Source organism: Tachysurus fulvidraco, chromosome 25 (assembly GCF_022655615.1).
Source record: "Tachysurus fulvidraco isolate hzauxx_2018 chromosome 25, HZAU_PFXX_2.0, whole genome shotgun sequence".
Taxonomy (NCBI): Eukaryota; Metazoa; Chordata; class Actinopteri; order Siluriformes; family Bagridae; genus Tachysurus; species Tachysurus fulvidraco.
In genome coordinates this window covers 1,846,989-1,969,970 of record NC_062542.1, presented here as the reverse complement: position 1 = coordinate 1,969,970, position 122,982 = coordinate 1,846,989, and the positions used below count along the sequence as shown (strand labels likewise).

Genomic DNA, 122,982 nt, shown 5'->3' with positions numbered 1-122,982 from the left:
ACGAAGTATTTGAACTCTTTATATTTGAAATTTTTTTTACAAATACAAAATGGTAAACAAATAAGAGATTAAAAGTACCTCAAATTTACCCTGATGTGCCTTGGACTTATAAAACAGTTTTGGCATTCATCTATATTAATTTCAAACATTATACTACAGTTAGCTGTTATGCTAAACAACACCTATTGTCTGAAAGGTTAAGCTGGACGAGCAGGTTTGTTGTTTTCTTTCTTTGCTATTCTGTAGGTTGAGTACAACATTTATTAGGTATGGGATCTGAAAGACTAAACATTTCCTGGCATGCTGTAATTCAGTTTCAGTGAAGGAAATACATCAGTCCTGGCATGAAAGTAGCTTACTGCATATTCTGACTACATGTGACAGCAGACAGGCTTAAGCTTGTTTTAAAATCATTGTTTTCTGATGAACCAACAATGTTGGTAAAACCTTATCTGTCTTAAGAGAGGTATCCAGGGAGGGTTTCCTTACTCTATTTTTTGACAGTTTTATTGACCCAATAAAACAATTAAACCATAATTGATAAAATGATAAAATCATAAATAAAAGGTTTATGACTGTAATTATATAATGTTTACTGATAGGAATAGGTAAAAGGTCATACCTTTGATCTGACAGATGTATAGCATGATTTTATTATGTTAGGTTTAGGTTAATAGTTCATAATAATAACGTTAATGATTGCATTGATATATTGCTTACCGATAGGATTTTTTTTTTGTGTTGACTCCAAGAATTTAAAGAGCCCCCTTTCCCTCCCACCACCCCCTCTTTCATATTGCTTAGCCGCATTGTGTCTGCTTCAAGTAGATAGGTGACAAGTAACCATCTGTTTGATCCAATAGATAGACCAGTATTTTTTTTTTTTAAAAAAAGGGGTTTTCTGACCCCTCAGATGAAACGGTATTGTAAAACAAGGCCATATGTTTTGTTCCAATAGATAGTAGATCATTATTTTTAAAAAAGGGGGTTTATGATCCTCAGATGAAACAGTATTGTAAAACAAGGCCATGTGTTTGTTCCAAATGAGATAGGAGACAAGTACTTAAAATTCATGTTTGATCCGGAGGGGTGATAGGGTTACTCCCTACCCTCAGACTGGGTGGTAATTAAATCATGATTATGCCACCCTATGGAGTTAGGAGCATCTCTCAGACTGATCATTAGCCAATGGGGGGGCTACCTATAACGTCACACAAGCACACGCCCATCTAAGCAAACGCGCATGAGCAAAAACGTGCACACTCCCCCCCAGGACTTCTACGATCTCCTTATAAACATTAAGAGACCGTGGCCTTTTCATCAGGTAAGAACTTATTATGAACTTTATTGTAAAAATTTTATAAGAATTAGAATGCTTATCGTTTGATATTACCATATATGAGATTTTCAATATGAAATATATAGAAGAGTGAATAATTATATCTAGTTATAGTTGGATTTATACGTAAAGTCTGTTTTAAATACATTTAATTACAGAACAAGACCAGACTATCTGACACAATTGTCTAGGAAAACCTATCAAACAAAGAAGACCCTCAGAGAGGAAACGGGGACTCATACAGCTAATTTTTTATGCTGAATTAATTACAGCAGTCAGACATGGTTGTTTTCAGGTGACAGGTGCATCGCTGTATTTTTTAGGCATTTTCGCTGTGAGAAATTCAGAGGTTATACAGTAACTTTATCACGTAGAATGCTAGAGGGTTTGATTCATACCTTTTGCCAGGGGCGGTTCTAGGATTTCATCTTTAAGGGGGCTTAGCCCTCAGTGAGAATTAAAAACAGGAAGAGTTTTATATTATTTATAATATATATTATATGACTACATAGTAAGCCAAAAGTTATGGTATTATTTAAAATGGCAAAAGTGGATAACAAAATTTTATGCATGATGTAATGATGTCAGTCTAGTCTTGAATCAAATCAGTTCATGTATGTGTGCATTCTCTACAAACAGTGTGTCCAATGAATGCAGTCATTAATAAAAAAAATATTCACAATACAAAGACATTTGACAATAAAAACAAATATTTGACATTTGACAATAAAAAAAGACAAAGACAATACTAAATAAATGTATTTATTTAGTATTGAATGGATTGTTTGCATTAATATTAGAGATGAGCGAGTACAGCATTATCTGTATCTGTATCTATTAACCATATCAATTATCTGTATCTGTACTCGGAGTGGGTGGGGCCTAACCGGTGGGCGGTGTCTTGAAATGGGCGGGGCTTTAACCGGTATGTTATTTTAAGCATGCAATTGATATGGGTTGATCAGGAATTGTTATATTTATTGCTGATTGTAAAAATATTTACAGGACAGCATCAGGATTGAGCTTCAGATCAATGGTTTTGATCACGATAGCAAACAAACTGTATTACAGAACAGTTTTGCAACAATGAAAACAAAACAATGCAGTGCAATTATGAAGTAAAATGTAATGAACAACATACCTTTCTTTTTTAACTTTTAATTTTTTTATAATCAGTGTGATTTTTTTATTTTATTTTTTGGTTCTTTTTTATTTATTTTTTTCCACACCAGGTGTGTTGTGTGAGTGTAGCTTAATAATTCATTTGTAATATTTATAACACTAGCTTACTACCTTAATGTTTTTTATGAAATACAGCAAAAACGTGTCGGACACTCAGTGTCTGGTTACTGGTTAGAGACAGCTGAAGGTTTAAAAAAGAAAAAAAAATCTCCGACAGACAGAATGCGAGTCGCATTCTACCAAGCAAGCACCACTGTCGCTACTCGATCTGTACCAGCAACACGATCGGTTCCGTGCATGTGCGAAATGACGTCACTTCCTGTCATCACCGACGGCAGTTTCGGATATTAACGCTATCCTTACCGTTGTCATAGCACTTTATTTGCAAGTCTTATTATTTGCAACTCTTATTTTTCTGCCATTCAACAATTAATAAAATTGCTCGTTTAATGTCTGTTTTGTGTGCAAGTTTGCTTACTCTAACTTGTTTTTATGGTATTGTTGTCCTAAGCAATCACTAAAATAATATATAAAATTTTTAAGGTTAATATGTGACACAAAATTAAACTATAGTTTACATATGTTACACATAATTTGGGAAATACAGATGTTTACATTTACAAAAACACAGGAGTAAACTGATTTATTCAACTGATTTATTCATAAATTAATTTGTTCCCTCCCTCACTCACGGAACATAAAAATAAAAAAATAAAATGAAAACTGCCCTCAACAGGGTCATGAGTGATGAATTCTCTGAGGCAGAGTATGACTTTATGTTTACTTGTCAATGTCAAGAGGACATGGAAACATTTTTGTCCTACTGCATTGATAAAAAAAAGGCTTAAAGGTCAATGCCATGTTCCGTGAGGGAGGGAACAAATTAATTTATGAATAAATCAGTTGAACAAATCAGTTTAGTCCTGTGTTTTTGTAAATGTAAACACACACACACACACACACACACACACACACACACACACACACACACACACACACACACACACACACATCTGTATTTACCAAAATATGTGTAACATATGTAAACTATAGTTTAATTTTACTACATTTTCTCATACGTTTTATTTTGTGTCACATATTAACCTTAAAAATTGTATATATTATTTTAGTGATTGCTTAGGACAATACCATAAAAACAAGTTAGAGTAAGCAAACTTGCACACAAAACAGACATTAAACGAGCAATACAAATAAAGTGCTATGACAACGGTAAGGATAGCGTTAATTTCCGAAACTGCGGTCGGCGATGACAGGAAGTGACGTCATTTCGCACATGCGCGGAACCGATCGTGTTGCTGTACGGATCGTATGTGTGTGGGGCAGGGGCGCTGTGACTAGCCTATCACAGAACGCTGACTATTCTATTCTACTAGACATAGTCCCTCCAGCGTGTCCTAGGTCTTCCTCGGGGCCTCCTCCCGGTTGGACATGCCCGGAACACCTCCCCAGGGAGGCGTCCAGGAGGCATCCGAAACAGATGCCCGAGCCACCTCAGCTGACCCCTCTCAATGTGGAGGAGCAGCGGCTCTACTCTGAGCTCCTCCTGAGTGACTGAGCTCCTCAACCTATCTCTAAGGGTGCGCCCAGCCACTCTGCGGAGGAAACTCATTTCGGCCGCCTGTATCCGGGATCTTGTCCTTTCGGTCATGACCCAAAGCTCATGGCCATAGGTGAGGGTAGGAACGTAGATCGACTGGTAAATAGAGAGCTTCGCCTTACTGCTCAGCTCTTTCTTCACCACAACAGATCGGTATATCGACCGCATCACTGCAGAAGATACACCGATCCTCCTGTCGATCTCCCGCTCCATCCTTCCCTCACTCGTGAACAGGACCCCAAGATACTTAAACTCCTCCACTTGAGGCAGGAACTCTCCACCAACCTGAAGAGGGCAAGCCACCCTTTTCCGGCTGAGAACCATGGCCTCGGACTTGGAGGTGCTGATTCTCATCCCCGCCGCTTCACACTCGGCTGCAAACCGTCCCAGTGCATGCCGAAGGTCCTGATTTGAAGAAGCCAACAAGACAACATCATCTGCAAAAAGCAGAGACGAAATCCTGTGGTCCCCAAACCTGACTCCCTCCGGCCCCCGACTACGCCTAGAAATCCTGTCCATATAAATAATGAACAGGACCGGTGACAAAGGGCAGCCCTGCCGGAGTCCAACATGCACCGGGAACAAGTCTGACTTACACCCGGCAATGCGAACCAAACTCCTGCTCCGGTCATATAGGGACCGGACAGCCCTTAACAGAGGGCCCCGGACCCCATACTCCCAGAGCACCCCCCACAGGCCATCACGAGGGACACAGTCAAATGCCTTCTCCAGATCCACAAAACACATGTGGACTGGTTGGGCAAACTCCCATGAACCCTCCAGCAACCTGGTGAGGGTATAGAGATGGTCCAGTGTTCCACGACCAGGACGAAACCCGCATTGTTCCTCCTGAATCCAAGGTTCGACTATCGGCCGAATTCTCCTCTCCAGTACCCTGGCATAGACTTTTCCGGGGAGGCTGAGGAGTGTGATCCCCCTATAGTTGGAACACACCCTCCGGTCCCCCTTCTTAAACAGAGGGACCACCACCCCAGTCTGCCAGTCCAGAGGCACTGTCCCCAACCGCCACGCGATGTTGCAGAGGCGTGTCAGCCAAGACAGCCCCACAACATCCAGAGACTTAAGGTACTCAGGGCGGATCTCATCCACCCCCGGTGCCTTGCCACTGAGGAGCTTCTCAACTACCTCAGTGACCTCAGCTTGGGGGATGGACGAGTTGGGGGATGTCACCAGTCGAAGTCAGCAGATTCCCACTCCCACTGTAAACAGTGTGAGCAGGGCACTGCTTCCCCCTCCTGAGACGCCGGACGGTTTGCCAGAATTTCTTCGAGGCCAACCGATAGTCCTTCTCCATGGCCTCACCGAACTCCTACCCAGACCCGAGTTTTTGCCTCTGCAACCACCCGGGCTGAAGCTCGCTTGGCCCTCCGGTAACTATCAGCTGCCTCCGGAGTCCCCCAAGCCAACCAGGCTCGATAGGACTCCTTCTTCAGCTTGACGGCATCCCTTACTTCCGGGGTCCACCACCGGGTTCGGGGATTGCCGCCACGACAGGCACCGGAGACCTTACGGCCACAGCTCCGTGCGGCTGCATCAACAATGGAGGTGGAGAACATGGTCCATTCGGACTCAATGTCTCCAACCTCCCTCGGGATCTGGTTGAAGCTCTGCCGGAGGTGAGAGTTGAAGATCTCTCTGACAGGAGATTCTGCCAAACGTTCCCAACGGACCCTCACAGTACGTTTGGGTCTGCCAAGTCTGTCCAAGTTCCTCCCCTGCCATCGGACCCAACTCACCACCAGGTGGTGATCAGTTGACAGCTCCGCCCCTCTCTTTACCCGAGTGTCCAAGACATACGGCCGGAGGTCAGATGAAACAACCACAAAGTCGATCATCGACTTCCGACCTAGGGTGTCCTGGTGCCATGTGTACTGATGGACACTCTTATGCTTGAACATGGTGTTTGTTGTGGACAAACTGTGACTAGCACAGAAGTCCAATAACAGAACACCACTCGGGTTCAGTTCGGGGGGGCCGTTCCTCCCAATCACGCCCCTCCAGGTGTCACTGTCACTGCCCACGTGAGCGTTGAAGTCCCCCAGTAGTACGACAGAGTCCCCAGTCGGGGCACTTTCTAGCACCCCTCCCAGAGACGCCAAGAAGGTCGGGTACTCTACACTGCCATTTGGCCCATAAGCACAAATAACAGTGAGAGACCTCTCCCCGACCCGAAGGCGCAGGGAAACGACCCTCTCGTTCACCGGGGTGAACTCCAACACATGGCTGCGTAGCTGGGGGGCTATGAGCAAGCCCACACCAGCCCGCCACCTCTCACCGCGGGCAACTCCAGAGTAGTAGAGAGTCCAGCCTCTCTCGAGGAGTTTGGTTCCAGAGCCCAAGCTGTGCGTGGAGGCGAGCCCAACTATCTCTAGTCGGTATCTCTCAACCTCCCGCACCAGCTCAGGCTCCTTCCCCCCCAGCGAGGTGACATTCCATGTCCCTAGAGTCATATTCCGTGTCCGGAGATTGGGTCGCCAAGGCTCCCGCCTTCGACTGCCACCCAATCCACATTGCACCAGCCCCTTACGGTTTCTCCTGCAGGTGGTGGGCCCACAGGAGATCGGCCCCACGTCGCTCCTTCGGGCTGAGCCCGGCCGGGCCCCGTTCGGTAAGACCCGGCCACCAGGCGCTCGCATGCGAGCCCCAACCCCGGGCCTGGCTCCAGGGTGGGGCCCTGGTTGCGCCATACCGGGCGACGTCACGGACTTTGTTATAAGTACCGCCGATTAACGTTATAGACAAATGTCTCCAGCTCTGACTGCGCGTGCATTATGTGCGTGCCTGTGCTTCTCCATTCAAATAAAGCAGACAGCTGATGATGCTCCTTTGAAAGACTACAATGCACACGTGTAAAAGCAAAGTAAAAAATTCTACTTTTAGTGTTAGGGTGGCTAAGATCACAGACAGTGGGGCTGGAACCACCCCTGCCTTTTGCTAAATTATTTAGTGAAAGAAGGAATTACAAGATACTTTGTTTCACCGATATAGATTTCAACCAGAAATACATTGATAACTTGTCTTTCTTACCCATGAAGCTTAGCAATTGTTCTAAGCCAATGGGGTTCTCAGAAAATAGAAACGATATTTTCCTCATTTCTGTAATACATTAGAGCATCAAAACTATGTAGTCCCCTACCCTGAACCACGGTTTTATGGTGTGAATAACATGATGTCTAAAGACAGGGAGGATTTTTTTCAAGTGGTACGTGACAGTGTCTGATAAAGTTTTGATTACAAGAAGGAGATGACTGAATACTGTGTAAATGACCTAGACATTTTGAGAAAAGGTTGTATAGCTTTCAGAGATGAAATTCAACAAAGTACAATGTCCGTCTGTACGAAAATATTTAGAACAATTTTTCTCGCTGAAACACTCTCGCCATTCCACCCCCGCGTTAGCTTTGGTGATGTCAGGCATAAGTCCTTGGAAAAGATAAAGTATTTGCAAAACACATCAATCTGGGAGCATGAGTGGTATGAAATGAAGGAAAATGACATAAGAGTGATAAACTTATTAAAAAAATTTGACTTTCCTAAGCATTTAAACCCTTGAGATGCCCTTTACAGTGGTCGAATGAATGCTTTGCATTTACACTATGTAGCACAACCTGGTGAGAGAATAGATTATTTCGATTTCACTTCACTTTACCCGTATGTAAACAAGTCGAAAACATATCTCATTGGCCACCCCACTGTCATTTTTCGTGACTTTGTATCTGTGGATAATTATTTCGGAATGATTAGAGCAAAGGTATTACCGCCTAGAGGCCTGTGGTCCCCAGTTCTTCCATACCATGTAAATAACAAACTCCTTTTCCCTGTGTGCTGAGTTAGCGAAAGCTGTCAAGAAAGGTTACCAAATATTAAAACAGGTTGAAGTCTGGCATCATCCAAAAAACTCTTTACAGATTAATAGTGGCTAAACTAGCGCTGAATTCATTGTAGGGCAGGATGTGCCAAAGACCGGACAGATCAAACACAACTCTGATCAGAGATCCTGCAGAATTTTGAAACTTAATATTCTCAGATGTTTACAACGTTAGTCTTTTCTCTTTTTTGTCTGATGAGGTTGCTCTTGTGCAGTGGCGTTATGTGAACGATAGGATGATTGGATGATTAAACCGGGGAATGCTAACGTATTCATAGGTATTTTCACCACAGCGTATGCTAGACTTGAACCGTACAATCTGATGGATCGTTTGAACCGGCGTTGTTTGTACATCGACACCAATTGGATGCTGCCTTTGAGCAATTATTTCGGGGGTCTTACCAGCTAGCTAGACGACGTTGATCAAATAGTAGAGTTCGTAAGTGCGGGTCCTAAAACCTACAGTTACAAAACTACAAAAGGAAAAACAACTATGAAGGATAAGGGTATTACTCAAAAAAACAATTAAACCAAGTTATCAATTTGCAATCATTGACAGAACTAGTGAAATATCCCAATAAACCCAGTCAGTTTATAACATCGCACAACCAAATCACTCAAGATAAAAAGAGGTTTCATTTGAGAAACCAGACACAGGTAAAAAGGTTCAGGGTTGTCAATCAATCAATCAATCAATCAATCAATCAATCAATCAATCAATCAATCAATCAATCAATCAATCAATCAATCATTTTTTATTTATAGAGCCCTTACAACTACCAAAATGAGCACAATGGGCTTTGCAGTAAAAGAACAAAATAAGAGAATATAAAAGAAAATATAAGAACACAATGAGCATAAAATAGCAGTTGAGTCAGAGGCTACGTGTTAAAAACACTCAGCACAGTGATGCACCGTAAATGTGCTGGAAGTGTGTTCCACAGTTTTGGTCCCTGGACGGCAAATGGCCTCCAAACTTTTTATACCTATACTTGGAATTGACCAGAGAGGTATGTCCAGAGGTGCGGAGAGATCTGGCTGGTTGGTAGACCTTTATTAATTCGGCGAGGTAGGCCGGGGCCAGACCATTGATGGCCTTGAACACAAAAATCAGGACTCCACCCTAAACCGCACCGGAAGCCAGTGAAGCGAGAGGAGCACAGGGGTGATGTGTGAGCATTTGGAGGTGTTGGAGAGAACACATGCTGCCGCATTTTGTTCCATTTGGAGCTGATTGAGAAGTGATTAATTAAGTCCATTGTAGAGAGCATAACAGTAGTCTATCCTCGAGCTGATGAAGGCATGTATAGCTTTTTCAAGGTTAGCTTGGGACAAGAATGATTTGACCTTGCTGAGTAGTCTTAGCTGGTAAAAGCTCACCTTCACTACTGCACTGATCTGTTTATCGAAGTGCATACTTTTGTCAAAAATAACACCCAGGTTACGCTCGGTAGGTGCAAACTGAGGTGTTAGAGGACCAAAACTAAAAGAACTGCTGGGTGAATCCGGGCTAAACAGGATGTACTCAGTCTTTTCTTCATTCAGATGAAGGAAGTTCTGGGAAAGCCACTGTAGGCAATTATGGAGAGGGTCCAATGCAGAACGATTACTCAGAATCACAGGAAGATAGATCTGGAGGTCATCAGCATAGAAATTAAATTGAACGTAGTGATTGGAGATGAGTTGACCAAGTGGCAGCATATAGAGTGAGAACAATAGGACCAAGAATAGATCCTTGAGGCACACCAGATGACAGAGGAGCAACCGAGGAAGAATAATCATTAAGCATTACTGAAAAAGTTAGTGAGGTCTGACGAGTACCAATTTAGCACCGCACCCTGCAGACCAACAACATGTTGAAGATGAGATATGAGGATGGAAGGATCCACTGTGTCAAATGTGTTTGAGAGCAGCGGGAACAGTACCCACCCTAAAACAGCTGTTTATGAAGGGGACAAGGATGGGACCTATGATGTCAACAGCTTCCTTCAAAATCCTGGCAGGAACAGCGTCTAGAGGACAGGTGGTGGGCTTCAACTCGTGGACAGCTTTTTTGAGGTCCACCAGAGTAAGTCATCAAAGTCTTCTAGCACACATTGCGCCGCACGAGTTGACATGGCAACAATGGGGACTTGTGTAATTGTTTGCCTAACAAACAAAACCTTGTCCAAAAAATGTTGTTTGAATGCATTGCATGTGTTTACAGAAACATCATTCAAGGCGATAGACACTGGATTTATAACAGAATTGATAGTGCTGAATAAAATTCCAGGGAGGTGGCTATTGCAATTTATGAGAGCAGAAAGGTACTGTCCAGTAGAGGTGAGATCAGAAACAGATAAGGCAGCAACAAATTCTTCAAACTGTAGATGAGGTAATAATGCATCAGGGATGAGGGGCAATAGACGTTGGAGTAGGTGAAACAGCACAAATGTCAAACCGTATTAGAGAATGGTCAGAGATGGAAAATCCATGACCTCACAAGACACAGTCAACCCGCAAGAGATAATAAGGTCAGGTTTGTTACTGCAATGAAAATCAGCTGTGTATGTTCCGAAGCAGAAGAAAAAGTTTTACTGAATTCAATGTCTATACGCTTGAAAAAAATACTTTCGCTGTTGAAAGCATTACACAAGGCTCCACCCCGGAAAAGAAAAGTTATATTGCGTGATGCACCTACCGAACTCATTCTTAGCATATGTGAATTAGCTTTTGACAACCCCCACCTTTGCAGCGTCAGCTATGTCGGTGCCATCTGTGTTCACAATTTTACAGGCAACATGAAAAAATGTATTGTTCAAATCCAGGTCATCTTTACATTTCCAGCCACGAAGAACTCCAGACGACCATTGTCAGTCAGAGCAGAAAGCGGGGGTATTTCGATATGTGTACTTTTCAATACTCATCTGTGTATAAGGTACTGTAGTGTGAAAATATCCAATTCAGACTTTATACACTCCGAGGATAGTCCATGTAAGAAAGCCATGATTTTTAGAAAATGAGACAGGTTGACGCTTGTTGACTCTTGCTTTGTTCTTTTTAACACTGGTCTTAGTTTTAGTTACCCTGAGTCTTTATTAGGAATTTCCGGCTTGACTGACGTAATAATCTATGTAGGTCTCTGGATTAACGTATCCTCTATCTATCATTTTTACAAATAGAAGGAATGTTTAGCTGGTCTGACGTGTAGTTTAGCTATAAACTTCCCGTAAGTAAATGGTATGTGTTTGTTCTGATCCAACTTAACTTTGATCAGAATATCTGTAATGTAATTCTTGATGAGCTATACGTAGTGTGGTTTATCGTAAGAAATAGTGATGACTTTGTTGTTTTCACACAGTATCTGAGAAACGGGACAAAGCTATCGGCAACTCTTTGATACTCGATAATGTCTGTATATACATACATTGTGTAAAATCCAGCATGAATATCAGTGGAGTTTGGAGCTTCTGAGTCTTGCAGCGTTAACGCTTTATCCAGGTTCACGCCGAGTATACTGTATATGCTAATTTTCCACTGGTTTGGAGAAATATTGCTTTGAGGTGTCCATACATATTTTATTTTTCACAGGGTTATAAACTATAGTCATGCTGAGTTTGGATAGTTTTATTACTTCATTGATTTTGTCAACCAGTTCTTCAATACTTTTATAATATCTGTGATTTATCTTTAATAAATTGTTGTGTTTTATTTCCTTCCCTATAAGCAACATGACACACAGATAAATTCTCCGATAACTGTACCCCAACTTTGAATATATTGAACCTCTGAAAGCAATACTTTCCAGTCTCCTTTCAAATCAATGGGCTTGACAAATTTAGTCGTACAGTATAGTGAAAAATCTTGTTATTAACGCGTTGCTCGGAAGAATCCACTCTTGTCCATGGTTATCATTTATAGTTAACAGTTATGATTGTGATGAGTCCTTTTAAGCGCTAAAGTGCAATATTCAATACATCTTCAGCAGGAACCGAGCAATTAATTTTATCGGGACAGCCCACCCACTTCACAAGACAAACCTTTTTCCGGTTTTGAATCTTTTCAGACAAGATTTCTCCATTTTGAACGACATTACCTATAATAATTTTTTGTAACTCAGGCTTGTAAAAAGTTCCCTAAATTTTTCCCCATCATAGTCTTGTAATTTATATACAAGTCACCTTTATTGTCACATCACCACGGCACATATGCCTTGGTGAGTGAAATTCTTGGGAGCGAGTTCCAGAAATTGCAGAACCATTTACATACAATAGTAGAAACATAAATAGAACAGTTTACAGACAGGTTAAAAAAATTTGCAAAATGCTCAGTACCATTGAAATGTGCAAATGTGGAAAATGTGGAAAGGATGCAATGTGCTCATACATAGTCAGTACACACAGTGTACTACTAGACATATATATGACCATACATATATGTATGTATAAGTATAAATATAAATAATATATATAAAGTATTATATACATGTAATATTAGGTAACATGTTAAGGTGCAACGGACTGTACAGATACAGAAACAGAAATGTCCTGTGGTACCGATAGCTTATTGTCAGATAGATTGTTATTTTAAATTAAATGCAGTGTGTGTGTATAGTCCCATGTGTATTGATGCAGTACGAATACAGTGTGCGTGTGTGCATGTGTGTATAGTCCGGTGTTGAACTGTTGAATATGCTGTATACAGGGGGGGGTCTCTAGGGATCCGCTCGGAAATTGAAAAATATTCATACTTTTTCAAACTGTCTTTTCAAATGGGATATTCTAACAACATCACCGGTTTTAAACTTGAATTTTATTTTCTTTGGTTTCAACGATTGTAGTCCGTAAAGAGTTTTAAATACTGTAAAATAATAGGCTTTGGTGACTTCTGCAGGTTTCATTTTGATGCTGGAATGACAGCCCGTACTTCGTCGTTCCGAAGAAGGATGGTGGGTTGCATCCCATTCTAGATCTACGCTCCTTGAACCGCTCTCTCAGGAGGCTCAGGTTCAGGATGCTCACCCTCAGGGAGGTCGTGGCTCAGATCAGGTCAGGGGACTGGTTCGTCACAATAGATCTGGAAGATGCGTACTTTCACGTTTCCATCTTTCCTGTACACAGGAGGTTCCTGAGGTTTGCTTTCGGGGGCGAAGCTTACCAATATTGGGTCCTCCCGTTCGGCCTAGCACTCTCGCCCCGCACCTTCACGAAATGCGTCGACGCAGCACTGACCCCGCTGCGGTTCCAGGGCATCCGCATTTTAAACTACCTCGACAACTGGTTGATTCTGGCTCAGTCGGAGTGCCAGGCATTGCGTCATCGAGATGTCGTCCTCGCCTGCATGAAGGTGCTTGGGTTTCGGCTAAACACCAGCAAAAGCGTGCTCTCTCCAGCACAGAGAACCACCTTTTTGGGCGTGATCTGGGACTCGGCCCGGATGCAGGCACGGTTGTCACCTGGTCGGGTCAAAGTCATCCTCACCTCAGTCAGGAGAGTGCGGGAAGGCCAGCCACTCACTGTGAAGCGGTTCCAGAGGCTGCTAGGGCTCATGGCTGCGGCGTCCAGCGTAATTCCGCTCGGCCTCCTGCACATGAGGCCCCTCCAGTGGTGGCTCCGGGGCAGAGGGTTTTCTCTTAGGGGAAACCCATATCGTTCAATTGAGGTCTCGTGGCGTGCCCTTCAAGCCTTGAATGTTTGGAAAGACCGAACATTTCTGTTCCAAGGCCCCGTGTTGGGGGCTCCATGTCGCCGCGTGACGCTAACGACGGACGCCTCCCTCACGGTGTGGGGTGTGGTCATGAGTGGCGACTCCGCCCAAGGTCTGTGGAGCGGCCCAAGTCTCTCGTGGAGCATAAATTGCCTGGAGATGATGGCGGTGTTTTTGGGGTTAAAACACTTCCTCCCGGACCTGAGAGATCGCCATGTATTGGTCCGCACGGACAATACTGCGGTGGTCTCCTACATCAACCACCAAGAGGGCCTCCGATCTCACCCTTTGTACAAGTTAGCACGAGCGGTCCTCTTGTGGTCTCGGGACAGACTCCTCTCTTTGAGGGCCATTTATATCCCGGGACGGTTGAATGTCAGAGCAGATGCCCTGTCGAGGCAAGGGCTGAGGCCTGGGGAATGGCGTCTCCACCCCGAGGTGGTGGAGTTCATATGGCGGAGGTTCTACAGAGCCCAGGTGGATCTGTTTGCGACCCGGGAAACCTCGCACTGTCCCCTCTGGTTCTCTCTCTCTCACCCAGCCCCGTTAGGTCTGGATGCCATGGTGCAGTCGTGGCCAAGGCTACGCCTGTACGCCTTTCCTCCGATTGCACTGCTCCCTGGAGTTCTGGAGAGAGTTCGCCGGGATGGAGTCCGTCTCCTCCTTGTAGCACCTCGATGGCCGGGCAAGCCATGGTTTGCGGATCTGGTGTCCCTACTCGAGGGCCCTCCGTGGGAAATTCCTCCCAGGAGGGATCTTCTCTCACAGGTGGGCGGAACCCTGGTGCACCCCCGCCCAGAGCTGTGGAGGCTGTGGCTGTGGCCCCTGAGGGGGCACAGTTCATAGCGGCTGGTCTCTCTACCGAGGTAGGAGAGACCCTTCTCCGCTCCAGAGCTTTCTCCATTTACAGCCCCCGAACAGGAGCGACAGAACCGACTGTGTCCAGTGCAAGCACTGGTCACTTACCTCCGTAGGATGAGTCCATGGAGAGAATCGGTGCAGCTGCTCGTCTGCTACGGCCCTAACAGGAAGGGTTTCCTAGCTGCTGTGCAGACGTTGAGCAGATGGGTAGTGTCGGCTCACAAGCCCTCTGGCTTCCCCGCACCGTTCGGGGTCCGAACTCACTCCATCCGGAGTGTGGCAGCCTCTATGGCCTGGTCCGCTGGAGTGGCACTCCAAGACATCTGTGACGCTGCGGGTTGGTCCACCCCGCTGACCTTTGTCTGGCTCTATGTCCTTGACCTCAGAGCCACCCCGGGCTCCTCTGTCCTACGTGCAGGTGCCGAGGCCCTCACTCTCTAAGCAGGGTCTGGTCAGTGTGGCGTGATTGGACACTCGTTCCCATAGCGTTTCGACGCAGCTCGAGTTCTGAAAGGGAACGTCTCTAGGTTACGACCGTAACCCTAGTTCCCTGAGGAACAAGACGCTGCGTCTCTGTGCCACACTCCCTGCATCCCTGCGGCGCTTACCTTCTCTCACAGGAGCTAGCGTCTTGTCCATCTCGCAGCCATTTGTAGCTTCCTGTTTACGCGACGTCACCCGCCGATGACGTCACGTCCCAAAGCCTATTGGTCAGATTACACACATGGTTCAGAGCGCGGTCACGCAGAGGGCGTTCCCATAGCGTTTCGACGCAGCGTCTCGTTCCTCAGGGAACTAGGGTTACGGTCGTAACCTAGAGACGTTCTTTAACTACTTGGAGTCAACACAAAAAAATTCCTATCTGTAAGCAATATACCAATACAATCATTAACTTTATTATTATGAACTTTCAACCTAATATAATAAAATCGTGATTATACATCAGTCAGATCAAAGGTATGACCTTTTACCTATTCCTATCAGTAAACATTATATAATTACAGTCATAAACTTTTTATTTATGATTTTATGATTTCATCGATTATGTTTTATGGTTTTATTGTTTTATTGGGGAAATAAAACTGTCAAGAAATAGAGTAAGGAAACCCGCCCTTGATATCTCTCTGTCGCATGTGAAATAATTCTAAAGAAACACATCAAGACCAGATGATATGCCACAAGTATGAAAAGAAAACTATCTATTCTTTTTTTTAATACAATCACAATGAATATTGTGCAATATTTTTACTTATTTTTCTTTGTTAAATCTACTGTATACAATCTGTGATGGCATGATCTCCGATGCTTGTACTCAAGACCATAAAACACATTCTGTACTGTTTGACTGTTTTATGTGAAAAATTAATAAAGCATTAATGCACTATCAAGTGTTTCCCAGAAAGAAGATAGTGTCCATTATGAGTCTGGATTTCTTCATCTATTTCATGCTCAGCCCCTCCTTGTGTTCACTAATGGATGCAGAGTAACCCATTAGAGGGAGGAAGGAGATGCAGAAGATGTGGTTAAAGCTTGTATGTGGGCATGTGATGCTGACTCATGAAGGTAACCGCAGTAATGGACCGGAGACCACCGACTGGTGTGGTTTAAGGCACAGAGAATAGTATTTTGTGTTTTCTTGAAGTCATAATACATGCTGCATTTTTTGAAAACAAAGGCCTATTTGTGAATGCTATATTTATAATATAGTAAAAGCCTTAGTACAATCACCTTGCAGTTCTGCTCCACTCTGTACATTCTGGTACATCTTTTCTACCAATTTTAAATGGATATAGCTGTTAATTCATTACTTACCTCTATTCGTTGTTCACCTCTGCTTGTGTATATTAACTGTATGTACAACTATGAACACAAACTCCAACACAAACTCCATGCTGTAGATTTATTTATTTGTTGTACATATAGTCAGGCACACACATAATACATCCCATAATATTACATGCACTATTACATTAGACTTGCACATTTTTATGAACAGCAGATATGTTAATCCCTCTACACTGCACCGTTGGATGAAAATTATTGGTCCTTCACTGAGATGAGGCCAACTCTGTGAGAATCCTGAGACATCTACGGATCTACCAGCTCCAGTTGGACTCTGTGATACTAAAATGAGATCTGAATCTGTGATCCTGTGAGACTGTATATTTGTAATCACTCCCTCAAGTGTCACCCATATGAGGATGGGCTCCCCTTTGAGTCTGGTTCCTCTCAAAGTTTCTTCTTTTACCAATTTAAGGGAGCGTTTCCTTGCCACTGCTGCCTGAGTCACCTCAGACTTGCTCATTGGGGATAAATACACATACATACATACACACATACAGTACATTCACACTGTGAACTATATGACCCCAACCTCCTCAGTTGGGCTATGTGAGGAAAAGAATTCCACTGTGCTGTAATGTATATGTGGCGATATTAAAGGCTTTCATGCCCGTTATATATATATATATATATATATATATCTTGAATTTTTAATATATTTATTCTTTTTATTACTCCTTATGTGTACCTTTTGTTCTATGATTATGTTCTGTAAAGCTGCTTTGAGACAATGTCTATTGTAAAAAGCGCTATACAAATAAACTTGAATTGAATTTAACTTGTTCCTTTGCACATTTTTCTATTTACACTTCTGGTACATACTATGGCATTTCCATAATGGCATTTCATTGCTATTTACCTGCACTATGACAAATGACAAAGTTGCTTGGACTTGCCTATTTGATCATCTTGGAAGCTATTTAGTGCTAGCTGTTGTGCTCAGTTATGTTCACTTAACTGTGAGCAGAGGTGGGAAGTAACGGAGTAAAAATACTTTGTTACTGTTCTTAAGTAAATTTTTCTGGTATCAGTACTTTACTATTTATTTTTCGGACAACTTTTTACTTTTACTCATTACATTTTTACACAAATATCTGTACTTTTTACTTCTTACATTTTCAAAACGGACTCGTTACTTTTAGTATTATTTCTTCTCATTGAGCGCTGTTTCCAGCCTATCATCCTATCATTGTGCGGCTTTTTCCCCATGTGACTGGTGTACTGTATTATTTACTGGCTATCAGACATAGACTAAGGATAGCGGAGCTAACAATGAGCAGCACGCCTACAAAAGGAATGGCTAATGTTAATTCAGAGGGAGTCACCGATGTTAAAATTACTAACAACGAGGACCTTCCTGAACACACATGGCCATATATGAGGGAGATGTTTGTAATAATCGGCGTCAAAAAGGATTCCTGGCGAATGCGTTGTGAATTGTGTCAACCAGGGGCGGTTCTAGCCCTTTTTTAGGGTGGCTTCAGCCCCCTGTCTGTAATCTCAGCCACCCTAAAACTATAAAGATCTTTTTTACTTTCATAAATAAACAATAAAAATGACATTAAAATGCAGAAAATAAAGCAGACAGATTACCGATTAACGTTATAGATAAACGCCTCCAGCTCTGACTGCGCGTGCACGCTGCGCGTACCTGTGCTTCTCCGTTCAAATAAAGCAGACAGCTGACGCACTTTTGAAAAAGTGGTTTTGAAAAAGTTCGTCAGCTGTCTGCTTTATTTGAACGGAGAAGCACAGGTACGCGCAGCGTGCACGCGCAGTCAGAGCTGGAGGTGTTTATCTATAACGTTAATCGGCGGAAAGACGCAAAGACGGCAACCAAAAGCAGTGAAATGTCACTATTCTTATTACCAGAGTTGTCATATATAATATATAATATAAAACTCTTCTTGTTTTAAATTCTCACTGAGGGCTAAACCCCCCTAAAGGTGAAATCCTAGAACCGCCCCTGGTGTCAACCCAAAAACACGAAGTGCTTAATTTAATTAACATTAATTTTGTCATTTGTAAAACATCACAAAAATTTTGAGTTGTTTTCAAGGACAGAGCTGGAATCTCCCTACAGTTTGGGATATGGCCTTGGTGATACACTTGGTATACATTATATTTCCAAAAGTATTGGGTCACCTGACCTTTCCTGCTATATGTGGTTGTTTTCTGATCTCATCCCTACTCAACACCTTTGGGATGAACGTGAACGCTGACTCCACCCTACCTGCCTTTTGTAACACACGTGTGGCTGATGAACACAAATATTCATCAGTTCATCAGCACACTCCAAAATGAAATATTCATATACATACAATATATATATATAAAACATGACCTCCAGTTACCAGCAGGACACTAAACAGGTAGTATTAACGGCAACTTTTTACTTAAGTATATGTCAGAGCCCATACTTCTTTACTTTAACTTGAGTAAAAGAGTGTGGTCACTACTTCTACTTTTACTGGAGTCTTTTTAAAAATGAGTATCTGTACTTCTACTTGAGTAAAGGATGTGTGTACTTTTGCCACCTCTGACTGTGAGTAGAGGAAGACTTCCAGGAAACCTCACCGAGCAGGTAAATAGGGGATTAGACTGAGAATTATGAGATATTTGTGTAGGATCTTGACATATAACATACACACATAACATGAGGACAAATGTGCAAGCCACAATTTTTGGGTCTTTTAAGATTAGATAGAAATCTAATCTTTTACAATCGTTTAAGACTTTTACAATGACTATACTAATAATATGATTTAATCCGATTTAAACTGATATCGAATTTTTTTTTTAATATTTCAATGTCTACAGTATGTGATTACACAATGCTCCTTTTTCCAAGCTAATAGTCAGTAAAATTTTGTTCTCACATGCATAAGAAACTAAGACAGCTGTGGTTAAACAAAATTTCTGTGAATTTGGAATCACTTCTTCTAGTTACACTCTTCCAGGACGTCTTGCATCTTGGTCTGAATGTCTGAAACCTTTGGGCCCCATTCATCCCTGAACTCATCCTTATTATCCTCAGTGACCACATAGTAGGCCATCAGTGCTATGAGGCCGATGTGGAAGAGGTAGGCCAGATAAGAGCATTCTGCCTGCATAATCTTCTTATTCTTATTGCAGTGCTTTAGATAAACTTTCAGTATCGGAATCCCAAAAGTATCCTCGTTTTCCATAATAGAGTCATAGTACCTGTTCAAATTCTGGTGGCCATTTTTTTCTCTATAGATATTCTTGAAATCCTCTCTATAATGCTCACTTTTTTCAGGGTCTGCCCTGATTTTTTCCACCATGTCCTGGAAGCCTTTATATTGGTCCTTGATGTTCTTTTCGAAACCACCATAATGACTCTTAATCTCAGCAATGTGGATCTGGTCCAGCAGCTGCTTGTTCTTCTCAGAGATGCTCTCCAACTTCTCATGAATTTGCTGGAAGTCCTCCTGCTTGTCATCACCCACCAGGCCTTTCTTCGCTGCACCAATCACTTCGGTGACGATGCCAAACAGAGGGTTGAAGGTGGCAGCGAATGAAGACACACTCTCCAACAAACCCAGCACTACGGCTGCAGTCTGTTTGAATTGCCCCTTGTCTGCCATTGATGCAAAGTGGTCGCTAGTTTTTGGTTTAGTTAGCCTTTGGTGATGTGGGGTTCTGAAAAAAGGTGAAAAATTATTAAAGATAGAAAAGAAGAAGTGTATCCTTGAATACACAAATACACCCCGTCATACAATATCTACCTCATTTCTAGGGACTTTACTGTGGAAAACCTCCTGGTAACTTGAGAAAGTAGCTTATAGCCAAACATTGGATGTAGTTTGTTTCACAATGGCTTCAGAAATCAATATTGTTTCCTTTTGGACTTTTTTGGTAATGTTTAATATGTTGTACAATAACAAAATCATGTCAACAACTCATATGAAAAGAATGCACAAATAAGGTGAATGTAATGTCATTGTGTTTCTTATGCAGGATGGACAATTGTTTACCATGCTAAATATCGGAATTTTAACAAAATATACATCTCACGTCAGGTCCATAGCCAGTCTATTGAGGGGGCGGGGGAGGGGTGTGTGTGTGTTATTTTTTCATTTTTTTTTTTTTTTTTTCAAAAAGTGGACCCTTTTGCAGTTTTTCTCCTCCTTTTGTAATAATTATGAGGTTCAAATATTTCATTTTGGTGACCTTTTATGCACTAATGTATGCTGGATTAGCTTGTCTGCTGGTATCTTAACAAGCATGCTTTCTGATGCACCTAACTTATTTATTGCATTGTTGTCAAATTGCTTCCTCATGTACCACCTTTGTCAGTCCATACTAGTGATAGCCAGTTCGTGAACGAATTGTTCTTTTGAACCGGTTCTTTTTAGAGAACTGGATAAACCGGTTCACCAAATCGGACTGATTCTTTCTAAACAGTTCGTGTCTTGAGACAGCGCTGATCCACAAGTTACTAAAGTTACTCACTTTCGGTCATGCCTGACAGCCCCTCCGACTCTAAATAAACTATTATCCCGGAGTATATGTAACTCCTGTACACTGAACTGAGACATATTGTGCTGAGAGAACTGTGAGCTCGAGCTGTTGATACTGTGCATGCGTGAATCACTGAACCGATACAGAGAATCATCAGTACAGAACTGAGAACTGTTTCTTTCGGACGCGTCCGAGAACCGATCAGCTGTTGATACTGCGCATGCTTGAATCACTGAACAGCAGAGGTGGGAAGTAACGGAGTAAAAATACTTCATTACTGTACTTAAGTAAATTTTTCTGGTAACAGTACTTTACTCCACTATTTATTTTTCGGACAACTTTTTACTTTTACTCATTACATTTTTACACAAATAGCTGTACTTTTTACTTCTTACATTTTCAAAACACACTCATTACATTTAGTATTATTTCTTCTCATTGAGTGCTGTATCCAGCCTATCATCCTATCATTGTGTGGCTTTTTCAAAATGTGACTGGTGTATTATTTACTGGCTATCAGACATAGACTAAGGATAGCGGAGCTAACAATGAGCAGCACGCCTACAAAAGGAATGTCTAATGTTAATTCAGAGGGAGTCACTGATGTTAAAATAACTAACAACGAGGACATTCCTGAACACACATGGCCATATATGAGGGAGGAAAAAGGATTCCTGGCGAATGCGTTGCGGAGTGTGTCAACCCAAAAAACACGAAGTGGTTAATTTAATTAACATTAATGTTGTAAAACATCACAATAATTTTGAGTTGTTTTCAAGGACAGAGCTGGAATCTCCCTACAGTTTGGGATATGGCCTTGGTGATACACTTGGTATACATTATTACATTATATTTCCAAAAGTAACGCTGACTCCACTACAGCGAATCATCAGTACACTGAACTGAGAACTGTTTCGTCTGACATACTGAGAACTGATGATGTGTAAATCACTGAACTGATACAACGACAAATGGAAATGTTTATGATTTAATGTCTAATCAGTGTATGAGTGTTTAACTCACTTGCATTAGTTTTTGAAACAACTGATGGAGTGAAAAATATTTTTTTTTTGTAAGTTTTTGTAAATTGATGAAGATTAGTTTATTAACTTTATATCTTTAAGACACGTAAAACACCTACATTTGCACATCAATGCCTGTACTGGGTGTTTTAGTTGCAAAACGTAAATGTAAGAAACGTATTCAAAATTACTGTACAAAGAACTTTTCAAATGTGTTAAATTGATTGTATTAATCATTGTGTCATTGTGAATTATGTCATTATGTCAGGACGTAAAAGAACTGGTGAACTGGATTATTGAACTGGTTCATTAAAACGAACTGTCCGAAAGAACCAGTTTGCGGAAAAGAACCGAACTCTCTATCAATGCCTCTTTGCATGTTGCTGTACTGTATTTGTCTTGTCTAGCTACACGTCCAGCTACAATAATGTTTGATATTAATTTGAAACAGCAACCCAGAATATTTGTCACAAGCATTGATTGAAACAATGACGACAATAATGACATGAAAAAACCCCGACTTAAATTCTGGACCTTTGGCAGTGAGTGGGGGTTCGTTCGAACCACCAGAACCACCCCTGCCTACGGGCTTGCATGTGTACCATAAACATTCATATTATAATCCGCTACTATCACTGCTGTATGTTAGTAGGTTGCTGTTAAATATTTTTATTTTTTAAGCATTAAAAAATTCAAAATGCTAGAACTTGTTCTCAGTTAAAAATCTCAGCATGACCAATAGAGCTTTAATATGCTCGAATCATCAGTAAATATTACAGCTATATTAATAGTTCGTGGAAGCAAGTTGCATACAAAGCAAAGGTTTCATTTCACATTTCACAAAAATGTACACACTGTACATTTGCATTCAAGATTGAATCTTAGGCTGTAAATCTGTCTCTGTTAATACCAACCACTAGCCATTAGCTGAGCTTCTTGTAGCTACTCTGCTATTGAGTCAGGAATTCAAAATATACTGTAGCCAAAATAAACCCTTCTAATACATTCATTTAAAAACCAAGATATACACAATATACAGACCACATCATCATTGTCAGAGTAAGGGTTTACTTTAAAATAAAAACAAGCCAAGAACACGACTCTCAACCATAAACAAAAAAAACATTTGTCTAAACGACAAAGCATACAGTACAATAAACAGGACAAAAGAAAAATGGGCCCAAGCTAAATATCTTACCTGCTATTTTTTTGTACCTGTTTCTTCAATAATATTGCTGTTTGTTTCGTGCAGCTATGATATCAACCGCGGTCTGGAGACAGCATCCTTAGCACTGTGCTATATATGTAGGGAGTGACTCGTGTTTGAGAAATGCTCATTGGTTTTTTTTTTTTTTTTTGGGGGGTGGGGGGTGTTGGGGGTGCTCTGGTGGCTTCCGTCCCCGGCTTCTGAAAATAATGCCTTGAAGCAATTTGTCTTAAATACAATGATGAAATCTTCTCAGCAGGTTTATCAGCCCGCGAGGCTACAAGAGACATAGTGAAAGTAGTATAACTGTTAACAGATAAGTGTTTAATACCATGTGTGCTTATGGTCAATGTTATGGCTCAACACCATCATACACTAGGATGTATGCCACAAATTATCTGTGCTTTTGCATGACCTGTAATTTCTGAAATGTAAAACTAATATATTAATAGCAAATCCCACAAATGCGGCGAGTAGCACAGCAATTACTGATCATGCAAAGTTTTTGTTTACTAAGTCTACTTATTCTTTAAGACAGACTATTTTGTTTGCCATATTCAGGTTATTGATCCTGCTAGACTAATGTGTCATCTGTACTCTGAGTCAAAACCCTTGACTCCAGATGTCCTACAGTACATTGAGACCTAAGCGAGCTTGTGGCCTTTGTTTCCATTTTCCATCTACTGCTACACTCACACACAAGATAGTGGCAGGTGAAGTGGAGCTCTAATGTTGGTTGCATTTGCAAATCACAAGTATGAATTAAATAAACCTTGGAGAATTTGTCAATTTTTATTGAAACTTCATTAGAGAATTTGGCATCACGGAATCACTGTTGGTGTCCCTTCATTGAAAAGAGTAAGAAAAAGGCCACAGTGGATCCTAGCTGCTGAAAAATAATCAAGTACCTTATTTTTCACTGCAGACATGGTTCCTCCAATCATTGGCCTCCAATCATTGGCCTCCAATCACAAGCGAAACTGCCCATACTGCATCACTGCAGACATGCTTCCTTAAATCACGAGTGAAACTGACGATATATATATATAAATATCTATATCTCTCTCTCTCTCTCTCTCTGTATATATATATATATATATATATATATATATATATATATATATATATATATATATATATATGTACATTAACTGAGTGCATTAAAGAGATAAAAGATTGAATGACCTGTAATTTTCTGTTATTTAACTCTGATAAAAGAAATGCTAATTATCGGCCCAAAAATCAGTACACAGAAGCTCTCACACTTCAACCTCCATTTAGATGGATGTACTGTAACTACTAGCTCAACAGTGAAAGACCTGGGTGTTATATTAGACAGTAACTTGTCTTTAAAATCATATTGCCTATATTACAAACACAGTCTTCTTCCACCTTAGAAATATTGCCAAGCTAAGAAACATCCTATCCTTATCTGATGCTGAGAAAGTAGATCATGCATTCATGACCTCTAGACTGGACTATTGTAATGCATTACTAGGTGGTTGTCCTGCATCTTTAATAAATAGGCTACAGTTAGTCCAAAATGCAGCTGCCAGAGTTCTTACCAGGACAAGAAAATATGATTGTATAACCCCAATTTTATCATCTCTACACTGGCTATCTGTTAAGTTTAGAATTGATTACAAACTGCTGCTACTTACATACAAGGCTCTTAATGGTTTAGCTCCCTTGTAGATCTAACTAGTCTTCTAACACATTACAATCCTTCGTGCTCCCTGAGATCACAAAACTACAGGTTACGTATGTAACCCAGTTCCCTGAGAAGGGAACTAGACGCTATGTCGCAGTGCTGTCGCTATGGGAAAGGACACGTGACGGAGTAATTACTCGCCAGTAAGTCCATATAAGGGCATCTACGTCACACTGCTCCAACTTCTATTTGTCTGAAGGAAGCGCGAACGGACGCCCGGGGCATGGCCAGCAACGCAGCGTCTCGTTCCCTTCTCAGGGAACTGGGTTACATACGTAACCAGGTATAGTTCCCTTCGAGGGAACTCGACACTACGTCAGTGCTGACGCTATGGGAACGCCATTACCCACGCCACCACGAACCGCACACCTCATAGGCCTGAATAATGGCCTCCACCACCCAGTGCGCCAGGCGCTGTTTGGAAACTGGATTACCCCTATTCCGGCCCCCAAAACAGACAAAAAGGACGGAGGAGTTACACCACGGGCTAGAGCGGTGGACGCAAGTCCTCAGGGCCCTTACCGGGCAAAGCAAGTGCAGCCTCCCCTGTTCCGCTGACTCATGGGGCTGGGGACAGTAGGCCTGCAGGATGATTGAGTATGAGCATCTTGAACTTGTAAGTCTTCAAAGTACAGTTAAGATCCTTCTTGGGAACAACAAAATATCGACTGTAAAAGCCGTTGTCCCGATCTGGGAGGGGAACATCCTCTATGGCCCCTTTCTCCAGAAGCGAGAGGAGTTCCTCTCGGAGGGACACCGCATGGTGCCCGCCCACGATCGTGGGCAACACGCCCTGGAAACATGGAGGACCCATCTCTGGCTCCGCCTCTGCTAACTCAACCTAGGAACCCCATGATTGAAGCCGCCTCGCCGCCTCGGCAGACACAGGACCCGAACCACTAGGCGCAGCCGAAGCTGAAAATACAGTCAGGCTGGATCAGAGTGTGCGGGGAGGGAATCCCTCACAATGCACGCAGCCGGCTCCCTCTCCCAAACACACAACGCAAAGAAAATGCGCATCGCCCCCGTGATAAAGTGGGGGCACGGATGCATGCATCTCTTAAAGTGCTTTGACTGTAACATATTGCCTAGGCTTTCCCTATTTTTTTTTTCTTTCCCTGCACTATGACAGACAGACAAACGACACACATACACAGAGCGCTTCCTGAAGACAAAGAAAGCTGGAGCAGTGTGACGTAGATGCAATTATATGGACTTACTGGTGAGTAATTACTCCGTCACGTGTCTTTTCAGAGCCATTAAATGGCGTGTGTGCACACAGAGCTTCAGACACAACTTCCTCAAAGAAGCATTCCCATAGCGTCAGCACTGACGCAGCGTCGAGTTCCCTCGAAAGGGAACTCAGGTCTTCTGGTAGTTCCCAGAATTAAAAAATCTTCTAAAGTGTTTTTGTATTTAGCTCCTAAACTTTGGAATAGTCCTCCTAATAGTGTTCAGGGCTCAGACACACTTTCCAAGTTTAAATGTAGATTACAGACATATCTCTTTAGTCAGGCGTACACGCAATACATCCCATAATCTTGTGCTCTAATACATCTGACCAAATGCACATTATCATCTAGTGCTTGCTAATATTACGAACAGCAGCTATGTTAATCCCACTCCACTGCTTCTCTCTTTCTACCCATACCGAGCCATGAAATTTCAGAGTGTCTTCCGTGCCATAAGATTTTTGACCTCCACCGAGATGAGGCAGACTTTGTGAGGATCCTGAGGCATCTAGAGATTTACCAGCTCCAGTTGCACTGTGATATACTAAAGAGGAGATGCCAACTCCATGTGGTCTTTGAGGACCAACCCCCCTAACAACCTCCTCTTCAATACAACATTAGTCAGACTGTATATTTATAATCACACCCTCCAGTGTCACCCATATGAGGATGGGTTCCCCTTTGAGTCTGGTTCCTCCTTCACCATTCAAGGGAGTTTTTCCTTGCCACTGCTGTCTGAGTCACCTCAGACTTGCTTATTGGGTATAAATACAAACACATTTAAATGTATCTAATATTAACCTTTTTTTTCTATTTTTATGTTCTGTAAAACTGCTTTGAGACATTATCAATTGTAAAAACGTATTGCTATACAAATAAATTTGAATTGAATTGATTTAGAGAGTGTGTATTTGGTGTAGGTCTGTGCAGTCCATACAGTGTGTGTGTTGTGCTCAATACAGTTCAGTTCAGTTATCAAGGAGTCTGATCTTGTAGAAAGAAAATGTTACGCATTCTTGTCGTGAGGGCCCGAATGCTTCGGTACTTTATTCCAAATGGCAGGAAGGTGAAGATGGTGTGTGAGGGGTGTGTGGGGTCATCCACAATGCTGCTGGCTTTGCGAATGATGGTGTAAATGTAACACACACTTTGCGGTGTGGTGTAAATTTCCATGATAGAGGGAAGAGAGACTCCAAGGATCTTCTCAGCTGTCCTCACTATCCACTGCAGGGTCTTGCAATCTGAGATAGTGCAGTTCCCAAACCAGACAGTGATGCAGCTGCTCAGAATGTTCTCAGTGGTCCCTCTGTAAAACGTACAGTAGTCAGAATGGGGGGGGGGGGTAGGCTTTTCTCAGCCATTGAAAGAAGATGTTGGGATTTCTTGGTGAAGAAAATCAGGTTCTCTTGGCGATCCATACAGATGATCCGTTGATGTTCAGCGGAGAGTAGTCGCTCTGTACTCTCCTAAAGTCAACATCCATCTCTTTAGTTTTATCAACATTCCGAGACAGGTTGTTGGCTATACACCAGCTGTTGCACCTCCTCAAAGTATGCTCACTCGTCATTCTAGCTGATGAGACCCACCACGGTGGTGCCATCAGCAAACTTGATGATATGATTTGATCTGTACAATGCTGCACAGTAGTGGAAAGTCTAAAAGAAGTGATTTCAATTCAAAGCCTTTCCAACACACCATCTTGCAGGTTGGTTGTTGCACAATTACTGTATTGTACTTCTAGCAGTTGTATACATGAAAACCGGTGTCTCTGGTGTCCATGTACCTACAATAGTTGGGCTAAAAAACGTAAATAGCACCATAGTTGTATACATGAACACCGGTGTCTCTGGTGTCCATGTACCTACAATAGTCAGGCTAAAAAACATAAATAGCATCATATGTAAACATAAGTAGCACCATATTGTATCCAGAGTGGCCGCTGCATGCTACTGCCGCACCGCCATGCAAAAGTTTTGCATACTTTGGGAGAATATGCAAGATTAGTACTTTTTTTTTAGAGAGAACATAAGTGAAAAGGTAAAACTAATTTATTTTAATTTTTTATAGGACTCAAGTTAATACGTAAGGCAAAACCAAATAAAATATTAAACAGAAAATAAGGAAATAAAACCCTGTTCAAAACTTCGCATCCCTTTAGTTCTTGATTTCACATGCTTTGGGTGGCCAGTGGAAAAAAAAACAAATTACTAAACAGGGACCCATACCTTTTTGGCCATGGGCAACCCTGACACTAACAAGACACAGCAATTACTATAAGACAATGCTGGTGGCCTAACGTTGCTCACATTGTGCCACTCCTGCCACTAACCACAACCATGTTGCATCACAGAAGGCTGAAAAAATTAGCAGAGATACCTAGATGACTTCAGTAACTTTAGCAAGATACACCCACATTGATCTATTGTTCCTTGGCAAGTCATCAAGATTTTGTTCCAAAGAAGTATATAGGTATCTACAGTGTTGTAAACATATTAAACATTAGTGAATAGTAGTTGTGTGTGTTGTCTGTAGAAGAGTACAAGTATGTTGGTACATCTGCCATTTTTGCTCAGCTCTATCACTTAATGCCAGACACACCCAGAATTTATTGGGGTGGATTTCTTTGGGTCAATCCTGGCATCCATTAGCTCATATATAGGGAAGAGGGCAGATATTGCTTTTCTAATTTTTATTACACTACCATGTGGTGCACCATGAGCAGCAGCTCAAAAAAGATGCAGATGGCTGGCATCATGTGTCTTGGGGGAATCATATGATAGCATTCACACTCTTTGTCTGGTAGAGAGCCGTCTAATAGGTAGAACTGGCCAAGACCAAATTAGTGAGAAAATGGGCCAAAATATATCAAAATATATAAAATATATGTCATCACTTATTTTTTCATCCACCATTAGATGAATGATCATCAAAAGCAACACAACAGGAACAGGAAGGTGGTCAGATGTGCTCATCTGGCTTTTCTTTTCCAAATTTGCTTAATTGGAATTGATCCTTAAATTTCAGACAAAAATACAGAAGTAACAGACAAAATCAATGCTTTTTATATCATGAGAAAAAAGAAAACTTTCTCTCTGGCTATTTTCTTTGTCTTTTTGTTGAATTCAATTAATAAAGTATAAAAATATCTAATATCAGTGCATTTAATGATCAATAATCAATGATATTAAACTCTTGGAACATATTTTTACTGTAATTAGTTTCAATACAAGTGCATCATGTGACACCATTTGATAGTCAAATAGTAGCTAACTCTAAATATTCAGGAACTCAAGAGAAATATGCAAATTAGTGTGTTGAATCATTAGTCTAGTTACACCTGCAGACACCTGCAGTATTACATTAGCATTTTAGCTTTAAAATGTTTTTTCATGAACCTAAAGAAATAGCCTATAAAACTCAACCATAATTGCTCCTCCCCTATTTAACCAGTCACTGAATGTAATCCTCTAGGAGTGGAGGTTGTATCTATCGTACACTATTCAATCTTCAATAAAGACCAAAAAGACTGAAAGGTGGTGAAGCGCCTATGGAAAAAGCCTCATCAACCTCTACAGCCTCACTGCTCTGAGAAATGTGATGGACTGAGAAGTTGGAGAATGTGAACTATTGGCTGAAGGAGGTGCAAGTGATTACTTTAACATCACAACCAAACACAAATCATAATGTATTCCATTTTCATATGTAATTACCTCAGGGGTTGGAATTATAAAACATTTTGGTAAACAAAAGGTGTATGCTAATTATAATAAGACTTTATCAATATGCTATCATACAAGGATATGTGCATGTCAATATAAATTTAAAGCAATGAAGCAAGAAGGAAAGCAAAACTCAAAAGAGAAGGGCAGCAGACAGCTAAAGGATCTGATGAGGCCGAGTTTGATCTGCTGAGGCTGAAACACTGAAAGTTCATCATGGAACATCTCAGCTTTGATGATGTAAATGACCGTATATGGTTGTGTCACTTTAAATTTTTCTTGAGGATGTTACATGTTTCAGCATCTTTTTTTTGAGCATGTTAGGTTATGCAGCAGGGGGGGTAATGCAAATGTAATAAGATCAGAAGAGAGAAAAGAGCGAAGATTCATGTTCCTGTACAGTCTATGTGCATATATGTGTTTTCCACTGAGCAGAGACTAAATTCTGCTTAATTTCATCTTAGTTCCCTTTGAAATGGGAACTTTATTTATCATATTTTTTTGGATATGAGTCATATTTATTTGTTATGTTGTTTCTTTGCGTACTTTCACGATGCTACGCAAACTAAAGTTTAATGGTGCTCTTCGTGAGCAAAATAAAGAAAGAAGCACCCGTCGGAAACTCTCTGTGTCTCTCTTTATGGATACCAATGGTCAGCTACAGATGATTCTCAATAAAGTCTACTTTGGCATCAAAACCCAAGTCTGGTCATGGAGTTGGTGTTGTCACTATCTTTAGTGATTACCTTACTGTTACCCAGAGAACACAGTATAGATTTAATTCTTTTGAAGTGCTTGTTGTTAATGTTACACTATTGCACATGCGCACGAAGAAATCCCTGATGTCTCTTGCTCTAGCAACCGTGTACAGACCCCCAGGCCCCTACACCGATTTTCTTAGAGAATTCACAGACTTTCTTTCAGACCTATTGGTTAACTTTGATAAAGCATTAATTGTAGGAGACTTTAACATTCATGTTGATGACACAAACAATGCTTTAGGACTCACATTTTTGGACTTACTAAACTCACTTGGACTTGAACAAAACATCACTAAAGCAACTCATTGTCGTAATCATACACTAGATTTACACTACCTTTAAACACAAACGACCTAGATGTAATGACTAACAGCATAGGCGCTATATTCACTAGCACATTAGACACTGTTGCCCCAATCCGGTTACAGAAAGTTAGAGATAAAATGCTTGCACCGTGGTATAGTAGTCACACACCCTCAAGAGTGAAACCCGTAACCTCGAGTGAAAGTGGAGAAAAACTAAATTAGAGGTTTTTAAAATTGCGTATAAGGACAGTATGTCCAGCTATAGACAGGCTCTAAAAGCTGCCAGGGCTGAGCACCTAAGCAAACTCATAGAAAATAACTAGAACAACCCCAGGTTTTTATTTAACACAGTGGCTAGATTAACAAAAAACAGAAATCTGAACACACTTCCACAGTTCAGAGCTAATAGGTTTGATTGTGAAATTTGTTTGAGTTGATGAGATCTATTTACATACCAACTCTCGTACATGTGCGTACATGTTTGGCCAATCTGTGCACCAATATTTATTTTTCCAATTCAGGGGGCGCTACAGAGCCCTACTGCCATGCCTATGTTCCAGCCTTTGACTGGTCCTAATGGCAGACGACGTTGAAGTCTGTGCCAAATTTCCAGTGTTTTCGAGCATTTTAAGGCGCCCAAAGTGCATGCCAAGAGCTTAAATATGCCTGAAAAAGAAAGTAAAGTTTGACGCGTTGCCATGGGAACAGCGTTCGAGATATCAAAAATCCCTACGCAAATTATCATCTAAAATGTCTCGGCGTCATGTTCACCACTTTTTGTGTCAATTGCATGAATTCCCTAGGAGGAGTATTTAAAAGTTCATTGCATGCAACTGTGAAAAAATCTACCTTTATGACTGACACACTTCCTGGGGCCTGTTGGTGGCGCTATACCCAGAACCCACAATAAGCACATCGCTGCGATTGGAATCCTTGGCCGAACATACAGACCGCGTGTCATCACAATAAAACATTTTTTACTTTAGATATTAGACACTTCCTGTTTCTCTGAATTCGCCTAACTTAGTCGCCTCGCCATGGCAGCACCGTTCGAGATATCAAAAATCCCTTCGCAATTTAGTAAGTGCAACGACTCGGCATCATGTTCACCACTTTTGGTGTCAATCACATGAATTTCCTAGGAGAAGTATTTAAAAGTTCACCGCATGCACTTATAAAACAATCCAAAATGGCTGACTTCCTGTCGGGCGGAGCTCATAGTTTAGAGCACGAAAGTTGTTCGGGTCAATGAGATCTATATGTGTACCAACTCTCGTACATGTGCGTACATAATTGACCGATCTGTGCACAAATGTTTGCTTTTTCATTACAGGGGGCGCTACAGAGCCCCCCTGCCACACCCGAATTGCAGCCTTTGCCCAAGCCTAGCGTCATACGACTCTGACGTTTTCGAGCATGTTAAGGGAGCCCAATTGGCCAATGAGTGCTAAAAAAAAATTTAAAAAAGAAAAATAATAATAATAATAATAATAATAATAATAATAATAATAATAATAATAATAATAAAAAACCCGAGCAAAAACAATAGGGCTTCGCACCATTCAGTGCTCGGGCCCTGATAATAATAAACCCGAGCAAAAACAATAGAGCTTCGAGGCCCTAATAAGGAAAAAAAATACTCCCAATCGGCCAGTCCAGGCTAAAGCTATCCTGCTGGGTCCTAGTGAGGTGGAATCTTGTCATGAACGCGGGATAAAAACGGACCCAAACACAGAATAGCAAAATAAACAGGTTTTAATAACATAAGAACACGAAACACGACACGGACTAGAGACAGGACAAGACAACAGTAGATTCCGCACTGCACAAGGCAACACGGCACAGTTAAATAGACAGGTTAATCACAATAAGAAACAGGTGTGAAGACAGGGAGGAGCAGATGAATGCGGGGCAGACACGTGACGAGGAATGTAAACACATGCACGTGGCCACGTGGCCTGTTTGTCTTGTGTGCGGAGCTAACGTGTCTGTAACGAAATATAACATAAGAAGACACTATAAAACGAAACATTATGAGAAGTATAAGGACCTGGACGTAAAGCAGAAGCTCCAGAAGGCAGAGGAGATGAAAAAAGTCTGGTTTCCCGGCAGATTATGTTCATGAAAGCAAAATGAAAATGTGAAGCTGCTGTAAAGGCTGTAAAGCTTTATTGTGGCAGCAGAGATGGCAAAATCTGCCCGGCCCTTTAATGAGGGAGAGTTTGTCAAAAAGTGTATGGTCAAAGTTTGGAAATGAACACCACTGATGTGTCTTTTATTTCAAATTTAATTTCTTATGTGTTTGTTATATCAAGCTCTGGTTGTTCCAAATCCTGTGCTTAAGCAAAACTAAAGTTTGTTTCAATATGAAAAAGGTTGAATATTACATATCAGTTGCAGTTAATTTTTCAATAAATATTCAGTTTGGCGTGTGACTTTATCTCAATTTGATATTTTGGCCCACTGTGAATTTGAGTTTGACACCCCTGATCTATACACTCAAAATCTAATGGCATATGTTGAACATTTTTCACATATACCACTTTTTTGACCTGGAGAAGGTGAGCGAGTGTTTTTATTTTAGGAGCAGATCCCAGTGATATACCACCTCTCTAAACAACCAGACTAAACAAATGAAATTAAAGCAGTATTAGGCCTAAAAGTCAACTGGTTATTTGAAAGAACCACTAAGGTCCATGTCTGGCACCTTTATCTTTATTAAAAGGGATGAGAATATACTAGTGCATACATTAGTACATTCATATTTTCATGATCAACGCACCTGCCTCACCTCCTCACTCGCAACGGAGAGAAACATCTCCGGAATATTGAACACTTCCGGACTACACTTCCCACCGCACTCCGCTCAGTCTAAAAATAAGTAATAAACCCGCGCTTAAATAAGGGAATGAACTTGACCTCATTGCGAAGTCTCTACTTGCTTCCGCAGTCATTCTGAGCGTTTTCTGATTGTTTGTTTCTAGTGTTTTGACTTTGTTTCTGTTACCTGTCTCTCTGATTGTTTGCTGCCTGTCCTGACCTTCTACCTGTCCCTTGATTCTGATTCTGCCTTTTCTCTGACATTGTGTTTGCCGTGCTTGACCCTGCCTGTCTGTTCTGCCAAGATTATTAAACACGCTGCAAATGGATCCATACGACTCCGCCTCGTTACAGAAGACTTCGCTACTGAGTGATCCAGCAACCGCCTTCCCCACGTTTGAACATTTCCTCTCCCAATTTCGCGCTGTCATCGAGCACTCCGCCACAGGTGAAAGCACAGAGAAGCGTTTGTTGGTCGTATCTCAGGGCGATCGTTCCGCCACTGAGTACGCTTTGACATTCCGTACGCTTACCGCCGAGACAGGTTGGGGAGAGAGACCACTGAAGGTGATATACCGCAAAGGGCTGCATCCGGATCTACAAGCTGAGCTTGCCTACTGTGATGAAGGGAGGGATTTAACGGAGTTCATTGACCTGTCCATCTGCATCGATAATTTGATGCGGACGCGTCGACCTCCCACAGACACCGCCCGACATGTGCGCGAACCCCTTCGTGAAACCCGACCGGCGGATCCTGAGCCCATGCAGCTCGACACACAACGCACCTCACGCCTGAGGAGAGAGCAAGATGCTTCTGCTTACAGCTCTGCCTCTATTGCGGAGAAGCCGGACACAGACTGGCCGCCTGCCCCAACAAGCCTTCCGGCAGACGGAGCACATCGGTGAGTCCTGATCCGCTCGTTCCTCAATCTCCACCCTGCACGGTGGTGCAAGTACAAATACGGGGGAGAATGATTAATCTGTCCGTGCTAATCGATTGCTGCGGGTAATTTTATGTCACGGGAGTTTGCTCAAGCTTATGACGTGCCGGTAACCCCGTGGGCTGTTCCTTTGGCAGTGGAGGCGGTAGACGGCAGGCCGCTCAGTGAGGGCCAGATCACTCACATCTCCAGGAGTCTCCAGCTGCAGGTGGGCCCTCACCACTAAGAATACCTGCCTTTTCACATCATCCGCTCCCCACGTCACGTCCTCATCCTAGGCCTCCCCTGGCTCCAACTTCACAACCCTGTTATCTCCTGGAGAGACCTGCACATCTCAAGCTGGGACAAAGCATGCCGCTGACATCAGCCACTCCCTACAGAAACCCCACAACCCAGCGCCACACTTTCTGTATGCTCCGCCTCCACCGCCTCCGAACTCCCAGCGGAGTACCAAGACCTGATGGAAGCCTTCAGCAAAACCCGGGCCACCGAACTACCACCGCACCGGCCTAGTGACTGCGCCATAAAGCTCCACTCCACCCAGAGGGAGAATCTTTCCGCTGTCACAGCCAGAGACAGCGGCCATGAAAGCTTACATCAAGGAGGAGCTCCAGAAGGGCTTCATCTGACCCTCTGTCTCCCCGGCATCCTCCGGATTCTTCTTCGTGAAGAAAAAAGATGGAGGTCTCCGCCCATGGATTGACTACCGGGTGCTGAATGACATGACAGTCAAGTTCCGGTATCCTCTCCATCTCGTGCCGTCGGCTCTCAAGCAGCTCTGCCAGGCCCGATACTTCACAAAACTGGATTTACGCAGCGCTTATAACCTCATCCGGATCAGAGTGGGGGATGAATGGCAGACCGCCTTTTCGACTCAATCAGGCCACTATGAATATTTGGTCATGCCTTTTGGCCTTTCGAACAGTCCTGCCTTGTTCCAGTAATTCATTAATGACGTGTTCCGCGACATGCTGGACCGCTGGGTGGTCGTTTACATTGATGACATCCTCATATATTCAGAAACCATGGAGGAACACATCCAGCACGTACAGGCAGTCCTTAAACGCCTCATCCAACACCGTCTGTAAGCCAAGGCCGAAAAATGCGAGTTCCACCGAACCTCCACGACCTTCCTAGGCTTAGTCATCTCAGCCGAGGGGGTTGCTATGAACGACTCCAAGGTGCGCGCGGTGCTACAATGGCCCCGACCGCAGAGCTTGAAGGAGTTACAGCACTTCCTGGGGTTCGCAAATTTCTACCGCTGCTTCATTCGCGGTATCAGTACGATTGTGGCCCCGCTCACCTCTATGACCAGAAAGGCGTCTACTCGGCTTACCTGGTCCCCTGAAGCTATAATGGCATTCCGGCGCTTGAAAGCGAGCTTCACCTGGCTCCCATCCTCCACCACCCGGATCCAAACTGGCCGATCATAGTAGAGGTGGCCGCCTCCAACACGGGAGTGGGGGCCGTACTGTCTCAACACCAGGGCCCGGCCAACAAGATGTTTCCATGTGCATTATCCTCACCGTGATCGAACGGTTCTCCAAAGCCTGCCGTCTGATCCCCCTGCCGAAACTTCCCACAGCCTTTGAGACCATGGAGGCATTGTGCAACTTTGTTTTCCGGTTCTATGGCCTACCCGAGGATATCGTGTCTGACCGGGGTCCCCAGTTCACCTCACGAGTCTGGTCGGCATTCTTCAAACAGCTCAACGTGAACATCAGTCTCACTTTGGGGTACCACCCACAAGCCAACGGACAGACGGAATGGCTGAACCAAGACCTCATCCGGTTCCTACGCTCTTACTGCCACAATAACCAGACCGACTGGAGCAAGTACTTGATGTGGGCCGAGTATGCTCAGAATTCTCTCCTCAAGCCCGCCACAGGCCTAACCTCATTCCAGTGTGTCCTGGGCTTCCAGCCGCATCTATTTCCCTGGGAAGGGGGGGGGGGCGGCGCTCTGTCATGATCAATGCACCTGCCTCACCTCCTCACTCGCAACGGAAAGAAACATCTCCGGAATATTGAACACTTCCGGACTACACTTCAAACCGCACACCGCTCAGTCTAATCACGGCGCCGGCTGTTCACCATCAGTTGACACGCTTAAATAAGGAAATGAACTTGACCTCATTGCGAAGTCTCGACTTGCTTCCGCAGTCATTCTGAGTGTTTTCTGATTGTTTGTTTCTAGTGTTTTGACTTTGTTTCTGTTACCTGTCTCTCTGATTGTTTGCTGCCTGTCCTGACCTTCCGCCTGTCCCTTGATTCCGATTCTGCCTTTTCTCTGACATTGTGTTTTCCGTGCTTGACCCTGCCTGTCTGTTCTGCCAAGATTATTAATGCTGCAAATGGATCCATACGACTCCGCCTTGTTACACATATAATCATTCACTAAGATAATTTTTTTTGCAATGTTGATATTAACAGTCAGTGCTTAGCATCCAACATATTCTATATATATTATATTTTTCTACCAGCACATACAGCTAATTTAAATGATTCATTTCATCCACTCCTTCAAATTATCTATCTTTTCTTAAAACAGTGCATTTATTGTGGTTGGGTCCCTAGCTGCTTAACTGCGATGTTTTTGTGATGGTCCCAAATTCAGAGTGCATGCTACAGTATGTGCAAAAAAGTGCAGGACACAGAACCTGTGCTCTATATCTGACATCCCTGATCTGAATGTGTCTAGCCTATTTGGTTTCTTAAACACAAACTAAGTCTCTATTGTGGAATAACTTACAGCTTGATACAGCATTTCTATGCCCAGGTCATCTTAACATGTAAATCTCTGGGACAATAAGTGGAGACCAGCAAGGTGAACAGATATATGCTTTAGAATGTGCTAAAAAAACAACATGATTCCTTTATCAGTATGTAGATATTTATTCATCTACATGATAAATCAATTAATGTTTTCCAAACAACGAAACCTGTGTAATCAGCGAGCTTAGTGCAGAAGAAAGGAGCTTTCCAAGTAAGGGACAAAGTGGTGCGGAAACCCGGGAGGAGGTACGAGACACAGCTATAAAAACCTTCCTGCTCTGTTTGACCTGCACATAGAACAACAGCTACACCTCCACGACTTCACTAAGGAGCAGGACAGATGGGTTCAGATGCTAATACCTTCGACCTAAAGTCAGCCTGCACGTGATGCACAATAACATGTCCTACACCGATACAAAAAATCTCTGCACATCAGTAGTGACGAGCTGCTTTACCAGTAAATTTCCTTAGAAATCTCCACCTGAGAAAACACGTTACCCTGCTGTCACACAAAGGTGCGTTAGTTCAGTGCTGTTTACTGCTTAACATTGCAGACTTTTATTTAGAACAAGCTATCAAACATTTTCTGTTTGTTTTTTCTTTGGTGAACCTTTTTGTGTGCAGAAATTAGAACTACACCTTGAGACACAAGAGATCTGAACAAATTCATTTAAATGAGGCAACGTGGTTGTATTTGATTGGATTTCATACAATTAAATATAAAGTTTATTAAAAATATATATAAATATTAACTGCTGTAACTATAATCTCGATCTTCAGAACTTATTTTATACTGAAGTCTTGCAAATTGTTGCACAATTATAAATAATATTTTCGATGAAGAATGAGAATGAGGGATGAGAATCAGCACCTCCAAGTCCGAGGCCATGGTTCTCAGCCGGAAAAGGGTGGTTTGCCCCCTTCAGGTTGGTGGAGAGCTCCTACCTCAAGTGGAGGAGTTTAAGTATCTTGGGGTCCTGTTCACGAGTGAGGGAAGGATGGAGCGGGAGATCGACAGGCGGATCGGTTTATCTTCTGCAGTGATGCGGTCGATATACCGATCTGTTGTGGTGAAGAAAGAGCTGAGCCGCAAGGCGAAGCTCTGTATTTACCAGTCGATCTACGTTCCTACCCTCACCTATGGTCATGAGCTTTGGGTCATGACCGAAAGGACAAGATCCCGGATACAGGCGGCCGAAATGAGTTTCCTCCGCAGGGTGGCTGGGCGCACCCTTAGAGATAGGGTGAGGAGCTCAGTCACTCGGGAGGAGCTCAGAGTAGAGCTGCTGCTCCTCCACATTGAGAGGGGTCCGCTGAGGTGGCTCGGGCATCTGTTTCGGATGCCTCCTGGACGCCTCCCTGGGGAGGTGTTCCGGGCATGTCCAACCGGGAGGAGGCCCCGGGGAAGACCTAGGACACGCTGGAGGGACTATGTCTCTTGGCTGGCCTGGGAACGCCTCGGTATTCCCCCGGAAGAGCTGGAGGAAGTGTCTGGGGAGAGGGAAGTCTGGGTGTCCCTGCTTAGACTGCTGCCCCCGCGACACGGCCCAGGATAAGCGGTAGAAAATGGATGGATGGATTTTCGATGAAACCAGAGATGCAACTTCATGTGAATACCTGTATGTGGTTCTGATTAATATCTTTATTAAGACTTTAACAAGAAGTTGGTGTTGCTTCACGTGCAAGGTTTTTATTCTATTAAATATGATTGAATACACTGGAACAAATTTTTTTATTGCAAACCTTAAAGCGTCTTAGTGATGAATTACTGTCATTGCTTACAGTAAAAACTGGTCTCACTGACAAAGGAAACTGTTATTATTCCTGCTCTCACCTGCCCACAAAATATGAACAACCTGCAGGAGTTATTCAAGCCTGATATCTAAGCACTCGCCTACATTTCCTGTGTTATAAAAGTCTTACACAATCTATATCTCTAATTTCAAACAGATAACAAACGTTCAAAAACTTTCAACTTTTTACTATGAATACCTTTGTTTGTTTAAACAAAATGATGTAGGCATATGAATGTCTCACTGAAGGTTTTCTATAAATTTTTACAGGATATTTAGTTGAAACTAGAAATATGGATTTATAAGACTTGAATCCACAGAGACAGGAAATGGGGAAAATGTGAGTGAGTGCTTAGATAACAGGATTGAATCAAAATATCTGTTACTGGAATAGCTCTATAATGCACTATATTCCATTAACAGAGCTCCATAATGGAATGGAAAGCACTACTGAGACTGACCGGCCAACTCATTACTGGTACCGCACTCCATGTAAGTGAGGAAACTTGATATCCATCCATCCTCCCATCCACCCATCCATTTTCTACCGCTTATCCGGGCCGGGTCGCGGGGGCAGCAGTCTAAGCAGGGATGCCCAGACTTCCCTCTCCCCATACACTTCCTCCAGCTCTTCTGAGGCTCACAATAAATGATCAAATTTAAGATTAAAAAAAAAACTTATTTATAATATCATTATTTTCAGCTTTCCTTTTTTTTTTTCCTTCAAATAGCTCTGGCAAAGATTGGATGTGTGTTTGGGATCATTGTCCTGTCATTGTCCTAGTATGGACTGTCCAATTTGTCTCAATCCAGATGGTATGGCATGTCTCTGGAGAATACTATGGTAACCCTCTTTATTGAGTATTTGGTCACCCTGTATAGGTCACCAACTCTAGAGCCCACAAAACACCCCACACTATAAAATGTCTGCCTCCATGCGTGACAATTGGTGCTACACAGTCTGGCATCACCTTCTTACCAGTTCTGAGACGCACAAAAAAATCTTTGTTTAGAAACAAAAATATCAAACTTTGATTCATCACACCACAAGACCTTTCTACAGTCAGCAACAATCATATATTTGGATTCCTTTTCCCAAAGAATCCTTTTGACCTTGTTTGGTCTCAGCAGCGGTTTCATAGCAGCCACATGCCCCATCGATCCAGCTTCCTGAAGTCTCCTCTGCACTGTTGACACTGGCACAGCTTTATTTTATTAAGCTGTGCTGTGATTTCTGGTGCACTTAGCTTTCTGCTACGTAGGCTGAAGACTCTTATAAACATCTCCTCTGATTTTGTTGTTGATTGAGGTCTACCAGTTCTTTTCAGGATTTTTTGTTTGTCTTGTGTGCGGAGCTAACGTGTCTGTAACGAAATATAACATAAGAAGACACTATAAAATGAAACATTATGAGAAGTATAAGGACCTGGACGTAAAGCAGAAGCTCCAGAAGGCAGAGGAGATGAGAAAAGTCTAGTTTCCCGGCAGATTATGTTCATGAAAGCAAAATGAAAAAGTGAATCTGTTGTAAAGGCTGTAAAGCTTTATTGTGGCCGCAGGGTCAGCAAAATCTGCCCGGCCCTTTAATGAGGGAGAGTTTGTCAAAAAGTGTATGGTCAAAGTTTGCGAAATGAACACCACTGATGTGTCTTTTACTTCAAATTTCTTATGTGTTTGTAATATCAAGCTCTGGTTGTTCCAAATCCTATGTTTAAGCAAAACTAAAGTTTGTTTCCATATGAAAAAGGTTGAACATAATTTTTCATGTTGAACGTAATTTTTCAATAAATATTTAGTTTGGCCCGTGACTTTATCTCACTTTGATATTTTGGCCCACTGTGAATTTGAGTTTGACTCCCCTGATCTACACACTTAAAATCTAATGGTATATGTTGAACATTTTTCACATATACCACTTTTTTGACCAGGAGATGGCGAGCGAGTGTTTTCATTTTAGGAGCAGATCCCAGGGATATACCACCTCCCTAAACAACCAGACTAAACAAATGAAATAAAAGCAGTATTAGGCCTGAAAGTCAACTGGTTATTTTAAAAGAACCACTAAGGTCCATGTCTGGGATGTTCATCTTTAGAAAAAGGGATGAGAATATACAAGTACATCCATTAGTACATTCATATAATCATTCACTAAGATAAGATTTTTTGCAATGTTGATATTCAGTCAGTGCTTAGCACCCAACATATTCTATATATATTATATTTTTCTACCAGCACATACAGCTAATTTAGATGATTCATTTCATCCACTCCCTCAAATTATCTTTTCTAAAAACAGTGCATTTATTGTGGTTGGGTCCCTAGCTGCTTAACTGTGATGTTTTTGTGATGGTCCCAAATTCAGAGTGCATGCTACAGTATGTGCAAAAAAGTGCAGGACACAGAACCTGTGCTCTATATCTGACATCCCTGATCTAAATGTATCTTACCTAAACTAAATCTCAATTGTCCCATGTAAGGGACAAAGAGGAAATGATACTGATAGAGAGAACAAAGTAAATAAAGCAAGAACTCCTATAAAAAAAATGAGTATTGTAGACCAAACTGCATTCGAATGTGTGAGAAGTGTGAAGTGATTTGATTTGAGAAGTAATTTGATCACTGATATCAATTACAGCAGGCTGAGAGAGCTTGATCTACTAAATTGAATCAGAATTTCAACCAGTGGTGCAGAAACCCGGGAGGAGGTACGAGACACAGCTATAGAGACCTTCCTGCTCTGTTTGACCTGCACCTAGAACAACAGCTACACCTCCACGACTTCACTAAGGAGCAGGACAGATGGGTTCAGATGCTAATACCTACAACCTAAAGTCGGCCTGCACGTGATGCACAATAACATGTCCTACACTGATACGAAAAATCTCTGCACATCAGTAGTGACGAGATGCTTTACCAGTCAATTTCCTTAGAAAACTCCAACTGAGAAAACACGTTACCCTGCTGTCACACAAAGGTGTGTTAGTTCAGTGCTGTTTACTGCTTAACATTGCAGAATTTTATTTAAAACAAACTATCAAACATTTAGTGTTTGTTTTTTTCTTTGTTGAACCTTTTTGTGTGCAGACATTAGAACTACACCTTGAGACACAAGAGATCTGAACAAATTCATTTAAATGTCTGAGGCAACGTGGTTGGATTTGATTGGATTTCATACAACTAAATATAAAGTTTATTTAAAAAAAAGATAAATATTAACTGCTGTAACTATAATCTTGATCTTCAGAACTTATTTTATACTGAAGTCTTGCAAATTGTTGCACAATTATAAATTTGATTTCGATGAAACCAGAGATGTAACTTCATGTGAATACCTGTATGTGGTTTAACTTTAACAAGAAGTTGGTGTTGGTTCACCTGCAATTTATTCTATTAAATGTGATTGAATACACTGGAACAATTTTTTTTATTGCAAACCTCATCAAAGACTCATTACAGCTTCATAATGGAATAGAAAGCACTACTTAGACTGACCGGCCAACTCATTACTGATACCGCACCTCCTGTAAGTGAGGACGTACAGCAGAAGTGGTATATAAGTATATAATATTTAAGCACTAATATTTGTATTCTGTATCACAGATTGACAAAAATGAAGACTTCAATGAGGTTCTGTTGAGACTTTTTACCACAAGAAATTTAGAAATTTAGTGTTTGGTCCTGCAGGCTATTTGTTAGTACTGTACTTCAAGTACAAAAGGCTACAGCATGGGACAGAGCTTTTTCTCACAGTGCCCACAGTTATAGAACAGATTTCCAATTAGTGTCTGGGACTCAGACACAGTCTCAGTATTTAAGTCCAGGCTAAAAACACATTTGTTTAGTCTAGCTTTTTATGAATAGCTTTTCTTAGGTAAATGGGTAGATCTGGAGGTTTCATGGGCATAGAGTGTTTGGTGAACTGGGATCTCGCTTACCACCATTGCAAGTCGCTCGGGTTCGCAGACTGTGGAGTGATGGGACACTTTACATCCCAGGAAGCCCTCATGTCTGTCACGCCTTCTGACTCTAGCGTTTTAGATATGCTATCATAGCTAGTCTTCCCAGAGTCCCTGTCTGCACTATGCACATAATTTACATTGTCCATAACCTAATTACAGTCATACCTAACAATTTTTCTCTCTCTGTGTCAAGCTGTATATGCCCAAGCTTTCACGAAGCTAGTTCATCAATCCTGATGTTCTACAGCTGGCTGGAGTCTCGTCACCTGGTGGGCACCTTTCCAGGGATTGATCTTCATGGTCCAGTAGCCAGTGTCTCATGGGATTGTTGTGGATAAAGATGCTCGGAGACAGTCATGCCTTCTTTTGAACCAACGGAGCCTTCTTTTCTCAGGACCTCTCAGTTACACTATTATAAACTGTTGTAGAAAGGACATTATTTACATTAACATTATGTACTGTATAGTGTCACCCAAATCAGGATGGGTTCCCTTCTGAGCCTGGTTCCTCTCAAGGTTTCTCTCTCATTTTATCTCAGGGAGTTTTTCCTTGCCGCCATCGCCTCCAGCTTGCTCATTAAGGATAGGGATAAATATATAGTGTCTTTTTAAAAGTATTAAGTTAATCTTTTATTTAAACTAATTTGAAACTTTTTTGAAATTGTATATATTTATATCCTTAATTTTTCTTTTTTTTTTTTGGCTCTCTTCGTTTTCCATACTCATGTAAAGCAGCTTTGAAACAATGGGAAATTGTTAAAAGCGCTATATAAATAAATTGAATTGAATAAATTTGTCTATTTTTTTCCCCACCCCCTGACCTCCACGGTGACAGTAAACAGCCTCTTCTGGAGCACACAACTAGAGTACAGACTTCATTTTCTGTGCATTTCTCTCTCAAAATGGCTACTGCAGAAACTCAGAGTTGGGAGATTAGTAGCGTTCATAGAGCGACCTCTGGTGTTGTATGACTGTAAATACACACAAGTTTGGACAACTTGGAAAAAACATGCAATTTAACATTTCCAATTTAACAATTTAACATATCTTAAAAAAAAAAAAATCTCAGTTCATTTTTACATCTTAAATCATTATTTAACTTAAATCAATCTAAAAAATGAACACATTCAACTTGAGTTCAGGTTCTGTAAAGATTTGTTATTTTACAGTACATGTTATGAGAAATAGCTATTTTAGTATAGTATAGTGTATATAGTAGCTATAACATCTGTTACTCTGCAGCACTTAATGTTGGATTAGTTTCCTTAAATCTATGCAATATTACACTAATATTTATTCTGCAACACTTCTGTTTTTAAGACTTCAGATAACAGTATTTTCAGTTATGTTTATAAGTAAATTATAATTCATACATACATACATATTATACAAACCATAAAATATTAACCCTGTTACTGTCACTCAACACTTTTAATCTTAATGAATAACAGGGTCAAAATTTACAGGGTTGAGTTTTTAAGCATTTAATAAGCAAACACAAAAAAGGGCTAGCTAACGTCCATGCTAATGCCATGTGGACATACAGAACATTCCACAGATTCACAACAAGTATATTTAGTTTCAATTAATAAATTAATCTCTAATTTAGGTATGAATTATGAAATGTGAACAGTTTATCATCATTAAGGATCAAAATATAATTAAAAATACAGAAAAAAAAAGAATTAGCAAACTTGCCTTTGTCTTCTCATAGCATTCAGTCATTTAAGACGATGTCACTTCCTGTGGAACATGTGATATGTGGAATATTCCAAACATTTAAAAGGGGTGAATGTATTCTGGATGAGACTAAATAAAATTCAAAATATTTTTTTTCCTAATTTATTATGAATTACTCCTGAACAAATGATGGATCTATAAAGTAATAATAATACAAATGCACAAAAAGAATCATTATTGTTACTTTGGCAAAAATAAGAGATGGTTATAATTTGCACAAAAGTTTCAGGCTAAGTGGAAGAGTATCACATAATAAATGCATAAAGTGATGCATGAAACTGTACTAAAATTATGCTCTGATTTAATGTGTATTTATTTTTAAAAATCAAATTTTATCATGGATATAACAGGGGGAAAAAAATATGCGAACGACACAAAGCCCTTTTTCCTTTTTACAAGCCTTTATTAAAAGTGATCATCTCAAGCCTTAGTGCTTTGACCCTCAGTCTTAATCGGTCTTGTTTCATTAATTAAGTGCCATAACATCATCATTACTAATAACAATCATACATTTGTAAATAATCAAATCTTTATTATCATAAAAATTGTAGAACTCATTAATTAATAGAACCCTGGAGAGTTTAGATTCTGATTGGACATCAATATGTTTAGTTTGATCTAATTTCCATTATTCAGAGTGAATACAGATGTGTGCTTGTTTGTGATGAATATAATAAAGGTGCTCAGGCTGAAAATTATTGGCTTCCTTCACTTTCGTACAGCGATTGATGGCATGGACAAGGCAGTTGGGAAAACTATGGCTCAGTGACTCAGCCACAGACTCCACACCACCTTTCTCTTTCTCTATTTGATCCTTTATCTGGTTCTTGTCGAGTGGTTTAGGGTCTGCAGTGAAAGACACCACCACCCTTATTTTATTACCACTCAAATTTTCAAAATAATTGTCAACTCCACCATTTATATGGTGCTTCTTCCCAAACAGAAACTTCACAAGTTTGCTATCATCAGCGTTAAACACCCGGACTGACCAGGAGACCCAGTAATACTTCTCCACAAGAGCCTCCAGTAGGAATTTAGTAAACTCAGGGTCGACACTGCTCTGCTTCCCCTTGAGCATCTTATCTATATCAGACTTGGCTTGCTCAGCAAAGTTGTTCACACACTCATCCACTGCTGCCTTCATGCGCTTCTCCACATCCTCCATGCGGGCAAGCCATTTCTTCCCCATTTTGTCATCCACAGTATCTTCCTTTAGTGCAGCGTAGCCCATCAGTGAGATGATCCCAACCCCAAACAGCTTCTTCAGGCTAGCACAGAATTCCTCCACTGCCCTCCTGCTCCGCTGCTCAGTTTCCACTATAATGTCCAGCATTGTCTGTCCAGAGGTGTTCTCTATCATGATAGCATTATATAAGCATTCAAGGTTCTTTTCTCCCTCAAATTTCTCAAAGAACTTGAGGAACTCATCTCGCTTCAACTTCTTATTAGATTTGGGTGTGAAAATATGTTTAAAATATTCATACTGACTATTTATGTTTGCTTGGAGGTTGAAGTACTGGATGTTCATAAGTGATTGCTTTATTGCCAGCTCTGTTTTTTGAATATCACCCTGGATGTTTTCCAGCTTCTGGTTGACCTTCACAAACTGCTCGGCAAGATACTTAGCCTCTTTGCTCTCTGGGTTGCTAAAGAGCATAGCGGAGAACTTAAATACTGCCTCCAGGATGGGATTGAACTGGCCTACTGTGGCTGCAAGGATCTCACAGCCTTGGCCTAGGATCTCTCTCTTGCTGTTCTCCATAATCCATTCTGGCACAAAACTCATATTGAACGTCAGGTGATGAAAGAGGATTCTGTCTTAATCTGTAACGGAGGCAAATGTTCTTTCTGTAACACAATAAGAAATGTCATTAAAAAAATTTCTCAGGAATTCCAGAATCAATGAAGCATTATGTAAATGTGACATTTATTTTAAAAAAATATTATTAAAAATTTAAAAGCTAGCAGAACAAGTATGAACTTAATCTCTACCCCCTTTTTAATCTTTTCCCTGTTCTCCATAAGCCTTCTGTCCTAATCTGTTAATCTGTTTGTAACTCAATAAGAAATGTCATTTTAAAACCTTACTCAGGAAAGTGATATCAAAATAATCTCCAGAATCAATGCAGCTATATATTATGCTAGCATATTATGAAGCATATAATATATATATAGCATATTATGAAGGTCACAAATATTAAAACTTTACTGACATTATAGACAAATTGTTAGGTCAATAGTTACTTAATTCAAGTTCCGGTGATCTGCGACCTTTTCTTATTATATCTATTATAAACCAGAGATTACCAAATTGACATTTACAAATATCTCTTTTTGATGGCACTCTTTGTTGAACTTTCTATTTAATGTCTTAAAATCAATAGAAGAAGTAAATAAAAAGCAGCAGAAACAAGGCTTACAGTCATACAGAGTAATGTAAAGAGGTGTCCGCTTCGGTGGTCCAGTGAAGCCAAGCTGTGCTGAAGAGCTGCAGCCACTGAGGCTCCATGTGCATTTATACACTTTGGATGGCCTGCATGTCCTGCATGTAGGGAGGGAGGGGACGTGATGGCAAACATGTTTATAGTCTTCTACTCTGCTTTGTGAAACGGTTTGGGATTAAAGCCACTGACTGTATAACAGAGAGGCTTTTTCCCAGGAATTGTTTTTATCTATCTGTTGCATGATTGTGGTCTTCCAGAAAACAAGGATGTGGATACATCGTTATAATGCAGTAAATCTTAATACTGTTGTGTTAAATAGAATTTTGGAAGAACTGCCTACAATCCAGATAAGCCGGATAATCGTTTTATTGTCAGTCAATCCTGTGTTTGTTGAATCCTGAGAGAAACATTAATTGAGAGATTGCAAAAAAAAAATAAAAATGTAAAGAATAAATCAACTGGGATGGGATTCACAAATTTCTCGATTCTGACTTTTGTAAATGTGCTTAATTTTTAGACCAAACTTTTTCTTTCAACAGCAGGTTTGATAGTAGTACAGCTGCCTCATCACTACTTTATATTAAACGTATCACAAATTCATTAATATTTAACTTCAATGTAAATAGATGTCTAAGCTTTATAACCCACAATTGTTGATTCAACTGGGTTACGCAGCATAGTAAATTTGTGAGATATTACTCGTCTACAAACAGATGCACAAACAGGAGGTAAAATATGCACAGGCTTGTTACAGTCCTCAATAATGGGCCACTGACTGGATTGGTTCAGAATGCAGAGAATAGTATTTTGTGCTTTAATAAAGTTATAATACATGTAATATTTTTGAACGCAAAGTAAAACATGGACTTTGGTTTGCATGCCTTTGCAAAAATGAAAGCGATCTTGATAGAAATGTACAATGTACAAAGTGTTTTTGGATATAAATCTCTGCAAGAATTTCCAGGCTTTACATGCTAATGTTATTCTTTGTAAAGATGTCACTATTCTACTGCTGCAAAACACGCTAATTTGCATATTGTGGAGTTTTTACCTGAACAGATTGGAGAACCTGAGGCTTTTACAGTCACTATATTAATAATATGAATTAATCTAAAGTTATATGATTTTAAATATTTTAAGGTCTGTTAATTGTGATAAAAATGATACAAGTTTGTTGTCAATAAAACCAGACTCAATTATTTTGTTGATAAAGGAAATTTATTTTATTTTAAAATTAATCAATTACACTGATCACAATAATTAAATTGTGAAGGTTTAGGTGCTGTTCAAATAACAAGGCACAGAAACAATACAAAAGGAGAAATTGTCATCACTTCTACTCGTTACACTCGTCCAGGGCTTCTTGCATCTTGGTCTGAATATCGATGAACTTTTGGCCCCATTCTTTCGCGACCTCCTGATCATCTCCAATGACTTCCGCGTAGGCTATCTGTGCAATAAGGCCGATGTAGAAGAGGTAGTTCAGATGAGCACATCTAGCCTCCATAATCTTCTTGTTCCTCTTGCAGTTCTTTTGATAACATTTCAGTAGTGGCTGCCCAAAAGGACCATGGTGTTCCATGATGCCGTCATAGTACACTTTCAAATTGCCTATGCCATTTTGATTTACATATATGTTCTTAAAATCTTCTATATACTGATCACTGTTTTCAGGGTTTTTCCAAATGCAATCCATCATGTTCTTCAAAGCTTGGTACTGGTACTTGATGCTGTTTTCGTGCTGACCATAGTTTATCTGGATCTCTGAAAGTTGGATCTGGTCCAGCATCTGCTCAGTCTGCTGAGAGATGCACTCCAACTTGTCATAAATCTGCTGGAACTCCTTCTCCAGCAACTTGATATTGTTATCTTCTACCAGTTTTTTCTTCATAGTACCAATCAATGGCGAGACAATGCCAATCAGAGGGAAAAAGGCAGAGGTGATGACGATCCCTTTCTCCAGGCAACCCAAGAATTTGGCAGCATATTGTCTGATTTGAATCTCCGTTTCTGGCATTGATGTAGAGGAGTCGCTAGTGGCTGAAAATCAAAGAAGGACAAATGTATTAAAGAAATGTTTTAAAGAGGCTCAAAATGTAACCAACCCAAAAAAAAAAAAAAAACACCGCAAACAGCAACTTCAGTCCAAAATGACATGAGGCAGGAGAAAAAGGAAAAGATTGGTATCTTACCTGCCATGATGATTGTACCTGTTCCTTTCTTAATGGTGCTGCTGTGTACTTTATCAAGCTCAGGAGAGAGGACCATGAATAATCTTCTTGACCACTGCGTTTTATATATATGCAGGGTAAGAGAATGACTCATACCTGAGAAATGCTCATTGTTCTCTTTTTTATTAGGGATGCAATTTTGTGACTTTTGTCTTCAGCTAAAGTCCAACACAGCCAAAGTCCAACACTGTCATCAATATCGACATGTCTGTGCTTTCGATAAAAGATTTACTGATTAAATGTGAACAGGGAACATCATAATTTGAATAATATTCTGAACATAATGTTAATTTTTGTTCTTTTAAACATTTAATTTACTCACTAACCTGTATCTGTTCTATTTACTCTTACAGGACTCGGCCAAACCCATTCGAGCATGACAATTCTACTGGGCACAAAGTGACGTCCTTAAAGAACTGTGTTGCCAAGACTAGAGTAGAAGAACTTGAGAGATCCCTGGCTTGCAGACTCCACTCTAAATCATCCCAAAGGTGTTCTATGCAGTTGACCTTGGTCTATATGGACCTTACTTTGTGCACTGGTGTGCAGTCATGTTGAAACAGGAAGGGTCCATCCCTAAACTACACCGCTAAGGTCGGGGTTCGATTCCCGCCTACACCTTGCATGTTCTCCCAATGCCTTGTGGGTTTCCTCCGGGTACTCCGGTTTCCTCCCTCGGTCCCAAGACATGCATGGTAGGTTGATTGGCATTTCTGGAAATTTGTCCGTAGTGTGTGAATGCGTGAGTGAATGAGTGTGTGTGTGTGCCCTGGGATGGGTTGGCACTCCGTCCAGGGTGTATCCTGACTCGATGCCTGATGACGCCTGAGATAGGCACAGGCTCCCCGTGACCCGAGAAGTTCGGATAAGCGGTAGAAAATGAGTGAGTAAGTGACAGAGCCTTGGTATGCTGAAACATTGAGAATTCCTTTCACAGAAACTAAGGGCCCAGCCCAAATCCTGATAAACAACCCCACACCAAACCATGCTCCCCCCTCACCTGACAAATCAATACCACTATCAGTTGACCATGGAATATTTATTAGTCAGGAAATTTTACGACTGGACTTATTGCACAGGTGGCAACCGATCAAATTACCACAATTAAATTTGTGTAAAGTATTTCAGCGTAATTCTGAAATGATGCGTTTATGATGTTATGATGTGTTTTTATGTTTTAGGGTTATGTTGTTTTAGGGTTTATGATGCAGTTATATAGACTTATTAAAGGTTTATGGTATTAATGACCATGTTGGCCCAGATGTTTGGCTTGTTCAAAAAAGATTTTCCAAAGAAACAGGAAATTAATTGAAATGGAATTTCGAAATGACTATATTCCAGACCTTGGTGAAGAAAAATCCTTCAAGCACATTACGTCTCTTAAATGCTACGTTGAAAGAAATTTTGCCACTTTGTAGACCCACCACACCAAACTATTCAGCCAGAACAGAGCAAGAAAATGACATTTTCCCTTAAATGTTAAAACACAGTTTATTTTATATCTGAGTAATTTACAAAACAAAGGAAAATTGTTGTTTTTAGAATCTTTACATTTTGAGATGTTTTGTAGACAAATTTTGTGCCATTATACAATTTTGTCCCTTGATTAATAAAATAATGTTCAGTGAATGAGGTGAAAGGAATCACTTGCACTTCCTAAGCACCGCCTGCATCTTCTCTTGAACTTCCTCCATCTTCGCAGCCCATTCCTCTCTCAGGCCCTCTTCGTCATCACCGATGATCGTGGCGTAACCCATCAGAGGGATGAGGCCGATGCAGAACAGGTAGGTGATGTGTGTACACAGGCGCTCCATCACTCTCTTCTCTCCTTTAGAGTAAGTCATGTAGACTTCAAGGATGGGCCGGCTGAACAGCTTGGACTTGCCCATTACACCATCGTAGAGTGTGTGCAGGTTCTGGTCACCCAAGTCGTTGGCAAAGCTTTCCTCAAAATCTTTGCTCTTGCTCTTCACGTGCTCGGGTCGTGCTTTCACCACCTCCATGAACTTACGGAACTGGTTGCGTAGGTTGTTCTCTACTTGGCTGTATTGCCCGTCCAGCGTCTCCTTCCTGATCTGGAGCAGTGTGCTTTGGTTTTGCCTCGAAACCTCATCCAGTGATCGGTTCACGCTGACAAACTCACGTCGAAGGGTCTGAATCTCCTCGTCATCCACGTGGTGGAGGATGACGCGAATCAGCGAGCCTACCACACCGAAGATGGGGTTCACCACAGTGGCTGCAGACGAGATGGTGGCTACACACTGCAGTGCCTTCACCAGGCCTCGCTTCAGTTTGTCTCTGTCCTCTGTGATCTCGACGTCATCCATGGCCTAAAACAGAGTTATCGGTCTGATGGGGAGAAGAAGAAATACTTACAAAGTAAAATTTACCTCTATTCAGAACACTTTGTTTCTAGTAAAACTTAGATCCCGCATTAGACTCTTATTGAGGTTCACCTACGTTAGTGTTATTTCCAAAGCTGAAGTTAAATAATGCATTGAAGCTATGTGGCACCTTACTGGAGGAATTCAGCAGAAAGGAAGCAGGTGAAGCCTGAGAACTGATGCAGAAGAACGGTTCTTCAAAAACTGAAATGGGAAAATAGTGTCAGTGAAGGTGCGGAGGAAGTAAAACCACAAAGTGGTTAAAAAGTTAACTTCCTGTGTTTATATGCTTTCACACTAATGCAGACAGATCTAAGTTAGATGTAAAGTCTACCAATTTACAAATAAATTTATTTAGCTAAACTACTTTGTGATTTTATTGTAAATGGTTATTTTGCCATTATTTTGGACGTAACATTGATTTTATTGAGATTGTTCTTTGATTAATTTTGATTGCTCCTTACTAATTTTTTACACTGATTACATTTTGGATTATTGCTATTATATTTACATTTTTACCTCAACCTTCTTGACTGGTTCTCTTTAATCCTCTTTTTCTGGTAAGGCTATTTAATTTTTGACTCCGCAAATGTGTGAATGCAAACATTTAATGTTAGGAAATTATAGAATTTATTTTAAGAAATTGTTTTATTCTATAGAAATTGAGGATAGAGAATAGATGGAATTAGGGCTAGGGATTGATAATGTAGTGTGTGAGATGAGATTTCACTTTAGACACATTTAGCTCTTTAGGATGAAAGCATCTGTGTCCTTAGGTTTAAACAGTCGAGAGTTTAATATTATATTTACATATGATCCATTTTCATGAAACAGTGAATTGTTTAAAGTTTGTAAACATTTGTTTATTTATCACAGACTACAACCAATTAACACGTCAATAGCATTTTTCACCACATTGCTTTATCTTTAAAAAAGATTGGATTTTTACATAAAGTTACTGTATGCAGCTGCCCAATATAGAGACTATGTCTACGCCTTTCAGGATAAACTCATCATGTTAAAAGAAAAACAAACAAATTGTAAATCAACCGGATTTGACAACACGATCAGACTTCACACTAGGCATACTGACTAGTTCAAGTTCAAGTTCAAATCTTTATTTGCCCCCCAATGGGGCAATTCATTGTGCAACAGATAGTGAACAAATCAAACACAATCACACGCACAACAACAATACAAAAGATTGACTACAGGAGTGAACTTAAAGAAGAAAGCAGGTCAGAGAGCATAAGGGTCGTACCTGGTTTAATGTCTGTAGGGTTTCTCGTCCTGTGTCGAGGGTGAGGTCGGGACTTGTATCAGAGCAGCGCTCGCTGTGTTAAACAAGATGACGGGGGGTGAATCGTGTCACTGTGAAAGCTGCTAGCGGAAAATTCATGCCATGAAAAAGTCGTTTTTGACCAAGATGATTAATATTTTTCAGAAAAAAAAGGCACAAAGACACTTTGATACACACATTAACGTAAAAGGCCTTGTCTTTGTTTCTGGATAAGACTGAGATAGATAAGATTTATTAATTAGCCCTTTAATTGCATCTGAGGAAACCTCTGACTTTATTTTCATCTGAAATGGTGAAACACTTGAGAGTGTGATTAGTTTGTGTGTTTAGGATGCAGGACTTTATGCAGTTTCTCTGTGGTATTAATGACATGACGGATCAGAGTTTTTCGGCCTCGTCGAAAAAGAGTTTCCAGAGAAACAGGAAAGACTGAATTGACATTTCTAAATTGTATTTTTTTCGATTCGGGTATAATGATAAAGTCTCAGATAATGATCTGCTTACTCAAATCTGACTGCACTTTATAGTCTAGTCATTGGTTAAAGGTTGTAACGTTAGAATTAGTGATACAGTTCTATAGAAATCACTCTAGTAAGACATTTTATTTTATTTTTATTTCATTGACTTACACTTACTTTTTAAACAAATTCCTGAAGCTCCGATGAGAATAAAGGAAACTAATAATAATAATTACATATACTGTATATAATTGACACTAACAGTCTATCTGTGATCGTAATTGTGATTGTACTACATTGTGAAAGTAATTTCAATAAATGAACATTTCTGTAGTTCAATTATTTATTTAGTCTACGAAGCTAATAAACAGTACGGTGTAAAAGAGTAATGCAGAGAAATCACTTCAATCACTAAATTATAAAAATATTACATAAAGGATTAGATACCTCAAACAATCAAAAACTCAAAAAATCTGAACTATAGAACAAACAACTATTATTTTATATTATGGAATGTAAAGATGGTTAATATTTGCTTCAATTAATAATTTAAATAGAATTGATTGATCAATTTTAATTATACCATTGCTATCAGTTAATTTAGGTTAATTTAATAATGTTTAAATAAAAAAAATCTGATTTATAAAACAAAGAGCTATTATTGTTGTTGTTGTTGTTGTTGTTATTATTGTTGTTATTGTTTTATTATTGTAATAATAATAATAATAATAATTATTATTATTATTATTATTATTATTATTATTATTATTATTATTATTATTATTATTATTATTAGGAGATGGTGTGTAGTTGATACGATACTGTGAGAGAAGTAGAGCGCCTCTTGTGGTTATTAGTAAACGTTTCTTCTGTTAAAGCCTCAGAAGCTCTGCACTAAAACGTACAGCGGATATCTACTAAAAAATTAACAGTTTAAACAGAAATGATTGATCAAATTTAATTATACCACCACTATTTATTATTATTATTAATTATTATTATTATTATTATTATTATTATTATTATTATTATTATTGTTGTTGTTGTTGTTATTATTATTATTATTATTATTATTATTATTATTGGGAGATGGTGTGTAGTTGATACGATACTGTGAGAGAAGTAGAGCGCCCTCTTGTGGTTATTAGTAAATGTTTCTTCTGTTAAAGCCTCAGAAGCTCTGCACTAAAACGTAGCAGCGGAAAGTCTACTGAAAAAAGGTGGGTCAGGCATCTAAACATCTTTTATTTATTAAAAAACAGGAATTTTCTGATATTAAATGTTTTTTGTACATTTACAGACACGTTAGATCTGTTTAAACCTTGGTCAGTTTTCCACGTTTTTATTTTCTTCAGGCTCAGGGACATTTTAACACAAATTGTTTTTATATGTAGCTGCTTTTACTGACTGAACGTGAAAATAACTAAACAGAACCACTGTCACGATATTATTATAAAAAAAAAAAACCCGACCTATTTAGGCCTAAGAAAATACAACAAAGCTGTAGCCGACATGTTTATAAACTAAGTAGATTCTTTTTACTGCGCAGCTAAAAGCTGTATGTATATTATTTTTCATCTAATTAACCGCAATACCTTCACATAAGAAAATTAGAAAAAATATATTTATTAAAAAAAATCGAAACGAAATCGAAACTGAACACGAGTAAGTATTCTTATTTTTATTGATTCTAGCGGTCACAATCGGTATTACACAATAATTATTTGACACGCCGTGTGCCATCTAGTGGATATATAAGGTATTAACTGTATAATAATTCGTTACTATAAGCGCCACCTGGTGACCACATACGGTATTAACCCATTTTTTCCCTAGTGATATTAGACAATTCACCAAAATATTTAAGGTGTTGAACACGGTATTAAAAATAATACCAAACTATGATATTAACGTAGTTTATGATTTTTTTTTTACTTAATTAAGCTATTAAGCTATTCATTAAATAAGACGCATCTAATAGTTATAATTAGAATACAAATAATAATATCACTTTTCTGTTTTGTTGTGCTTCAGGATGTCCCTGACGATCAGCCAGGCCGAGGGAGTGACAGTGTACACTGTACACTCCAACCCCAAAAGTAAATGGCCGCTCTTCTGCCAGATCCTGGGTACCATGTGCTACAGCCCCGTGTGCTCTGTATCTCAGAGACTGAAGCACCAGCTTAGCTGCGCTCTCACACTGCTGGCGGTTTGTTATGCATTCAGTCTCTATTCTAGGGGTTTTCTTATTGAGAACTTATTTAATAAATCAAAACAGCATTTTATCATGTAATCATATTTTCATGCATTTTGTCCATAATAAGTAAGGATATAACACTACTAGGACTAGAATAAAAATTATGTGACACATTGTTTTTATAATAAATTGGTCTGTTTTGTCAGAAGAGCCTGAGCCTGTGCAATGACCACCTTCTCTCTTCCCCCAGACTACACAGATCATGGTTGGAATAATGAATCTGGGCATCGGGTCTTTGTTTGTAGCCTTTTTCAATGCCGGATACCTTGGTTCTGACCTCCTTTGGCTAGGAGGCGTGGTAAGAATCATTATTTTAGTGGAAATGTAATTGTCTTATTCACTTTAATGTAACCTTCTTATTTTTGATATATAATGAAAAATTGTGTTGAAAAAATCTGCATTATTGTGGTCAATAAATGATTTTTTTTTCAGGTTATTGTAATTGGAATATTGTGTATCCTATCAGAAAAGTTTCCGAGCCCATGTCTGGTGAGTTGAATCTTTTCTTTTAAAGCTTTTCAGTTGCTGTATATTTGCTCAGTGAGTCAGATCATTTGACTCATCAATACGAGTCAACTCTCAAATGGCTCACTGTCATATGATCATAAAACCGGTTTCATTCATTTCATACATAAGAAATTGACTTGGTACATCACTATTTAGGATACAACATATAAACTTTGAATTTTTGAACATAGCTCAACAAGCACAATGCAACAGCAAACAGAATAAGAGAAGTCCAGTTTCACCGAAAATCAAGTAATCTAACACCACAGTGCTGTTTGTTTTCTCTATGAGTCGCTCTCAAACCATAAATTTGAGTGAATGAGCTTATTCCAATATATTATTGAAGAAAATACATAGTGTTACTTAATAATAAAGAGCATGTAACTTTCCTGGTTATTTTACTGTAACAGCACATTTTAATCCTTAACATCATAAATAACAGGTCCAGTATGAATCAGAATCAGACTACTGGATAATCCACTGTGTAATAAAACCTTTATTCCTTACTCACTCTGTGCCTGCAGATTGCCCTGATGGTGCTGATGAACATAACGAGCGCTGCATTAGCTATAACCTTCATTGTGAAATATTCAATGGATTTGGCTACAAGACCTCGCTGGTCCCTATGTGAAGATCCTGCTAGTAACGAGGGCTATCGGTATTACTGGACAACTCCATCTCCCACGAAAAAAGCTATGTTGGATGAAATATTTAAGAAAAAACTAGAGGACTACAGAGTTTGTAAGGAAAACTGGCTGATTTTTCAGGTAATCACTGTCACTGATGTTGAGCTCAGAAGAAAGTAGCGTTTAATTTTGAGTTATATGATGTGATTAATTAGTATGTAGATAAAAATATCTACAAAGTCAACCTACTTGTAAATTACAGTTTTTATAACTTTATACCATGAAAAATTCTCTTTACCTGAGAGCAATACAAGTCTCGCTAATCTCACTTTTGATTCATATTGAATGTCATGTGTAATTTACATGTAGAGTGATGAGGTCATTTCTATGCTCACAATCAATATAGAAGTCCTATATAATTTAATCCCCAGGACCAAGAACAACATTTTAGCCAGGATAAATTCCCACAGATGTACAATCATGTGACTTCTGATCTAATTTTACATCAGATTGTATTCGATTTTAGTACTCAATATAAATGTTGTCCTAATTGGAATTACTATCTAGCTGATTGAGTCATCTGTGTAACTTTAACTAGTTGATTTTTACACCCAGAATCTCTACATTCTCCTGGACATACTGATGATCATCCTCGCTGTTCTTCATTTCTGTGTCACCATCAGCTGGTGTGTTCTGAACATAAAGGCGCTGTGCAAGAAGCAAGCAGATGCACAGGTATAACCGTCTTTCAAGAAATAAAATAAACTAGTCGATATAATGAGTCCTGAGGGCTGAGACTGGACTGCAGACAGCAGAACAGAGTGCTTAAAGCTGACCTGTGTTCAATATTTCAGGACATTGAGGATCCAGAACTTTGCAAGCATCTCATGAAGGAGGAAAACCAAGATCCTGTGTGTTAGAAACCACCACACCATTAATTACAGTTAGACTTTAATTACTCTCCTCCTCGTGTCATTTAAATACACATTTCCACACTTATTATAATAAGTATTCATTTACGTTACAGATGGGTTTTTTTTCACCTTTTATATCAATCAACACAATACACATGTTTACTAAAATAGAAATATATGTAAAAAAATTAAATAAATCGTTAAAAATCTACATTTTGTTTTTGTGTCAAATTTATATCTATACATTTTCAAGCGCTCAGTGTGATCCGTGTGTGTTTACAGTCATCCACCACCAGGGGTCGCTCATACAACTCTACTAGTCTTCAGCAGTAGCCATTTTGAGAGAGAAATACACAGAAAATGAAGGCTGTACTCTAACACAGGCTGTTCACTGACCAAGTGGAGCTCAAAACAACACACACACACACACACACACACACACACACACACACACACACACACACACACACACACAGAAAACATTCAATCTGATTTAAGTTCTATTTAAAAATAAAAATTTAAATAATAGTAATAATAATAATAATAATAATTACATTTTAATCAATAGAAATAAAACACAAGTTGAAAAAATATTTACTACATTGTAATATTTATGGCTGATTGGCTCAAGCTTGTTAGCAAAGTAGCTTGCTATGTAGATACAGTAGGTGATTTTCTTGACCCCAGTTCAGTTTAAAAATATTCAGATTAACACATCTATTTATTTATTTATTTAGTTAGTTAGTTAGTTAGTTAGTTAGTTAGTTAGTTAGTCCAAGCCAGGGTTTTCAAATAGCATCTAGACCAGCACATTTAAACAAGAAAACTGGAATTAAATTTAGTTTTTTCTTACTGGAAGAGATGTAACACAAATCCAGAGGCATATATGTTGGGATATGTGTTAATGCAATGTTTTTGCTTGTTCAGTGTGCTCTTTTAATGTTGTTGCAGGATCATATCATCTTTAAATTCAGTGGCTTAAACCTAGGCTAGTTATACGGTGTGAAACCAGTGCGTATATACAGTAGGTTAATTAAAAATAATAAATAATGTACAAAAATATAAATCATTCATGCACCTCAATATAGAGTTAAAAGCAGATATAGTGAATGATTTATAGAAGTGTTTCTGTTACAGCTGTTAGTTTCAGGTGGTCTGATACTGAGAATCAACCAGCAAAACAAAATTTGCAAACAGAAACTTTTCTCTCAATTCCACAGACATGTCTGTATTTTTTTATGCCATTGTTTGTGTTGGGTTTGCTCTCTCACTCTACTTTAGTTGGATTATTTTCTGAGTGAATCACTGGGTCTCTTTAAACACAGCTCACATCAGGGGTGTGGTGATAAACCGGTCTAACGAGATCCAAAAAAACAGAAATTTGACGGTTTCCATTAGAATTTACTGGTGTGGATGATGTCATCACACTTTGAGGAACAATGTCCCGCCCCCTCTACTGTATGCACACATTTAAGGTCAGTTTTAGCTTTAATTATTGCCTAATTATATTCTATATGGTAATTATTCAATAGTTTGTGAATGTCTTTGGTTCTTTATGAACAGATTTTCTCTTTATTCTGGCTACATCAGGTCCATGTTACTACACAGACCTAGTGGCCCTGCATGTGTTCCATTATAAAAAAACATGCTTTTTTTGGACACTAAAATGAAATTAATTCTAAAGCGATGAAATTAAGCTGTAGACAGGGTAACATTTTGGGGATAAATGGCCACACAATGTATCCCTGCATCCTGAGCGAAAATGTTTCCACGCCACGTGATGTTTTTCTGCGTTCCTGAGATCACCTGATGGGGCCGGACTCAATGCAGGGCTGTCTGACCAAATCGTATTTCTGGAAAAGTAATTCTAGCCACATTGGAAAGAAAAAACTCTTAAACTATTCATCTGGGTAACATGTTCAGGCCAAACACAGATAAATCCCCAATGATTCTGTGCTCTTCGTGTGATTGGCTAAGTGCAATTCAAGTGTGTAACAAAAATACCTTAAAACTCAAAATCTCTGATCTTAGGATTGGAAAATCTCCCAACTTTGATATCTCTATTTTCTCATTGTCTCAATTCTCAGGTTTGCATATTTTATTTCTTGTCCATCCAACCTCATCCATCATGTATTAGTATTTGAGGTAAGATTTCATAAAGTGAACCAAATTCAAAGCTTGATTCTGGTGTAAAATTGCTCCCAGTTTAAGACATTATGTTTTAATGAAACAGTAAGAATTGTGTTGCATTTATTACTGTATAATGGAAAGTTCCATACATCATTACTCTGAAAATGAAACCGCAGAAGATTACATTGCTTTCTGGGTAGATTTATCTCCTGACATTTGCAAGAGTCCTGAATATTAGAACCCTCCAAGAGTGATTGGAGTCTAGAAGGAAATGGTTAGAGAAACTCAACAGGGCACATTAGAGAATAATCCTGCATGTGGAATATGAGGAATTTATAATAATCTAATAAAAAATACTAATTAATGTCATGAAATAGTTCAAGATTTGCCTGTTTCTTTAGTTTCAGGAAGATGTTCCCAGGTCCTTTCCTCAAGAAGAGGAAATAAAAAACAGAGAATCAGATATACTGGTGGATAGATGGGACTTTTTTAAAAAAAAAAAAAAAGGACAAGAAACTCATAAGCATGTTCCTCTTTTTCAGTGGTCAGTGTAAATGAATCAGATTAGGTTCACCAACCGCTGGCTGCCTGACTGCTAGGTAGAACAAATTCATCATGAGCAAAGACAGTCATGACTTCGTACCAATATGTTCTTTAAAACATTTTTATAATCAGACTATCCAAAAAGTTCTTTTTAATACTATGGAAACTTTTTACGACAGAGAATCTGTTAGTACACTAAATTATTTTATCTTCCTTTTGGTCTGATCCCTACAACAGTTCAGCAACAGTTTCTATTTTCAGTAACTATAAATGAACCAAAAAATTGAGGATTGCTTTTTTCTAATCCGTGCTTTGTTTTTAGCCATGATGCCCAACATGTATTTCTGTGGTATTGTATTTATAACCTTATTTTCTTTTTGCATGCAGTGACACAGAGCCGTTTATAGAAACCCAACTGTCCGCTGTTGCTGTGTATAATTACAGAGAAAAAAGGGTGTTTCACCCTGAGCACAACCAAAAACATCTACTTCTCCTTTACTGCTTTTACGCTGAGCGCTCCATGATCTGTGGAGACGAGCATCCTCTCAGGACTTAAGAAAGAATGCAAATATCCTTACCTGTAAAGTGACACCTGCTATATAATCATCAGTTGTAGATAATTAATTTATTAAATAAAGACATCTAAACTCAGTTATTGATATTGTACCGTGTATATTTTGTGTATATACAGTCTGTATTGTATAATACAAAAACATATTAAAATTTGTCATTTTAAGTTCTTGGCTATTGCTCCAGTGTTATTATGGTTTGAACGTAAAACTAAAAACATAATAAACGTGTAATTTTGTAGATAAATAGAAACAAGTTTTGCTAAGCTGGACAGTAAGAATAAACTGCCACCAGTAGTTTAACCAAACATGACATGAGGATAATTTATCAATGTAAACAGATGGTGTTTGGAGTACAGATATAGATTGTATACTCCTGTGTATGAGGTTTTAAATCGTATCGGACCAAAACATGATTTCGTCATATGTCACAAGCCAGGATGAACAAATCATTAAAATAATCTGTTTTTATTTTAGTGAAGTAAAATTGAGAGCATATTTTAATCAGTATGCAATGGAAAAAACTGTAACAGTTCAAACGACTATAAAAGGTTCATAAGGAAACAACTTCTTTTCCCATCACGACATGTTCCTACATGTCCAGGCTTTTGGTGAAAAAGGTCTGATAGTGTCCTTGAGAGCTCAACTCAGTGAAAGTAAACACACCATCACATACACACAAAGACAAAGAACTACAGATATGAAGAAGTCTTTGTAAAATTTAAAAATACAAGAAAAAAATAAGACTGAGAAAACAAAACAGAGCAAAACATGGCAGCATTATTGCACCCAGGAGAATGTGTTGATCCTCATTTCATCCTGATTTATTTATTTTTATCTGTTTAGCCACAAGGCTAATCAGTCATATTATTTCCTCCCAAGACATAGAAAATCACCCAGAGATACAACTACTGGTCAAAAGGCACTTTAAGTCTGCAAATGACAAAAGAATGATATTCACACAGCATTCATAAATCTTCAGCATTAAAATAAAACTATTAGTGGCTTTTGTCAGCATATTTTTATATATATACTAATTAAGTGTGGTCGTTAGCTTAAGAAGAATGAACAAACAAGTAAAAGTTCTTGAACTCCTCAAAGAAGTGAAGCTCATCTTTAAAGCTCCATGCATAAGCCATTTCTTTGCATGACGTCTTGACAGAATGGACTGTACACAAAGGGATGTTTTCAAAGACAAGTTCTGCAATCCCTGGAACCGTGACTTTCTTCTGGTCCTGCACCAGCTGCTGTATCTGAGCTTTGTCTATAGGTTCAGGAGAGGCACTGTAGGATACCACAACATTCAAATTCTCATCTGAGGAAGGCACCTGAAACCTGCTCTTGCCTGTGGCGCACTGGAAGTCCTTCTTGTTGGTGAACAAGCCCTTGGGCGAGTTAAAGACGCGGACTGACCAGCTCACCCAGTCATACTTACTTTTCAAGTTCTCGATGATAATACTGGCCAGCTGCTGGTTGCTTTTGTCCTGGTTGTCCCTCACCAGGCGCTTGATATCAATCTCAGCCTGACTTGGGAAGCTGTTGATGCAGTCTTCAATGACTGCATTCATTTTTGACTGGACCACCTTCATCTTCGTGACCCAGTCTTGGAGGAGCTTCTCTTCATCATCGCAGCCTTTCAGAGCAGTGTGTCCCATGAAAGCGATGAGACCAATACAGAACAACTTCTTCAGTCTGGCGCAGAAGTCTTCGACCGGCCTCCGGCTCTTTTGTTCGTAGTTGAGAGTGATCTCCAGCACGGACTCTCCCGAGAAGCTCTCTCCTGTCACAGCACCGTAAAGCGTGTACAGGTTTTTGTCTCCACCAGTCTTGCTAAAGTGGTCTAGGAATTGTTTCTTCTTGGCCTCTCGAAACTTTGGCTTGGCATTGAGGATGTCCATGTACTTTCGAAACTGGTTGGTTATATTCTCCTCTACTGAGAAGTAAGTTGCATCCATACCACTTTTTCTCACCTCGTCGTTTATGCGCTGGATCTCCTCTGATATAACCTCTAGACGCTCACGGACCTTCTGAAACTGCTCCTTCATGTATTCCGCTTCTTTGCTCTCCACGTTATCTAGGGCTAGCTTCACAATAGGAGCAGCGATGGAGAAAATGGGGAACAAATCTCCAGCGATGCTGGCCAACACTTCTGCTCCCTGCTCAAACACCTCCATCACATTCTCCACCACATCCTTCTTGGATGCAACAAGTTTCTGCAGGTTGTCTGCCATTTTTTAAATCTCTTAAAATCAATCTGTGTGTAAAGAGAAAAGCACAAAGGTCAGGTTACAAATCATTACACTGCTAATACAATAAATAATTAATCAGATGGAAAAAAATCCAAGACATGAGATATTTGAGGATACAGCATTCTATTTGACTGAGTAAACATCATTTTACAAGCCAGAAGGTAGTAAACAGAGAACTTACACAGCTTACACCTCGACTGTGGTATGATTTTTAGCCTTTTTGCTGTGTCTGTCTGGGAAAGGTTGAGATCACTGTGTGAGAGAAAGAAAAAAGTGTGTCAGTTCAGCTATCTGAGCAAGAAACACTCAGTAACGTCCCACCCTGTGAGCTAATGAGCCAGCAATGCACCAGGAAGTCACAGTGAGTGATAAAAGGCTTTCCACAGGCCACATAACAAGGACAAACTGGGCATTTAACTGTGTTGCCTTCATCATTCACCATAAACATCCATAAAAAAATAATCTATAACCACTGGCCTGTATAACTGAGAAGCTTTATAGTGGAGGAATACATGAATACTAACACAGGACTTCACTCACCAGCTAAAATCATGGATTAACCTAGTAATAATAATAATAATAATAATAATAATAATAATAATAATAATATGAAAAGAAAAAGAAGCAGAAGAGCAATCTCAGCAATCTTTGTAATTTATTATTATTATTATTTTTTTACAAAGACTAGAATTAAATATATTAGCTGCTGATCTTAAAACACTTAAAGTACTGACAGTGTGATTAATTTCAGAACTACAAATGATATGTATCTAAAAAGAAAAATATTCATGATATCCATAAACCAGCTTAGATGTAGAGTATTTTCAGTTTTCGGTATGTGCCTTCGTGGGAGGACAAACGGTTAATAAGGTAGTTTGACTCGCTGAGCAGGAGCACAGTTTCCAAAGCAACCCTGACAGTTTCTATGGAAACCAGACAAAAGAAAAATGAGGCTGTCGGTTGCACTTTGACGAAACTCCTCGCCAGTTTCCTCAGTGTTTACTTTTGGTCAACAGCTTTTTTTTCCCCCCATTCACATGCACACTGAATTACAGTCTGAATAGAATTCCAATGATTTCCATATGCCTTTTGTTCTGTGAATGCATGAGCTAGCAAAAATGTTAAAAAAAATTAATTGATCCAAATTAGACTGAGAGTGCTGATTAATCCTTTGTCCTGGTTCTGGTCGGGTAGCGTGATTCATTTTCTATAAGAGATATAACAGCTGTGCTGTTTATACTAACACACTGTTCTGTTGTGTTCTCATTATTAACTAAATCCTAATTATCATACATGATCATTGTCATAATTAAATAAACTGCATTGTGCTTTTTCTATTGAAAATATTCCTGATTTTTTTTTCTGCACCAGAAAGCACTAGAACAGATCAGGCAGAACATTATAGACTGCCTCATCACTCTGCAGCACTTGAGAGGTTCAGGATTTGCTGTAAAACATACCACTAATGCAGTGTTAACATATCAGATAGTGGCTGAGGTTTTAGACTTAAATCTGAGGTCTAAAATCATTATTCTGCAATATAGTGGCTTTTCTGCCTGGATTAACCAATTAAGCTGAACAAAAAGCAGAAAAAAGGAGATGATAAACAACTGACAGAGAAATATTCAGAGAATGTGACACAAACATTTTACACATTTAGAGCTTCCAGTTAATTTCCTTTGTACAGAATCACCACAGGAAAAACATATATTCGGAAAACATTACATCTTTTAATAGAGTTGCGTTTAGAATATATTAAACATCGATGTCAAAGTGTTCAGACTTGAGCAGCAGTGGTGAGCAGCAAGGTGTGACGGGGATGAATACACATTAGTATGATCTATACAGCTATAACGCATAAACGCATGCATAATCCTATATAACATAAAGGTCTGGTGAAGTATGATGCATAAAATCTATAGGTAAGTCATGTGCCAAGTAATATCTAACAGTAGACTATAACATTATAACATATATAATGCACATATTTTGGTATGTATAATGCACAGCCGTGATCTGTTTAGCTATAACACACAGTATATAGTTTAACAGTATATAATGAATTAAATTCAGTGAAATATAGCTGTGCATTGTAATAAAACAGTCCATATAGCTCAGTACATACATAGCTATAATGCGCTCAATAAAGCCTAATGCAGATGATTATAATGCATAAAGGTCAGTAAAATGTGACGTATGTGTTTATAACGCGTAATAAATGTAGTTCAATAGTACAGTATCTGTACACAGTTATAATGCACGTTATGTATGGCTAGATATAAGGCACAGAAATCAGTCAACATAACGAATATAAGTGATAGATGAGGAAAGTATACAGTGTTTATATTTCGTATATGTATCTCAATTAAATAAATAGAATTGAAATAGAAATGTTAAAGGCTCGCGCGCATGCTCATAAAGTTAGCTGACTGAAAGAAACTTACTTCCTGTTTGGCTGAAGACCAAAACGATTTGTTTTAAGGACTCGTTTAGCGATATTGCGTTTTTGTAGATATTTATATGATCGAATAAACTTTTAGTGAATCGACAAATACAATTTTAAAGCTGAAAGAAGCTTCAATTTTGTCTTTTCTTTAACCGGGAATAACTTGGTTGAAAACAGAGCAACGCCCTGAGGGCTGAGAAACTTGTCCTAACACAAACTCCTTGTAGTTTCTCAAGCTCTTTACTTTTATTATTTTGTGTTATTATGACCATTAACTCACCTTTAATTCGTGAAGGAATAAAAGAAAGACAGACAGCTCTCCTGTTAAAGTCGACCTCATGTAGTTTCCCTTAATACCGCTGAATAAGAGGCACACCCAAGCTCAGAAGCACTGAAGTTTAAACCCTTGAAATTTAACCCTTCCTGGGGTTGTCATTGTGTTGGGTTTATTTACAGAAGCACAGATTCAAGATTTTGAAGATATATATATATATATATATATATATATATATATATATATATATATATATATATATATATATATATATATATAATCCCCTGTTTGATTTATTTATTTTTTGTAATGTAATACTCAATCTGAATGATATAAACAAAAGAGACAGCCTGGGTTAATAAATCAACAGCTAGTTAGACAAGTTTGAATATATTTTAATGCGATTGATAAATTGTTTAGGATAATCATTAATAATGAGTCTACCAGCATATTCAATAGCATATGGTACAAATGTTTAGAAACAGACTACCATTTGGTCTTCAATGTGATCAGCAGAAAACAAGTTTTTAGACTTACACATACAGTATATATATATGCATTGTTTTCTTCATTAAACATCTTTGACTAAATTCATACATCTTATAAAGTAAAGTTCACATAGCCACTTTTATAGTTTACACAGAATAAGAAGCCATAAAAAAACAAAAAATTACTAGCACATACTAGCACACTTGCTATCGTATCATTACACTGTGTAGTGTAAGACGAAAGAAATTGCAAAAAATATATGATTGATTGCTATCCATATATTTGATATATTTGATTAAAATTTCACTATTCTGAGTGGATACAAATGTGTGCCCTTTTGTGAACTGCATAATAATAGCACTCTGGGTCAAAATTGTTGGCTTCCTCCACTCTTTTATAGCGACTTATAGCATGCACAAGGCAGTTGGGAAGACTCTTGCACAGAGACTCAGACACAGATATCATGTCACCTTTCAGCTTCTCTTTCTCTATTTGATCCTTTATCTGGACCTTGTTGAGTGGTTTAGGGTCCGCAGTGAAAGACACCACAATCCTTATTTTGTTTTTGGTCAAAAGGTCAAAATAGTTGATCCCTCCTCCACTTCCATGGTACCGCTTTCCAGCCAGCCAATTCCAGAAAAAAATGCCACCATGATTGAACACCCTAACTGACCAAAACACCCAGTCATACTTTTTGGAAAGGGCATCCAGTAGGAATTTAGTAAACTCAGAGTCAACATGGCTCTGCTTCTCCAGGAGCTTGTGTTCTACATCCAGCTTGGCTTGTGCAGGAAAGTTGTTCACACATTCATCCACTGCGGCCTTCATGCGCTTCTCCACATCCTCCATGCGGATTTGCCATTTCTTCACAATATCCTCTCCAATAGTACCTTCCTTCAGTGCTGTGTAGCCCATCACTGCTATGATCCCAACCACAAACAGCTTCTTCAGGCGAGCACAAAATTCCTCCACTGGCCTCCTGCTACGCTCCTCAGTGGTCAGTATGATGTCCAGCATTACATCTCCAGAGGTGTTCTCACCAGTGAAGGCATTGTACAAGCCATCGAGGTTCAGGTCACGATCCGTGTTCTCAAAATGGCTAAGGAACTTCTCCTTCTTCCTCTCCTTGAACTTGGGTTTGGCGATGACAAACTCTTGAAACTTTTCATACTGACTGATCATCTGTGCCTCACGGTCAAAGTTTTTTTTGTTCATTGATGTTCTCTGTAGCTCCAGAGCTATTTTTTCAATCTCATCCTGAATCCCTTCCAACTTCTGGTTGACCTTCTCAAACTGCTCCGTAAGGTACTTAGCTTCTTTGCCCTCCGGGTTGCTAAGGAGCTCAGCCGAGGCCACAAAAACCGCCTCCAGAATGGGATGAAACTGGCCTACAGTGGCTGCCAGGACCTCACAGCTTTGGCTCATGATCTCCACTCCCTTTTCTATCTTGTCCTTGTTCTCCAGAACCCATTCTTCGACACGACTCATATTGGATGCCGGGAAAGAGGTCCTGTCTTAATCCTTTAAGTGAACCAAGTGCTCTCTCTGTAACATAGCAAGATAAGTCATTTAAAATCCCTCACTTAGCCAAGTGATATCAAAATCAATGCTAGAATCAATGTGGCCACCTCTAAAGGTCACACTTATTTCCCCAACATGAGTTCCTTGAGGTAATCTGAGACACAATCAGAGATTTTGATCACAGACATCAAACAAGTGTGGGTGTATTACTGTACATTTTGTTTTGGAGTTGGTTTTTCAGTTTCTTCATAAACCAAAGCCAGCAAAATGTGGAAAAGTTAGCTTCTGGACTTGTACAGACATGCCCAGAGTCATAATATGCCACACCTTCTGATTGCGAGGCTTGGGAAAGATCAGGTGTTTCCCAGGATTGAATGAGAACAAACGTACTGAAAAATAATGCTGTTCACTATAAACGTCGGAAGGTAAATCATGAGTGTGTCTCAGAATGACGGGAAGAGTTGTGAAATGATGCCAGACTATAATGGGGGTAATTCCAGCATTAGTGAGAAAGTATAAAACATCTGTCTTCAACATGCTGGAAAAGATGTTTAAATAGCAGAGCTGTTGAAGATTTCAGGGTATTTCTGGGCAGTTTCTTTACACGGGGGAGATGAGCTCACACATATATCTCATTTCCCAAGACCCTGCGTATACTACGGCAAAAAAGGCACACCCAGATCTGAGAAAATGTGTAGCCATTCCACTTGTTCAGCAATGTACAACAAGGGATTATGTCTATCCAAACCATTAAACCACTGATAAAATCAAACCAAACATAAAATTATGCAACATGCAAATGAAGACAAAATCTTTGGTTAATGTAAATAAAGTGCATCCAGCCCACGTAGTACAGACCAAAAACAATTATTTGATAATAATACACAAGATTTAGTCGAATTAAACTTGTTTGAACTAACAAACAAACAGTAATAATTTTGAAGTTCCATTTAGAGGAATCCATTTGTGACTCAACACTCATGACTCAATTTGTCTCATCAAAGCACAGTTATTTAAAACGCAGTTCAAATCAGACGTGGGTAATCTTTTCATTTTCCCTTCTGAGAAATAGGTATGAAAACATTATATTTTACAATCCTTATCTAAATTAGAAGAAAAAATAAATAAATAAATAAATAAATAAATAAATAAATAAATAAATAAATAAAATCCTAATATTTTTTCAACATTTAATAATTTTAATATAAAGTAAATTGTCAGCACCAAGCAAAAAATTCCATTCCATTATTTTTATTTTTTTATACATCAAAGTCTTTTTTCTTTTCTCTCAAAACCACATCCTTGGTTACAAATCCTGCTACACTGACATCGCAGACAAAGTCTCATTCAGGTCAATATTTACTTAAGCACAAGATCCGGCCATCTTTTCTTATTGTATCTATTATAAGCCTGGAATTAGCAAATACAATCCAGGTAAGATCATTTTGGTCTTCAGATCTTTTTTTCATGTCAGCCTTCACTGAACTTTTGTGTTTTAAAAATAGCAGAGCAAATAGAAGCATACAAGAAGAAGCAAAGCAAAGAAGGATAACACAAAAAAAAACTTAACAAAGGCTAAGAACAGAAAAGGCTTACAGTTATTTGGTGAAATGTGCAGAGGTGCCCTCTGTGGTGTTCCAGTGAAGCCCAGCTGTGCTGAAGAGCTGCAGCCTCTGTGGCTCAACGTGCATTTATAGCCTTGCTGCTTTGTGACACTCCCCTTTGGATGGACTCCATCTCATGCACGCATTCCTAGGAGCCCACTCTGTGAGGGATGGGTAAAATCCTGTAAACATTGCCCCTTTCACCCATTCATGGGGGTCTACTTTGCACCAGCTCAGAAAAAGAGAGAAAGTCTCTGTGATAACAGAAATTCTTGTTTAAGTACTTAAAGTCAAAACTTCAAATCAGTTTTATCTTGTCGTGTTGTGATGTACTTTTCTATGCATTTGAAGGCTAAAGGCACATCAGAAGACAAAGCAACATGTCGTGAAGGCCGGCCTTGAGCGAGCTTTTACACATTTTGAGTCAGACAGCTCGACAATGCGGTGAAAGGCTCCTCTGTTTTCCCAAGCAGCCTGTGACAGGGAGGCTGACCGGGAGCCTTTGTGCTCTTCTTGTGACCCACTTTGCTAGTGGCGAATTAAAATGAATTTGGTGAACTATAGAGATCCAAATCCTATGGTAGTAGCCAGTTAGTGCTTTGCTTCATCATATCGCTGCAAGATCTTGCACTATGCTAACCTGATAGAGGCCAAATAACAAGAATACACTCACAGTTCCATAATGGTATGTGGCGTGATGGGTGGAGAAAGCTAACGGCAACGGATGGACGTTCTGATTGGTATAGTCTGTTTTTTTACTGTATCTTGAAACCAGATTCAGCAGCAAAGATTTTATCCTCATTGAAGGAATCACACCAAGTGCAATGTTGTTGTTTTTTTTGTTTATAAAAAACTAAAAAATAATGGATGAAAACAACAAAAAAAAATTAAACCCATAGCTTTGATCTTAGAGCAGCTTTTCTAGAGCTGCTTCATCAGCAGCATTCAGCTGTATTAAATCCATACAGTGGAAAAGTCGTTACTCTAATTGTTACCAGATTAGCAAGGTGAGCCAGACAGGCAAGTGTGTTGTGTGTCTGTACTGGAGCCTTGTTTTCTTTGGTATTCTTTGGGCTGTGCATAACATCTGCATTAAAAAACAATTGAGCTAATTTGTGCATGAGATCTAACATGCTAAATATTTCCTGAAGCACTGTAATTAAGTAAGAATCTACTCCACTGAACCATATCATTGCAGCACTGAAGGTATAAACGGAGCAGAATTGCAAAAATAACACGTTTAAATAACATTGCATTGAAGGTATCAATGCTAATGGAGAAGTTGCTGATGCTACAGTACATGTATTGACCACAGACAACATCCAGCACTTGATCCCGTGCCCTCATTCACTTAACTACTTTATCTATTACTACTTCAGATGACATTTTCATTTCTGTTGAGGTTTCAGATAAAATATATTACACATTAAGTGCTATTTTTGACTACAGATTAACATGTGACTGTGCACTTGAGGTGTTTTTTTTTTTTTTAGCTTATGTGGAATAAGTCATCCTGTATATCTAAAATCTGTCAGCAGACAGACATGGACAAGACTCGTGTCATTGCTTCAGGACATTTATATAGTAATCAGAAAGGTTTGTCTTGTCTGGTAGATTATTAGTCATATGCACAGGAGTATATTATCCTGTACATTTTTATTTCTAATTTAATCATAACTATCTTCCAAAGAAAAAGGTTGTAGCTCTAAACTTACTGGGTCAAATTTCTTTGATAAATAAAAATCCTAGCATATTATTTTTAGGACTTGTTTAACTATAAACAGATAAAAATGCAGGTGTTATTGTTTAATTAATAGAAAACTAGAGGACATGATCTTAGAAGAAAATAATTAATAAAAATTTATTTTAATTACACTGATGATTATATTGTAAATTGCACTTAAATGGATATAAACTGCTCCCAATATTAAGCTGAAAAAGCATGACAGCTCTGGGATAATAATTCATTATGATATGTGATCCTTGTGATTCATGTACCAGACTGTATGATACACATTTACATAGCAACATGAAGTATTTTCATGAACTTGCATCTGAAAATCAGCTTACATCCTGGAAACATGTTCTTTTATAAACAGACACAGTGATGTGCAGCTGTTTCCGCCTCACTGAATCAGTAGATGGCTCACTGCAAATCAGGGGAAGAAGAGGTCAGATATGGTGTTCAACACCTCAGAGAAATACTGATTTAATGACAGATGTGAATTTTACAGCTTCCGTCGCTACAGACACGCCAAAGAATAACAAGGTCAAAGTCTTTTCAAAGACTTACATACTTTTTTAAAATGAAAGGCAAACTAAATGATAAACACAAGAGAGTGGTTAGGAAAGGGTCAGACAGTGAATAAACTAAGCTGGCAAGTGAAACAAAGGAACAAATAAAAGACCTCAAGGTTCTTTGAGAGTGGTTTATATATATGTGTGTGTGTGTGTGTGTGTGTGTGTGTGTGTGTGTGTGTGTGTGTGTGTGTGTGTGTGTGTGTGTGTGTGTGTGTGTGTGATTGATTCCAGGTGTAAACAGTTAATAATCAGGTGATGTTGACCGTCACAATGGAGCGTGTGTCTGCGTGGCCATGTTTGTAGGCTGTGGTCTGTAGTTCGTAGTTCAACACCTAGTTTTCTCATGGCATGGCATGTATAAGTGAAAGTGCGTGTTCCTTGTGTTACCATTTTTTAAATATGATATTGATATTGCATTTTTATGATGTTGCTCTTATATTATTTAAAAATATAAATATGGGGATGTGGTAGCTCAGTGGTTAAGGTGTTGGGCTACTAATCGGAAGGTCATGGGTTCATACCCCAGGTCCACCAAGCTGCCACTGCTGGGCCCCTGAGCAAGGCCCTTAACCCTCAGTTGCTCAGTTGTAAGTCACTCTGGATAAGGGTGTCTGCTAAATGCCGTAAATGTAAAAAAAAAAAAAAATTTGCCACTTCCTGTTCAAGTTTGTGCAGAATTTGGCTCATTTGGTATTTAGTGATTCCTCTCAACTGACTGTCAGGAAGCTTAATCATTTTGTCCAGACACACACACACACACACACACACACACACACACACACACACACACATGGTTTTTACACTAAATTGGGCTCGTTTTGGAACAAGGAGGCTGGTGGCAGTTTTAGTTTACTGTTGTTTGCTGTTGTTGTGGAAGTTTTGAGGTTCGAGAGAATTAAAGCATAAAATATCACACCAATAGGCACGGGCAAGAGTATAAAGGTTTCACGGTTTATTGTGTTCAGCTTTGCAGAAGGACCCAACACTCTACGTGTGAAATCAGAGAGGAAGGGCCCCGATTATTGATAACATCAGGATTTTATAGACAGGAAAAAAATGAAACAGGACATGTAAAACCAAAACATCATCCACCATTGGCTTCGCCTGCTCATCTTCTGACCAAACTAATCCCACGGGAACAGAAATGGTCTCACGGGAAAGGTCTGCAGTTTTAGGAAGAAACAACTGCAATCTCTAGTCACAATAACTACCAACCATGGGAAATACAGAAGCCTAAAAGGACAGATTCATGTGAAGTAAAGATTTCCACTACACTGTCAAGATCATTTTACTCTCACTCACTCACTCATTTTCTACTGCTTATTCGAACTTCTCGGGTCACGGGGAGCCTGTGCCTATCCCAGGTGTCATCGGGCATCAAGGCAGGATACACCCTGGACGGAGTGCCATCGCAGGGCACACACACACACACACACACACTCACACATTATGGACAATTTTCCAGAGACACCAATCAACCTACCATGCATGTCTTTGGACCGGGGGAGGAAACCGGAGTACCCAGAGGAAACCCCCGAGGTACGGGGAGAACATGCAAACTCCACACACACAAGGCGGAGGCAGGGAATCGAACCCCGACCCTGGCGGTGTGAGGCGAACATGTTAACCACGAAGCCACCGTGCCCCCTAGATCATATTTTAAAGCAATAATAATAAAAGGATTGTGTAAGTGTAGACAGTGTATCCATGATGTACAGAACCATTTGTCTAGTAAGTTATATTGTAAAGAATGAAGAAGGGAAAGAGGGATTATAGAGTGAATAATATCTGAACTGGGCGAATATATATTTCAAATAAATTTGTGTGAAATTCAGTGAGCTCTGTTTCCCATGCAGTGACTGATACAAGGCTTGTTCAGGCGAGTGTACATTCTGAGTTGTAGTAATTCTGGAAATTCTTGACTATAATTATAATTTTGACCCAGCTGTAAAAAAGAAAAAAAAGAGAAAAAAGAGAAAAAAGAGATGTCGATGTAAAAGATCATGTGCAAAATATACAGATACTTTTGCAAGTCACATTTATTCATTTATTTATTAACTTTTTACGTTGCCTCATGGTGTGAATTACACTAGTACAAATAAAGCGTAATTCTAACATAAATTTACTCAAAATCAGTTTCATGCTGGTGACTTTTTTTTCATCAGAAATGAATGTAAATCCTGTGATTATGAATAGAAACAGGCTGTTAATGCAAAAATATCTCATATTATTGATGTAAATACATGCAAACATGATGTTTTTTTTAAAGAGAAGAGCTGTGTGTGTGTGTGTGTGTGTGTGTGTGTGTGTGTGTGTGTGTGTGTGTGTGTGTGTGTGTGTGTGTGTGTGTGTGTGTGTTTCACACTCAAATATTGGTGTGAGCCAAAAACCCAGGGCTCATCATGTGCTAGTGCACTGAACCACAGAAATAATGTGTTGATGACAGATGTGATTTTCCTGATTTGTCAGTTTAAAGCAGAACAAAAAGTGACTTATTGTGATGTGGGAAACTTTGATTTAAGTTTATTTGCATACAGTGTACTACATTATTTTGCAAAATTAAAAAAAAAACCCGAAAAGCAGAAGTTCTTAAAAACATCTAGTCTTAAATGTCACTTTTTGCTCTAAAGTGAATTCCCAGCTTTCCCTGTGACTCCGTGCTGAGTTAAAACAGTACTTTCAATGATGTGAATTGATGCTTTTTACTCAAAGAGGCAAATTCCTTGGTGTCTGGAAATCTCATTATATACTAATATCATATTATCCCCATGTTAAACTTTAATAACAGAAGTGACACCACTAGTGATGAGAAAAGAAGAAAAAAGACTTTTAACATAGAAAAGACTCTAAGATGTTCATTTTTATTTATTTATTTATTCAGAATTAAATACAAAACAACATTAAGAAATCAGTGAGATAAATATTTGGCATGAGCAATATTTAATAAAAAGCAGCTCCTCCACTTTTTACTGACCACCTACCATGTTTGTCCAGCCCACTTGGTTTGTTTTGGCTTCTATTAAAGAAAAAGTTTTGCTAATTCATAAGTCCAAGGTCACATAGATAAATATACATAGCCACTGTGTGTACTGATCTCACTCAGTTCACATTTTTCCATCTTGTGACAGATCTCAGGCAAAAAACAAACTCGATTATGATGCAGAGACTGATTCAAAACAAAGGCTTGAGCTTTTCGGTTCATAATTAAATGTCACCTTTCTCTGAGCAGAGGAGGTCATTGTGATTTATGATTGTCTGTCACTGTGGTGTAGCTTGTTGTTGTTCAATGTTCATTTCTACAGTGGCTCTAAGGATAATAAATGCAGCTTCTAAAAAAAAATAGAAAAGTTATGGCTGTAAGCTTCTCTCTGAAGGTCATACACACACACACACACACACACACACACACACACACACGCACACGCACACACACACATACACACACACACACTCTCACACACACACACACCCACACACACACACACACACACATAAACAGGCTTCCTGGTTAGACATAAGTTGCAAGTAAAAAGTTAATACTCATGGGGGAAACAAAGATGGCTCCCGGTTTGACACAGAATGCACTTAGAATGTAAAAGCCATTAGTTCATGCCCTGTGCACTTTACTGCACTTTATACTGAGACATGAAATTAATCAATCTATATAGATGTCAGCCATGGCTCCGCTGTCTGATCTATGTTTATTTCTATCCAGCAATTAAAATCTTTACAAACATTATTTGAACTCCACCAATGCTTCCTGGGACCCTGGGACGCTTCCTGACTTGCATTTCTTCCTTTTCTTATCCTCTCTCTCTCATTCTGAGTTATGAATGAAAACCCACAAGTCCCACGCACTTTCACCACACAGAGCCTCTGGGGATCAGAGAACAGACTTGTCTTAATTAAATGTCCTTGGAACAGGATCCGTAATTTGCTGCCTCATTTGGCTACAGATCACCTTCAGGGTTAACTGCAGCTCTGCTAACCATGAAATCATCTTCATTTCCATGATAAGCTTTAAACGGTGTCTGTGATTGTGCTAATTGCAGCAGGTGTCATGGTTTATCGAAACCTCTGCTTTAAGGGGTGTGTGTTGTAATTATTATTAGCTTCCTTTTGAAACTCTTTTCGATCAGGAAACCATTAAGGATTTTAAATATGAAAACTGTGAATTTTTCACAAGTTCTTCAAATGATATAAGGAAAAAAATAATAATTGTTACAGTTCTTGACCACAAGGTGGCGCAGTCACAAAACCTCTTGGATACATTCAGGACGTGGTCTTAAAGATACATTTGAAGTTTCATAATGATAAATTGATGCAGTGTTGAGATACACCTCTACATCCTGTATTTTGTTTTTGCCACTGGGTTAAAGCCAAACGGTTCTGAACAGCACAATTCAACATCTTTTGTTCTGACAGTTGTCAAGATGATGGGTTGAGTTGTACAAAATTTAGAGGAGTTGTAGCATAAATGGCAGATAGATTTGAGAATTTTTATCATATGTTTTAACAAAATTTGTTGGATAACCTCAGGTCTTGGTTCTGAATTTCTTGTCGCTGTGATGCAGCCTCAGTCCTGATTCTTTGACCAATTATAGGCACTGTTTGGAGTATTCATAATTCTTTTGATAACTTTTATGACGCCTAATCTGAAGATGACGTGCATCAAATTTGGTGATATTTAGTCATGTCATTTGGACCAAACATACTTCGAAATTAGGCCTGAATTTGACCCAATGCTGATGCTAGAGCTTTATTAGCAATTGGGCCAAATTGGGTCATAATATTCTGTAGACACTCCCCAATCAGCGTGCCAAATTTCACAACTTAGACACACTATGCAGAAAAAGAAGAGGTAGAAGAACTATGTGTATATGTCTATGCATATACGGTGCTTGGCCCCCTAATGAAGGCAACTCTAAAGGCATGCAAACCAAACAAATTAGGGAGTATTTGCTGGGGGAGGGGATTTGTTCGTGTTCTTGTTGTATAAAGTCCCCAATTTTAAGGAGCTTTATTTATTACAGTAATATACTGAAGAGATTATGGTGTGTGAGATTAGTTAAGAGATATATGGCAGGCTTGTATATTGCAACACTGAGAAGGCTTTCTCTGTGTTTAGAGTCAACAGAAGGGAAAGAGGGGGCTTATCTCATCGTGAGAATGTGTGGGAGTGTGTGTGTGTGTGTGTGTGTGTGTGTGTGTGTGTGTGTGTGTGTGTGTGTGTGTGTGTGTGTGTGTGTGTGTGTGAGAGAGAGAGAGAGAGAGAGAGAGAGAGAGAGATTCCTCGATGCTGACGTGTTCGATGGAGACAGTCAGTGAATGATAACAAGACTACTGAGAGAGACGACTGCAAGCGTATACACATAGCTTCAGTGTATATCACCAGGTTTAACTTTCACTGCTTTTAGAAAGTTCTGACGGGTCAGAATGTGCTGATTGGTTGGCTATAACAGCAGAGTTCAATTCACTTAATTAAATTAAAAACTTTAATGCATTATCATTTTTATAGTAATAGTGAATTTAGGATTTTGTTTAGGTAAGGAGTTTAAACATAGGTCCACTTTTAAAAAAATGAATGGTTAAACAGATATTACCTCTGAAGAAAATACTGCCAGACATCTTAAAGCCAATCTATACGGCTGTTCACGGTGAGCTCCTGTGTGTCACTGAACAAATGTTTTAATGCGTTTTATCAGATCAGGCCACTTAGGGAGTAGTGAGTGGGTCGATGGTCCACTCTGACTGACGGGTAATGTCATTACCTCTGGCTGCGATTGGCAGATGCAGCCGGCATTCTGGGATTGATCGACCTCCTCCAGTAGTGCTCTAATGCAAGCCGATGTAAAATCACTCATTTGTTTATGAAATATTGATATTGGCTGATATCTCTTCCTGGAGGAGTCCAGGTTCGGAGATGAGACCGTATACAGATCTTTCCCTTTTGTGTTCTGGCTTTCATCCTTCATATCTTGTGAAAGATTTTAATAGAAACATCCACATACTCTTAGAGGAAGTAGTCATGCCAGTGCAGCACACACACACACATACACACACACACACACTCTCTCTCTCTCTCTCTCTCTCGCTCTCTCTCTCTCTCTCTCTCTCTCTCTCTCTCACACACACACACACACACACACACACACACACACACACACACACACACACACACACACACACACACACACACACACAGTGAAAAAGCTCTTTCTGCAATAAATGTGTGACTAGCGCCACCTGCTATCCAGAACAGACAGTTACCGATGTACATCCTGCATAAATGAGGAAGGAGGACCTTTAATGGTTGATCAGGTGGGTTGGACAAGTTTGAGTTTTCCCGCAGTGGCACTGAGGCTTAAAGTAAGCCACAGCAAAACCTTTAACAGAGATAATAGCTTTCCAGATCAATAGCACTGACCAGGACAGAAGCCACTCAACCACTAATGAATACAAGAGTTTCCACTAGCTGAGCTTTGGGTTTCAGAAGGAACAGTTTGAATTGTTTTACAATAAGCTGAGTGTGTGTGTGTGTGTGTGTGTGTGTGTGTGTGTGTGTGTGTGTGTGTGTGTGTGTGTGTGTGTGTGTGTGTGTGTGTGTGTCCGTGTGTGTGAAATAAACCACACTGGAGAATTTTTTAGTAATTATAATTACTGTAACTATTACACTTCTATTAATTCCAAGCTAACATAATTCATATGTGTGTCTGTTTATTCTAGTAATGTTAACAAGGTTGGGATGTACTTTGCACAGCATTTGATTTAGACTTTAAGTAGTTTGGCCATACTGATTTACAATAACGCTAGCTTAAGCCCTTATTCTAGCTTTTTTTTTTTGTGGCAATGATGGATGGTTCTCTAGCTGGCCAAACCAGTGAACTTAATGTCCAGCTTTATTGAGCTGAGTTCAGCATTCCAAGCCTCATCTGCTCTGCACCAACAAACCTGCACGGTGGGAAATGCTGACTTGTGTGCAAATCCCGTAATTAAATTAAACGTGGCTTTGAGTGGTGTACGTGTCCACCGTATAGGCTTAACATCAATCGAAGTCAGCCTGTCGTTTGGTAATCATGATATTGTGTAACAACAGGATACAGAAAATGCAATTATGTGTACCTCATATTGTTCGCATGTGTACTGACAGCAGCTCAGTTTCTGAAGTTAAACTGATTAAATCAGGCCCAGAGTTTTTGGTTTTATGAATAAAGCAAGCATAGACTGTAGAATTCCTCAGGGTTCAGTTTTATTCTTGAAATCAGCCCAGGGTTTGCAGCAAAACAAAGACAGATAGATTGAACCTGTTATCTGCTGGGGATCTTGTCATACTGTAGCTGATGTCTTTTTTAGGCCAGCTCATGTATGCCATCCTGAGACAAGCAATCTTGCACAGACTAAATAGGGCAGCACTTTGGCAAGCGTATATATTTAATGTCTAAAGCTATGTTTCTTGCCATACTGTTCAACAAAATCAATATTTATTATGCTTAGTCCACATGATGTTAACTAAAATAGCCAATGTTGGCATATTTTCCTAAATCACTGCAACACATAACTGTTTCTAGCACCCACTACGTTCTCAGGAAGATGCGGCTTGATTTTTTTTGAAATGTTTTTTTTTTCCAAACACATGAATTTAATGTCACAGTGTTCAAAAGTTAGTTTGAGTGTGAGTACAGAGTCTGATTTCAAGACGCTGTAATTTTTGATGCAGTCGGATGCAGAGACTAAGTTGCCTGTACAGTGGATAACATGCATATTGTAAACCATGCAATTAATTGTGATTATTTAGGCATGATTTTGAGTACAGATTTAGACTAACAGGTTTATAATAATTGCTAAAGACATGCATACTGTGGAATTGGACTTTGGTATTAAGGCATGTCATGGACATTAAGGCATAAGATATAAAAAGGCCAAATATGACCTATAATCTCTGGCTTAATAGATTAAAAGTGATTAAAAATGATCGACAGTGTCGAATTTATAATGAACACAAGCTAATAAGGCATCTAGTTTCAACTTTTAGCCTTGTTACTGATCCGAATGCACACAGAGGGCCACATTCTTATGTTTCTCCCAATAATGGCAGTCTTCTGAGATGTTATATGCTGCGAAGCTCTCTTTATTACAGCTGACAGCATGGACCATAAAACCAGATAGTGGTATCTTCAGATTCTCCACCACAGCTTCTGCATCCCCTTTCTTACCCGGACCATCCATGAACTGCTGGATGGTGTCCTTGGGAATAGGCTTTGGATTGAGGCAGTAGGACACGACTATGTTGTTTCCGTTTCTCTGCAGCACAGGAAAGCAGTTCTGTCCTTCAACACACTGGAAATTGTCTCCGTTACGGCGGTTCTGCCAGAAAGGACCGCTGCTGCTTCCTGAGTGACTAATAATGCGGACAGACCAACTGACCCAATCATACTTCTTTTCCAGGAAACTTATCAGTGCTTGGGCTGTGTCCTGGAGACTATCTCCATCTTTCTCCTGGACCAGCTTCTGGACATCCATATCTGCCTGTTCTGGAAATGACTTCACACATTCCTCAATGACTTCCTTCATCTTGGTCTCAACCTCTTGGATTTTCTCCTTCCATTCAGAAAGCTTCTCCTGCTCCATATCTTCCCTTTTTTTGAGGGCATAATAACTTAGCAAGACGATCAACCCCAGGCAGAAGAGTTCCTTCATCCGGACACAGAAATCTTCTAGGACCCTTCTATTCTTCGACTCATATCTCACCACCACCTCCAGGATGGACCCTCCAAAATTTTTGCCCATGAGGGCATCATGTAGCACATTGAGGTTCTTCTCACCACCTGTCTTGATAAAATGGTCCAAGAACAAACGTGTTTTGACTTCCTGAAACTGGGGCTTGGCTTCCAAGATGTCTTGATATTTGCGGAACTGGTTGCGTATGTTCTCCTCCACAGAAAAGTATTGAGAATCAATATATCCCTTCTGTATCTCACAGTTGATGTCTTCGAGCTGGGACGAGACCACATCGAGCCTATTTTTCACGACTATGAACTGCTCCTTAACATAGACCACTTCGTTACTTTCAATGTTGTCCAAAAATAGCTTCATGAAAGGAGAAGCAGCTTCACACAGGGGAAAAAACTCCCCGACTGCACTAGCCACGACCTCAGATCCTCTCTGGAGCGTCTCCATTAATGCCTCGATGGCCTCCTTCTTCTGAGCCAAAAATCTTTCAAAGTGATTAGACATGGCTAAAATAAAGCAACAACAAAGCAAAGACAATTAGGAACATGCAGTCCTGACAAGCATACTGTCACAGAGATGTCTTTTGTTTGCAACTTCATCTAGAATTATCAATAGGAAAATGTATAGAAAAACATCTAGATGTTTAGTCTTCGTTGTTTATTATTGTTTAATTATTTATTTAGCTACCTATTGGTATGGTTGTATAAGCAAAATTTGAACAACAAAATTAAAAACATCCAAAAGCTTCCCATATAACAGGACTCTTTATCTGAACTTTTACATTAGTAACCGGTTTCCCAAATAAATAAAAATAGGCAAATAAATAAATAATGGTGCATGGAAAAAAGCCACATTTCGTGTTGGCTGTGAACCGGGCTATTTTTAGCTCGCGCAATAAAACAGCCTAAATCAAAACCAAATGAGAACCAATATCAGAAAAACAGAATCAACTCGATTGCACTTGGCACATGTTAGTTTTAGTTATTGTCACAGGTGCAATTCAAGGGCCCCTGCAAAGAGACACACCTTAAAACACCCTTAAACTCAAATGCAAGGACGATGTGAATATAAGGACAAATGTCATTACCTAAAAATGATGAAGAGCCGCAAATCCTTCAAGATGAGTCTTTAGGAAAACGTCCCAAATTCTCCAAACGTCACTCAAGTTTTTCAGATCTAGTCTTGTGTTGATGTTAAAGCAGCGACTGATGATGCATCTGATGATCTGGACACACACACACAAGCAGAGAGAGAGAGAGAGAGAGAGAGAGAGAGAGAGAGAGAGAGAGAGAGAGAGAGAGAGAGAGAGAGAGAGAGAGAGAGTCGTGCGCACTGAGCCACGAACCTTTGAGCCATTTTTGGGAAGCTCTTCGTGACAGTCGAGTAAAATGTCTTTCTGCTTAATTAAACCTGACTAAAACGTCGTTTCTTATTATGACTTCTGATTAATTCATGGTTTTTATTCGAAAATCTCTTTTAGTTGAGTCGTGATCTTTGGAGAGGAAGAAATTTACGCATGGTGCGCAACATTTATCCGATCCACCGGCCACATTTACATTCACAATATTTCCACCATCACAAAAGGTAAGTGCTTTATAGAGTATTTTGTAGAAATATCAGATAGCTGACGTCATAATTTCTGGCATGCTTTTGATAGGTTTAGGAATGGTAGTAATATTCATTCTGGTTGGATTTTTTTGTAAAGCATATACAAGAGACTTGCCTTTTTCTCTCTGATTACTGTCGATGAGCTGATGATTAATCAGAGGAAATTGAAATCGACTGAAATTCATTTTTAACACATTTTGTTCACATAAAGGTCACGCCTCAATTATTTATTTAACCTGCGACAGGATCTCATCGCCGTGGCCTCGATTTCAATATAACACACGCTGTCTATACATGACAAATAGGCTTATAAATCATAGATAAAGACGCTGAATGGGGTTAAATTGTTGACAGACAAAATTGTGCTGCTTGGTTTGCACTTTTAGATTTATATGTCAGTATGTCAGCCTTGCAGTGAAGAAAGGCAGTTTAACATTAGGAATAAAATGAGAGCCTTTTGGCATATAGGTTATGAAATTTCAATAATTAGATCACGATGCTACACCTTCTATCATAAGGGCGGATATTTCTAAATATTACACCACCAGATGATTTAACATTCTCTTTAGTAAATTATTATGGGGATTTGGACCTATTTTCTATTCTCTATGGTTCTGGATCAACATCAATAAATAAGCATTTTGGAGGAAATTAAAATCACATTTTCCCCCAACTAAACTACAATAGCTTTCTGTGTTTCCTTCTTTCAAGTCAGGCCCCTAAACCTGTTATACTTGCTGTAAGAGGAATGTTAGGGGGTTTAAAGCATGTATCCGAGTTGTGAGCACGGTGGAGAGGGTTGTGTGTGTGTGTTGTTTTTTGAATGTCTCCAGGTTGAAATCGTTTGTGGTTTTGTGTAATTAACCTGGCAAGATTTGAAGTTTCAACGAAGCCTTTTTTGTCCTTTATAACCTATGGAACCGTCTACTGTATAGCTGACTATATAGCATTGATTTCATTTACTAGAACATAAAAATAACATAAAAAATAACAGACGGACAAACAGTCATCAGTGATTAGTCATTAGGAAAATTGTGATTCCTGATTGGTCAATGAGAATCATAGTGATCTGTGATTGGTCAGTGTTAGCAATAATGATCAGTGGTTGGTTGTTGGCTACGATGGCACGATGGCAGTTCAGCCAGGCTTTATGGTTGCAAGTGAATTAATATATCTAACTTCAGCAATTAACATCTTATCCTAATTAGTATCTTTTCTAAAACAGTGGCTAAGGGGGTTTAAAAAGTCTCCAATTCTTAAGTTGGAAACATTTTAACAGTATGGGCGCTTCTCAAAATACATATCCAATTATAACCAAGTAAAGGGGCGGGGCTTGTTGCTGAACTAACATTGCTGTCACTGACAATGGTAGCGTTAATGATCTAACTAATTAAAGCAGCACTGAACACAATCAAACACGACATAATGCATTTACAATTATTTAAGTTATTTAATTATTCTTTTTTATTTGGGTGATTGATTCTGGTTTCTTATTGATATTTGAGTCACCATTAAATTCACATTGTAAAACAGACTCTTTTAGTATTGTCATTAAAAAGAAGTATTTACTTGCTAAGCTCTATGACCTTGAAATTAATTGTGACAAGTAGGAAAACATAAGATGATGACGTGGTTCCCACAGAACCTGGTGGCTGCCACCGTGTAGTTCGACAGATTCCCCATTTTTGTTGATTTTTTTAAGTTTTACTTAAACAAGGATATTATTGTTTATTCAACAAAGCTCTCATATTCTGTATTTTTTGTCTCATTAACTTCAAGAGAAAGAAAAACGAGACAGATGAGAAAGATACCAGCAAATAACTTGTTTATTTTAGGGTTATATAATATTATAACAATTATAAATGGAAGTTTTTATAATCATTTAATTGTGTATGTGTGGGGAAATAATCCAAGCCTCTTTATTCATTCACTTTTTTATATATATCACTTCATTTATATATGATATGCTGTACTTCATAAATTATTTAATAATATAAAGAATTGCTTGGTATAAGAGGCATAGTTTTTTTTTTTTTGGAAAACGTCAGGGTGTGTTGTAATAGGGAATTGCACAAAAAACCTACCCTGTCTTAATAATTAATTATATATAATAGTATTACACGTGTGTTTTGGCAAACTTCTTTGCTGTGTTTTGTTTGTATCAATTGTACTTTCTTTATCTGTCTGCATTATGTCCTGGAGTTTATTATAGTCAAAACGAGAAGAATTATATTATTAATAATTCAAGTAAAATGCCGTTCCTTGAGCACTAACCATAAAACAACACTAGAGGTCAGTAAAGATGGCTTTAATTGCTTTTTAAAATATAAATAATTGACACCTATAATAATTGTTAAGGCCTTAATTTTCCGGTTAGCTGATCCTTTGTCCTCCTAAATCAGCCCTTACGTCCTTTAAACTTTCTAATCCTACCATAACTTCACTACCTGTCTCTTAATTAAATCTAAACTGAGTAACATTTTGGCTGGCAAAATTTTGTACAATTTATTTTCATAATATTAGTAAAGCTTGTGTTAATAATGCAGTTCAGTTATAAATCAGTTACACTGAAGTTGCTTGCAAAATCTAATATGAAACGATTTCTATGATTTTTATACAAAGGATTCATTTTTACAGTTTTTTTCTTTGAGTAATTGTTTTATTAAAAACAATAATTATTAGTGAGACGCACAGCTGGTTTTAAACAAGAGAATAGTAAGATAATGCTCAATATATATCCTTATAAATTCGCTATACATCTGATGGAAATTTAGTCATCATTACAGGCTGAGCAGCAGTAAAGAGAACCAATTAACTGACTTAACATTTTACATTTAGTGTTTGTGTTTGTCAGCGTCCTTACTTTAATAATACAGGTATTAATGCAAAGACCTTTCTAATTTTCTTTTATAATCTGGTATAATATATTATGTTTTTTACAACCTTTGATGGCTTATTAAAAAACGTGTGAAGGAGTTTAAATAAGACCACATGGCTATAACAGCACTATTAAATAGCATGATGCGTTATTAAGTACATAATGCGTTATGTGGCAATTAAAAAAGATCCTTTGTCATAACAACCGATATTCCTTATTTATTTACCCAGAAACACTTTTTTTTTTAAATCGCAGTCTCGTGGATGAAAAGACAATGGCGACATCTTGCGGCAGCAGGTGGAATTGTGTGGCCTGCCTGACGTCACACATCGTATTTTAACGTTTCCTCATATGAGGAAATGAGGCTACCTGTGTTGCGCATAATCATATAATTGTGTATGTGTGGGAAAATAATCCAAGAATCTTTATTCATTAATATATTCATATCTTTATTGGTAGTGCATATTTTTTTATACAACATTGATCAGCAACTAAAAAATACTCATAGACGATCCCTGGTCCTTAAAGCATTTCACACCAATTAACCACATTTGGACTGACCAGAGACTGTGAGCTGATTCTCAGATAAGATTGATAACTGTTCTCAGTTTAAAAGTGCAAGGATTACAAGCATGTATATAGACCTTTCTAGTGTATATGTAGGCATGACATGTTTAAAGGACATCTACATTTTATTTGATCCTACACAGAGAAGAGTAAAGAGAGAGTAATGCATTCATGGGACAAAGAGAAATATGATCGAAGGAACAGGTAAGTAAGTGTGTAATATATTCAGGAGGCACTAATTGCACGGTTCAGTAAAAGGCTAATGGAAGATGAGTATGCACTTTATGCAGTTTGTTCTGAATGGATGCAGGAGGTAGTTAATGCAAGTCTAAATATAATTATGAGCCAGATTCTGTTCCTCAACACAAACAGCTGTGAAGCAAATCAGAGCGTGTATGTTAACGGTAACTATAGGACTGACTGCTTAATCCTACACCTTAATCCTTAATCTCCTCTAAAGATTTGTAGTTTTTAGATATCAGTAAATTTGGGCTGTTTAGAGTGTTTGCCTCATATAGCTTAAGTGTTTATCTTTAGTGTTATTACATTTTAAGGTAACGAGCAAACGCATGCAGTAGTCATAAGAGCGTAGTGTTAATTCGGGGAGTTCTTCATGATTCTACATTCGAAAAACTGAAGTGGTTGAACATTAATTAGTGTTCACAACACCAAATACATAACATTCTTTGTTTTTAAGATGGTTTAGATAGTGCGGGAAGTGCAGGAAGTACTGTTGAATGACTGGATTTGGAAAAACCAGTTACAAACAACTGGGTATTAACGTGACAGTAACTTTAACCTCACACAAACGCACACAAAATACGTAGTGATTGTTGATGGTTTTGGTGCAAAAAACTACATTTTGAAAGTGTGTGAGAGTGTGTCCAAATTAAGTCCTACAATTAGATATCATTTCTGGAATCTTCAGATATTAACCATCTAAAAGTGCAAAAGTCTAATGTCAAGATGAGAATCTGTTTGTAACATTTAAAATTAACGAACACTGAGTGTTAATTTTGCTTAGTCGGTGTCATAATAGTCACACACCATACTGACAATTGGGCCACGTCCACGAGTATACTTTTAAACCTCTCCAAAAAAAATAATCCTTTCCACACCGTATTTTTTAAAATATTTCCATCGACATGAAAATACACTCATATATTAATGTATATGGGTGTAAAAATAACACACACATAAGATGTACAAAAGAAAAGAGATTCAGGTGGAAAATTTATGGGTATGAAATTTGTTGGCTCTTTGGTTTTAAAGTTATCAGTTCAGTCTTCAGGTGGACAGGCTGAGACTATTATGTGCCACCTGAGCGGTCATTCTCTTTCCAGGGGCAATGTGTACAGCTGAATTGATATAAGACATTGTATAAAAAAAACAAAGCGGATGATGAGGTGAGTGAGTCAGTAAAAAAAAAACAGCAATACATGACAGTTAGGGAGAGAGAGTGAACACCAAAAAAAAAAAAACCCATACCGTATAGACCTTTATGGAATACATAAGGAGTCCTCGTGTGTGTGTGTGTGTGTGTGTGTGTGTGTGTGTGTGTGTGTGTGTCTGAGATTGGAAAGGAATCACTTGCACTTCCTAAGCATCTCCTGCATCTTCTCTTGAACTTCCTCCATCTTCGCAGCCCATTCCTCTCTCAGGCCCTCTTCGTCATCACCGATGATCGCGGCGTAACCCATCAGAGGGATGAGGCCGATGCAGAACAGGTAGGTGATGTGTGTGCACAGGTGCTCCATCACTCCCTTCTCTCCTTTAGAGTAAGTCATGTAGACGTCGAGGATGGGCCGGCTGAACAGCTTGGGCTTGCCCATTACACCATCGTAGAGTGTGTGCAGGTTCTGGTCACCCAAGTCGTTGGCAAAGCTTTCCTCAAAATCGTCGCGCTTGCCCTCCACGTGCTCGGGTCGTGCATTCACAAACTCCATGAACTTACGGAACTGGTTGCGTAGGTTGTTCTCTACTTGGTTGTATTGCCCGTCCAGCGTCTCCTTCCTGATCTGGAGCAAGATGCCATGGTTTTGCCTCGAAACCTCATCCAGTGATCGGTTCACGCTGACAAACTCGCGTCGAAGGGTCTGAATATCCTCGTCATCCACATGGTGGAGGATGACGCGAATCAGTGAGCCTACCACACCGAAGATGGGGTTCACCACAGCGGCTGCGGACGAGATGGTGGCTACACACTGCATCACCTTCACAACGTTTCGCTTCAGTTTGTCTCTGTCCTCTGTGATCTCGATGTCATCCATGGCCTAAAATTGAGTTATCAGTCTGATGGGGAGAAGAAGAAATATTTTAATCATAGTCAACAATCTGCAATTTTTAAACAGGTAACAAATATTGCAAATACATGCCATAGAAAGTAGATAAACACATTGTGCAAGAAGTACAGAATTTAAACTTCCTGTGTTCCTCATGAAATGGACTTCTATTCAGTTAAAGGGGGTGAATATTTATGCAAGTCACTGTATATTAAGTTTCATATGGTGACTGCCTGGGAAAAGATTACAGTAGTTTGTCATCGAAACCTACTCAGATTTATAATGTAATCCTTCGTACAGCCTGCAGCTTTCAGTATCCTACTGAATGCAAAACACTCTTTTGCATGTTGCTCTGAGGCGAGTTCCCCTGAGCGGCTCTGAGGGAGTGCCACGGTGTACGTATGAACATATGAACTATATTCCTCATGACATTTATTCAGTCAGAAACTTTAATGACTGCTGAATATTATCAGGAGAGACTAAGCTAATCTTAAATAAAACCAAAGCCTGAAATTTAACTTGGAAAGGACAGATTTATTTTTGCACAAACAATAAAATAGTATGGTCCACAATACAATACAAAGTATTGGAAACAGTCAGAATGAATAACAATAAAAATAAAAATTGACAAATATTTGGTGCAAAATGTCCAGCTTGCTTGTCTATACATTCAGCAACACTTTGAGTTGTATCTTAATATATTTGGCATAATCTGTTTAAAGTGAATAAAAAAAGTTTGGTCTTTTAAGTGCTAAGCCAACAAAAAGACAGACAAGAAAACAACAGAATAATAGAAAGAAACAGTTACTTTCTTATTGCCCATAATATAAATAGCATTGATTTTCTTTATCATTGTCTCTATGATAAAGCAGCAGAAACGAAGACAGCTGTGGTTTAGAAACCTTTCAGTGCATTTGGCATCACTCCTGCTCACTACACTCATCAAGGGCTTCCTGCATCTTGGTCTGAATATCGATGACCCTTTGCGCCCACTTCTCCCTGATCTCGTCCTCATCATCCTCCGTGACTGCGTAATAGGCCATCAGGGCCATGAGACCAATTTGGAAGAGATGGGCCAAATGAGCGCATCTAGCCTGCATAATCCTTCTGTCTCTTTCGCAGTGCTCTAGATACACGATCAGCAGTGGCCTCCCAAAAACAGTGTTTTTTCCAATGACGCCTCGATAGAACACGTCTAAGCTCAGGTCGCTTTTGTCCTTTTCATAGACATTCTTGAAATCCTCCATGTAACGACTGGCGTCGTCGGGGTTCGTCCTGACTCGCTCCACCATGGTGTTGAAGGCACAGTATTGGTGCTTGATGTACTCCTCGTACTTGTCAAATGCTTCGTTGACTTCGTTCAAGCGGATCTGTTGCAGCGTCTGCTTGTTTTGCTGAGAGATGCTCTCTAGCTTGTCATGAATCTTCTTAAAGTCCTTGTCCAGCTCGTGGGTTTCATCCTCCACCAGGCCTTTCCTTACTACACCAACCAGTGAGGTGACGATGCCAAACAGAGGGTCAATGGAGGAGGCGAAGGAGGACACTTTCTCTACGTAGCCCAGCACCTTGGCTGCATTTTTTTTTATTTGTTCCTTATCTGCCATTGATGCCAAGGGGTCTCTGGCTTTGCCTCTACTGAGCCTTTGGTCCCCTGTAGTTCTGCAAAAAGAAGAAAAAAAATGTGTTAAAGAACTAAACGAGAACTGAACAATCACTGATTTCTGCTTTATCGGTTTCCAACAAGGAGCCACAATTCAATATGAGCGTTAGATATTTAAATGATCCGTTTTGGAACTCTATTAGTTTTTTTATGATCTAAACATGTACTTTCAAAATCATCCATTGCAGATGTAGTAGGGTGCTGTCCAGTTCTGAAACATCCGAGGAGAGAAACATGGCACAATCCGCTGAACGTTATGGTTCGGCTGAGATTAGACTCTGGTTTAGATGGTTACTATATCGTTTATTAATGTTGTGCTCTGAAAATCTAACTCTAAACCATTAGGGAAGCCTATACAGTTATTTGTAAGCTGGATATAAATAATGCATCACATTTTCCTGAAGTGTAAACAAAGTCTACTTTAAATGTCATGTTCATATATAATCGATTTTCATACAGAAGTGAATCACAGGCTGTAAAACTCTCTTTATCCAAAAACCACAATCAATTAGCTGGCCTTGTTGTTCCTATCGGTTTAACAGATTTTCAGTAAATAAGGAAAATAAACCGAGCCAAAATAATCCCATACAATACATTTCTACATAAATTCCCGTTGTTGCATAATATAGAAACTGCATCTATGACTGAAGAAGCACTGCCCACTGTCAGGCTAACCTGGTTAGCTTGAAATGAAAACAACTCGAATGATGACTCGCTCAACCTCGAAACAAAGCAGCATCAGTGCGATATGATCTTACACGAGGCCATAGTGATTAAAAAAGAAAACAGAAAAGCAGAAAATGGGCCCAAGCTCAGGATCTTACCTGCTGAAATGTCTGTAGCTGTTCCTTTCCTAATGGTGCTGCTGTGTTTTTCGTGCAGGCAGCCACTCTCTCAGCCTCAGGCTGGAGAGACCGCCCCTGCCTCTCTGCTATATATGGCCAGGGTGAGGGAGTGACTCATATCTAAGCAATGCTCATTGGGTTAGGGAGGGAAGGAAGAGGAAGGGAGAAAAAAATAAAAACACCCGCTCCGCAGTCCCTTCTCACAGCTCAGAAAATGGCTGCCACGCTCCACGCTGCAATTGGTTAGCAGCAACTCAGAAGTATGTACTCGCATTTTAAGACCTGGGCGTAATGAAAAAATGAGCAGTCGATAGAAAATGTCAGGAATTAAATGCCATTGTTGGTTGAGGCATTGATGGGTAACTTGAATTTCCAGATAAGTGATATGAAAACAAAAAGGAGGGGAAAATTCACTACTCATAGTAAACAAAGCGCTGACAATTAGGAATGTCTTTAAAAAGCTGGAACACGCTTCACATTGTTAAGGCAGCTGCTGTGCAACTGTTCACACTGTAATCCAATTCCCTGCAGCTGCCCATAATAACAACTAGGAGGAGGTTTAAAGACAGAGTCTGTCCTCTGTCCCTGTGTGCTTTTACTTTAATAGGACTCAGTTTTAGATTCTAGTTTAGAGTAATAAGAGATAATGAGGTTGTAATGCAGGATGATAGTGGACAGATGAAAAGGAGAGATTTACAGCCGTAGTGCATCAAGGTTTTGGTTTATTTTATAGATTTTATTTGAAATTTTACTTCACGTTACTCAGAGGATTTTTGTTAAATGACAGAAAACTGTTGCTGAGATGTAAATACCACTTTATTAGTGAAGGAAAACACTAGACATTTAAAGTCCAGATCTAAACCCTGAACAAGAACAAAGTCCCAGTGAGGCAGGATGTTGGTGTAAAAACTCAACACATTTGTAACATTAGCACTCACAAATCACTCGCGTAAAGAAACTGTAGCATTTTAATCCCTTTTCTAATTATAAATACTGTTTACATTATCGGTTACATGTTCAAATTCGATTTAACCTTAAATTTAGAAAGTCTTCGTTTTAGATTTGTCCAGTGGCTCATCTGCAATTTTTATTGAAGATAACGCAGTTGACTTTCAGCATGTATTTGAGCGAATTGTTAAGATAATTTTCTTTGATTAATCTTTGATTAAAATGAGACTTTGGTAACCTTTAAAAGTTTCAGAAGGGGTGTGGCTCCAATGTAAGAATTGGAAAATGGAAAAAAATGACCAAGCCCCAGACCTTTAAGCAGGGTGTTACGGTTGGTAGGAAGGAAAGGAAATTATATGAATGAAAATTCTTTAGATTCTTAAATTAGCTCAGTAATTATGTCTTGTGCCCAATATCACACTCATAGTATCTTCCCAGATAAATACACAAAAAAAATCTCTAGATTTTCTGTTAATAGGATGTTAATATCAGGGTATTAATATCAGGGTTTGATTAATTGGCACTGACATTGCATCACGTCTATCAACAGCTTCTGTTGTTAAATCGCTGAGCCTTACATGATGTGAAGTGATGCTTAAAACTGCTTAAAAAACACTGCAGTATTAAGATGTGGAGCAGAAATGTATTTTTTTTATATAATGCTATATTTTAATAATGTCTATAAGAAATTACAACATATCAAAAACGTCAAAGGCTCACAATCGATTTGATATGAAGTATACTGAGATATTTTGCTTTTTGCTAGTTTTTTCTTGGAGATCTCTTCTTTAAAAACAAAAACCTCATCAGACCTGAAGCTGAACTCTGTATAAAAAGTTCATCATTACTGAGTCAGAGTAGAGAAACTCTATAATGACTTCTGACATCATGTTTTTTATTATTTGTGCTTAAATGAGTTTGCGTGATTACGATGTGCCTGCATTCCTTTATCAGAAAGGTGTCTGTGGTATGAAGGTGTGTAATTCCAAAGAAACAAGACAGAAACTTATTCATAAATTACCAAAAATGAAAGTAATGCTGTGAAAGACAGTTTTTTCCCTAAATGTTTCTCGACCCTCAACACCACACTGGGTAAAGTGAAAGCATCACAGCTCTTGACAGATGAAAGTGGACATTAGCATGTGTGCAAAATCCCACACACACACTCGTCCTTCACACCCAGTCACTAAGGGCATGTCTGTGACACACCATGTGTCTGCTTATCCTCTAGTTGTATGAATCCCTGGCAGGTTTAGTGTGTTTTTTGTTTTCAGCTTTGTTAGTTTCTAAATACCAAAATCGGTTCCCTAAGCAGACCACAAGGGGCGCTGATTTACGGTTTTTCGATTTATGGCCAAAATGTCACATTCACAAAAGACGTCTAGGCACAAAACCTGAGCTCAGACTTAACCCTTTACATCCCTGATACTTTTAGACACTAAATAGATTTGGTGAAATGCAACGCTCTATAAATCCAATGGCACAATATGATTTATAGAATATGAAAAATTACTATTTCATTATTTTACTATATCTTTTTGTCCTGTAAGTAATTTTTTTTCAAGTGATTCGTTCTCGTATTTATGCTTTCTTCTTCTTCTTCTTCTTCTTCTTCTTCTTTCGGCTTTTCCCTTCAGGGGTCGCCACAGGGAATCATCTCTCTCCACCTATCCCTATCTTCTGCATCCTCAGCACTTGCACCCACTAGCTTCATATCCTTATGCTTTAATTGTATCAAATCTGATTTTAGATGAATGTGTAATATTATTTTAGGCTTTGTCTTCAATACCTGAATTGATCAAATTCATTGAACTTTTGTTTACTTTAAATTTTTGTGTTTTTTATTTTCCAGTCGTTGAGAAACAATTCTAATTTTCTATAATCATGACTGATCAATTAAATATTCTAAATATTCTTAATCACAGACGTATATTTTATAGTTTCTTGCCCCAGACTAACGATCAATAGGAAAAAAAAAACAGGAAAAAATATATATAGAGCAAATAAATTAGAATATATCAAAATATAACAGACAATAATAATATTAATAATATTAATAATAAATACGTTTCTGTATAATAAATTAAATGCATTGTGTGCATTTTTTTGGAATCTGTCCACTAAAGAAAGTCATATAATTCAATTAAAAACTTAAATATAGAATTATTTTCAATATTATTTGATATCGCTTGGAGGGTCAGAGGCATCACCCTCCTTTATTTATAAAGAAATAATATTAGCGATATATATAATAATGATTAAAAAAGAAATAAATAATGTTTCAAAAGTCTTTTCAAAACTGAATGACCACTAAAGAAACTAGATAAAGGATATTAATGTTTGTAAACACACACACACACACACACACACACACACACACACACACACACACACACACTGTCAAGTGCAAGTCACCCATGAGGACTGAATTCTTCTCCAAAGCGAATTCATTCAGGCCAAACTACACAATCTCACTGCTACAAATGTGTGTTATTATGTCTTTAATCACATTATAATTTATTTCCACACTTTCTTTAAGCCTGATGTTAAACCCAGCATGAATGAGACTCCGTTCAGGAAGTAAGAGGCCTCACCTACTTTCACTCCTGAGAGAGAGCGGCCATCTTTAAAGTTCTCTGTCAGCACACAGTAAGAGTAAATAGAATTTATTAAGTTAGTAAACATACATAAATGTGCACAGGAGATAGTATTTACATAGATATATTCGTTTGAGAGCCTCTCCTTCTTTATTCAGTACTTTTTTAATGCTTTTCTCTCTCTTTCACAGGGCATAGCCTGGCTGCTAATATTAGCACTTCCACTCTCCAGAAGCTTTAAGACTGAGAAAAAACAAGTGAAGAACTACTTCAAGAAGTCATAGCAACGCAAAGCAAGGCTTTCTTATCTGTAATGAACAATGTAAGTAGTGGAAATCCTTTACAGCAGATCAATCACCCAGCTTCCTTCCTGGCTCAGCTATAGCTCCCCCTAGCAGCCTTTCCATGTTTCTTAGTTTGTGCTTAGCACAATGCCTTATCATTTTTTTTCAACGCTTAATATTCCAATAAAACACATCCACAGACATAAATATGAGCCTTAACACCTCACAATAAACCCATCCATCCATTGGTGGCCTATGCATTGACCAAGATAGCTTTTCTTACCTTTTTAGAGAGCTACCTTCCTCTCCAAAGTCCAAACCTCGACTGTACTTCTTCTTCCCAGCAATCCCTGCAAAAGGGCAACTTCCATGTTAGATCTCTGTGTAGGGGTGTTCATATTGGGCCATACCATTTTATTGTGCCATGGAAGACCCTGGTGGGTTGAAATGGGCCCATTAAGCACTAACCAAGCACAAGGAACCACTTGCACCAGAAAATGGTATATATACAACCCTCCATTATGCAGTCTCTTCCTCACACTACACAGTCCTCCCCCAGTGACATTCAAATATTCCAGCCTTCCAACATTCAAATAGCCCAAACAGAGAGGCAGCTGGCTCTGTGGAGACAGCCGGTGGCGCATAGAGCGTCAAAGGGCTTATTGAGAGTTTGCCAGGCGCTACCACTTGTTCCAGGGAGTTAGAAATGATCATATGGGGCAAATTAAAGTTCTGAGTGTAATATTTATGTAGAAATTAATTAAATAAATCAAGAGAAAAAGCCACCGAAATATGAGAGATCCACTAAGAGTAGCGGAGCTAGGAAACTGACGCACCTCTCCAAAGGAGCAGGTGTGTATCCACAAATAAAGACCTAATTATTACTCAAAACAAGCACAGCACAGAGAATTATTTGCGTTGTAAAAATGTCAAAATGTTTTGTAAACTCAACCCTAAAGAGATTTTAGATCTCTGAAAAGATCTGAGCCAAACAATTATTTTTTATTATGTATTTATTTATAATAGTAGTCAATTGTGAAATATCTTCTTTTTGTTAGGATATCAATAAGAACACTAAAAAATGCTAAAATATATATTACTAATTCAAAAATTTATTAAAATAAAATAATAGATTAAAAACTGTAGGCTGGACGAGTTACTTATTTATTTAGCAAGATTATTCCCGCATTAACGCACAAGGGCGGTTAGCTGTGATGAAGGTGCAGCTGAAAATGACGCGCTTAAACCTTCCGTGCTTTCTTGCAAAGGTTGTACACGTTTACGTTTTTGTATGAGGTATTAGAAACGTTTGCGTTTTTAAGGTTAAACACAGTATTTATTTATGAGTAAAGAATTAAGATTTTAGTAGCGCAGTGCACTAACGCATCATGGCGCGCGTCATGGAAACAGAACAAAACGTTTTGCAGGAATATCTTCAAGGTATAGAATCAGGTTAGAAACAGTAGGCATTTCTGCAGACACATTTTCTGCAGGTGGAATACCAAGGATAGTTTGGGTACATCAGAGGAAAGTGCGAGTCTGGACGCGTCCTAATGGCAATACGTTCCCAACAGTCTCCCCTGGCCCCAGCCCACTTAAACATAGTAAACAAAAAAGCGCTAGACGTAAAGCTGCAAGCTCCAACATGAGTGTATGTGATGTGCGCATGGACACATGAGCTATATGGGAATAAATGAGCCCGTTATTTAGGCGATTTTGTAAACATGCCTAATAATTTAACTTCTTTTGGGTACTGCAATTAACGTAGTTCACGTATTGCGTATTGTCTGAAACAGACATGACAACAGAGACAGACAATATAGTACAAATTTAAATAAAAAAGGAACCAGCTGCGTGAATAGTCGCAGAACAACAGCGTGCGCAACGCACAGCAACGCGCATCGTGGTGTAACCGGATATAATGTCCGTGTTTCTCAGGATTCATTTGAACAGACAATAGATGCACATTAGACCCACAACAGGCAGAAAAAAATATATCAGTTAACCATCTGGCATCAAAAAATCCAAACAGGACATTACAGTTCAGTAGTAACCGTAAAGATGCGTAAAGATGCGCGTTCTGCTGCGTTACAGCTGCTTCATCTTTACATGAACGATCAGGTTCAGTCCTACAGAGGGACATTTACATTTTGTCTCCGCATGCAATACTGAGAAAACCACCAGCCTTTACTGCACCATCTACATATTTACAATAGGAAGAAAAACGTTTAACTGCCGCGGGTCATTTTTAGATGTTTGATTTGAACAGAAACCTGGTTAGTTTTATGAACAGGACAGGTTGAATATTTCCCCATTTTACACAAAAGATGTATTGTTTAAACATGTTGTGGAATAGTGAGTCTTTTTATTTATTTTTATATTTATTAATCAGAATATAACACGGTAAATATATAATATAAATATGATGATGATGGTGGTGGTGATTGTTTTTGATGTATTTAATCTGGTCTGTTCTGATGTAATTCCTGTAATTTGTATGTTTTATACTCACCTAGCTGGTTTAACGGTCTCATGAAGCGTTAGGAAGATGCAAATGAACTTCCTCTGACACACAGTGGGTTAGATTTATATCAGGATGAAGCTTAGCAATAAACGTTTAGCTGAACGTGATGAGGTTTTACAGGGACGGAAGGTGGGTGCGCACCTAATAAACCGATGGTTCAAACATGCTCTCATGCAGGTCTATGATATTGTAGTTAGATTTTAAAAGGTTAGAATCTAATTCCACTCTCTGTAGATCGGCAACTGATTTATTTATTTTTTAATCTATGAAAGTATTAAGTCTGTAGAATTGGGTGTGATTAGCAGGTACAGAGATGGCAGCTGGAGTCTGTTATGCTCACAGGTTCTTGTTATAAATTTACAGGAAGATTGAGAGGTGACAAGAAGAACAATTCATCCGTTGGCTGGAAGGAGCACTGCTTGGGGGCTTGATGTCGGTATGTCTCTCTCTCTCTCTCTCTCTCTCTCTCTCTCACACACACACACACACACACACACACACACACACACACACACACACACAATATATAACCTCGTGTTAACACGTCTGCTGTTCCAATGTATTCCTTTGTATCTGTTCTTGGAACAATAATATTCATCCTTCTTCTGCCAAAGGCATTCTTAAAGGCTGCCTGAAAAAATATACATTATATAAACTAATATGAACAATTGTGCAAGATTTTTTTGTTAAAAAGTGTTAATTTCCCTATTGGGGGTAACATTTGGAACAGCTTGGACAAACAGATGGACTGTAAACAGGAACCAGATGCTAAACTGAGACATTTGAGATATATGTACTGTATATATAATATAATGAACCGTATTGGACCTCATTTGGGTGTGACATCCACTGTGTTCCTGGAAATCCTGTTTATGTCTTTGTATTTGTATTCAGATGTAAGATAAGAGACATGGAGTGATGCTGATTCCTGCGTTGAGGTAAAGTATAGATTCAGATCGAATCATGTAGGATTTCGGGCTTTAAAGCTCACAGTTATTCATATAACTAAGAAACACAGACTACACTGATGCATACTGATTCATTGTTGTTGTTTTTTCCCTTAAATGAAAATCCTGTAGCTGTGTTTGATGTATCTTTAGCTCATGTATTCGCTTTACTTTTTTATTGTCCTTTTATTAAGTCTTTATAAATATTTATATTGGAAACTCCTCCAAAATCCATAATATTCAGAGAAGTGTGCAATTTGTTCCAAATGCCTGCAGATTTGTTCACAACACAGTGCCTCTTATATTCAGGTGTGGATCATGAGCACGGCACTCACACGAAGTCTTTACATATGGGGAGATTAAAAGAATCTGTCCTTGTGATTTCACCAATTCGACTAGTGTTCTGCAAAGAAAATGCACCAAAACACAAAATCGAGCATTTTTAGATCCACAATCACAAAAAACTTCAGTGTATAAACACAATGTCATGTCTGTGATTATCTGTTCAATAAAATCACTAAACTGTAAACAATTTGTCTGCAGTTATTGACTTACTTTTATTGTAATGAATCATATTAAATAAATTTGTTCAACACAACACAGAGGTGCTTGAATGTGTAGCACCGACAAATAAACAACACTCATAACAATAAGTAAACAGATTTGAATAGCTTTTTGTCTTTTAATACATTGTATAACTAATTAGATATTAAATAAGGAGATGGAGATGTTACCAAGATATGAACAAGATATGAACAAGATGTGAACAAGATACCTACTGTATACAAATGAGAGCTTTTGTTGCCATTAGATTACATAAATATATAAATAACAGTGTAGGGGTCATGGGTCGAGTGTTGGGGCAGAGACAGTCGCTTGTGCCGACTTTCTTGCGCGGTGCCGCCTCGTAGCTTCTCTCCAAGCTTCCCTCTGCAGCCTCTGCATGGGTTCAGGGAGATCCTGGATTCGTTTTCTCCTGCGGAGAGATCTGGAGGGTAGCAGGTTCTCAAAACACACATCACATGAAAAAAATTTGTGGCTGTATTTATTTTTAATGTTATATTTTTTTTTTATGTCTGTCAGACTGGGCAACGGTGATTTTAAGACCTTGAGCTGTGATTCTTGTTGGTGATTACTGAGTGAGGAAACCAAGCATGCAAACATTCTTTTTTTTTTTTTTTTAGAACACAGGATCAAATATTTTCATGTGTCCGTGTGGGGTTAGTCCAGGTTCTCCGTGAGTGAATGTGAGTTGTTTTAAAATGGACTGGCATCATATCCAGGGTGTATTCCTGCCTCACACACCGTATTACTGGGATAGCCTCCGGGTTTACTGTGTCCATGGTCAGGAGTGTGTGTGTTTGTGTGTGTGAAGTGAGTGTGTGTGTGAGAAGTGAAGGAGTGAAGTGAGTGAGTGAGTGTGTGTGTGTGTGTGTGTGTGTGAGTGAAGTGTTTGTGTGTGTGAAGTGAGTGTGTGTGTGAGAAGTGAAGGAGTGAAGTGTGTGTGTGTGTGTGAATGAAGTGTGTGAGTGAAGTGTGTGTGTGTGTGAAGTGAAGGAGAGAAGTGTGTGTGTGTGTGTGTGTGTGTGTGTGTGTGTGTGTGTGTGTGTGTGTGTGTGTGTGTGTGTGTGTGTGAAGTGAGTGTGTGTGAAGTGAGAGTGTGTGTGTGTGTGTGAATTGTAGGAGTGAAGGAGTGAAGTGAGTGTGTGAGTGAAGTGTGTGTGTGTGTGAAGTGAAGGAGAGAAGTGAGTGTGTGTGTGTGTGTGTGTGTGTGTGTGTAGTGAAGGAGAGAAGTGAGTATCTGTGTGTGTGTAGTGAAGGAGAGAAGTGAGTATGTGTGTGTGTGTGTGTGTAGGAGAGAAGTGAGCGTGTGTGTGTGTGTGTGTGAGTGAAGTAGTGAAGTGTGTGCGTGTTTGTGTGCGAGTGAAGTGAGTGTGCGTGTGTGTGTAAGTGAAGTAGTGAAGTGTGTGTGTGTGTGTGTGTGTGAGTTTAAGTGAAGTGAGTGTGTGTGTGTGTGTGTGTGTGTGTGTGTAAGTCAAGTGAGTGTGTGTGTAAGTGAAGAGTGTGTGTGTGTGTGTGTGTGTGTGTGTGTGTGTGTGTGTGTAAGTCAAGTGAGTGTGTGTGCGTGTAAGTGAAGTAGTGAAGTGTGTGTGACACAGAATACCATGAGCGCTTGTTCTCACTGCAGATGAGATGATCATGTGATCAGCAGAGATCTTTCCACTGTGCTGCCTGTTAATCTCCCCGTCGTGACGTGAGCACAAAGCAGCACATGCGGTTCTTCTCTCCGGTCGAGTTAAAGCTGGATTAAACACGAGTCAGGATTTACACCTGGGAAATTTCCCTCTTTTCCAAAACTGGTCTTCTAAGTTCACTGCAAACTCCTTTCGCTGTGACACTTTCCAGTCATTGTACAAACTGAAAGGTAATAACAGTGGAAATGTAACTAAAGTTTTTCACCCACAGCGAGACAGTCCACCCTTCACGAGTCACTTGTCTGGATCACGTGCGCGGAAGCTGCTTGAACCTGCTTTCTAGCACGATCACGTCTCTTAGCCTCTCTCCAAGCCTTCCTCTTCAGCTTCTTCATGGGTTCAGACAGATCGCTAATGGGCTTTCTCTTCTGCTGATACCTGGACGGTAGCAAGATTTCAAACACTCGTATCAAACAACTTCTTTGCTCCACAATCTTCTGTAGATGCTAATGTCATTCAAATGTAAATGAAGTTAATAACATTATTTCATGTTGGGCCAGGTATTATGGGCAAAATCACATGATTTCAGTGAAGGAAGTAAACTGTTGCAATGCATCATAATATTTACAACACATGATTAGTTTCCCCACTCAATAATGAATAAATTGGCAAAAAATAAATAAATAAAAGAAATGCTTCCATAAAATGACACCAACTCTCTTTCTGGGGCATCAATGGAAAGTCTGACTTCTGATAATAATGAATGATCTGTTTCTGCCCATTTCTAATTTTTCAGTTGTCTTTCTTTAATCGATCCGCAGTCCCTAATGTGTATTGTAAAGACTTAAATACCTCAAGCGTTCCTTCTCCTTCCAGGCGTGGTACTTTTCTGGGTCAGCCCGGATCCTTTCTCTGTATCTCCTCACACACTCTCTGCTTTTTAATTTCCCTGTAAGAACGTCACCAGGAATCCAGCTAGAAATGCAAAGAGATTCGGTTCATCTTGAGATCGGGCTACAAGCTGCAAGACTCTTAAAGATACAGAGAGATCGTCCTCGAATAAACATTTCCATGCAAGAACATGTAATACAATTTTATCTAATAAAACAACACTCCAGAACACAACACGTTAACACGACAGTCTGGAGTACCGTCCGGTCAGGATTAGTTTTCCGGGCATTGTGGAATTTAATAACATTATGGAAGGGTCTGCTTGAGATGCTAAACACTTTGTGTGCATTACATCCTCCTTGTTAATGCTCGAATACAGAAAGCTGATTTATAATTACGTTTCAGTCTCAAAGCCTTCCAGGGATTTGACTCGGGAAAAACACGGAAGTCCAAAGTAAGGTCTTATTTGTATCATTTGTATCTGTGTGTGATAAAAGTACTAGCATAATAATGATGCAGTAGCATTTTTTCTCCCTGCTTAGACTGCTGCCCCCTGCGACCCCACTCCTGATAAGAGGTAGAAGATGGATGGATGGATGGATAGTATTTTTTCTGAGCATTAAACGAAGTCAATAAATATAATAAATATATAATAAACAGATTATTATATCTGTAATAATCATTACAGATTATATAAAGAGTAATTATATATTTTCTCAATGGAAAACTAATCCCGTCCAAACAGGGCTCTATAGAACGTACTTCTGTCTGGTCTGGTGAAGGCTGGATCTTGCTGAACTGAATGTTTGCTCATGGTGCATGTTCCACACCTCTGAACCTGGAGTCTGTTGGGAAACCTGGACATTGTGTATCTCACTCTGATAATCACACTCTGGTGCAGATCTTTCATCTGTCACTTCACTCTTCAAACACAACGTGTTCTCGTAAGAAGGTTCTTCCTTTATCAGCAGATCGGCATCGCTGTGGAAACCTGCCTGTTCTTCTCGAACATCTGAGCTCAAGTCTTGGCTCAAGGTCACTTCAGCTGAGATGCTGTAGTCAGTAGAGATCTGTCGTAAGGTGTGAAGCTCCTGCTCGGCTGCTTTTAACTGGATCTTCAGCGCCGTGTTTTGTCTTTGCGCCTCGGTTAACTTCTCCTCATAGCACCTCGACCTCTTGTCATTCAGCTCACAGAAAACCTTCAGGATGGACATGACCGCCGTTCTGACTGCAGACTCGATAACAGAGGCTTCGCTTGTGTTTAGGAAAGACGCGTTTAAGGGGAAACTCATTGTAGTGTTTGTTTACAATCTCCACAGAACGAGTTTCACATTAAATCCCAATCAGCTACTGAGGGGACGACTTTGTATAATTAAAATCGTCGGCTAAAATACGTCCTCCTTTAAAAAAAAAAAGTTTACATTCGGTTAATAAGCTAAATACTATAGACGGAAATATCCTAGACATCCCACTCCACGTGTTTAAATGGTACTGTTGACTTCCGCCGGTCAGAGGTCACGTGGGTCTGCTTCCGTTCTAACTCGACTCTTCATAGCGAAGTTTCATTTCTAAAAAAATCTAATTAATACATACTGGGTTTTATTATTACATGAAGAAAGAACAATAACATAAACAATAAACATACAAGCTCCACGACGGTCGTTAGTGCTTCAACTACGAGCAATCTGTCGTTCATTAATGATTCGGTTCTTTGAGCCGGTCCTTTAGGGAATCAGAGGAATGAGCCGTTTTTTTTTGTTTGTTTTTTTTTTTTTACAAAAAACTATTTTTAATATATTTATTTGTTTAATATAGTTATTGGTGTTACTCTTCTGCTATAATTTATACTTTATTTTTACAAAATACTTCAAATATTTCAAAAAAATAATCGCAAATCTGCAAATATATATATATATTACTGAGCCGTTGGGAGAGAAGAGTCGGCTCTTCTTCTTCAGCTGAGTCGAATAATCTGACTCACTGAAAAGAGCCAGATTTCCCATCACTGGACACCTTCTGCCTTTTCCCGTTAAACGTTTTTATTTCTAAATATAGCCTTTGTGCTTTAACATGCCTAGTTATCAATATTAATCCACTATCTTCTCTGTCTTTATACAATATGTGTATGTTTACTGTGATACTATTTATATTTAAGTTGTACATGTATAACTTTCATAGATTAAAAAAAAAAGAAAGAAAAAGAGAATGACATCATAATCACATACATGTTAATTTATTTGAGCAATATTATACCTAAAACACACCTTTTTCTTTATGTGCATTGGACCAACACAACCATAGACATCTGACAATTTTAAAACATCTGGTTTGTGAGCACACAGGTATCTATTTTCATTCAACTCAAGTACACAGTTAATCGTAAATACACATATACTAAGTGGACACATTTTGCCCATAGAGCACTGAGTCTAAGGTAAAAAATATAAAATAAAATAGTCCCGGTCATAGGCTGGTTGTTTGTGACATGGACGTAGCAGAAAAAGCAGCTTGAGCCAGTTTTTTTGCACGGTGTCGCCTTGTAGCCTCTCTCCAGGCCTTTCTCTGAAGATTCTTCATGGACTCAGGAAGTTCATTAATGGTCTTTCTGTTCTGCAGATACCTGAATGATTTACAAATACACACGTCAAAGAAGTGCATACTTCTCATTTCATTTCCTCATTCTTCGCTCCTCGCTCTGAGGATGCAAAGAAAGGAAAGAAAGAGAAGATCATTTTAAAGTGAAGGTTTGAATCAGATGTCTTTGGTCACTGCAGTGACACTCTAGGTGTATATACAGTAGTAAACAAAAAATTTAACATCACTTTATGTGATTATTTTCCTACAACCTCAGGGCCTAAAAGTTTTTTCCTGTACATGCATCCAGTTTATCACTATTGGAATGGTAAAAATGAATGATTAAAAAAAGCTCACAATGATTGTTCTATTAATTTAAATAGTCTTTGTATTATTATTACTATGACAACCGTCAATCCCTCATACCTCAGGTGGTTCTTCTCCTTCCAGGCGAGGTATTTAACAGGATCAGCACGTATCCTTTCTCTGTATCTTCTCACATTCTCGTACCGTGTCAGTCTTTCTGTGGACGAGCATAAGAAGACACGTTATAAATACTGTACAAATTTCCCGGTAAAAGTATCTGAATCTTGTGGCCCAATATCCTGTTTGGCTAGCCAAAAGTTTTCTTTGTACAGATTTCAGATGAATCAACAAACATAGAGCAATCATGGTACAAATTAAGGAAAAAGCTAGCTAGCTAACATGGCTGATTGTATATGATGTACTGACTTTTTTTTTAAATTGTGAAATGTATGTACAGTGCTGTTGATCTGACTGACAATGTTGGTAGATCTAAAGTAAATATTACTAAGGGGCGTCGTTTTCTTTGTCTTTTTCCTAGTTGCAGAGCAGAAATTTAAAGTAACAAGCAGATCTTCATGGACCTAAGCACAGTGCTGCAGCAGTGCTTTAGTCTTGTAGTCTGATACTGTACATAAGGGACATCAGTGCACTCTGACTCTATAGCTTCCCCTTTCATCCTAATACCCCATAATACCCCATCGCATTCATCTTAAAGATCGTTACCTACTCAAGTGACATCGCTACTTATCGTTCTCATGACAAAACACATCCATTAGAAACAAGCTTGTGATCTTTTGTATGTTTTGAAGGCTCTAACATCCAAACGAGTCTGTTACTACTGTACAAATGTTTACAACAGTTTTGACTAAAAGAAATGAACGTCTTCAGAGATTCACAACCTCACAACATGGACCGACAAATGAAGACCAGAATCACTAAACACATGAGAAATATTTTAATAAACGTATTTAATGTGCTTTAGGATTTAGCTTTGCTTTAATCATCACAGCAAACACGTCTCCTATAGATTGATAGACAATGACAGGTGAGGTGAACGTCAAGGTGAATGATACAGGTGAGGTGAACGTCATGGCGCCTGCGTACTTGTCTTAGATCCGGTTAAAACTGGATCTGGATTGATTAAGTGGGCGTGGCTAATGTCGTTGTTGTTGTTGATGATGGTGGTCCCGTATGTCTGGATTTGCGCAGTTTGTTGGCAGTTTTGCGCGTTTTCAAAGTTCACTGCATTATATTCCTCTGACATTTCACTCTTTATAAACATCTCGCTCTGGTAAAAAGGCTCTTCTTCCTTTAACACCACGACAGAGTCGCTCGACTCTGATACACTCTGTAAAGACGCCGGTTCTTCACTGAAGGTCACCTCAGCTGAGATGCTGTAGTCAGTAGAGATCTGTCGTAAGGTGTGAAGCTCCTGCTCGGCTGCTTTTAACTGGATCTTCAGCGCCGTGTTTTGTCTTTGCGCCTCGGTTAACTTCTCCTCATAGCACCTCGACCTCTTGTCATTCAGCTCACAGAAAACCTTCAGGATGGACATGACCGCCGTTCTGACTGCAGACTCGATAACAGAGGCTTCGCTTGTGTTTAGGAAAGACGCGTTTAAGGGGAAACTCATTGTAGTGTTTGTTTACAATCTCCACAGAACGAGTTTCACATTAAATCCTAACAATCTCTCTAATCATCTATGTGCAGCTTTAACACCAGCACCGTTTAGACGCGGCAACTAAAATAAATGTCGTATTAATTTTCAAATTCCTTCAGATTTTCCTCGTATTCCAATAAATATCCTATTCCTACAGATGAAAGCACAGTTTGTTTACTTCCTCCAGTCGGAGGTCACTGACTAAGCTGCATTTCCGCCACGGCGGCCTCTAGTGGACATCTGAGGTTCAGCACCCAAACGAATTGCACTGAAATTATTATAATTTTTTTTTATACAAAAAGTTCTCAAAATCACGTCTATGGACCCTCTGCAGTATATGAAGCGTGTGGTTAAAAAAACATTTTAAAAAAATCTCATTTCAACATATTTGTTTTTCTGATAATTCATGAAGAAAGTAAAAAAAAACCCAACATTTTTTAACTACTGGTATTTGTCCTTTAGAGGGCGCTATCTGACAGGTAAACAAAAGCAAAGTCTGAAAAATCGGTCATGTGAAAGGCATGAAATTACATACATGTGGTTTTAATTTTTGGTTTAAAGTTTACTTTCTATCATACGAAATGCAGAACGTAAAGGAATCAGGGGATTAAATGTGTTGTCTGAAAAAAATACTGTTGCATATGAGATCGAGGTTTTAATCGGGTGCTATATGATAAATCTACAATGATTAAGAACTAATGACATGCATTTGGTTGTGGGGCTTGTACACACACACACACACACACACACACACACACACACACACACACACACACACACACACACACACACACACACACATTTCCAAGTGACACTCATGGATGTGATCCCTTTATCAGCTGCATTCTGAGAGCTTCTTCCCTCTTGAGGCTACTTTGCCAAGTTGTTCAGTGAAGTGACCTGAATTGTAAAGCAAAGTGGGGAAGGTGTTGCGGAGTGGGAACAACAGTGTGCGTGTGTGTGTGTTGGGGGGATACTTGTCCTTTGAGCGTAGATAGAGAGGGAAGGAGGAGGGCAGGCATGGCATGTTGCAGCTGTGTGTGTTCATGTGTATGTGTATGTGGCTGATTGGAGTGCTGGTGGAGGTATGAACAGTTCAAAAGTGTTGGAGCAGAAAATCTCCCCTCTCTCTTCGGCCGCTTTGTCTTTCCCCTCCCTCATTTGCCGGTCCAGACATAAAGCAGTAGCAATTTGTGCGATTTCACAGCTCACCGGCTCTTAAAAAACCTCTGACAGCCTTCCACTGAGAGATAGCGAGAGAGAAACGGAGGGAGATAGGATTGGATAATGAAGGGATGTTACAAAGTGGCTATGGCACAAATGGTGGAGAATCTGAAGAACCCTCAGAGATGAGTGTACGAATAAAACATCAATAACTACTGTATCCGTCTGATTCATCTGGATTGTATTACATGGCATGAGACAGAAGGAGTGTTTGAAAGTAATCTTGTAAAAATTGAACTTTCCTGAACGAAGCATTTGGTGAAAGCTTGTGGTCTATTCTCAGACACTTTTATCTTGTCATATACGTTCATTTGCTTCTTCTTTTCCGTATGAAACTGAACACGTTCCTGGGAGCTAAAAGAACCATCCCAGTACTAAATCTAACCCTGAATAGCACCTAATCCCTGCATCTCCTCATGTGGTTTCACTGCTCAGTAGGGAACCATTTGGGTGGCCCTGCCTGTGTTGTGCAATCTGTTGATTTAAAGACACCTTAGGAATGTTCCGGAGCATTTTACAACCTTTACAGCTCAGATTTCTAAAATGTTCATCTTTCGTGTGCTTGCGACCCAGTGATGTTGTATAATCAGTTCTGATTGGTCAGAAAGTGTTGGTCAGTTTTCTCTGACTGAAGTTCCCCTGCAAGAGTCAAAAATAATGAACTTTGTCATATACGTCACCAGTGTCATCACTTTGTAAAAGTCTTTTTCCGTCATCTTCAGGACTTTATGCGGTGTCTCTGTAGCCTGATAATCTGGCAGTGATTATTTATTCCTTATACGTCATTAAGAACTACTTCAAGTCTTCTTTCTTTAATCAGTGGCCCTAAAAGTTAAGAAGTGTCACCTGAAGGTTTTGTCCTGTGCAGCGCAGGAACATCTGGCCTGGCTTTGAAGGTCAGCCATGGGACAAGGATCTCCTTTAATCCATCCAGCTGTAAGGCGAAGGCGCATTTCCTTCGCAGCTTAGTCCACTTCTAAAGAAAAAACAGTGTCTGATCACAGAGCGGCCTTGTTTTCTTTTTTCTTTTTTTTAAGCAGGATCGTTATGTTTCGCCTTGTTAAGATCTGGGTTTTTTTTTTTTGTCACATCTATGAACCCATGTGGAATATCACCCTAAATGAAGCAGTATATGAAGGTATAAAGGTCAGGAAGGAACACAGTCATGATTTTAAGCATTGGCCTTGAAAGCGTTCTGTTCTGTCACATGACTACTGAATTACCATACGAGGTTGAGGGTCAAGTGAAGGTGGTTTCCACAAGCAGCCAACTGGAAAGCTTAGGGTTCAGAGGTCATGGAAAAGCTGCCCCATTGGTTGACGTTTTATACAAATCAAATTAACCAAGCACTGTCCTGCCTTTCATGTGAACTTGCCTGTTAGCAGAGGAAGGAATAACAGGACATCTAGCATTCTTTATGTACTCTGTATATAAGATCTGAATGTTAGAAAGGTGTCAAAGTAAGCTGCTTGAAGGAGATTATAAGCCCATACTTGGTCATATAGCAAATGACGCTTATATCCTGAAAAAAACTACCTTATATTTAAGTAAACAACACCCTCATTCTAACCCCTTATATTGTATACATATAATATCCCGTGAGTCATATCTGCATTCTGAAGGTTCATAAAGGAACGTAATATAAGATGCATATTGCACGGCACCTCTACATCTAATACCGACTCATTATGTTCATATAATTTGATTTCTTATTCCCTGACACTGACCTTCGCCTAGCAGCAGTCATTTGCAACACTGTGATTTATTGTAGAATAAATCTGTCGGCTCCACTGAAACGTATTTAAGGCCAGGGTCACTCTCTGGGTCAGACACGGCAGCCAATAAACTCAGAGAAAAAAACGTCGGGGTCAGGCGCTAAAAAGTGGTTATTATTCATTACAGACACAGGTCAGGGTTAGTTTGGGATGAAACCGGCACTCACCCACGTCCATTCTTCACTTAAAAAACTTTTCCCCTTTACCAAAGCCTGTGAGAAACCTGCTTCGAGAGTCTTTAAGGTCCAATTCAGAGGAGTTTGTAGTGTGAAATGAATTATTACGGAGGGATAAATGAACACAGTATGTAGTTAACTTCTTTGTTTGAAGCTAAACATGTTTTGAGATAAATTGAACAAACAATAATCAGTCACATAATAAACACTTGGACATGTATGTTATTTTATTGCATTTTAGTAATAGACATTTTTACGTATACGGTTATGTGCAGAGTGGATCGTCACGCCTAATAATAAAGATCTAACATTAAAAGTAATGTTGCTGAAATGTGTTGATATGTTGAAGTAGTTTCTCGGTAAGGGGACAAGCTGTATTTCTGTATATTATTATTAATATACGACTGGTGAGGGAAAGACTGCTATAACGTAATTGAGAACATGAATTTCTTGTGAATTAAATGGAATTATACATGAATAAAATGTACAGAATGTTTGTCATGTACATGGATCGACCTGATGTAACGTTTGAGATCACCATCCTAAAGAAAGAAAGTTAAAAAACCTCGAACCCAGAATCAAGAACCCCGGTCGCCTCACTATTTACTATTAAATCTGCAGCTATGGTTATGGCACGGAGGAACCACGTGGTATACAGATCGTGTCGTCATGGGAGAATAGTGCGGGGGAAAAAAGCTGGAAGATGAACCAGATGTCAGCATTAATGAGGTTTAATCACTAATCGGACATCCTGATGAAGCCCTGTTGATAATATACCAGAATAAGCATCTGCAAGAGCCTCGCAAACAAGGACGAAAAAGCGACGCTCAGATTTATTTCCGACAAAATTCTGCCAAGACTTTTGGTGTGCAGCAGAAATAATAGGAACACGAATCAAATTGGCTTTTAAACAGTGGACGAATGATGAATGTGCAGCAGCTTGGAGGTCAAAAATGGGAAACGGTTTCTGTGCAGCTTGGGCAATTAATCTGAACGATCAAATTCAGTAGTTTGTGTAGTATTTATAATTTTATGTAGTGGCTGATTGTGCTGTCTCAGTAGAAGCTTTGTTCCTTTAAAGTGCTTGATATTAGATCATTTAAAGTGATTTATTGTCAGACGAGAGTGCCTCCGATCTCCGTGTTCTGTATCCGCAGGCTATAAAAACAACCCACCTTGAAAAGCATTAAATGTGTTTCTATTAAAGTATCTGTGATGTGTTTAGCGATTTTTCTGTGAAGTTAGCAGTTTTGTGTCTCTCTGTTGTCACAAGGTGCTAAATTAATAGGAGGAAAAAAAACATACGGTCAAATGGTTGTGTCTCTAATTTCATATTTATGAGAAATCCAGCAAACAACAACGCAGGTGGTTGCGTTATGAGTCATGTGGCTAGTTTAGCCGCTACGTGATGCATGTGAATGATGATTAGAGTGAAAGTTGAAGCTTTGGATGCTGACCGTTCTGATCAGAGTACAGATGAGGAGGTGAAAGAGCCGGACAAATGAAATGACTAAAGCGCCGCTGCATCGTTGTCTTGACATAGAGAGACAATAATCGGCATTGTGGGTAATGAAAGACGTTTACATTTACATTTACATCCATTTTAAAAAGATTGTATGTTAATCATAAGCAATATTCTGCAACTTGTTCGGGTTGAATATTTTTAATTTGTTAAAAGCACAGATTGCGGTACAGAGGGACAGAATGATAAAAGTAGAAGGAAGATGCTTCTGATCTGATTATGATCAGTCACTGTCACTATATCCTGGGTCATTTCCTTGCCCTTGGCCATGAAGTGGTCTGCAGGTCAGTGTGGCTGAACTCGAGCCGGCCTTTCCCATTCATCTCACCTAACACTGTGGAGTCACTGTAGTGTAAAGCTGTCAGGACTACATTCCCTGGGCCGTCTCTGTTCCCTACACACGTTTCAATTAGACCTCAAGCTCTCAAAACTCTCAGGAAGCCTTGTCTCAATTTTCCCAATCTTTAAGATGAATATTAGTCACGCACCTCGATGTCTTTATCGAACGGATTCAGGGTTAAAAATCTCGCAGACGTTGACTTGGGTGCTGGTTGCCCAGCAACAGCCCCTTGACCCCGACTGTGTCCTTGATTTCTGTCCCCGAAGCATGGGCCTTGATTTCTTTTCCCATCTGTGATTAAACGCTGCCCCTTCTGGTGTCACCCCGACCTTAACCCTGCACCCCTCTGCTCCCGGATCACTTAACCTTGAACCCAATTACAAGATAAGGTTGCTTAAAGGTGACCCTCGCTTTGCTTCATTCAGCTAATAGGCGGCTGAGAAAAGGGCCGGCGCAGCTGATGTGCTTCTAGCTAATTCACGGGGGGTTGACAAAGGTCGCATCTTGAGCATAAAGAACAGCTTCGATCCATCATGTGAAACCAAACTCAGCAATACACACGCAGGCGTCCGGGGCAAAGCGCCAAGTCCGCAACCTCTTATTCAAATAAGATGGGTCAGGTGCACTGCAATCAGCCGTGGGTTAATCTTTCAGTGTTAACATTCGCAGTATTATGTATGGCTTGCAAGCTGCCGTGGGCTTTTCATGAATGAAAATGCAGCAGCAGCGACATGGCCGCTGCTATCGAACCCATTCGGCTTCGTTTCCATCATCCGATTTTTGCCTGAAGAGCAATTCATGTCTGCTCCTGAGGCCTTAAGTGCTTTAAGAACATGAATCATAAATGGATCGAACAAATCGTGAGAGAATATGAATCATTACTGGTTGAAAAGATGAGAAACAAAGAAAGATTAATTTTGTTTTTCATACTGTGTTGTATTTTGCAGGATGTTGGATTTTTACTTTTACAGCAGTAGTCACATTAAAGAGGAGCAAAACAGCTGCAAATTCATGGATTTTCATGGCGTTTAACACGTTTTTCAGTACATGGAAGATTCGTCTGATTTATCTAACGGTTTGCATCAATGCTTCGAGTAAATACTGTAACTCACTTCAGTCAAATGTTAAAAAAAAGTTGAAAATAAGTAAGCAGTAATAAAATAGGTTGTAGTGTTCAATAATGTGTGTGTGTGTGTGTGTGTGTGTGTGTGTGTGTGTGTGTGTGTGTGTGTGTGTGTGTGTGTGTGTGTGTGTGTGTGGACCAAACCAAGTGGAGTTACTGCTGCCAACAGTTTTATTAAAAGTGTTTTATTCCTCTTATACTGGAGTCATTTCTTTCATTTCTTTAAGAATGTGTGGGGGGGGGGGGGCAAGAAATTGGTCAATTCTATAAGAGAAAAATGCTGATACAGTAAGAAGAAAAATGTGTTTGTTTGTATTGAATCACTCTTTCGATTCTATTGTTCTCACACCGTTTATTATAAGAAGAAAAACAGGAAGTAAATTTAAACTTTGGTTTATTTTTGTTTTTTTGTTTTGTGTGTTTATTGACCATCCACATGACCACTGAATGATGTAATCAACTTAAACCGCAAACCGTGTTGCTCAAACGGAAAATGTGTCTTTAAACATGGTGTCAAAAGTAAGTGGCTTCTTTTTCCTTAACACGTGAGAAAGAAGGAAGCGAAAGAAAGAAGGAGAGAGAGACGAAACAGAGCAATACGGAGAGCTGACCGGAGCTTGAACCTCCCTCTGAACTGGATATGAACTCTCAACTTGAGCATCGTCGGTCACAGATCTCCCTGGGAGCTTGAAACAAGGGCAGCCAATCCTGAGAGCAACACAAAGGCACCTAATACACACCTACAAACACTACACACACACATACTGTACACACAATTACACACACATACACACACTTACTCTCCCATTCTCACACGTCTGCAAAAACAAAGACTCATCTGCAGCTTTGAAGGTCGAGCATGGCTGCTCCTTCGCTGGCATACACTCAATAATAGCCTGAGGTGTCTCAAACACACACACACACACACACACACACACACACACACACACACACACACACACACACACACACACACACACACACACACCCTCACACACACACACACACACACACACAAACCCCTGAAACAAATACCAAAGCACAGCACAAATATGCATACGCCAAAGCATATATATATATGTTCTTTCTCTTTCTCACTAACACACACACACACGCACACACACACACACACACACAAAACCAACATGCAACAGCGCTTAACAACTCCCACCATGACACACCCTTTGGGACGAGTGTAAAGTGCTGCAAAGGGTCACGGAGGGGTCATTATCAAAAATACCTAACCCATCTCTGCTTGGCATCCGGCTGCAAAATGCCATGAGGGAGGACACACACACACACACACACACACACAAACACACACACACACACACAGACACACACTCCACATGCTAATATGTTTGGAAAGCAAAGAAGAGATAAAGCCTGAGTAAATCCCTTCAACTGCGGTGATGTTCTAGATGCAAAATATTGAGACATATTTTACACGGAACACAATAGATTAAGTGTCATAATTAACACAAAGAGTCTTTGTTGGTTTTAGAGTTCTTACCTCAGTTTAGTGTGAACATACACACTGATTAGTGTCTTGAAATTAGAACTGCTCCTCGGGTATATTTTGGATCTCATTCCAGGGATTTTGTGGGAGTTTCCGATACTTGCTTTAGACTCATATACACAATTAGTCAAGTTCAACAAATCATAACCATTTTATTTGCTTGTTAAATCTGATATTTTATTAAAATGCCACTGGGGGAAATGAGCCGAGTGTCAGTCTGAATGTTTTAATGTACTGAACTAGAACAAATCTGCATCTGTTTGGGGAAATGTCACTATTTATATACACCAGGTCAGTTAATCAGTACTGCACTGATGAACACCTTAAAGGAAAGTAAACATTAACATCAACCGTGTGTAATGAACCAGCACAAATCTGTCTGATCTAGAGATGGGATATTGGCCTCTTTTCACCGACTCATTGAGTCAGATTTGACTCAGCTCACTGGGAAGATTCATCTACCGTACAACTCACTGCAAGTTTCTACTAATAGTTATTCAAGGTTTAATTAAAGTAGAGAAAGAATTTCAATCATCAAACCAACGACACTTCACTACATACAGTAAATCTTTCATTTTTCTCAGCTTTGGCTTCACCTTTCTCATGATTCATGCTAACAAACAGCTCAGATGTTGAAAGGAAATTTACACAGGAGCTTCTTTTTTTCAGCTCGAACGAATCTGCAAGACTAATGGGATTGCCTACAGCGACAAGAAAGGGGAAAAGGACAAATATTGGCTCATATGAAACATGAAACAGCTCTCGGAGTTCATCTAAAAGAGTCGAAGAGCTGACACGTTTGTGTAGCTCACACTGTATATTCATTCATTCATTCATTCATTCATTTTCTACCGCTTATCTGAACTTCTCGGGTCACGGGGATCCTGTGCCTATCTCAGGCGTCATCGGGCATCGAGGCAGGATCACACTGTATATCTGAATCATATCTCAAAATTCACCTAGAAGAGTCGACTCAAAGAGCCGATGAACATCCTGCATTCAGACTTCGGTTTCCAAGATGAATGTTATCAATACTTACAAAAAGTTATTTACATGTGATTTAAAGTTTATAATTGAACACAGAGCACTGGTTCTTTTTAGTAAGAAAAGAAATAAATCTTACAGATTTAGAACGAGGGGGGCACGGTGGCTTACTGGCACGTTCGCCTCACACCTCCAGGGTTAGGGGTTCGATTACCGCCTCCCCATTGTGTGTGGAGTTTGCATGTTCTCCCCGTGCCTCGGGGGTTTCCTCCGGGTACTCCGGTTTCCTCCCCCGGTCCAAAGACATGCATGTAGGTTGATTGGCATCTCTGGAAAATTGTCCGTAGTGTGTGAGTGTGTGAGTGAACGAGAGTGTGTGTGTGCCCTGTGATGGGTTGGCACTCCGTCCAGGGTGTATCCTGCCTCGATGCCCGATGACACCCGAGATAGGCACAGGCTCCCCGTGGCCCGAGGTAGTTCGGATAAAGCAGTAGAAAATGAGAGAGAGAGAGAGAGAGAGAGAGAGAGAGAGAGAGAGAGAGAGAGAGATTTAGAACGAATATTTCTTGCCGGTGCCTCATTCACAATGTGGCCCCCACCACAATGCTGTATATAAAAAAAATGTATCCGAAAATTCTCCCACATCTAAGACCTCCTGCGCCAAAACAAGCAGTATGTAGGTTCTTTGGGACAGAGGGAACAGTATTAGTCAGGTCCTCCTACCCCAGGATACTGTGCATGGAGCTGTGTGTTCTCTGTGTACGAGTCAAAGGTTCACTCTGGAGGCCTTGTGAGAGTGCAGGCGTGTTCCTACACTTCCCATAGAGGAATGTCTGCTTTTTTCAGGCTATTTGAGCTCAGGTCTGTGCTGCTGTTGTTCTGATCAAAGGCTTGACATGTCTTTTTTGGTGTAAATGGGGACTTCCCTCATTGTAAACTTGACCTCAGAATTGTGGATAACCCGCCATTTAGGTAGAGCACTTGACATACAGAATGCACCCGAAATTATTATAAAGTCCATCCCAAAGTGTGAAGTTTAAGGTTATTAGGTTTGTCCTTGTGTTCAGTTCAACTCAGGTTTATTTGTGTAGCACTTTTAGCAGAAAACATTGACAGAAATCAGATTTACAGAAATGTAGAAAATCTAAATATAAATGATGTCAAGAATTTCCACATTTGTCTTCATTAATTTCATGTTATTCGTAATGGGGGGCACGGTGGCTTAGTGGTTAGCACGTTCGCCTCACACCTCCAGGGTTGGGGGTTCGATTCCCGCCTCCACCTTGTGTGTGTGGAGTTTGCATGTTCTCCCCGTGCCTCGGGGGTTTCCTCCGGGTACTCCGGTTTCCTCCCCCGGTCCAAAGACATGCATGGTAGGTTGATTGGCATCTCTGGAAAATTGTCTGTAGTGTGTGTGTGTGTGTGAGTGAATGAGAGTGTGTGTGTGCCCTGTGATGGGTTGGCACTCCGTCCAGGGTGTATCCTGCCTCGATGCCCGATGACGCCCGAGAAGTTCGGATAAGCGGTAGAAAATGAATGAATTAATGAATGAATGAATGTTATTTGTAAAACCATGATTTGGTGTCATGTTAAAGTACAGTACGCTAAACAAACATTTGTTTGATTTTATTCTTAATTTTGCACACAAAGGATTTTTGTTTATTTGATTTCTGCATAAATGTGAATCTTTAACACACCGAATGTGAATATTTATATAAATGTCTTGTGTATTTTACATAACACACTATATGCTTGGCTGTAAGGGACTGTTGTTGAATGTTATCATATGGAAAATAGATAAATTAGATAAAATAGATTAAGATTCATATACTATATGTAATGTAATATACTGCTTGTTATACTTCACTTAAAAACGTTTACAACATTTTTTTTTTACTTTAATATACAATAATTCATGTATTGTGCTCCATACACTAAAGAATTAGTTCACTGTTCACTTTACGTGTTTGATCGGCCTGCTCGGTTACTTTAAAAGTGACCTTATCAGCAGACAAAGCTCTTTAAATCATTATGTCCTCGCTGCATGCCGAGGCTTCTGAGAGCTGAGATGTGCAACTCTCTGTAGAAACAGGCGGAGCAACAGCTGGGGGACGGAGTGGCCATGAGATTGGAACAGGTGGGTTAGGGCCGAGACACACATACACCCACATAAACACACACACACACACACACACACACACACACACACACACACACACACACACACACACACACACACACAGCTCTACGGGGAACAGCCATAGGACAGGTGGAGGAGCCAATAGTGGTTGTGGCGTGCCTCAGAATCAAGTTTCAGAAACACCCGTGGGGGGTGTGGGGTGGGCGTGGGGGTGGAGGTGGGGGTGGCAGAGACCTTCACAGCCTTGAGATGTAAAGATGATTTATGATTAGACACAATGGATGATGAGCGTGCACTTGTGTCAAGAACAAGAACAGAGGCACCACTACCACTACTACTATTATTAAGAAGAAGATGAAGAAGAAGAAGAAGAAGAAGAAGAAGAAGAAGAAGAAGAAGAAGAAGAAGAAGAAGAAGAAGAAAAGCGACCATCGTGACAAGTTATTTTCTATTTAACTTTATTTATGTAGGATAAGAGACTCTTTGGCGATGGAAAGATGGCTTTCTACTACTACTAAACATAATAATAAATAAGATAAATAAAAATCTAAAAAAAGACTTTTTTACTCACTCATAGAGAGATTTATAGAAGTCTTTAAACATAATACTGTAGTATAATGTTTATAATACTATAGTATAATGTTTTTATGCATTGATCATTTATTGATACCTGTTTCTTTCCTCTTTACTTATTAAAGATAGGTGTTTTGTTGATTAAGTATAGTACTATTCATAATAATAATAATAATAATAATAATAATAATAATAATAATAATAATAATAGGAAGAGGAAGTGCTGTGAAAAAAATCTTTAATCTGATTTTGAAGATGGAGATAAAGTGGCCATCTCAGAGAGAATTACATCACTTCAGATGTATTATCCGGAAGAGAGATGAGTGTCGTGTATAATGTGAGCAATTAGTTTTATTGTTCAGTGTAACTGACTCGAAGATGCAGTAAATATAAATATAGCAGCTGGAGGTTTTCATTTACATTCCCCATTCTGTCAACAAGGACAGTTTTATTCTGCGGCACAGATGCCACTTACTATTATGCATTATACACCACTATATGCACTCACCCGCACATAACACATCTAAACCCCCTCAACACACACGCACACACATACAATGAAAAAAAGCACATGAAAAAAACACTGAGAATCATGCAGCTGCAGCACCCTGCGCCATTTAACACTCCTGTGACCTGACACGTCCGGGTCAGTGAATTCAGCCGGGGAAACAAAGACAAAGCTGGTCTCAGAATGTGAGTCCCCAATTACCCTTCATACAGATCTGCAGGCCACAATGCTGCAGGTGAGAAGTTGTACCAAGCTTTTGGCTAGGCCTCGACACAGACACACACACAGGCATACAATGAAAGGTCATAGTAAGGCCTCACGTCTGCAATGAAAAACATCCCCATCATGTAAGTAAGGAAAAAAATATTTGGTGTCTTTTGTTACAGCGACATGATATATAATGATGACATCATAGATATTTATAATGACATAAATAACAGCAAGTTATTTTATTGACAATTACTATACTATAAATTACTATAGTAATTTGTTTCTACAGATGTCATACAGTATCAAAACAAGTGCATAATTATAAACCCGTGATTCACTGATCCATTCTCTGAACTGTGCTCTTCTTGGAAATGAGTCACTTTCTGACCAATCAGAATGGAGAATTAAACAGTACTGCAGTACAAAAGGGGTTTATTGTTAATACACTGATGAGTCAGGAGACAAAGTTAGTCTCCAGTGACGACTTTCGTGTAATTTCCTTGAACCTGATCTTTGAAATAAAGAGTTAAATGAAAACTGTACTATTTCACCACTAGGGGCTCTATGTATCAGGTGTTCCTTAATATTCTCTATGCACATGAGTCACAGGTGCACTATGTCTGATTAAATGCATGAGAGAGTCATAAATACAGAACAGTGATGAATTTTCAGTGAAATTATTATTATTAGTTTTTTGGCTCTTTATATTCAAGAACCGACTTAAAAGAGTCGAGGCTCGGAGTCGACTCGACAGAGAACGTAACAACAACATATTAAGCTCTAAAACCCTCGCCGTAATAAAGCCTAATTCATCTAGTACTGTTTAATCACCTTCACTATGCTTAATAATGTTTCGACTCACTATATTATTATTATTATTATTATTATTATTATTATTATTATTATTATTATTATTATTAATCTTCTTTCTCCTCATTAAGTTTTTAAAAATGTCTGTATTTCTCTATAATCATATATTTAAAAAAAGGTCATTAGATTAGATTAGCTTTTAGCATTCAGTTAGCTTGTGTTGTCAGGGTTATTATCATGCTAACTCAGTCATGCTAATGTTGTTTGCTAGTTAGCCTTAGCTACTATTTAGTTCCTCCTTGGTAAAAGAAACAAATAAAGCATCAGTATGGATGTCTTTATCTGTTGTGAATCTTTTTCATGCTTTTACAGCCATATTTAAAGTCAATTTTTTATAGTTTTAAACAATGAAAGCTCTATTTCAATGTTTATTTAGGTCAGTGTTGCACTTATACTTGATAAAAGAATATCAACACTTTTGGCACTCAGTTAGTAACATGGGATTTAGCACATGAGCCTGATTTAACTGTAGTATTCTCAAAACACCATCTGTCAGTCAAGCTGTTGCTTTTTGTTTTTGTTTGTTTGTTCTGTCTTGTTTGTTATTACATCAATTGTGCTTAAAAATACACAACAAAATCCAAACATGCCATTTTTCTGTTTTCTGTTTTCTGTTCTGTTTTCTGAGGTCGCCGATTTCCACCGATGTTCCGGCTCTCCATCTGTACACTACTGACACCACTGCAGGCCATGACTTAGTAGGTCAAATGGTGCCTTAGGACATAACAGACAGAGAGAGGGAGGGGAGAGAGAGAGAGAGAGAGAGAGAGAGAGAGAGATGCAGGCCACACAAGAGGAGAACATACACTAAGTGGAAACAGACGTGTCTAAAAATACACCATCTGAAATATCTAACGTTCTGACCCAGAAACATGCGCAGGGTGATCGTATTCGTATTGGTGCTCCAGCAGAGCAGACGGTGCTGCAAGACCATGATATGATTAGTCACACAGTTATACGCAGCAACTGACTGCTGAACACTCTTTTCATATATATTATTCGTTCATTCGCTTAATTTCAATAATAAACAAAATGTATAATTCTAATCTATGGGAGAATTTATAGTCAAAGTTTATTTTATATTTTGTTTATTAGTAAAATTAGGTGAATACGCAGGAATGAACTTATTAGCTCACTTCGTATCTGAACTGGTTTGAGGATAAAAGTAGTGTCTGTGACCAAGAGATTAGAGACGAATCAATCCATTTATTCAGCCTGATTTTTATTAAACAGTGTGTATCTACTGTAAGTGTATATTTCCATTATAACAATACTTATGAATTACACCCATGGGTGTGTTTTTAATGATTTGCTTTACAGAAAATTATTTGAGTGTATTTAAATGACTGATTTTATTCCACTCATGTCTGTTTCATGTCTGTTTTTTAATCATGTTTTGCGGGATATGTTTCTGTTTTGTATATAAAACTTTGATAATATCTCATATAGTCCAAATTTCAATTAGAACAGTCAGATTAAAGTCAGGTTAAAGATTTTTTTTTTGGACCTAATGCCCTGTGAGAATTCCAGTAGGTGGCAGGAACGCAGCACAGCACATTAATATTGATGCAGTGGGGTTTAACTGGCTTTGGTGGAACTTTCTCCCACGTTAATATTGATGGGGTTGCCACATATTGGAGTCAGACCCTCTCTTAAAGATTTTCTAGCCGGAAGGCGAGGTTGTGTTATTTTCTTTTATTAAAATGCAGTGGAATTTTGGGCTTTACATCTTATAGCAGAGGAGTTTCCTTTACTCTGGCCTCAGTTTTCCTCTCCCCTGTTTGCCTTGGGATTGAGAAAGGTTTGGAATTCCCATGAGGAAAGTCGAGCACAAGAAGAACACATCCTCATCTTGAAAAGTCGGCTTAGTCTGTCATCATTCAGTCTTGTGTGCCCTGGAACGTGAAATAGCTTTTGGTTAAAAAAAAAGCTGGAAGGCCTTTCTACAAACAGCCTACTTTGGAAGCAGAAAAAAAGGAGGCTAACTTTGGGCCAAACTAGTGTTTGCAGTAAACAAGGATTTATATTGAAAACACTGACACCAAAAAGCCTCCAACTGCCTGTATTTATTATTCTGCATGTATTTTTTAATGTATGCATTTACTGTATACCGCAGCTGCATCACTGTCTAGTTTGGGAACCGCACCGTCTCTGATCCCAAGACCCTGCAGCGGATAGTTAGGACAGCTGAGAAGATCATTGGAGTCTCTCTTCCCTCCATCACAGACATTTATAACACATGCTGCATCCGCAAAGCCAACAGTGTTTGCACTGTCTTTTGTCCAGCACATTTGCACTAAGTTGCACATGTTCCACTTTATGTGGTTAGGACTTAAGTCCATAGCTGTGTGTTGTTTTATGTAGCTTTATGTCATTTTTATGTAGCTCCATGGTCCTGGAGACACGTTGTCTCATTTCACTGTGTACTGCGTCAGCTATATATGGTTGAAATGACAATAAAAGCTTCTTGATTTGATTTGACTTGTTGAATGCTTGGTTCTGATTGGTCAGAAGGGGTTCACAGTACATCAAAGGTTTAATGCACTTAATTAACAGATTGTTTTAATATGTTATCATTTTCACATTAATGGATAAAAAAACATTGAATCATTGATACAATGTAAGGAGATCTGCAGAAAGAGTCTCCGGTATCAGAGCTTTAGAGATCCAACATCTTCAGGACAGAGGGGTTAATGCTCTGCAGTTTTCCTTTGTAGTTTGTGGTGAGGGAACAAATTCTAGCGGCTGTAACATTAGCAGCTACTGAAACTAACTTGTTTTGTTGCTGTTTTGCAACCATGACTGAAAATTGCAATAACCGTAAGAGGAAAAGAATCAACAGTGATATCAGTTACTCTACTCTATCTATCTATCTATCTATCTATCTATCTATCTATCTATCTATCTATCTATCTGTCTGTCTGTCTGTCTGTCTGTCTGTCTGTCTGTCTGTCTGTCTGTCTGTCTGTCTGTCTGTCCACTAAATAAGGGAGCACTCAGCAGAAAAAATTCCCCCGTCCCGCCCCAGGTGGCTTTTTGACAGCCAGCCAGAAAAGTGGGACCCCTTATAGACAAACTGTGACCTCAATTCAATTTGTCTATTGATCTGGACACCACAGTGTGGGGAGTTCATGCGGGGTGCCCTGCCCTTGCGGCTAGCGTTCACGTCTAAAAAGCAACAGCCACGGGGCATCTTTATTCATCCACTTAGTATACAGAATGCCCTCCACCCTCTGAATCCACATCTCTTGGCAAATTGAAATCGTGTCATAACAGATTGAGGTGTTGGGGTTAAACAGGAGTGACTGTTTAGTCAGGGGGCAAATGCAGCAATCTGTTTGTCTGTGATAGTAGAGTCTGGGACTATTAATGCCAGGTATGAATGATTTATAGGCAGAGATACTGGATTTGTCATTTCAGCCATGGGCTGGTCCCTGCTCAGGTCTCCTTAACGCACCTTGGTGGATAACCTGTACGCCAAGTTATAGATTCTGATTCCCATAAATTTTGATAGCACGAGGAGTGAAAGGTAGATGTGTGCTTGGCTATCAAGTGACATTTCAGACCTACACGCACTCTTTCACATATGGAACACACTACATGTGGTTTATATTCATGGGGAGTGAACATGGGTGCAGGAGGGAGTGGAGAGGTCACTGTGTCCGGTTGGGACTGACAGCTCTGAAATGAAGACATAAGTCATTTTTATATAAGCTGCTCAAGACGACGAGTGGCGTGATAGAAAAGTGGGGGAAGGACAGAAACTGGACAGATTACTCTTTTTTTCTAAAGGTGGGGTCTGGTTTATCTAAGTGCATCAGAAAAACAACACAAAACTGGGGTTATTAATATACAAACTACTATCTTTGTTGTACCTTTAATAAGAGGGACATAACCATGGACAATCCTTAAGAACGTACTTTATATTATTATGTACTTGTTAAGGGATAAATTCACATTATTTATAATATCTACCAATTACCTTTACAACGTGTTTACACAGCTCATTTACATTTAGCCACACCCACTAACTCCATAAAAGGAGTTGAATACAACAAAATGATGACTATAAGATCACCTACCACAGACTCTCATTAACGATTTCTCACCATTATTTTTGTTTGTTTGTTTAATTAACATTTTTAAATGTTAATTAAATTGCCATGTATTTGAAATAAACCAGTCAGCATAATCTGTATATAATGTACATAAATTGTTAAACTCAGGATCAAACACAGGATATGATTTTTTTCCCCAACGTATCAGATTCTAACAAATAAGACTGTATTTCCTGTGTAAATGATCTTGAACGATTTACACCCCGTGTGGGAACATCAACAGTACTTACAGTACCACATCCACTCTAAACCTAACAATGTTGTTCAATATTT

General features: G+C 39.3%; 11 protein-coding genes and 2 long non-coding RNA genes across 31 annotated transcripts; 3 read left to right on the top strand and 10 right to left on the bottom strand.

Annotated features, from left to right (window-relative positions):
- Positions 1–18,835: 18,835 nt before the first annotated feature.
- Positions 18,836–23,231, bottom strand: LOC113649851 (protein rapunzel-like). Its single transcript, XM_027157860.2, has 2 exons — positions 23,122–23,231; positions 18,836–20,079 (listed from the first exon to the last, which is right to left on the bottom strand). Exon 2 carries the CDS (start codon positions 20,022–20,024, stop codon positions 19,359–19,361), a length of 666 nt encoding a protein of 221 aa, XP_027013661.1. The 5' UTR covers positions 20,025–20,079; positions 23,122–23,231; the 3' UTR covers positions 18,836–19,358.
- Positions 23,232–45,265: 22,034 nt separating this feature from the next.
- On the bottom strand, positions 45,266–47,433 carry LOC113649844. Of its 2 annotated transcripts, none has more exons than XM_027157848.2 (2): positions 47,305–47,433; positions 45,266–46,732 (listed from the first exon to the last, which is right to left on the bottom strand). In XM_027157848.2, the coding sequence occupies exon 2, from the start codon at positions 46,668–46,670 to the stop codon at positions 45,513–45,515; it is 1,158 nt and encodes a 385-aa protein (XP_027013649.2). In that variant the 5' UTR covers positions 46,671–46,732; positions 47,305–47,433; the 3' UTR covers positions 45,266–45,512. The 2 variants fall into 2 exon arrangements, with proteins under 2 accessions (XP_027013649.2, XP_027013651.2); XM_027157850.2 differs by having other exon boundaries at positions 47,313–47,413.
- A 1,094-nt stretch (positions 47,434–48,527) lies between these two features.
- Positions 48,528–49,679, bottom strand: LOC113649848 (protein rapunzel-like). The gene is made up of 2 exons (XM_027157856.2): positions 49,521–49,679; positions 48,528–49,368 (listed from the first exon to the last, which is right to left on the bottom strand). Exons 1-2 carry the CDS (start codon positions 49,651–49,653, stop codon positions 48,665–48,667), a joined length of 837 nt encoding a protein of 278 aa, XP_027013657.2. The 5' UTR covers positions 49,654–49,679; the 3' UTR covers positions 48,528–48,664.
- Positions 49,680–51,031: 1,352 nt separating this feature from the next.
- LOC113649713 (protein rapunzel-like) lies at positions 51,032–53,353 on the bottom strand. Of its 5 annotated transcripts, none has more exons than XM_027157634.2 (3): positions 53,205–53,353; positions 52,074–52,147; positions 51,032–51,908 (listed from the first exon to the last, which is right to left on the bottom strand). In XM_027157634.2, the coding sequence occupies exon 3, from the start codon at positions 51,884–51,886 to the stop codon at positions 51,203–51,205; it is 684 nt and encodes a 227-aa protein (XP_027013435.2). In that variant the 5' UTR covers positions 51,887–51,908; positions 52,074–52,147; positions 53,205–53,353; the 3' UTR covers positions 51,032–51,202. The 5 variants fall into 5 exon arrangements, with proteins under 5 accessions (XP_027013435.2, XP_047664851.1, XP_027013433.2 ...); XM_047808895.1 differs by having other exon boundaries at positions 51,032–51,889; positions 52,079–52,147; XM_027157632.2 differs by having other exon boundaries at positions 52,020–52,147; positions 53,205–53,352.
- Positions 53,354–54,771: 1,418 nt separating this feature from the next.
- Positions 54,772–58,216, top strand: tmem176l.1 (transmembrane protein 176l.1). 2 transcript variants are annotated; one of them, XM_027157611.2, is made up of 7 exons: positions 54,772–54,921; positions 55,736–55,910; positions 56,149–56,256; positions 56,391–56,447; positions 56,990–57,232; positions 57,707–57,826; positions 57,946–58,216. In XM_027157611.2, the coding sequence occupies exons 2-7, from the start codon at positions 55,737–55,739 to the stop codon at positions 58,009–58,011; spliced, it is 768 nt and encodes a 255-aa protein (XP_027013412.1). In that variant the 5' UTR covers positions 54,772–54,921; position 55,736; the 3' UTR covers positions 58,012–58,216. The 2 variants fall into 2 exon arrangements, with proteins under 2 accessions (XP_027013412.1, XP_027013413.1); XM_027157612.2 differs by having other exon boundaries at positions 54,812–54,918; positions 55,734–55,910.
- A 324-nt stretch (positions 58,217–58,540) lies between these two features.
- On the top strand, positions 58,541–61,506 carry LOC125140239. The gene is made up of 3 exons (XR_007139514.1): positions 58,541–59,480; positions 60,093–60,150; positions 61,066–61,506. It is a non-coding gene; the product is annotated as an uncharacterized LOC125140239 (long non-coding RNA).
- A 193-nt stretch (positions 61,507–61,699) lies between these two features.
- Positions 61,700–69,977, bottom strand: LOC113649809 (protein rapunzel-like). Of its 3 annotated transcripts, none has more exons than XM_027157784.2 (3): positions 69,823–69,938; positions 63,678–63,748; positions 61,700–63,501 (listed from the first exon to the last, which is right to left on the bottom strand). In XM_027157784.2, the coding sequence occupies exon 3, from the start codon at positions 63,476–63,478 to the stop codon at positions 62,303–62,305; it is 1,176 nt and encodes a 391-aa protein (XP_027013585.1). In that variant the 5' UTR covers positions 63,479–63,501; positions 63,678–63,748; positions 69,823–69,938; the 3' UTR covers positions 61,700–62,302. The 3 variants fall into 3 exon arrangements, with proteins under 3 accessions (XP_027013585.1, XP_027013584.1, XP_047664574.1); XM_027157783.2 differs by lacking the exon at positions 69,823–69,938 and adding an exon at positions 66,223–66,377; XM_047808618.1 differs by lacking the exons at positions 61,700–63,501; positions 63,678–63,748 and adding an exon at positions 66,596–68,250 and having other exon boundaries at positions 69,823–69,977.
- Positions 69,978–79,370: 9,393 nt separating this feature from the next.
- Positions 79,371–82,102, bottom strand: LOC113649720. Its single transcript, XM_027157647.2, has 2 exons — positions 81,949–82,102; positions 79,371–81,367 (listed from the first exon to the last, which is right to left on the bottom strand). Exon 2 carries the CDS (start codon positions 81,363–81,365, stop codon positions 80,169–80,171), a length of 1,197 nt encoding a protein of 398 aa, XP_027013448.2. The 5' UTR covers positions 81,366–81,367; positions 81,949–82,102; the 3' UTR covers positions 79,371–80,168.
- A 45-nt stretch (positions 82,103–82,147) lies between these two features.
- Positions 82,148–98,530, top strand: LOC113649728. 5 transcript variants are annotated; one of them, XR_003442215.2, is made up of 6 exons: positions 82,148–82,244; positions 82,342–82,445; positions 94,189–94,298; positions 94,438–94,568; positions 97,418–97,490; positions 97,949–98,530. It is a non-coding gene; the product is annotated as an uncharacterized LOC113649728 (long non-coding RNA). The 5 variants fall into 5 exon arrangements; XR_007139463.1 differs by having other exon boundaries at positions 82,221–82,445; positions 97,949–97,992; positions 98,278–98,530; XR_007139461.1 differs by having other exon boundaries at positions 82,224–82,445; positions 97,949–97,992; positions 98,311–98,530.
- LOC125140211 (protein rapunzel-like) lies at positions 85,776–94,264 on the bottom strand. The gene is made up of 2 exons (XM_047808426.1): positions 94,244–94,264; positions 85,776–88,206 (listed from the first exon to the last, which is right to left on the bottom strand). Exon 2 carries the CDS (start codon positions 88,182–88,184, stop codon positions 87,501–87,503), a length of 684 nt encoding a protein of 227 aa, XP_047664382.1. The 5' UTR covers positions 88,185–88,206; positions 94,244–94,264; the 3' UTR covers positions 85,776–87,500.
- rpz2 (rapunzel 2) lies at positions 88,710–97,079 on the bottom strand. Its single transcript, XM_027157651.2, has 3 exons — positions 97,043–97,079; positions 94,814–94,880; positions 88,710–89,855 (listed from the first exon to the last, which is right to left on the bottom strand). The coding sequence occupies exons 1-3, from the start codon at positions 97,062–97,064 to the stop codon at positions 89,117–89,119; spliced, it is 828 nt and encodes a 275-aa protein (XP_027013452.2). The 5' UTR covers positions 97,065–97,079; the 3' UTR covers positions 88,710–89,116.
- A 9-nt stretch (positions 98,531–98,539) lies between the features above and the next one.
- Positions 98,540–102,751, bottom strand: LOC113649725. Of its 6 annotated transcripts, none has more exons than XR_007139458.1 (5): positions 101,850–102,751; positions 101,049–101,171; positions 100,466–100,634; positions 100,166–100,303; positions 98,540–98,989 (listed from the first exon to the last, which is right to left on the bottom strand). XR_007139458.1 is itself a non-coding variant. In XM_027157653.2 (4 exons), exons 1-3 carry the CDS (start codon positions 102,377–102,379, stop codon positions 100,484–100,486), a joined length of 804 nt encoding a protein of 267 aa, XP_027013454.2. In that variant the 5' UTR covers positions 102,380–102,751; the 3' UTR covers positions 98,540–98,977; positions 100,466–100,483. The 6 variants fall into 6 exon arrangements, 4 of the variants coding, with proteins under 4 accessions (XP_027013454.2, XP_027013456.2, XP_027013457.2 ...); XR_007139459.1 differs by having other exon boundaries at positions 98,540–98,977; XM_027157653.2 differs by lacking the exon at positions 100,166–100,303 and having other exon boundaries at positions 98,540–98,977.
- A 553-nt stretch (positions 102,752–103,304) lies between these two features.
- LOC113649726 lies at positions 103,305–105,839 on the bottom strand. Of its 2 annotated transcripts, none has more exons than XM_027157658.2 (3): positions 105,072–105,839; positions 104,088–104,184; positions 103,305–103,782 (listed from the first exon to the last, which is right to left on the bottom strand). In XM_027157658.2, exons 1-3 carry the CDS (start codon positions 105,598–105,600, stop codon positions 103,764–103,766), a joined length of 645 nt encoding a protein of 214 aa, XP_027013459.1. In that variant the 5' UTR covers positions 105,601–105,839; the 3' UTR covers positions 103,305–103,763. The 2 variants fall into 2 exon arrangements, with proteins under 2 accessions (XP_027013459.1, XP_027013458.1); XM_027157657.2 differs by having other exon boundaries at positions 103,305–103,707.
- Between the last annotated feature and the right edge of the window lie 17,143 nt (positions 105,840–122,982).

What these genes read in the sequence shown, in the direction of transcription:
- LOC113649851 (XM_027157860.2), bottom strand. Translation starts at nt 20,024, where the DNA reads ATGGCAGACAAGGGGCAATTCAAACAGACTGCAGCCGTAGTGCTGGGT.
- LOC113649844 (XM_027157848.2), bottom strand. Translation starts at nt 46,670, where the DNA reads ATGAGTTTTGTGCCAGAATGGATTATGGAGAACAGCAAGAGAGAGATC.
- LOC113649848 (XM_027157856.2), bottom strand. Translation starts at nt 49,653, where the DNA reads ATGAGTCATTCTCTTACCCTGCATATATATAAAACGCAGTGGTCAAGA. An exon ending in AGGTACAATCATCATGGCAG is followed by an intron (nt 49,369 to 49,520) that starts GTAAGATACCAA and finishes TTTGATTTTCAG; the next exon opens with CCACTAGCGACTCCTCTACA.
- LOC113649713 (XM_027157634.2), bottom strand. Translation starts at nt 51,886, where the DNA reads ATGGATGACGTCGAGATCACAGAGGACAGAGACAAACTGAAGCGAGGC.
- tmem176l.1 (XM_027157611.2), top strand. Translation starts at nt 55,737, where the DNA reads ATGTCCCTGACGATCAGCCAGGCCGAGGGAGTGACAGTGTACACTGTA. An exon ending in AGTTTCCGAGCCCATGTCTG is followed by an intron (nt 56,448 to 56,989) that starts GTGAGTTGAATC and finishes CTGTGCCTGCAG; the next exon opens with ATTGCCCTGATGGTGCTGAT. An exon ending in AAAACTGGCTGATTTTTCAG is followed by an intron (nt 57,233 to 57,706) that starts GTAATCACTGTC and finishes TTTTACACCCAG; the next exon opens with AATCTCTACATTCTCCTGGA.
- LOC113649809 (XM_047808618.1), bottom strand. Translation starts at nt 68,193, where the DNA reads ATGAGTCGTGTCGAAGAATGGGTTCTGGAGAACAAGGACAAGATAGAA.
- LOC113649720 (XM_027157647.2), bottom strand. Translation starts at nt 81,365, where the DNA reads ATGTCTAATCACTTTGAAAGATTTTTGGCTCAGAAGAAGGAGGCCATC.
- LOC125140211 (XM_047808426.1), bottom strand. Translation starts at nt 88,184, where the DNA reads ATGGATGACATCGAGATCACAGAGGACAGAGACAAACTGAAGCGAAAC.
- rpz2 (XM_027157651.2), bottom strand. Translation starts at nt 97,064, where the DNA reads ATGAGACCGTTAAACCAGCTAG. An exon ending in GAGACCGTTAAACCAGCTAG is followed by an intron (nt 94,881 to 97,042) that starts GTGAGTATAAAA and finishes GCCCTTTTGCAG; the next exon opens with GGATTGCTGGGAAGAAGAAG. An exon ending in GAAGGTAGCTCTCTAAAAAG is followed by an intron (nt 89,856 to 94,813) that starts GTAAGAAAAGCT and finishes TTCTTTTTGCAG; the next exon opens with AACTACAGGGGACCAAAGGC.
- LOC113649725 (XM_027157653.2), bottom strand. Translation starts at nt 102,379, where the DNA reads ATGAGTTTCCCCTTAAACGCGTCTTTCCTAAACACAAGCGAAGCCTCT. An exon ending in CTTCACCAGACCAGACAGAA is followed by an intron (nt 101,172 to 101,849) that starts GTACGTTCTATA and finishes TTGCATTTCTAG; the next exon opens with CTGGATTCCTGGTGACGTTC. An exon ending in AAGGAGAAGGAACGCTTGAG is followed by an intron (nt 100,635 to 101,048) that starts GTATTTAAGTCT and finishes GCTACCGTCCAG; the next exon opens with GTATCAGCAGAAGAGAAAGC.
- LOC113649726 (XM_027157657.2), bottom strand. Translation starts at nt 105,600, where the DNA reads ATGAGTTTCCCCTTAAACGCGTCTTTCCTAAACACAAGCGAAGCCTCT. An exon ending in TTTAACCGGATCTAAGACAA is followed by an intron (nt 104,185 to 105,071) that starts GTACGCAGGCGC and finishes GCTCGTCCACAG; the next exon opens with AAAGACTGACACGGTACGAG. An exon ending in AAGGAGAAGAACCACCTGAG is followed by an intron (nt 103,708 to 104,087) that starts GTATGAGGGATT and finishes TAAATCATTCAG; the next exon opens with GTATCTGCAGAACAGAAAGA.